Genomic DNA, 142,346 nt, shown 5'->3' on the forward strand with positions numbered 1-142,346 from the left:
CATTTTACAGTTTTGGTGTTAAATCCCCTCTTCTATGAATTTATGGTGCTGGTAGATACCTTCTGTAAGGGCGTGCTCACTCAATCTGGTATCCGTATGTAGTTCTGCCCACCAGCACTCTTTCCCCCACATTAAAATAAAAACCCCCAAAGTTACTGATCTCCAAAATTCACAGCGTGCGCACCACAGCAGAAATCCACGCTAGAACGCGTTATAGAGGTCACCAGGCAACGCCTCCGGATACATCGGAAGGGGCGGGGTCAGAAATCTCTGGTTGACCAAGTCGGCGACCCTTCCTAATTCTCGCGAGACTTCAAGCAACTCAGCTTCTGCGCACTACAAGCTACTGGGAGCAGAGGCGCCAAGGGAGGGGGAGGGGAAAAGGGGAGACGGTGCAAACGGTGTGGCCGCCATCTTGTTTGTGCCCCCGCTTCGCGCGCGCTCCGTTCTCCGTGACGCACGCTTCCCCCTCCCCTCCGCCCTGCCCGGGCATCTGCATTGCCCAACACCGCAGGAGCGCGGGGGCGGCTGCTGTTCTTCCCTGGACCCCAGAATAGAGGCATGTGAGTGTGCGGGAGCGTCGGTGGGAGGTAGGGTGTGAGCGGTGGCGGGGGGAGGGGCAGCGCTTCCCGCCTTCAGAGACCTCACTTCCCTCGCGCGACCGCCGCTGTAGTTCGGTCCGGCCTGCCCGCCGCCATGTTGTGTTCTCGCCGGGCCCGCCGCAGTCACCGCCGCCGCCTCCGAGCTCGTGGGGTCCGTGCGCCTCTGCGGCCCGGCCCGCGGGCTTTCTCCCATTGGCGGAAGGCTGTGGCGGGGGGGCTCGCTCGGATTGGTCGGTGGCGGGGAGGCCGCGGACCTGGCACCTTATTGGTCGCGCTGGCTCCGGACTAGGAATCAGGCTGCGGGATGCGCGCGTCCTGGGTTTAGGCTGCAAGGATGATGACCACCTACAGCGCAGGCGTGAGGTGGAGTTTGGGAGCGAGCCTAGAGGCCTCAAGGGGGAAGGGAAGGTGATGGTCCGGCAGGTACTTTCGGGGTACCCTTGGGACGCCCTAGAGTGGAGGTACTCCTAAATTCCGACGTGCCCTACGTGTAACATGCAAAGCCCAGGATGGGGGCGTACAAGTCCCTAGGGTGTCAGGCTTGGGAAAACCGAAACCCAAGTTACAGGCTGAGGGGATCGTCGAGATTCAGGGATGCTAGACTTGGAGTCTGACACAGTTTGGGAGTGACCCTGAAGTCCAAGGATGCCAGATCTGAGGGCATGGTATAAGGAGGAAGAAGCATCAGGATCCTATTGGAAGGATAGGATCAGACAGGGATTTTGCTACAGAGTGCCAGTGGAGCCTTGGAGTCTAAAGTTACCAGAACTGGGATGTGATGTGAGGAGGAGGCAAACAGACCAGGCTGACATTGGGGTCCTGTGGGATAGGTGTGCTCTGTCTTTAGTAACTGAAACCAAGCCATACAGTGAGTAGTATCAAATCTGTAGGAGTGAGGAAGTTCACTAGGAAGCATTTGAAGAAACATTTTCGGAGTTGGGAAGTATATTAAGAGAGCAATTATAGGGCCAGCAGCTAGTTGTACGATGTTGTTTGTGGAATTTTTCTGCTTTAGGAAGGATAGGCGTAGGGACTGAGTTTCCAAAACTACGCTTTCTAGCAGATATTAGGTATCTGGCGAATAATTATTTGTTGAATGAACACTGTTAGATTCCCCTTTGGAAGAAGGGAGTTTAGCAGAGATCCTGAATCTTGGCACAATTTATTCCCTTTTATATGTGCCTAAAAATATCGCACCACGCACGTATTCACCTTTTTTTTTTTAAAGCAGTCCCAAACTAAAATAAACCAGCGCATAGCTTTTTGCATCTTAAGTAACAGGACTAGTCAACATTTTCTGGTTCATATTTCAAAAGCTTTTGTTCTAATCCAGAGTTGTTAGAGTCATGTAAAGGGGTACATTCCTTTTCCCCTGAATCGTAATGACTGGGATTGCTTTACATTTGTTTACCCCAAGGCAGAAGGAACATGGAAATAGATTTATGTTAAACCTCTGTGTGTTTCATAGTTTGTTTTTCATTGTCAATATTAGAGGGTTCTTTCTAGCTTCAGATGCAGATAACACTTCTGTTTTCATACCCATTTCAAAAAACTGTAGTTTTCAAATTTGATCAGTTTTATGTGAGTGCAACTAAATTTTCGAGAGAGAAGGGGAAAGTACTAGAGAAAGGGAATTGACATTTTGGGGCACATTGAATATAACATTTCTATTTTTTTATTAGGCAGGCATTTGTCATCGCCATATTGCAGATGAGGAATTGAGGATCAGAAAGGTTAAGTAACTTGTCCAGTGTCACTCAGTAAGTGGTTGAGCTGGAATTCAAACCCAAGTTGCTTGATGTCAAAACCTGGTGGTTTTATCTGCTGTGTCATGTTATCAAAATAAACTTGACTAGTCAAATTCTCAGGTAGTTTTATATTTCAAAGTGGATCATTTTTGATTTCTGGATGTAAAAATATATTGAGTGGGCGGATATAATAAAAATTCGTATTGTTGCAAGCATTCAGGCCACAGAATTGTACCCATATAGAATATGAGTTCTTCAACTAGGTGTTTCTGTTGTGAAAGGGAAGATTTACAACGTAAATTGCTAGATTCTTCCTGAATCCAGGTAGATGACTAGGAAAAAAATGTACAAAAATTTTAAGAATCTGGATTCTTTCAAATAGGCTTCATAGTATTGCTGACATAGTCTTTCTGTATATGGAAGTAATTTGTGCTAAGCAGTGGAGAACTACAAAGTGCATAGTGTGAAGAGCTCACTGGGTAGCTTTTCAGACGTCACCAGTTCCTTAGGATGTTTGTCTCCAGGCACCAGGACTTGTTCAAAGGCCTTATATTTTCTTCAAACTGTGGGATACTAATTCTAAGATATATTTATTCTCAATGATATATAAAATTAAAACTGCATGCAACAAAGTGTTTGCAATTCCAGTGTTGCATAAACCAAAAAACCAAACCCAGTGCCGTTCAGTCGATTCTGACTCATGGCGACGCTATAGGACAGAGTAGAACTGCCTCATAGAGTTTCCAGGGAGCGCCTGGTGGGTTCAAACTGCTGACCCTTTGGTTAGCAGCTGTGGCGCTTAACCACTACGCCACCAGGGTTTCTAGTGTTGCATGGAGACCTTTAAATAATTCAGTTTTCAAGGGGAGACCAGTGAACTAGAAGTCTTGCTTTGTGTCTTGATGTGATTGGGTGAAGCCCCTTCCCCCAGCTTTGTTTGCAATAATTCTGCAGTGTGGAAGATAGAGGCAATACTACAAGTGGAGGTGAGGCTTTCCATGCATTTGTTCCACATGGAAAGTACTGCACCTCGTACGTTGGCTATCTCAGCCTCAATTTGCCGTCACTAAGTTAATCAAATATGAAGAATATTATGGTATCCATACTTAGTTTCTTTTTTAGTAAGTCTAGACAAGATTCCAAAAACAAATTTATATATATTTTGTTGTTAGTTGCTGGCAGGTTTATTCTGACTCATGCAGACCCCATGTGTTACAGAGCGGAGCTGCTCCGTAGGATTTTCTTGGCTGTAATCTTAATGGAAGCAGATCTCCAGGCCTTTTCCTCCACAGTACTGCTGGATGGGTTTGAACTATATGTGAAGATGTACATATACATATATATGTATGTGTGTGTGTATATATATATAATGCAGCAAACTTTTTTTTATTGTACTTTAGATGAACAAACTAGCTTCTCATTAAACAGTTAGTACACTTATTATTTTATGACATTGGTTAACAACCCCACTGCATGTCAGCACTCTCCCTTTTCGACCTTGGGTTCCCCGTTACCAGCTTTCCTGTCCTCTCCTGCCTTGTAATCCTTGCCCCTGAGCTGGTGTGCCCCTTTAGTCGTGTTTTGTTTAATGGATCTGTCTAATCTTTGGCTGAAGGGTAAACTTCGGGAGCGACTTCATTATTGAACTAAAAGGGTGTGTGGGTGCCATGCTCTTAGCGTTTCTGCCAGGCCAGTAACTCTGGTCTTTTTTTGTGAGTTAGAATTTTGATGCAAAAAAAATTTTTTTTTTTTGAACTTTAGATGAAGGTTTACAGAACAAACTAGTTTCTGTGAGTTAGAATTTTGGTCTACATTTTTCTCCAACTCTGTCCAGGACCCTCTATTGTGATCCCTGTCAGAGCAGTCAGCCGTGGTAGCCAGGCACCATCTAGTTGTACTGGCCTCAGACTGTGGAGGCTGTGGTAGTTGTGGTCCATTAGTCCTTTGGACTTATCTTTAGTTTTCTTCTTTTTCCCTTACAGCAAACATTTCTTGAGCACCTGCTCTTCAACATCAGTGACCACGTTCGTTCCACATTAGCCACTTACACCGATGGCCACTTGCTAGATCTTGTTATACAGAATTGACCGCCTCAGAAATCTTGAACTCCCAGGAGGTCTGAGTAGGTCTGAGTTTATATTAAAAACTTGTGAACTTCAGCATTGTCTTCTAAGCAAAAATCATGCTAATGTTTTATACTTGATAGACTGTCCATGTAATTTTATTTAATCCTTGTAACAAATAGTTCTGTTATTTCATTTATGCTTACACATTTTTCATTTGGTCAAAGTGAATTCATTATACTAGAGAAGATAGAAGTTTTCTTATCCCCATTTTATCTACAGAGAAGTAGAGGCAAAGCAAAATGATGTCCTTTTGAGGCAATTTGGACATTCAACTTACCTCTTTTAGTTTAGAGGTACTCAGCCACTAAGGATGTAGAAATCGAACTTGCGAATAGTATCATGGTTACTATTTTGAGTGCTTTATTGTGCCAGCTGGGTAGAAATGCATTATATGTATTATTCTCACAATGGTATGAGGTACATAACCATTACTACACACATTTTACATGTGAGGAGACCAAGGCACAGGGAGGTTAAGTAATTTGCTCAAGGCCATATAACCAGTAAGTGACAGAGCCAGGATTCAAACACAGTTCTGTAATTCCTAATTCTACACAATTTGTGGAGTCCTTACTCTTAAACATTATGTTCTCTTGAACCTGTAGACTATTATGGGAAAAGAAAAATCCTTAGATTTTTTCAGGCCTGTTCTTTGTATTGAGGCTCTGAAGAGTGAGATATGACCGTGACAAGGTCATTTAACTATTCAAGGGCAGAGCCAAGCCTAGCCCAGATCACTGGATTTCCAGACCAGTGCTCGTTCTGCCAGACAGCATTGCCTCTCCTGTGGAAGCATTGACATGGAGAAAAGACGACTCGAAGGCGCTATCTATGTTTTGACAAGTTTGCCTGATACACAGGAGGGAGAATGTCACAGAACATTATTGGGGCCACAAATGACCTTCTTGAGGTTCATTCCAGCCATAGGCATACAATCTAGGTAGAACATTCCTTAGTCAGCAAGCTCTTTTCCTTTCTGTTTCTTGTGCTTAAAGCAAACTGGTTGTGAGTTATCTGATGTCTTACAGTCTCTCTTTTTATTTTGTTTGTTCAGTTTTTCATGCATGTACTGTGACAAGCTAGGAAGGCTACAAGGTCATTTCATTTTTTTCTTGCAGAGACTCAAAGCAGGTAACATAATTTAGGTAGATTAATATGCAGGAAGAAATGAATTTAAAATACTTTGGTCAAAAAGTGCCTTTGGGGGAGGGGGTAGTATAGTCGATTTTGGAGTCAGACCTAGGAAAGAATTCTCTCTGCAATGCATTTACCCTCTGTGTGAGCTGGGGAGCAGGTCCTTAACCTTGCTGAGCCTTGGTTTCTTACTCTGTAAAGTAGTGGTAATAATACCTGCCTTACAGAGTAATTATTAGAGTTGAATACAATAGCATATATTAGGTGCCTGTGTCACTAAGTAGGCCTCATTAAGTGAGAAAACACATCACTTTCCTTTTAGAACAGCAGAAAATCTGTCCTGACAGTCACTTAGATGAGGGGGCCTTTTGTAATTATCTGCTCTGTTATGCACAGTAAGATTTTCACAGGGGGAGCAATCACTTGACATGAAAGAAATAACCTAATTTAGTCGTGCTGTTGTGTAAACCACAACCTAAACGGAGCCAGTTTTCAGTGGACTGTCTTGAGGTCACTATTAGTTTTGAATGTACAAAGTAGTAGGATCATTTGTTTCAGGGAATGGTTGTCTCCTGATCTCTCTACTACTAATCTCCGGATGCTGAGTGCTAATGAGTTATGAGATTAAAACTTTTTCATATTTGTCAAATAGCAATGATTATTAAAATCTAGAACAACTAGTTTTGTGCTTATGTCCAAAAGGAGAGATTTGCATTATAGGTTTAAAAAATTTTTCTGATTATAATTTGAAGTAGGACTGTCAGTATGGTCTGTGTGATTTGTAGCCACCTGGGTAGCATTTTCCTTGAGTAATCAGGAAAACAATATTGTGGAATGGTTCAGAAAAAAATCTCTCTGCCTGCAGAAATTTTTGCCAGGTTGCAAAATTTGCAGTCCCCTTCCCACGCTTCTGTATGTTTTAGCCGTGACTTACCTGATAGCAACAAGGTGATACCTGTACTCATTTTTGATGAGGGGGTTGTATTTCACTTCTTTAAGTTCTTACTTGTCTGCAGACAGGTTATTTCTAAATCCAGTATACTTTCTTTTATGCTGAGAGAGTTTTCTGATGGATAAACTCCAGGGACAGTTTAGAGAGATAGAGTCCAGTCTTTACATTTGATTATTTCCGGTAGAATAGGTTTAATTTAAAGTTTCAAATGCATGTCCAAGGCACATAAGGTGTCCTATTTAAATGAATATCCTCCGTTTAAAATCAGCACTATGTCCTTATAAATCAGATTCAAGAATTGTTCTATTCTTAAATACGTTAATGGGTATGCTCTATAAATAGTGATCTTGAGCAGTGCTTCAACAAGAGGAATGGGATGACTCATAGGAAATGATATTGAAGCATGGAATATTTTGTGTCATGTCGTTGGCTTCCATCTATTAGAGTTACCGAAGATTTTCTCAATCCCTAGTTACTGTTGTCCCTGTCCTCAGGAGCTGCCAAATTATCCAGTGATCTATATGAAGTGAGATTCTTTGCCCAGTGTCAAGAAAACATATCCTGTCACCTCCCATTTTAAAATAGAAAGAAGAAGGGGCTAAAGTATGTAATACACTATTTGCACAGTTGAACATTTTTGTTATTTTAACTGTCTTTAAAAATTATTATTGTATCCTGAAGATAAAAACCCAACCAAACCCAGTGCCGTCGAGTCGATTCCGACTCATAGCGACCCTAGAGGACAGAGTAGAACTGCCCCATAGAGTTTCCAAGGAGTGCCTGGCGGATTCGAACTGCCAACCCTTTGGTTAGCAGCCGTAGCACTTAACCACTGCGCCACAAGGGTTTCCCCCTGAACATACGTAGCATAGAATTTGCCTATTATCAGATTAAAAAGTTGGAGTCTTTTTTTTTTTTTAATTAATTTTTATTAAGCTTCAAGTGAACATTTACCATTCCAATCAGTCTGTCACATGTAGGTTTACATACATCTTACTCCTTTCTCCCACTTGCTCTCCCCCTATTGAGTCAGCCCTTTCAGTCTCTCATTTCGTGACAATTTTGCCATCTTCCCTCTCTATCTTCCCATCCCCCCTCCAGTCAAGAGTTGCCAACACTCTCTCCAGTGTCCACCTAATTTAATTGGCTCACTCTTCATCAGCATCTCTTTCCCCGCCCCTGACCAGTCCTTTTCATGCCTGATGAGTTGTCTTCGGGGATGGTTCCTGTCCTGTGCCATCAGAAGTTCTGGGGAGCATTGTCTCTGGGATTCCTCTAGTCGCATTCATATCATTAGGTATGGTCCTTTTATGAGAATTTGGGGTCTGTATCCCATTGGCCTCCTGCTCCCTCAGGAGTTGTCAGTTTTTTTTTTTTTTTATCCCATTGGCCTCCTGCTCCCTCAGGAGTTGTCAGTTGTGCTCCCTAGCAGGGCAGACATCGATTGTGGCCGGGCACCAACTAGTTCTTCTGGTCTCAGGATAATGTAGGTCTCTGGTTCATGTGGCCCTTTCTGTCTCTTGGGTTCTTAGTTGTTGTGTGGCCTTGGTGTTCTTCCTTTGCCTTTACTCCAGGTGGTTTGAGACCAATTGATGTATCTTAGATGGCCGCTTGTTGGCATTTAGGACCCCAGGCGCCACAATTCAAGTGGGATGCAGAATGTTTTCATAATAGAATTATTTTGCCCATTGACTTAGAAGTCTCCTCAAACCATGTTCCCCAGACCCCAGCCCCTGCTCCACTGACCTTTGAAGCTTTCATTTTATCCTGGAAACCTCTTTGCTTTTAGTCCAGTCCAATTAGGCTGACCTTCCTTGTATTGTGTGTTGTCTTTCCCTTCACCCAAAGCAGTTCTTATCTACTGATTGATCAATAAAAAACCCTCTCCCTCCCCCCTTTGTACCACAAAAGTGTGTGTTCTTCTCCGTTTTTTCTATTTCTCAAGATCTTATAATAGAGGTCTTATACAATATTTGTCCTTTTGCCTCTGACTCATTTCGCTCAGCATAATGCCTTCCAGATTCCTCCATGTTATGAAATGTTTCAGAGATTCGTCACTGTTGTTTATCGATGCATAGTATTCCATTGTGTGAATATACCACAATTTATTTACCTATTCATCCGTTGACGGACACCTTCGTTGCTTCCAGCTTTTTGCTATTGTAAACAGAGCTGCAATAAACATGGGTGTGCATATATCTGTTTGTGTGAAGGCTCTTGTATCTCTAGGGTATATTCCGAGGAGTGGGATTTCTGGGTTGTATGGTAGTTCTATTTCTAACTGTTTCAGATAACGCCGGATGGATTTCCAAAGTGGTTGTACCATTTTACAATCCCACCAGCAGTGTATGAGAGTTCCAATCTCTCCGCAGCCTCTCCAACATTTATTATTTTGTGTTTTTTGGATTAATGCCAGTCTAGTTGGTGTGAGATGGAATCTCATCGTAGTTTTGATTTGCATTTCTCTAATGGCTAATGATCGGGAGCATTTTCTCATGTATCTGTTGGCTGCCTGAATATCTTCTTTAGTGAAATGTGTGTTCATATCCTTTGCCCACTTCTTGATTGGGTTGTTTGTCTTTTTGTGGTTGAGTTTTGACAGAATCATGTAGATTTTAGAGATCAGGCGCTGGTCTGAGATGTCATAGCTGAATATTCTTTCCCAGTCTGTAGGTGGTCTTTTTACTCTTTTGGTGAAGTCTTTAGATGAGCATAGGTGTTTGATTTTTAGGAGCTCCCAGTTATCTGGTTTCTCTTCATCATTTTTGGTAATGTTTTGTATTCTGTTTATGCCCTGTATTAGGGCTCCTAGGGTTGTCCCTATTTTTTCTTCCATGATTTTTATCGTTTTAGTCTTTATGTTTAGGTCTTTGATCCACTTGGAGTTAGTTTTTGTGCATGGTGTGAGGTATGGGTCCTGTTTCATTCTTTTGCAAATGGATATCCAGTTATGCCAGCACCATTTGTTAAAAAGACTATCTTTTCCCCAATTGACTGACACTGGTCCTTTGTCAAATATCAGCTGCTCATACATGGATGGATTTATGTCTGGGTTCTCAATTCTGTTCCATTGGTCTATGTGCCTGTTGTTGTACCAGTACCAGGCTGTTTTGACTACTGTAGCTGTATAATAGGTTCTGAAATCAGGTAGAGTGAGGCCTCCCACTTTCTTCTTCTTTTTCAGTAATGCTTTGCTTATCCGGGGGTTCTTTCCCTTCCATATGAAATTAGTGATTTGTTTCTCTATCCCCTTAAAATATGACATTGGTATTTGGATTGGAAATGTGTTATATGTATAGATAGCTTTTGGTAGAATAGACATTTTTACTATGTTAAGTCTTCCTGGCCATGAGCAGGGTATGTTCTTCCACTTAAGTATGTCCTTTTGAATTTCTTGTAGCAGTTTTATAGTTTTCTTTGTATAGGTCTTTTACATCCTTGGTAAGATTTATTCCTAAGTATTTTATCTTCTTGGGGGCTACTGTGAATGGTATTGATTTGGTTATTTCCTCTTCGGTGTTCTTTTTGTTGATGTAGAGGAATCCAAGTGATTTTTGTATGTTTATTTTATAACCTGAGACTCTTCCAAACTCTTCTATTAGTTTCAGTAGTTTTCTGGAGGATTCCTTAGGGTTTTCCACGTATACGATCATGTCATCTGCAAATAGTGATAGCTTTACTTCCTCCTTGCCAATCTGGATACCCCTTATTTCTTTGTCTAGCCTAATTGCCCTGGCTAGGACTTCAAGTATGGTGTTAAATAAGAGTGGTGATAAAGGGCATCCTCGTCTGGTTCCCGTTCTCAGGGGAAATGCTTTCAGGTTCTCTCCATTTAGAGTGATATTGGCTGTTGGCTTTGCATAGATGCCCTTTATTATGTTGAGGAATTTTCCTTCAATTCCTATTTTGGTGAGAGTTTTTATCATAAATGGGTGTTGAACTTTGTCAAATGCCTTTTCTGCATCTATTGATAAGATCATGTGGTTTTTATCTTTTGTTTTATTTATGTGATGGATTACATTAATGGTTTTTCTGATATTAAACCAGCCTTGCATGCCTGGTATAAATCCCACTTGATCAGGGTGAATTATTTTTTTGATGTGTTGTTGGATTCTATTGGCTAGAATTTTGTTGAGGATTTTTGCATCTATGTTCATGAGGGATACAGGTCTAAATTTTTCTTTTTTTGTAATGTCTTTACCTGGTTTTGGTATTAGGGAGATGGTAGCTTCATAGAATGAGTTGGGTAGTATTCCGTCTTTTTCTATGCTTTGAAATACCTTCAGTAGTAGTGGTGTTAAGTCTTCTCTGAAGGTTTGCTAGAACTCTGTAGTGAAGCCGTCTGGGCCAGGACTTTTTTTTTGTTGGAAGTTTTTTGATTACCGTTTCAATCTCTTTTTTTGTTATGGGTCTATTTAGTTGTTGTACTTCTGAATGTGTTAGTTTAAGTAGGTAGTATTTTTCCAAGAATTTATCCATTTCTTCTAGGTTTGCAAATTTGTTAGAGTACAATTTTACGTAGTAATCTGAAATGATTCTTTTAATTTCATTTGGCTCTGTTGTGATGTGGTTCTTCTCGTTTCTTATTCGGGTTATTTGTTTCCTTTCCTGTATTTCTTTAGTCAGTCTGGCCAATGGTTTATCAATTTTGTTAATTTTTTCAAAAAACCAGCTTTTGGCTTTGTTAATTCTTTCAGTTGTTTTTCTGTTCTCTAATTCATTTAGTTCAGCTCTAATTTTTATTATTTGTTTTCTTCTGGTGCCTGATGGGTTCTTTTGTTGCTCACTTTCTATTTGTTCAAGTTGTCGGGACAGTTCTCTGATTTTGGCTCTTTCTTCTTTTTGTATGTGTGCATTTATCGATATAAATTGACCTCTGAGCACTGCTTTTGCTGTGTCCCAGAGGTTTTGATAGGAAGTATTTTCATTCTCGTTGCTTTCTAAGAATTTCCTTATTCCCTCCTTGATGTCTTCTATAACCCAGTCTTTTTTCAGGAGGGTATTGTTCATTTTCCAAGAATTTGATTTCTTTTCCCTAGTTTTTCTGTTATTGATTTCTAGCTTCATTGCCTTGTGGTCTGAGAAGATGCTTTGTAATATTTCGATGTTTTGGATTCTACCAAGATTTGTTTTGTGACCTAATACATGGTCTATTCTAGAGAATGTTCCATGTGCACTAGAAAAAAAAAGTATATGTTGCAGCAGTTGGGTGGAGAGTTCTGTATAAGTCTATGAGGTCAAGTTGGTTGATTGTTGTAAGTAGGTCTTCCGTGTCTCTATTGAGCTTCTTACTGGATGTCCTGTCCTTCTCCGAAAGTGGTGTGTCAAAGTCTCCTACTATAAATGTGGAGGTGTCTATCTCGCTTTTCAATTCTGTTAAAATTTTATTTATGTATCTTGCAGCCCTGTCATTGGGTGCGTAAATATTTAATATGGTTATATCTTCCTGATCAATTGTCCCTTTTATCATTATATAGTGTCCTTCCTTATCCTTTGTGGCGGATTTAAGTCTAAAGTGTATTTTGTCAGAAATTAATATTGCTACTCCTTTTTTGCTTATTATTTGCTTGATATATTTTTTTCCATCCTTTGAGTTTTAGTTTGTTTGTGTCTCTAAGTCTAAGGTGTGTCTCTTGTAGGCAGCATATAGATGGATCGTGTTTCTTTATCCAGTCCGTGACTCTCTGTCTCTTTATTGGTGCATTTAGTCCATTTACATTCAGCGTAATTATAGATAAATAAGTTTTTAGTGCTGTCATTTTGATGCCTTTTCATGTGTGTTGTTGGCCATTTCGTTTTTCCACATACTTTTTTGTGCTGAGACGTTTTCCTTAGTAGATTGTGAGATCCTCATTTTCATAATGTTTAACTTTATGTTTGTTGAGTCGTTGCGTTTTTCTTGAGTTATGGAATTGATATTCCTTTTTGTGGTTACCTTATCATTTACCCCTATTTTTCTAAGTAAAAACCTAACTTGTATCGTTCTATATCGCCTTGTATCACTCTCCATCTGGCAGTTCAATGCCTCCTATATTTAGTCCCTCTTTTTGATTATTGTGATCGTTTATCTATTGATTTCCATGATTTCCTGTTATGTGTTTTATTTTGTTTATTTATTTGTTTTTTAGAATTAATCTTACTTTGTTTGTTTTTGTGCTTTCTCTATTTGAGTTGCGTTGATATCAGGACGTTCTGTTTTGTGACCTTGTATTGTGCTGGTACCTGATATTATTGGTCATCAGGCCAAACAATCTCCTTAAGCATTTCTTGCAGTCTTGGTTTAGTTTTTGCAAATTCTCTAAACTTATGTTTATCTGTAAATATCTTAATTTCTCCTTCATATTTCAGAGAGCGTTTTGCTGGATATATGATCCTTGGTTGGCAGTTTTTCTCCTTCAGTGCTCTGTATACGTCGTCCCATTCCCTTCTTGCTTGCATGGTTTCTGCTGAGTAGTCTGAACTTATTCTTACTGATTCTCCCTTGAAGGAAACCTTTCTTTTCTCCCTGTGGAGTCTTTTTAAGAAGCAAAACATGCATGGTTGTCAATAATTTGGGAGGCAGAGGATTGCTGTTTATGGTAGTACTTAATATAATTTTTGGGAGTACTAAATTACAAAGAATAATGACATAATGTGTGTAAAACTAACTATTTTGGAAGGCTGTCAGAATAGAGTTGTATATTGTCTTCTTTCAGTTCTGCTAAAATTTGTAAGTTGGCTTAGAACAGTGTTTCTCAAGCTATTCCATTGAACTTTGTTGTTGTTAGTGCCTGCTGAGTCGGTCCCTGACTCATGGGGATCTCATGCACAACAGAACGAAATGTTGCCTGGTCCTGCGCTATGCCCATGATCAGTCGTGGATTGGACAGTCGTGCTCCGTAGGGTTTTCACTGGCTGATTTTTGGAAGTAGATTGCAAAGCCTTTCTTCCTAGTCCATCTTAGTCTGGAAGGTTCGCTGAAACTTGTTCAGCATGGTAGCAACATGCAAGCCTCCACTGACGGATGGATAGTGGCTGCACGTGAGATGTACTGGCCAGGAGTGGAAGATGAGAATTTTACCACTGAACCATCACTGCCCCATATCACTGAACACTAGTTCTGTGCAATGCTAATAATTGTTATCTGGGGATGAAAAAAGGATTCTTGACAAAATAACAGCCAAAGTGAAATGGATTTTTTACTGCAGAATTTATGCTCATATGCCTTGTGACCCTTTTACTCATGTGCCCTATGACCCTTCGAGAGGAAGAGTACATTATGTAGTATTTCTCCAACTTATTTGGCCACGGGACCCTGTTTATGAGAACACCTAATGAACATTTTATGTTATGACTGGTATGTAGTGAGGCCCAGTTGAGCAGCTCTGGTGTAGACAGTCTCTGAATTAAAAATGTATTGTGTGATGGCTTGGCCAATTGTGGGAAAGAATTTTTCTTGGAACATGTATGTCTCCAAAGTAATGTAGACTCTTAGGGGTGGATGTGATTTCAAAGATCATCCAGGTTGGGAGAACATAACTTATTTTTTAAAAACATTTCAGAATTTATAATCTACCTTACTATTATTATCCACTTTATCAATTTATTTTACTCATTCATTTATTCATTGAGCACCAGTGGCTTGATGCCTGCTGCATTGCTCAAAACATTTCTAGAACCTCTCTGGGAATTATTCTCAGAACTTCTGTTAGATGTCACACTTTTGAGAATGTGTCAACACTTTTTTTTTCTTTTAACCTTGAAGATGGAGTTGCTCTGTTTGCTAATAGTTGTTCAGGACCAAGTCAGGTGAAAGATGTGGGTCAGAAGTTGCAATCCAGCAGCTCTCAATTTTCTTTGATCTACTATTTTTTTTTTTTTTAGTTTGAACCAAAAGTTAAAATGGAAAAAATTGACATTAATAATATTTAGTTTTTGTTTATTTTAAAGAATCTGAATCTCTTACTGCAGTGGGCCAGCATTTCTGAATGGCCATTATTGGTTGGAGCCAAGTAGTGGCTGCCCCTTTAGATGCGACATTCAGTCTCCACCTTCTTCATTCCCTGCCAACCAAAACCAAACCAAACCCGTTGCCATCCAGTCGATTCCAACTCACCATGACCCTATAGGGCAGAGTAGAACTGCCCCATGGAGTTTCCAAGGAGCGCCTGGTGGGTTTGAACTACTGACCTTTTGGTTAGCAGCCATAGCTCTTAACCACTATGCCACCACCATTCCCTGTTATTTCCTAAACATTATGGCTGAAGTTGGGTTTGATTTATACGTGTATCTGTGCTGAGCAATGGGGATATCGAGATAAATAAGACACCATTGCTGCCTTCAAGAAACCTTTGTCTAGTAGAAGAGAATTGTTAAACCTAGTTGTGTGGTAAGTGCTCTGTTGTTGTTGTTAGGTGCCGTCAAGTTGGTTCTGGCTCATAGAGACCCTGTGTGCAACAGAATGAAACACTGCCTGGTCCTGCGCCATCCTCATGATCGTTGTTACGCTTGAACCCCTTGTTGTAGCCACTGTTCAGTCCATCTTGTTGAAGGTCTTCCTCTTTTTCTCTGACCCTCTACTTTACCAAGCATGATGTCCTTCTTTAAGGGCTAGTTCCTCCTGATGATGTGTCTAATGTATGTGAGATGCAGCCTTGTCATCCTTGCTTCTAAGGAGGGTTCTGGCCGTGCTTCTTCCAAGACAGATTTGTTCGTTCTTTTGGCAGTCCATGGTATATTCAGTATTCTTCGCCAGCACCGCTCAAATACCACATGCCAGGTATTATGCCAAATACTTTCACTTATCTCATTTACCCTTCAACACTCCTGTGAGTTGGTGTTATTTTTTTTTTCCTTTTTACCCATGAAGAAATAAGCTCAGAGATGGCTAAGTAACTTGGCCCAGGTCATACAGCTAGTAAGTAGGTGGCTATGATTCAGGGTTGGTCTTTTGACCAAGAGGATCACTTTCCATCCTGCCACCTTTAAGAGTATTGAAGCCTAAACCACCCAGCCAGAGTCATGGTTTTGTCTTAGACTGATCTGGATGTTTTTTAGGGCGAGATGATGCGGTTGTTTGGTGTAGGGGGCTGCTGAGATCTAGGACCAGAGAAGGTGACTATAAGGTGGAATCCCAGAGATCCCACAAGGCTTTTAATCCACACTGACAGGTTAGAAAAGAGAAGGCTATACTAAGTGAGTAAGTCAGGCTGCCAAATGGAAATTCAAGGATAATTTGAGTTCTCTTCCCACTGTGACTTGATTTCTACTAAGGTGACTATTGATAAGAAATACGAGTTGAAGTATTTTTTTACAAGCCGCCAAGAACAAATAAAAACTCTGCTGAAGTCCTTCACAAAGTATCAAGGGACATGATTGGCTTAATCTAGTATATCAAAAGCAGAGTCAAAGAGCAGACTTTTGGAACACTAACCAGACTTTGGCTGGTGTTGGTGGTGAAAGGCCTGGATTTCTGGCATAAAAACTGGGAAAGGTTTTTAGTAACGTTTGGTAAGTAGTCCTCCTATACTGCTCGTTAGGGCTAAGGCATTGCTGTCTCAGGGCTGCAGGGTATGCTGGAGATACGAGACACTTTCCCTCAGAGTAGCTTCAGGGCCCTAAGCAGGTCTCCTCCCTCTCTCAGCTCCTGTGTTAATCCAGGAAGTTGAATCGGATGCCTCTTAGCACTTCTATTAGGTGCTTATCAAGGCACAGTACACACAAGTTAGCTTATTTAACCCTTACAGTGGCTCTGTGATATAAATGGGGGTATCTGTATTTTACAGATGAGGAAACTGAGGCTTAGGATTAGTCCAGTTAATAAGTACATGGGCCAGAATTTGAAACTAACTCGGCCTGACCCCCAAGCACTTAGTTGCTTTCCCATACTGCTACCAATTAATAGTTAGTGATGTTGTAAACGTGTTCTCCCTATCCTTCTGCTCCCCTCCCCCTAAATGAGCTTCTTTGCACCCTTGCAGCTAACCTGACCTTCAGTGTTTTGGGGGTAAGAGAGGCTATAGGCCTTTTGTCTTCTGTTCCCAGGCTAATAGCTTTCAGAATCTGTGCTTTAAACTTTGAAGAAAAAAACCACAATACTTGTAACTTTATGTAAGTTCAGGCCCCCCCCTCCACATACACACACACATACACTGTTAGCATAAAAGAACAGTCGCTGTTGAATCATTTCCGACTCAGGGCAACCTTGGGTGTGTCGGAGTAGAACTGTGCTCCGTGGGGTTTTCATTGACTGATTTTTCAGAAGTAAATTGCCAGGCCTTTCTTTTGAGGTGCCTCTAGTGCTAACCTTTGGGTTAGCAGACAAGTGCATTAACTGCACCACCCAGGAACTTCCCTGTTAGCACAGCCGAACTCTTATTTATGTGTTAATCCCTTAATAGTTCATTGTATATTGTTGTTAATAAATTTAGTTGTTACCTGTCTCAAATACTTGTAAATTATAAATGTGATGTTACTGGTTAAATATTCCTAATAATTTAGTAATAAACTTTGTGTCAGTTTATATAGGGTGCTATTTTGGTCAGTTACTTAGCTAGGCCTCTAATCAGTATATCAAATTCAATATTAGTCAAATTTCTAATTATTAAATTAATGAAAATGTGTAATGGTTTATGCTATCTCTTACATATATGTCACACCCAAGGATTTCCTTGGATGCCCCCTGAGGTGTTCCATGTCTTGGCTCGCAGTGTGGTGCAGTGGAAGGAGGCACCACCCTAGGTGCGTCCTGAGTTTGCATCCTAGATTATAGCTAGTGGCCACTCGTTTAACTTCCCTGAACCTCACTCTTTCTCACATGTCAAAGGGGTTGTAGTGAGGCTTAGAGAACTGATGTCTGTAATGGATCTAGCACAGAATCTGGCACTTAGTTGGTACAGGTAGTCCCTGATTTACGATGTATTTGAATTAAGAATGAACTGCATTTCTGACCATCTGATTTATTTTATTTTTTTACGTCTTATCATTAGTAATATATACTATATACAGTATTGCAGTGCCTCATTTGCTAATGTTATCATTCTTATGCCACCCCCAAAGACAAAGGTTAGATTTATAAAGATACTGATAATAAAAGGTAATAGTAATGAAAACCTAAAAAAAAATTGAGGTATTCGACTTATGTCAGAACTGACTTACAGTGGAGTCGTTGGAATGGAACCCCGTCGGAAGTCAGGGACTACCCGTACTCAGAAATTTCTTCATTTCGGTGTAGGAAATGAATGGAATATACATAGAGACATTAATATGGCACAGTGATTAGAAAGACCACCTAGTTCCTGTTTTAGGACCCTGCCAAATATCTGTGGTTGCTCATGGTGACCTCTCACGTAAGGTCAACCAAGGTATTTCTAGAAGAGATCTCACCTACCTGGCAAAAGAGCTGCGTTGTTTAGTCTTAGTTTTGATGGGAGGAAGCATCATTAAAGGCCTCCGGTATTGGTGGGATGTTTCCATTTGAATATTTCGTAAAAAAAAAAAAGTTAATAGATTTTTCACCATTTTATTAGGAGCCTCCTCTTAAAACCTAAGCCCCCCAAGCCTGTGCTGTCGAGTCCATTCCGACTTATAGCGACTGTATAGGACAGAGTAGAACTGCCCCCCATAGAGTTTCCAAGGAGCGCCTGGTGGATTTGAACTGCTGACCAGCAGTTTGAACCCACCAGGCGCTCCTTGGAAACTCTATGGGGCAGTTCTACTCTGTCCTGTAGGGTTGCTATGAGTCCGAACCGACTCGACGGCAACGGTGTTTTTTTTTTTTTTAATGCCTTCAATAACCACATTGACTCGAGTAAGAATACTTACAACATCTCTCCTGAGATCAGTCCTGCTCATCCTTAAAAATGTGGTAGAAAGAGTTATCCTCTGTGACATCAAAACTCGGTAATATTAACAGGTACTCAGCACCATTTTGTGACTGTCTTAAATAGTTAATCCATCAAACTAGGATGTGCTTTAAACAGTGTATTTGCTCACATTCTGTCTTTTTTGCCATCCCCCCTCCTCCCCATCATTGTATTTCCCTCACTGGGTTCCTGGTAGACTTTCTGAGAATACTTCTGTCCCTGTCACTGACGTCATCTGTTAGTTCCTAACTTTATATGGAGTTTTGCTGTTTACTTTGTGTTTCAAAATAAAGTGCTTTGCCCTTGTATTAACCTATGCCTTTAAAACTACCATGAATCTAATGACAGCTGCCTTTTTAGAAGTCCTGCAAACTGTCATTTGGCCATCATATCACTCTTTGTTAAAGAAGTTGTATTTTCTCTGGAGCCATTAGAGTAACCCTGCCCAGTTTTCTTTTTCTTCTAATGCTCAACAGAAAACTGAGCATAGTTAAGTTACAACTTTCCGACCTTGTGCACATTGCTTCTCTGGCTGACTGCCGTAGGATACTGTAGCAATATCTTACAGACATCTTTGATGGCCAATCAGAAACAGATAAATTACCTTAAATTTTTTTTTTAATGGAACTCTGACAGCCAATAAGAAATCCCATGGGTGGGAACTATAACAAGCCTTTCATGTGATTTTAAGAAAGGTTCTAAATTTGCAGTATCTTTTATTCTGAAAGCGCATGAGCCCCTAGTGCATCTGCTATTTGCATTTTCTGGACATTTCCAACCCCTAAGTTCCCGTAGTTTTGAAGTGTGGATCTGACCCCTGCTCTGCTTCTCAAGGTAACTTTAAAACAGGAAGTGTACAAAGGAGGTAACTGATGACGTGAACAGCCAATCATGGCTTTGTGTTCTTAGCCGATAAAGCAGCCCAGCCAATGGGACCACTCTGGAGGCAAGGTTTGGTGTCAAATAGCATGCTAGATTGAATGCCTTTGACTGTTAAAGTGGAAGGAGGCTGCAGGGCTTCATTGGAGCCTCGGAGTTTTTCACTGAGGCAGGGGTCAGCTGAAAGACAAAGAAAAATGGCGAATAGTTTGTTGGGGGGGTGGGGGGACAGCTGTTCGGGTTTTCACTGGAGTGGACATTCCAGACTCAGGTTTCTGCATCTCCTGCTGCCTTTTGTTTCCTCCGTCCTTTTGGGGGGGAGGGATAGGAGTGACTTAAATTCTCCCTGTCCGAGGAGATATAAATAACTACATGTAAAATTAATGCAGTTCCCGGTAAGTTTAATTCTTTGTTTTGTGTTGAAATGATAGAAACTGTTTAGCTTCAGAGAGTGTAGACAAGTTGCACTGTGTCAGAAAATGGCCACTTTACATTCCATGCATACCTTTTGGTGCACCTAGAAGACCTTGCTGTTTAGATTTTGCATGCCCTTCAACTAGAATTTCGTTTCCTAGTTGAGTATTGACAATATCAGATACATGTTGAAAGGCTGATCATTTTTCAGGGGCACACAGAAGCAAAGCACTTTCTCTTTTCATTGGGTAAACTTAACTGTTTTCCAGATAATTTTCCTTTGTTCAAATGCACTGAAGCTTTCCTACAGAATAAGCTGAGATGTTTTAAGAGTTTTTCTATTTCCATGCACTTTGTTGACATCTGTGTTTTCAGAGATGGAAGCAACATCGTTGCTGTTCTGAATTTGTATAAAAATATGATTTGGAGTGATGCAGGTTCTAATGGTGAAGGCCCACATGCCAATGTGAAATTCTCCCATAACTTTCTTGATTTACTGGTCTGTCTGCAGATTCTAATAAGTACTAATTAATTTGGTGACAACCTTTCTGGTTTAAAATACACATATAAGTTTAGAATACTGATCAGAAACATACTTCTTCGTTGTATTGGCAGTGAATGGAGCAAATCTTTTTCCACACATTTTGTCATATGTTGATTTGGTTCTTTAGAATGTTGTGAGCAAAATGCTTTTCATTTTCTGTGTGACATATATAAAATCCTAATTTTTCTGCAGCTCATGACTAGGAAAGTTAAGACTAGAGGCACCCTATCTTTTGCCCTTGATAATCTTTTTTTTTTCCTCTATGGGAAGCTAATGTAGGTTGCTAATCACTAGCCAGTTAGTTCTTTCGAATAGCGAATAGCGAAGTCTTCCATCCCATGTACTGAGCTTTGAAATACACTTGATAAATAAAAACAATCCTTTGTTTTCTTTTTATTTGCAAATACGGAATGAAGGTCATCGGAACATTTCTGCAGCAGGCTGTGTGTGGAACAGTGAGCCAACAGCAGTCTGTCTCCGGGTAGGGAAAAGAAGCAGGCCCTAGCCCTATTAGAGGAGAAGTTTGGAAGGTATTGATTTGCTTTCCCCTCGCTTCCCCTCCATAAAGGATTTACCTGAGAGAATTGATAGAGGTTTAGGTTTTGAGCTTTTTGAGTTGGAGTGGTGGAGCAGTTAAAGTTGCAGGCCTCTGTCATTGCTTGCAAAAGTGACCTTGAAAATCTGTTGAGTTGTTGAAACATTAAGAGACAAAGTTTGTTTATACACATTTGGATAGAAAAGCTCTATCTAAGATGAAGAGACACTACTTCTGATGTTCAGGTTGAGTGATTGGTAGGAATATGTTATAGATTCAAGTTAGGGTTTTCAAGCAATAAGACAATAGGGTTGCATTCATTCTCTCTCCCACTCTTCTCTGTTCCCTGCCCCCAGCGAAAATATTCTAAATCCTTCTGGTATGATAGTTGAGTGGACTGCTTAACAGACTCAAAATTCCTTTCATGCTACCTTTTCTTCTTTGTAATCTAGAGGGTTCTTGGTGAAGAATAGTATTTCAGGAGTTCAAAGTAGTTACGTTTGTGCAATTTCTTCTGGGGGATTGGAGTGTTGATGGTAAAAAAAAATAGTCATTCTGGGAAGTTAAGTCCTAAGAGACAGGAGTATGTGTTCAGTATTACATTTTAACAGGTAATTATTTTAGCTTAAGTTTAGTTTTTACAAGGCATTGATTGACATGTTATCAGTTGCTCCAGATTTTGTGTATGGTTTTAAAAACAATTGTAGCTACTGAATGATCACATTGGCAGCGGGAGAAGGCCTGGGGGCGGGGGGCAAAAGTGAAGGTGGTGCACAATATGAGGCCTAGAGAAAACTCTTTATAAATTTAAGAACTTCGTGGATTTAGCTTCTTGGGGAGACACTTAGCCACTGACTCTAGCTTGGGTTTCTTAGCCTTTTTTAGGGTCACGGACTCTTTGAGACTCTGATCCACTGCCTAGAAAAATGCACAGAGGCATGCATGCCTGTGCAAAACCTCTGGTGGCCAAGATGTTGAATGGCTTTTATATGATCTTGTCTTTTCACACTTCAGCCAGATAAATGCTTCTTAGATAAATGGAGAAAACTTTTCTTCCAGGAAGAGCAAAAACCTAGAGCTAACTATAACTTAGATGGGGGCGGGGAAGGTGTGGCAGGCATAGACAGCAGTCTGAGATTTTGGCGTTTATTTACATTGATTATAATATTTGAGGCAGAATGGCGCCATAGCAAAAGTAGGCAATTTCAAGTCCGGAGACTTGTGTTAAAGTCTCATTCAGCTACTGAGAGCTTGGGCAAGTCAGCCATTTAGTGTCAGCTTCCTCACGTGTAAAAATGGGACCTAAAAATAGCACCTTCCTATTTCCTGGTGAGTCTCAAATGAGATCATGTCCGTCAAAGTGCTTTGCAAATTGTGAAATGCTACATAAATATTAGTTGTTACTAATTCAAACTATTTGGGGGTTAAATTCGTATGAAGATAGGTGTGACATCAAAGAAAAAATACTTCAGTTTATTTATAAAGGAGTTTGTTTAAACCTGAGACATCTTTTTAAACTGGCTCTACATGCTGTCACCTGTGTATTCCTGTTAATACTGATGTGACCTTATCTATTTAATGTATACAGTGAGCCCATCAATCCCCCCGCCCCGACACCCCCAATTTCTGTGAAAGAATTTTAACCCCTCTGTCAAAAATTAAGAGCCTTTTAGAATAAGCTGAAATGGCAGTGCTGATTTTGTAAAACGCTTATTAGATTTAGGAACCTCAGAATGAGAACTGGAAACTTGTTCTGATTGGTTACTTAGATTTGCACGATGATGCAGGTAAGTTGTAATGGTTGCAGGTGTTTACCAAGCAGAGGTTACATTTATAGTTTGTGTACCAAATATCTGTAAGTGTAAACCTGAGCTATTTTTTTGTTTGCTTTATGGTCATATGATCTCGTTTCAGTCAGTTTTCAAGCTGACTGCAAGTTTAGTTATAACTTGCAACGTGCTATCAAGCAAGTAAATGTTGATATGCCTTTTTTTTCTTTTTTAACGATTGGTCCTTTGTCAAAATCTAAATGCCAGCATAAATTCTAAACAGTCAATATCTGCTTTGAGATACCATTCCAAGATAAATGGTGGAAACCCATGGGAGTTTCTTTTTCACCCATGTTACATGCATAGTGCCGCCTATTTTTAGGACTTCATTTGCTTTTTTGTGATCTATTTGATTTCCTGTCGTATTAAGTCACTTCCTCTGAGGCATGGTCAGCCAGCATGCTTGCCTTTCTGTGCATTGAAAGAATCAGTTCAGACAGAATGAGATTTGGCACAATTGGCATTGGCCTCTCCAAATAAAATTCCTGTTCCAGGGATGTGTGTGTGTTTGAAAACAGTCATCAACTGTAGGCTTTGTGTTCCTAAAGCAAAGTGAGGTCTCTTTTTAAAGAAGCTATATACTTCATGTGGGTTTCAGAAACCCAAAAAACATTCTTAAAGCTGATCAGTTATAAATGGTCTTCTTCATGAATGAAATGATTTTTGCCCATCCCTATCACCAATAATACATGCATACCAAGTTTGAGTACTCATAAGTTAGGCTGGGAGTCTGGTACACACTGTTAACATACGAACTAGGCTGCTAACCCAAAAAGGTGGAGGCTGGAGTCTACCCAGAGACACCTCAGAAGAAAGGCCTGGTGATCTGCTTCCAAAAAATCAGCTATCAAAAACTCTGGCACACAGTTGTACTCTGACACACATGTGGTTGCTGAGTTGGAATTGACTTGACAGCAACTGGTTTAAGTTAAGCTGTTGGGAATCATTTAGGGATCTAGTCTAGTTCCTTTCTTGTAAAGAGGGGAAATGAGGTGCCCTTATCAAGGCCCTCAAGCTTTTAGCTTTATAGTGACTGACTTATGCAAGTTCTGGTATCCTGCTTCCCACCCAGTTCATTGCATGTTTCTTTTATTCCTTTAGGTTGTTTTTACTTTTTATTTTTCATGTTTCTCTTCCTTTTGATACATCTGTTGTACAAGTTTGTTATTTGTGCCCTCAGATACAGAAGGAAAAGAGAGAAAATGGGCCATGGGAGAGGTTCAGAAGTCTCCACTTAGGGCCTGTTGGTTAGAAAATCTGCTGTGGCAGCAAACTTCCCATCTCTTTTGGGATCTGAAGATCTCTTGCCTCAGCCAGTTGCTTATTCTGAAAGCTGAGAATCAGCTAATGATGCCCACCTGGCTGAGGTATCCCACAGAGCTAAGTTACTTTTATGCATTACAACATCTGCATGCCAGTTAGTCTTTTTTGTTAGTGAAAAACCTCAAAAACAAGCTAATTCCCAAACAAGGTTGAGCCTGGTTCTTCATGTGAGCCTGTAAGCCAAACTGTATTTAGTAAACAAAGATCCTGGGGTCATTTTAAGCATTTGACCAGACTAAAATAGAAATCAGTGTTGTCAACCAAGTCTGCATACTGTCAAAATAATATTTTAACTGTGCTGAATTTCAAGGAGCCCTTGTAGCGCAGTGGTTAAGCGCCTGGCTGCTAACTGGAAGGTCAGCAGTTCAAAACCTCCAGTGGCCACGTAGGAGAAAAGACCTGCCAGTCTGCTCCCTTAAAGATTTACAGCCCAGGAAACCCTATGAGGCAGTTCTGCTCTGTCCTATAGGGTCACTAAGAGCTGGGTTCTACTCAGCAGCAACATGCTGACTTTACTCTTCCCACCAGCAAAGTGGTAATATTTATGTATGTGAACATGTGTGTTTGGATATTCTTAGATTTGGTTTTTGTTCTTAAACTTGTCATATTCTCTAAAAGACCATGATCTATTTGAAATTTTTCTATTTTGCTCTTTTGTGGTTGGGTTTCTTTTTACCACCTTTATATACTCAAATGAAAGTTAAAGTTTATTGGCAGAATGAGAGCTTGAAATATGTAGCTTATGTAATGCTTAAGTCATGAAATGTACTGTGACTGGAAATTGTAATAGACACAGCTGGATGGTATCTACCCCATGTCTGCGTTTTCCAGAGATTTAGTTTTCTTTTTAATCTGTTCTTACTGCTGCCACTGTCTCAAATACTGCACTCTGCTCTTTAGAAGTTGGTCAGATTCTATTTGTATTACCACATAGCACCCCAAAGCCATACCCCACTGTATAATAATTGACTAAAAGTTTTTCTGTATTCAGAGCATTTATTATAAGTTAAATTATAGCTCTGCAACCTGCAGTGAAAAAGGCAAGTCGAAGGATAAGAAATGAAGGTAAATTCCAGTGTAAAGGAAAAAAACACCTAGTAAATGTTTAACTTTAAAGTGGCATAACGTAGCTGTGACCTTGTGTTCCTTAGTTCAAAGGAAGAAAGGAGACTAAAATAACCACAGCAAACAGCAGTACTGGTTCACTTGGTTATCCTTTTTTCTTGGAAGTACCACCTTTTTTGGTCTGTGTGTCTAGTTTCAATTACATAGAAGACTAGGGGACCGACCTGCCTAATTAGAAATACCCAGATAATATAAATTTTTCTTAATCTAGCCAAGCTATATAGTTCTTACCTTTGAGAAAAGTTAGATGTTTTACACTTTCTTTCACTTACTCACCAGATGTTTATTGTATCTCTTTTATGTGAAGACTTTAAAAGATGTATACAAATAATATTTCACTCCCAAGGACCTAACAGTCTAGTAGGGAGACTGATACCTGATATCAGGTATTAGAGACTGACGTGGAAAGTACAGGCAAAGCACACAGAATTCAGAGGAGGAGAGATCTTTACTTCTGGCTCAGGAATGAAGAAGGCTTTATTTTTTTTGTTTTGGATTTAGGGAAGTAGGAACAAGGGCGTTCCAGGCATGGGGACCAGCAGGAGCAAGATCATGATTCAGAAAGTGCGGCTTGAGTGAAGAAAGCAGTAAGTGGCGCACTCTGCCTAGAGAATAAGGGTGGGAGGGAGCAGTGAAAGAAGGCAGTCTGGAGATGTAAGTTGGGGTCAGATATTGGAGGGTCTTGACTACCAGGCTAAAAAATTTGAACTTTCTCTGCTTGACATTGGTGAACCATTGAAGATTTTGGGTGTTAGGCTGATGTGGCATTACCAAAGTGGTGCTGCTGCAAGATTTATTAGACAGCATTATGGGGAATGAATTTGAGTTAGAAGACAGTGAAAACACAGTGAGTTTACGTACTAGGTTCATAACCCTTATAGGGTTGTTATGAAGGCTAAAACGATAATGTTAAAGGACTTAGAACTGTGTCTGGCACACAGTAAGTGCTCAATAAGTATTCATCATTATTGTTATTTTTATTGTTAGAGGTGATAAAGGACTGAACAGAGATATCAGCAATACAAAGAAAGGTCAGGAGATAGACACTGTTAGATACCTTTATTTCAGAATTCAGCAGTTGATTGGAGTTGAAAAACAGGAGAAAGAGTCTGGGGTGACTCCCAGATTTCAGCCCTGGGTGACTAGGGAATGTTATGTCCTTAATAGAAATCGAAAAAGTTAAAAGGAGCAGATTTGGGGAAAAAAGAAGGTAGGTTTGATTTTGGACATGTGGTGTTCACGTTCTCGGTGGCTTTCCAGTCAGAGATGTCCAGTAGACAACTGTATGTACCCCACTGGAGCTTTGGCGAAACATCAGGATTGGTAATGTATATTTGGAATTTAAGTTCATAGAGATTATAGCTCAGTCTGGGGGATGGATGAGTGAGAATCAAGGGAAAGAAGGACCTAAAGAATAAAGCTTCCTGTCACAAAGTTGGAAACACAAAAAAGGTTTGACCCAGAAGTTGAGATATTTAGAAATGAGCATGGCAGAGTCCTCTAGATCAGTGGACTTTAAGCTTTTTTGGTTATGCACCCCTATTAGTAAAAAAAAAAATTCTGAGCATGCAGGTCCCACATATAAACTAGTATTTACTACTCTAAAAAGTTACTTGTTCCTTTTTTGAGTGTTAGTTTAGTTAAAATTAGAGAATATCTCTAACTCCCCCTACTCACCATATATAACAAGGTTAGGGTGTCACTGTTAGCGCACATTTTCCTCAGAATACTTTGATCTTGTGACAAGTTGACTGAGTGAGGGGGTCAGTCTCAGCCATGGGTAAAATATTCAGAAAGCTAATATTAACATTTTCTCTGTGTGCCTTGATATGAAAAAGATTAGAAATGCTGCCATCGAATCTGGTGGCATTCACTTGCTCTGAAGATAGACAGGTGTTTGCCTGAGATGTTATCCTGTATTTCTTTGAGATTAGTTCATATATATAAACCCGTTGCCATTGAGCGACCCCATGTGCTATAGAGTAGAATTGAGCTGCAAAGGGTTTTCTTGGCTGTAATCTTTACGGAAGCAAGTTCCCAGACCTTTTTTTCCATGGTCCACTGGGTGGGTTCAGACAGCCAAAGTTTTGGTTAGTAGTCAAGGGCAAACCACTTGGCGCCACCCATGTGTATAGTCCTTGGGTAGTGCATGTATGTATATAGAGAGAGAGTCAGTCATTCAGTCCCTGGGTAATGCAAATGGTTAATATACCCAGCTGCTAACTGAAAGGTTGGAGGTTTGAGTTCACCCAGAGGCACCTTGGAAGAAAGGCCTGGCAATCTGCTTCTGAAAAATCAGCCATCGAAAACCCTATGGAGCAGAGTTTTACTCTGTCATACGTGAGGTTGCCATGAGTTGGAACTGGCTCAGTGGCAACTGGTTTGGTATACAGGTAGTCAAGTTACAGTGAACCGCACTTAGCACCATCTTTTTTTTTATCTTATGGTTAGTAATATGTACTACATACAATGTTAAAATATGTGTGTAAGTTTCTGTGTAATGTTTCCAAGTCCTGAAGACAAAAATTAGACTTATAAAGGTACTGATAATAAAAGTAATAGTAATGAAAACTAAAAAAATAAAAGGGTATTTGACTTATGTCAGAATCGTCATACGATAGAAACATCGAAACGGAACCTCATTAAGTCACGGGCTACCTGTATATGTATATCTCCATCTGTCCATTCATCTATTCATCCATCCAGTAAAATAATGGATTTTTTTTTTCCTCCTGAGCTGCATTGAGCTTAATGTTACTGGCGTTAGTTTTGTAAAGTCTCAAATGGCAGCATTTTGCATGAACCCAACCATAAATAAACACATGCAGGAATATGGCCACATTTACTTAAGTAATTTATAGCCACATGATCATAATAACACCAATGAACAGTACACACAGTAAATTATTGGGAAGGGGACCAGTCCCACCTATAGAATTTTAGCATAATTTTTAATATGGGGCACCTATTTTTAGTTTCTAGGCTAAGTGTGTTGTAATTATTCTCAGTCTAAAATAAAGGCAATAAGACACTTCACTAGAGAAATAATGATAAATTTCTAACCAACTTGATTATTTATATCCTCAACTCCATGATTATTTTTCTGCTGGTAATTAACTGGCTAAATGCCTGTGAAGCCTTGCCCATGAAGATGGTTAAGCAATGTAGAAGTATGTTTTGTGTATACGCTGTGTATAGTATACCAAAACCTAAAACCAAACCCGTTGCTGTTGAGTCGATTCCAGTTCATAATGACCCTGTAGGACAGTAGAACTGCCCCAGAAAACCAGTTGCTGTCGAGTTAATTCTGACTCGTAGCAACTTTGTAGGACAGAGTAGAACTGCCCCATAGGGTTTCCAAGGAGTGGCTTGTGGATTCTAACCACTGACCTTTTGGTTAGCAGCCAAGCCCTTGACCACTTTGTCACCAGGGCTCCATACAGTATATAGAATGTATATACAAAAAAAACACAAAACCTGTTGCCATCAAGTCGATTCGGACTCAGAGCAACCCTTTAGGACAGAGTAGAACTGTCCCATAGCGTTTCCAATAAGCTGTTGGTGGATTCAAACTGCCAACTTTTTGGTTAGCAGCCAAGCCCCTAAGGGCTGTGCCACCAGAGCTCCATAAAATATGTGTGTGTGTGTGTGTGTGTGTGTGCATACTATATTGTATATAGTATATGTATGTTATATGTGTAGCATAGTATTTTATACTTAATGAAGTAATACCATCTTATTTTCACATTTGATATTTGCCTAAGGTGGTGGTATTGTTACGTGCCTTCAAGTCACTTCCGCCCCATAGCGACCCCATGTCCAACAGAACAAAACACTGCCTGGTCCTGCACCATCCTCATAATCATTGTTATGCTTGAGCCCACTGTTGCAGCGACTGCATCAGTCCATCTTGTTGAGGGTCTTCCTCTTTTTCACTGACCCTCTACCAAGCATGATGTCCTTCTCCAGGGACTGGCCCCTCCTGATAGCACGTCCAAAGTATGTGAGATGAAGTCTCGCTATCCTTGCTTCTAAGGAGCGTTCTGACTGTTTACTTCTTCCAAGACAGATGTGTTCATTCTTTTGAGAGTCCATGGTATATCCAGTGCCCTTCACCAGCACCACAGTTCAAAGGTGTCAGGTCTTCTTTATTCATCACCAAGCTTTCACATACATAAGAGGCTATTGAAAACACCATGGCTTGGGTCAGGCTCACCTTAGTCCTTAAAGTGACATCTTTGCTTTTTAACACGTTAAAGAGGTCATTTGCAGCAGATTTGCCCAATGCAATGCATCCTTTAATTTCTTGACTGCTGCTTCTATGGGTGTTGGTTGTGGATTCAAGTAAAATGAAGTCCTTGACGACTTCAGTCTTTTCTCCTTTTATCCTGATGTTGCTTACTGGTCCAGTTGTGAAGATCTTTGTTTTCTTTATACAGTGGTATAATCCATACTGAAGACTTTGATCTTGATCAGTAAGTGCTTCAAATCCTCTTCACTTTGCCTGATAGATATGGGAAAAAAAAAAAAAATCCAAAATTGTTGCTGCTGAGTCATTTCAACAGGCAGGACAGAGAGTTATTTATCCCAACTTTGTGGGTAAGGAAACAAGTGGCAGATCCTAGTGACACAAGCCCACAACTGTTTGCTTGTGACTCCTTGTTGCTGTATATGAAAAACTCAAGGTATATGTCCATCTTACGATACTAATTCCTCCTCCAACCTCCCACTTCCCTGTGCTTGCTCCTCCTCAAAAAGGTATGTAGGGAAAAAATTGAGGATTTTCCCAGAATTCTCACAGAATCTTATATTACGTGACTACATAACAAATTAATCATAAAGGAGCAAATATATAGTCAGATTGAATTGCTTTTAAAGTTTTTGCCAAACAAGATAAGTGAATGCTGCCACCTTTCTCTTCAGACCAAAGCGTGGTACATGTAGATAGATACTATGTGAGCATTTTATGAATCCTAAATTCACTAAGGTCAGATAAGTAACTGAAGAACTTTTTCCAAATTAGATATGTGATTAAAGTGGTGCTAAGTGTTCTGTTGTGTTCTTAGCAGTGTAAATGCAGACCTTGTGGTATATATTGTTACTTCCCAAATTTGAGTTACTGTCTTGGACAGTGGAGATTGGTATTTTTAGGTGAGTCAAGGTGTTCTTTAATAATCAGTAGCTTTAGATTTCCTAGCTGTGATATGATTTATTCTTTCATTACAATCTTGGCTTTACCTCTAGTGAAGTAGAAGAAAGAATTCTGATTCTTGGAGAAATAGCCACACCCTTAAAATAACATTGCCGTCATGTTCACAGCATATGAATAGCTACAATTTCAAAACAATGTATAAAATTTAGCCAGATGATTCTTCCTGTAAGTGTGCAGCTGTGGATACATCTCCAGCAAGAGGGTTGGGCTAAGGCTGTTCTTCTGAACTACAGTGAAAAGACAGAGTGACTTCCCATCACCACCTCTGCAGGGAGTGAACTTGATCTACCAGGTCTTTCCATCTCCCCTATTGGTTGGTAACCAGAGAATTAAGCCTCGGTCCTGGGAGTGACTGTGGCTTTAACAAGCTTGAAAACCTTAAGCTTTCTTGTTCAAACTCTCCAATTTGAAGTGTATAAGAATCTAGCATTTTGACATTTTGGTGTGCTTTGCCCAGGAGAAAGATCAAGAAAACCAAAGGTAAAAGGCTTGGTGGATCCATGTTCCAGAGTGAGAAAGCCTAAGGTTTTTGGTCTTCGTTTTTATTGAGTTAATCAGTTCTAAAGTACGGGGGGAAGTGCAGTGAGAGAGCACAGTACTAAGAATCAGGAGACGGGTTTTAGTGTCAGCTGTGTCATATACAGCAAAACCTGTGAAAGCTAGAACCTGTACAAGGCAGAAACCTGTCAGAGAAGGAATACCCAAGTATTTTCCACTAATAGAAAGCAATTGGGCAAATTTGCTGCAAATGACCTCTTTAAAGGGTTAAAAAGCAAAGGCATCACTTTAAGGACTAAAGTGCGTCTGACCCAAGTCACGGTGTTTTCAGTCACCTTATATGCATGCTAAAGTTGGACAAAGAAGAAGAGTCAACACCTTTGAATTACGGTGTTGGCGAAGAATATTGAACATACCATGGACTGCCAGAAGAATGAACAAATCTGTCTTGGAAGAAGTACAGCCAGAATGCTCCTCAGAAGAAAGGATGGAGAGACTTCGTCTCATGTACTTTGGACATGTTATCAGGAGGGACCAGTCCCTGGAGAAGGCCATCATGCTTGGTACAGTAGAGGGTCAGAGAAAAAGAGGAAGACCTTCAACAAGGTGGATTGGCACAGTGGTTGCAACAATGGGTTCCAGCATAACAACAATTGTGAGGATGACATAGATCCGGGTGGTGTTTCGTTCTGTTGTGTATAGGGCCATTCTGGGTTAGAACCAAGTAGATGACACCTATCAACAACAATAGAGGGCAATAGAAAAGTGTAAGACTGCACCCTGTCAAAAGGCAGAAAACTTGCAAGACTGGGAAAAACAAGGCAGTCCCATCAAGTTCTGGCTCTCACAGGTTTTGCTGTACTTGCCCTGTGACCTTGGGCAAAGTCCCTCAATCTACCTGGATTAAGTGTCTTTGTCTGTCATACGAGAATATTAGTACCTGTGCCACCTATTCTGTGTGTTTGTAGTGAGAAACAAATGAGATTATGTGAAGCTGCTTCAGGAAATGTAAAGCGCTGTACACATGTAAGGGATTAGCATAACCTCATAGGGTCGCTATGAGTCGGAATCGACTCGACAGCAGTGGGTTTTGGTTCAGGTGCTTTGCACCCTTTGAAGTGCTGTCTGCATTCTCAGTTCCTGACAGCTGTATACATTGAGGTGGGAGATTTAGGGCTTGATTGGCTTGGAGAATTTGGGATTCGTTTGTTCTTGTGCCCCCCCCCTTTTTTTTTTTTAAACATTTAAATCAATGATAAAAGGCACCAAGCAGAGGGCAGAATTCACTGTGTGGTGTCTGTGAATCAGCAGAATTTGTGCAGCCAAATCAATATAGCCAAGCTCATATTGACATTCTTATAACACCCTCCAGGTTTTTAATTGAGAATTCTCTGACCCCCACAGTTTTGAGAGAGATTAACTTACCAGCACAATCTTCCATTTTCCAGTGGAACCTATGAGTACCTAATTGTCTGTATTTGTGCTACATTTTCTAAAGTAGAATAGATTTCTGTCCATCCCAACTCTTTTTGACTCTTCCCTTGGATTAGTGCACTGAGGTTACTGCACCACTGAGTGCGGATACTTGATTGTGCCACACAAACAAACCTGAAGAAAGTGAATGAGCTAATTGTAGAAATAGCTTTGATTGGGTGCCAGGAATGGTTTCTTGGGGAGAAAAAATTTAGTGGTCACTGATTAGTGAATGTATACATTTGTGATTTAATTTCTTTACAGTTGTACTGTAAAGACAAGCTTCTTACCATTGCTATCCACCAAAAACCTTAAGAAGTTGGTTTCCATCCATGAGATTATCTAAAAATTCCCAAACATGTTCTCATTTCTCTAGGATCTTGGATGGAATAGCCAGAGCTCTCTTCAGAGCTCAAAACAGAATCTTTTCCCTGGGGGTGGGGAAGGGCAGGGTGTAGGAGGGGTGGGAGCTGCCCAGACTTCAGGTCTCCTCTGCTCTTTAACATAACAAGATTCCTTTTGCAAGACAAGCAGCCACACCCCCTAGCTTACAGAAATCTGAGGTGTCCAAAGAGGCATGCTTTAAGAACATGTATTTTGGGTTAGGGGGAAAACCTCTGTAGCTCCTAATCACTGCTGACATTCCCAGGGATTTAAATTTGGAACGTTCCTGGTCATTTCCAGCCTGAGTTCTTTGCATGTTTAGAACTAGTACATTCATTCTAAATATAATAGTTTAAGGGCTATAAAAATGATTTCATGTTTATAAAAGAGAAGGGAGGAGACCTTTCTCTATTTTAGTATGTATTTGCATTTGTCTGAAACTGGACTCTTTCAGAAAACATGTTAAACACAAAGTAGTCTAAATCAGAGATAGAAAGAAACTAGTTGGGTCGCTTGCTACGGTACTTAAAGGGCATTGGTCTTCAGTTATGAACTGTTCGGGCCAGGAGAAAATGTCTTGTTGAGCTGTGAGCAATGGATGACAATATGATGATGCCATCTGGCATTCGTATAATGCTCAGTAATTTTTGAGGCCTTCTAACTTGTATTTTCCCATTTGTGCGCCTCAGCAGCCCAAGATCATAAACATGTTGCAAGTTAGTAGCCAGAGAGCAAGAACCCCGGGTCCAATACATTTTCCTTATTTTTTACCCTGTACTTTACTGCCCCCCACTGTTTGCATCTCTGTACTCTTGGATGCTGCTGACTGGCCTGGAGACGTGCAAAGAGGGAGGATTAAAATTGGGGTGGGGGGGAGAGTGATAGCATGGTAAGAGAGACAACAGAAGAAATAAGCAAAAGATGCTTATGCCACGGGAGATAACAGTGCCATCAGCATCTTCTCTTCTTGTGATTGCCACAGAGATGTTGGAAGCAAACGGATGAGAACGATCTTTTGGGCTAAGGGCCTGAGACTGCTTATCTGCCTGAACAGTTTAAATATACCTTAAAACAGTGCAAAAAAAAAAAAAAAAAATAGATATAAACAAGCAATAATAAATGAAGGGAAGAATTTTAGAGCTTTTGCAATTCTGTCTCCATCACTTACTGTGTTGTGACCTTGAGCAAGTAACTGCAGGTACCCCATCCTTAGCCGCCTTATCTGTAAAACTGGAATAATGTTGGTATCTTTATCACTGAGCTGAGTGAGGTTCAGTTGAGGGTAATGTGTATGACAAGTAGCTTGTAGCCAGCTCTTAAGCTGGTATCCTTGAGACATTCTTCAGAATTACATTTCTCACCTCTTCTGGGCACATACTAGCACAGGATCCTGCCAGAAACTGGGCAAGAGGTTATTCTTGGGATTTCCGGATCTCATACAGGAGCCAGTAAGCAAAATGGCTCTTTGTTTCAGGGTTCAGCTTAACCCAGGATACAGGCAGTATTTCTCCAGCCCATGAGAGAAGTCCCTTTCAGGCACAGGGCCTGAAAAACCAGTTACTCACCATTCTTTCTGTAAGAATTTATTTACTCTAATTATGCTGGAGCATCAATGAGATTAACACATATTTCTGTGTGACAGAGGGAGCTGGCCTAGCTCACTCCTAGTGGAGACTGAGCAGGTAAGGGAGCTACACATTACAACTGTGTTGTCTAGGGCTGGCTTCTCAATCTCTGGTGCTCAGTTTCCCTATCAGTAAATGAGGCATAACACAACTTCTGTCACGGAAAGATTTAATGAAATAAAGCACCTAACACTGCTTTAGAGCAGGGGTCAGCAAACTTTTTCTGCAAAGGGCCAGATAATATTTTATGCACAGTTTCTGTTGCAACTCCTCACCTCTACTCTTGTAGTATGAAAGCAGCCATAGACAGCACATAAATGAACTAGCATCTTTGTGTTCCAGTAAAACTTTATCTACAAAAACAGGCTGTGGGCCAGATTTGGCCTGTGGGCCAGAGTTTGCAGATCCTTGCTTTAGAATACTTTATTTAAATATTTGGTCCCTTTTCTTCATGCAAGGAGCCCTGGTGGCACAGCAGTTACGCACTCGGCTGCTAACCGAAGGTCGGTGGTTTCAGCGCACGAGGCGCTCTGCAGGAGAAAGATGTGACAGTCTGCCCCTGTAAAGTTTCACAGCCTTGGAAATCTTCTGTGGGCAGTTCTACTCTGTCCTGTAGGGTTGATATAAGTTGGAATTGACTCAACGGCAATGAGTTGGTTTCTCCATACAAAATACAGTGTTTTATTGCTGTCATATATGCAGAAGGTTTACATTTGAGCATTAGTGAAGAAATGAGGAGAAAGTGTGTGAAATAAGATGCTTACATACCATTTTCTAATCCACAGAAACATGTTTTAAAATGTTAATATTTATGCCTTCCTACTAGCTTCATTGTTTATACCGGTTTATGTGCTTTTATTTTTTCCAGTACACAACAGCTGTATTATGATGTGGCTCCTGTTTTAAAGATTACGTTGTAGAGGATAGCAAACAAACATATTTGATCTTTTGTTTTTTAAAGAAAAGTAGGTCTGCTGCCAGCTGAAAAATGTAATTGCCCTTGTGAGCAGATCTCTAAGGAGAGCAGTGTACAGCCAGTTCTGACCATTAGTGTTTTGGGAAACATGGTTTTTCAGTGTTGTTGTTAAGTGCGGTCGAGTCAGTTCCAATTCATAGCGAACCTGTGAACAACAGAATGAAACGCTGCCCAGTCCTGCACCATTCTCAAAATTGTTATGTTCGAGCCTATTGTTGTAGTCACTGTGTCAGTCCATCTTATTGAAGGTTTTCCTCTTTTTCACTGACCCTCTGCTTTACCAAGCATGATGTCTTTCTCTGGGGATTGGTCTCCAGAGATTGGCCCCTCCTGATACCATGTCCACAGTAAGTGAGATGAGGTCTGACTGTCCTTGCTTCTAAGGAGCATTCTGGCTATACTTCTTCCAAGACATATTTGTTTGTTCTTCTGGCAGTTCATGGTATATTCAGTATTCTTCGCCAATACCATAATTCAAAAGCATCAGTTCTTTTTCGGCCTTCCCTTTCAGTAAGCACTTTGAAAAGCAGCCTCATACATACTTGGAGACAGAGATAGACACACCTTCAAACACTGAACTTAGCATTAGTCAGGTTGAGGAAAGGAGTCTCTAATAAGAATTGTTCATTTTTGTAGTAATCCCTATGCAAGGGTTTAGAACTTTAATAAGTTTTCTTTTAGAAAGTTTTAGAAGTTTTAGTAATTTTTTTTTAGTAAGCCTAAGTAGAAACCTTAAAAGCCCACTGCTGTTGAATCAGTTCCGACGAATGGTGACTCCATGTGTTACAGGGAGCCCTGGTGGCGCAGTGGTTAAGCGTTGGGCTGCTGAGCAAAAGGTCAGCAGTTCGAATCCATCAGCTGCTCCTTGGAAACACTATAGGGCAATTCTGCTCTGTCCTGTAGGGTCACTAAGAGTCGGAATCGACTCGACAGCAATGGGTTATGTGTTACAGAGTAGAGCTGCTCCATACGGTTTTCTTGGCTGTGATCTTTATGGAAGCTGATCATCAGGCCTTCCTAACATGGCCCTGCTGGGTGGGTTTGAACTGCCAACCTTGAGGTTAGTAGTCGAGTGCAAACCATTTGTGCCAAAACTTTAGATGAGCTTAAATAAAGACTTGTGTCTTCTTTTCTCTGTAGTAACCTTTTTTTCCCTTGCATGCATTCATTTATTGCATGCTCAAGTGGTGAAGCGTGGGACTTTACCTCCAGACCTCTTTGCCATATGTGTTCAGTATACATAGTGACTGACCCAAGACACCAGCTAGTAGGTAACAGGCCAGTTCACACAGATCTTTTCATTTCCAGAGCAGCATTCTTTTTCTCTTTCTGAAATTATCCATTTGAGGTTGGTTTTATTATGGAGGACATAGACTCTTTAAAACTTGAAGTGCTTCTTAGCCATTGTGATTGATTATGTTATATATCCTATGTTATTTCCTAGGGCTGCTGTGACAAATTACCATCAAGTGGGTGGCTTAAAACAACAGAAGTTTATTTTCTTACAGTTCTGGAGGATAGAAGTCCAAATTCAGGGTGTTGGCAGGGCCATGCTCTTTCCAAAAGCTCTAGAGGGCAATCATTCCTCTTTTCCAGCTTCTGGTAGCTCCAGGTGTTCCTTGACTTGTGGCAGCAAAACTCTAATCTCTGCCTCCATTGTTATATGACATTCTTTCCTATGTGTGTCTCTCTGTGTCTTTTCTCCTCTTCCTATAAGGACACCAGTCGTAAAGATACTAGGGCCCACCCTAAAGACCTCATCTTAACTAATTACATTTACAAAGACTGTTTACAAATAAGATTATATTCAGAGGTACCAGGGGTTAGGACTTGAACATATCTTTTGGAGGACACAGTTTAACCCATAACAAGTGCTAAGGTATATTATCATCTGTATAAACATAAGAACCAAATTGTTTTTTGTTGGTGGATTTGTTTAGAAAGTCTCAGTCCTCAATTTTAGTTTTCACTTTTTTTGTAGCCTGGAAGTATATCTAAAATAGCAAGCACAAATTAGCTTAACTCTTATTACTTTTCTTCCTCATCCATCTGTTCATATTAATTTTCTTTCTGTTTATCTCTCACTTATCCTTTGAAATATAATGTCCCAAGAGTTTTAACTGATTCCCATGGAGAAACCTAGAACTAAGTTCCGTAAATACCTAAGCACTATTGGAACATAAAATCAATGTGACAGGATGGCTCATTGGGCAAAACAGAAAGCATGTCATCTCACGACAGAGAGGGCAATGATCAAAATGCAAGTCAAAAAGGAGCGCAGAAGAAAATGTGTTTTGAACATAGGGAGATACTTGGTGACATACGTTAAGTTGGAGAAACGTAAGAATGATTGGGGCACTCACAGCCCAAAGACCTAAACTTTGAGAGTTAGATTGGAGGGTGGGGCATGAATTGAAATGATGGTTATATGCCAACATTTAGATTTGTTTCTCAGTCAAACCCAGGCTAAGATATATTTGCTTGCATTTGACAGTAAGAGCATTATTTTTAGGTAAAACTTGAATGCCCAGGAGTCAGCTCAAGAACTTCAATAGTAAGCAAAACTGGTCAAGAATTGGGCTTCGTTTTAGGGGAGCTTCCTGTAATCTTTCTTCCCTGAGCAGTTGTTGTGGTGTTAAGGTTTTAGGTATTACCTGCCTCCCAACAACATCTACTTGGCCTTAGTTACTTCAAAGAGCTGTATTGTGGGTTTGGGCATGTTACAAAAGACTTAGATATAGAGAATGAGGAACTTACCAGGGAATATAGCTAAAGCTTAATGATACAGAGTGTTAGAACTTTATATTCCTTTGTATTTTGTAAGGTTGATCATTTTGATACATCCTGCTCTGTGTCCAGAGGCCTCCCATTCCGAGGGAGGATTTGGTGAGTGTGGTACCTGGTCAAGAGCAAGAGCTTGATCATTTTCCTAGAGAATCTTAAAAGAACACTTTGCTTCCGGGATGTTCTGAAACTGCTTAGGTCTCTTTTTCTTCAAGAATGCTGAAGAGTAACTGGATTTCAGAGTGACAGCTGGATTGTCCATCCTTGAGTGGTCTGATTGGGTCATCCCACTTCCTCTATGATTTTCTCCTTATCTTTCTGCTAGTGGATGGCCAAACAGAGAGGTTTGCCCTCCTTGTCCTCTACTTAACCATTTTCATTAATTTTTCAAGCTTTACTAATCTATCCTGGTCAACTTTCTGAGAAGGTTCAGACTTGCAAAAGAATTACAGTTGGAAATGGTGCTTATCCATGTTTCCAGCCCATGACTCTGCCTTGGAACTTCTAGGACCTTCTTCTATGTGGGTGTATGTGTCTCCTTTCTGTCATTCCCTTTTATCATAAATCCACTTCACTAAGTTATCTTCAGGTGGATTTCTAATTGTAGTCCTTGCTTTAGAGACAGAGAAAGCCTCATTTAGTCTGAGCTTCCTACAACAGCTTCTGTAACCACTTCCTTTGTTTGTTCAAGCAATTCCATTAAATCTATTTCAGGGCGAAGCTTTCCAAGAGACCCCTTTTTCTCAGAAAGGTCATAACTTGAGCGACCCTCTTGCCCCTTCATCCAGGAGTACTTACTTGCCAGAATCTGTGCTAGATGCTGTGAGGGATCCAGAGATGAATCACACTCAGGTCCTGCCCTCAAGAAGTTTGTAAATCAGAAGAGGAAAGAAGACATGCATATAGATAATGATCATGCGAGGTAAAGTGGTGAGGGCAGAAAGAGAGGTGCCGATGAAGGCCTCTGAGTGTTCACAGGAAGGAGTGGTTGCTTCCAGATGGGGATATTCAGAGAAGACTTGTGGAGAGATGGCAGTTGAGTTGAACATTGACAAAACAGCCTTTTCGTGATGGACTGTTATTTCTTCCCTTTGTAGCTTTGGAAAACACACTGTTTTAAGAATCTTCTAAAAGCCAGATAAATGAATAGATACTGGGAGTTTGACTCTAAGGCAATGGGTTTGTTTTTTGGGGGGGGAGGGGGGAGTGGGAACAGATTACTTCTAGCAACAGATGTTCAATACTTCATCTGGCCCTTAAATCTTTATCAAACAGTTTAAAAGGCAGCCTTACTCAAGTATTTATAAAATAATTAATGAATATGAACGATAAATCTAATATGAATAATAAATCTAGAAAATTTGATATTGCGTTTTTCATTAGAATGATCTAAGCTGATATGACTTGGTTTTAAGACAGTTTTGTCAACTGTATGTAAGTAGCTTTATCCAGCTATAAACCCACTGCCGTCGAGTCAATTCCGACTCATAGCGACCCTATAGCTATGGAAACCCTGGTGGCATAGTGGTTAAGTGCTACGGCTGCTAACCAAAGGGTCGGCAGCTCGAACCCGCCAGGCGCTCCTTGGAAACTCTATGGGGCAGTTCTGCTCTGTCCTACAGGGTCGCTATGAGTCAGAATCGACTCGACAGCTGGGTTTGGTTTTTGGTTTGGTATCCAGCTATAGAGATAGCAAGCAGCTTTACATGGAATGAAGAGGATTCTGGAATATAAATCTTTTCTTACTTGTAAATATATGCCTTCTTTCATTGCCCTAGAAGATGAACCCAAGACATTTTCCATGGGTTGCAGATTTGTAAATGGGCTACTTTTGAGGCAAAATAAATTCAGTTGTAATTAGTATGTTAATTATTAAAATAGGAGGTGATGAAAAAGGGGTTGCTTTTTTATTTTTTACCTTGTTAGGGTGTTTGATCAGCAAAATTAGCTTACTTGTCACTATGATTAGGTTTTATTACTTTAGTTTTAAGTCATGCCTCTGTTAAAAAATACTGAAAACACCAATTTGTTTTTCATAAAATATATTGCTTGGGATTTGGTCTAATTTTTAAAGCCCCAGTGTAAACACTGGATCTGCTTTATGGGAAGCATTTTGAATAAAAGTGCTCACCTTTTCCAGAAATTTGCAGTAACAATTTATGTTCTTCCAAAAGATATTATTAAAAGAATTAGTTACTAATTTCTCTCTGTAGAGATGCTAGACAACATGCTCCAGATCCTTTCCTCTTTTTCCTCATGAGAGGATCTTGTGTCCCTGATGGGGAAGAGCACCTTTGTCTTTTTGAAGTCAGAGAAACTTAGAAGAAGAGGTTGCTGGATAGAAAAATCATAAAGGCTTTAACTCTAAATCTAAAGCTCAAATGGAACTTTGCTTGTAAATACAACTTAATGTAAAGAAGAACAGTCAGAGCTGTCCAAAGATGGAAAAGAATGCCAGGAGTGGGCGAGGTTCCCAGAACTAGAGAGGGATGCTTAAATTCATGGCGGATGACCACTTGGAGTGGGATCGAGGGGGTTGGGCAGAGGTTGAAAAGAAGTTGCAGGCATCTTACAGAGGAGTGGGTCTGGGTGGGTCTTGATGTCTTTTTTTTTTTTTTTTTTAATTTCAGTCCTAAACTTCTATGATACAGTGAGATATAAAGGATGTTAGTTACTGACCTTTTTTTTTTTTTTTGGCCATTATCCATGTGTGATTTTCCAATGCAGATGGCCCTCTCAAGTTAAAAACTTACCTTTAATCCATTTTTTAGTTCCTGCAAGGTTTGATAACTTTTATCTTGTACACAGTCCCTACTACAACTGTGTATGGCTCTCAGACAGCCAGAGACTCATTAAAATCTAGTGACTGCACAGATGTTCGGGGACCTGATCATGCCAACACATCCATAGTAGGGGCAACTCAGAGTTTAAAACCAGACTGCACACAGAGACTTCTAAACGTGCTTTCTTCAATCGTACACCTCTGTAATGTTTGTCAAAGGACAACCAAAACTTATTGTCTAACCTTCTAAATCTCACAGACCTTTGCATTCCAAACTATACCTACCTGCCATTAGCAAGTATACAAAGAAATCACATCACACTGGCAAACGTGCTGCTTCCTCTTTTGACCTTAGTGGTTTGCGTGGCAGATTTTGCTAGGGTCCGGCCCATCATTGGATCTGTGCTGTGAAAGGTTAGATTCTTTTTAATTTGTTTGATAATTGTTTTCATTTTCAGAAAGATTTTTTAAAATTTGCCCCATTTAAAAAGGGTTAGATTGAGTCTTGCTCTCTTCATTGTTAGGAGTACCTTATAACCTGTTGCCATCAGTCGATTCCAACTCATAGCAACCCTATAGGACAGAGTAGAACTGCCCCATAGGGTTTCCGAGGAGCACCTGGTGGATTAGAACTATCAGTCTTTTGGTTAGCAGCCATAGCACTTAACTACTATGCCACCAGGATTTCCCTAGGAATACCTTATAGGAAGCTATTAGTAAAAATAAATAATAAAATTTCTCTAGATTACCTTGATTTCTTTGTTTTCAATACATTTGAGAGAGGCTGTGTGGTGATTAGTGAAGATGTTACACAGAAGCTGAGTTTTGAGGGAACCTCACTTGGTTATTTAGTACTGGAGATTTTATCCTGTCATTTCCAATTTTGGTTCAACACTCTTCGTTTAATTCCCTCCAGAAACTCCAAGATCATGTTGCTTCCCAGGTATTTATAGTTCTATTGATGTATAGAATTGCTTGTAGGCCTCCAGCACCAGAAATTGGCTCCAGATCTTTTCCCATTACTTCACCATCCACTAATGCCGTTATACCAGAGTGGGATCTGCTTTGAAGATTATACTCTTGTTTTCCTCCCATGTCTTTCCTCTTATCATTTCCTTTAGACGGGGGAAAAAAAACCAACATCAGAGACCTCTAGGACAATCCCAGGCAAACATGTAAGAGTGAATTGAACATCCTCACAGTATAAAATTAGATTTATCAGCCTTCATTCCGCTCTGCTGATGGAGAATGATCTGCCTAGCACGCATTCACATGGACCCTGGAAAGCAGCACGTTTGGTCATGTGACTCTTGGCTTTGGTACTCTTAACCCTTCAGAATTAGTTCTTAATAACTTACGTAACTCTGCCAGCGTCCTGTCGCTGGCATGTTAAACCTTTTCAAATAATTGCCCAAAATCTGAATTCTGAGTTTCCCATTCTTTGTGTTTAATCAAACTGTTTTCTTGCATTTAAGTGTTTGCCAGATAAGCATTTAAGCCACCTGGAGCTCTTATTTTCCCCTGTTAATATTACCTAACTGATAATAGCTGATCTAGGGATTATTCATCTTCCCCCTCCCCCATCTCAAAGCCATCTGCAAGTTCTAACCCCCTTCTGTCTGTCCTAATTTTAATTCCCTATTGTTTTTCAACCATCTTTAAACCTCCCAGTTGTTGGCATGTTGTGCTTTGTGCCTAGCAGCAAGGTTCAGGTTAGGAAAGAATTGGAAAGTAGTTTCAGTTCAGAGACTTCATACCACCACGCAGTGGTTGGCCTGTACTTCAGTGCTTTTGTGTCCTTTCAGGCAGGTTAGTCTGGGATTAGAAGGAATAATCATCATCAATAGTGCTCCCCTCCCAAAAATAATGGTGCCACAGCATCTAAAAAGCATAAACTTGACTCCTATTTTTTAAAAAAGCTTTCAGTTCTCATCTCTGTACAGTATTTTTTTTATTCCATTTATATGAAATGCCCAGAATAGGCAAATCCATAAAGACAGAATGCAGGTTAGTGGTTGCAGGTGCTGGCGGGGGGCAGGGAATGGGGAGTGACTAATGGGTATACGAATTCCTTCTAGGGTGATGAAAAGTTCTGGAACTAGGTAGTGGTGATGCTTGTACAACATTGTGAATGTACTAAATGCCACTGAGTTGTGCACTTTATACTGATTAAAATGTTAAATTATATGTGTGTTTTACCACAATTAAAAAAAAAAATCTGTCTCTCCCCTGCTTAAATCTCCCATGGCTTCTCTCACTTCGAATGAACTCCAGCCCCACCTGTCAGCCTTTGCCCTTCCCTCTGACCTTCCTTGTCACCACTCTCTCTCTTCCCAACATGTTTCTGTAATTCTGGCCCCCTTTCAGTTTCTTATCAGGCCACGCTCTTTCCCATCTTAGACCCTTTGCGTGTGCTATTCATTCTGTTTGGAAACCCTGATGGCGTAGTAGTTAAGTGCTACGGGTCGGCAGTTCAGATCTGCCAGGCGCTCCTTGGAAACTCTATGGGGCAGTTCTGCTCTGTCCTATAGGTTCGCTATGAGTTGGAATCGACTTGACGGCATCGGGTTTGGCTTTTTTTGTTTTATTGCTTCTGTTTAGGTTTTCACCCTCTCTCTTCATGGCCGGCTGTGCCTTAGCTTTTAGTATCTATTGGAACATCACCTCCTTAAAGAGGCCTTCTCCAAACGTCCTACCTCATCTCTGTACCCACGTAACTCCTTGCTCATTTCTTGCCTAAGCTTATTGCAGTTTGTAATTTGGTCAACAGCAACATGCCTCCCTACTAGAGAGTAAGTTTAGTGAGAGGAGGCAGGACCTGTGTCTGGTTCACCTCTGTATGCTTAGTGCCTAGCACATGACTGGCACTCAAAAACTGTTTGTGAATTAATGAAAGGTTACCCAGCTAGCAGGGGAAGGGACGGAACCAGGACTTGAACCCAATTGTTTTGTTTTTTCTACTTTTCCATATGATTCTGAACTATGAAGCCAGAATTTGCACTGAGTCTCAGAGAATGGGCTGAGAGTTAGCCGTGACCTTTTACTGTAGCTGCTTGGTCATACATGGGTACCCAAGCCTTGTGCAGATATTCTCGCATGGCTGTAACTGCTGTTTGATGAATCTTATTTGCTGGGAAAGGAGCCTCTGGGCACAGACAGCGGATGTAACTCTGGGAAATCCATACAGAGCCCCTGCACCATCCCAGAGTCGAGAGTTCACCCACTTCTCTGTCCTTCGTTCTGCTTTCTCACGTACTACTAGAGCCAGGGTCTGGCTTTTGCCATAGGAGGGGAAGTGGTCAACTGCAGCAGCGGAAGGCACTGACCTGGAGGAACCAAAACCTGCCTAGGCAGGCCCTCTCTCTTCCCATTGGGTAAAGCCAGAACAGGCTGCTGCTGTTCTGGGCACAAACAAAACCAGACTCGAGAGGGAGTGCTTAAGCCTTCCTCAAAATGCACCATGAACACCAAAAGGTAGGAGCCCCAGAAAGCACCTGGAATGATGACTGACACATACTGAAGCAAGCTGGGTGTACTGCTTGGCAGGACATGCAGAGGACACGGGGTGGTACAGGGAATCCCATGTACAAGAGAACTGTGCTGGTGTTGCCCAAACAAGTTCTGCTTCTGTGGCAGGGTTCCTGGTCTTTTTTGTAACATGGGTCCTTTGACATCTAGTGAAGCCTCTGGACCTCTTCTCAGAGTAATGTTTTATTTTTCCTTTTTCTAAATTTTATTTATTTTGTTGTTCTTGAGAATATATACAGCAAAACATACACCAGTTCAATAGTTTGTGTATGTACCATTTAGTGACACTGATTACGTTCTTCCAGGTGTGCAACCGTTCTTACCTTTTCTGAGTTGTTCCTCCCCAATTAACATAAGTTCACTGCCCCCTAAGGTTCCTGTCTAATCTTTTGAGTTGGTGTTGTCAATTCAATCTCATATAGATAGTTCTTAAAAGAGCATGATGCTCAAGGCAGACCTTTTTTTTTACTGTTGTTTTGTTAGGTGCCCTCGGATTGGTTCTGACTCATAGTGACTCTATAGGACAGAGTAGAACTGCCCCATAGGGTTTCCAAGGAATGGCTGGTGGGTTTGAACTGCTGACCTTTTGTTTAGCAGCCAAGTTCTTAACTAGTACGCCACCAGGGCTCCAACCTTTTTAGTAGTTAGGCTAAACAATTGTTCAGCTTTAAGGTGATTTCAGGGGATATTTTTTGCTTAAAGTTTAAATATTAGGGCAGTGATGTCTGGGGTCTTAAAAGCTAGCAGGTGGCCACCTAAGATACATCAATTGGTCCGAACCCACCTGGAGCAAAGGAGAATGAAGAACATTAAAGACACAAGGAGAATATGAGGCCAAGAGACAGAAAAGGCCACATAAACCAGAGACTTCATCAGTCTGAGACCAGAAGTACTAGATGGTGCCCAGCTACCACCAGTGACCGCCCTGACAGGGAACACAACAGAGAGTCCCTGACGGAGCAGGAGAAAAGTGGAGTGCAGAACTCAAATTCTGGTAAAAAGGCCAGACTTAATGGTCTGACCGAGACTGGAGGGACCCCAGAAGACATGGCGCCTGGAATCTCTGTTAGCCCAAAGCTAAAACCATTCCTGAAGCCAACTCTTCAGACAAAGATTAGACTGGACTATAAGACATAAAATGATACTTGTGAAAAGTGTGCTTCTTACCTCAAGTAGATACATGAGACCAAATGGACAGCTCCTGCTCACAGGCGAGTTGAGAAGGCAGAAAGGGGCAGGAGCTGGTTGAATGGACACGGGAAATACAGGGCAGAAAGGAGGAGTGTGTTGTCACATTATAGGGAGAACAACTAGGGTCACATAACAGATGTGTGTATAAATTTTTGTATGAGAATCCAACTTGAACTGTAAACTTTGACTTAAAGCACAATTAAAAAAAAAAAAAGATTATCTCAGGGCAGTAGTTTCAGGAGTTCATCCACCCCCCATGTCTCCAGAAAGTCTAGAGCCCATGAGAATGTGAAATTCTGTTCCTCATTTTCCCCCTTTTGGTCAGGATTCTTCTTTGGAATCTTTTATCAAAAATGTCCAGTAATGGTAATTGGGCTCTATCCAGTTTTTCTGGTCTCATGGCAAAGGAGGCAGTTGTTTATGGAGACAATTAACCACACATTCCTTATCATCTTCTATTCTTAACTCTCCTTCCATTGCTCTGAGTGACTAGAGACCAATAGTTGTGCTTTGGGTGGCTGTTTGCAAGCTTTTAAGACTCCAGGCACTACGTAATGAACTAGGAGGTAGAATAGAAGCATTAAACGTTATTAGGCCAATTGACAGACCATCAATTGCTCATACGCAAGTTCAAGCTGAAACTGAAGAAAATCAGAGCAAGGCCACTAGAGCCAAAATACGACCTTGAGTATATCCCACCTGAATTTAGAGACCATCTCAAGAATAGATTTGAAGCATTGAACACTAGCGACCGAAGACTGGACGAGTTGTGGAATGACATCAAGGACATCATACATGGAAAAAGCAAGAGGTCATTGAAAAGACAGGAAAGAAAGAAAACACCAAGATGGATGTCAGAGGAGACTCTGAAACTTGCTCTTGAGCGTTGAGCAGCTAAAGCAAAAGGAAGAATTGATGAAGTAAAAGAACTGAACAGAAGAGTTCAAAGGGCCTCTCGAGAAGACAAAGTAAAGTACTATAATGACACGTGCAAAGAGCTGGAGATGGAAAACCAAAAGGGAAGAACACGCTCGGCATTTCTCAAGCTGAAAGAACCGAAAAAAAAAATTGAAGCCTCAAGTTGCAATAGTGAAGGATTCCATGGGAAAAATATTAAATGACGCAGGAAGCATCAAAAGAAGATAGAAGGAATACACGGAGTCATTATACCAAAAAGAATTAGTCGATGTTCAACCATTTCAAGAGGTGGCATATGATCAGGAACTGATGGTACTGAAGGAAGAAGTCCAAGCTGCTCTGAAGGCATTGGCGAAAAACAAGCCTCCAGGAATTCATGGAATATCAACTGAGATGTTTCAACAAACAGATGCAGTGCTGGAGGTGCATACTCATCATTGCCAAGAAATATGGAAGACCGCTTCCTGGCCAAGTGACTGGAAGAGATCCATATTTATGCCTATTCCCAAGAAAGGTGATCCAACCAAATGTGGAAATTATAGAACAATATCATTAATATTGTACGCAAGCAAAATTTTGCTGAAGATCATTCAAAAACGGCTGCAGCAGTATATCGACAGGGAACTGCCAGAAATTCAGGCCGGTTTCAGAAGAGGACGTGGAACCAGGGATATCATTGCTGATGTCAGATGCATCCTGACTGAAAGCAGAGAATACCAGAAGGATGTTTACTTGTGCTTTATTGACTATGCAAAGGCATTCGACTGTGTGGATCATAACAAACTATGGATAACATTGTGAAGAATGGGAATTCCAGAACACTTAATTGTGCTCATGAGGAACCTTGACATAGATCAAGAGGCGGTTGTTCGGACAGAATAAGGGGATACTGAAAGTCAGGAAAGGTGTGCATCAGGGTTGTATTCTTTCACCATACGTATTCAATCTGTATGCTGAGCAAATAATCTTTGAGAAGCTGGACTATATGAAGAAGAACGGGGCATCAGGATTGGAGGAAGACTCATTAAGAACCTGTGTTATGCAGATGACACACCCTTGCTTGCTGAAAGTGAAGAGGACTTGTAGCACTTACTAATGAAGATCAGAGACCACGGCCTTCAGTATGGATCGCACCTCAACATAAAGAAAACAGAAATCCTCACAAATGGACCAATGAGCAATATCGTGATAAACGGAGAAAAGATTGAAGTTGTCAAGGATTTCATTTTACTTGGATCCACAATCAACAGCCATGGAAGCAGCAGTCCAGAAATCAAAAGACGCATTGCATTGGGCAAATCTGCTGCAAAGGACCTCTTCAAAGTGTTGAAAAGCAAAGATGTCACCCTGAAGACTAAGGTGTGCCTGACCCAAGCCGTGGTGTTTTCAATCGCATCATATGCATGTGAAAGTTGGACAATGAATAAGGAAGACTGATGAAGAGTTGACACCTTTGAATTGTGGCGTTGGCGAAGAATATTGAATATACTATGGACTGCCAAAAGAACAAACAAGTCTGTCTTAGAAGAAGTGCGGCCAAAATGCTCCTTAGAGGCAAGGATGGCGAGACTGCGTCTTACACACTTTGGACACGTTGTCAGGAGGGACCAGTCCCTGGAGAAGGACATCATGCTTCGCAGAGTACAGGGTCAGCAGAAAAGAGGAAGACTCTGAATGAGGTGCATTGACACAGTGGCTGCAACGATGATCTCAAGCATAACCACGATTGTAAGGATGGCTCAGGACCAGGCAGTGTTTCATTCTGTTGTGCTTGGGGTCGCTATGAGTCACAGCCAACTCGACAGCACCTAACAACAACAACCTAACAGGCCAATTAACTGGAATGTCCCATGAAACCATGACCCTATACCTCCAAGCCAAGGAATCAAATCCCATGAGGTGTTTGGTTATACATAAGCAGCCTCAACAGCTGCCTTTTTTTTTTTTTTTGTCACTGTTGTAAATATATCTATCACACAACTTTTGCTAATTCAACTTTTTATAGGTATGCAACTTATTGACAGCAGTTACAATAATTGACTGTGCCAGTCCTACCGTTTATCAACGTGATTTTTCCATCACTGTTAACCCCCCTTTTCCCCTTCCCTCCTGCTCTTGGTTAACCACTGATAAATTTTGGTCTCTATACATTTGCCTCCTCTTGTCTTTTTATGTAAATGAGGTCTGTACAGTGTTAATAACTGGAGCTCCTTAATGTATCTGCTGTAGGCTATGGCATGGAGTGTGAGAAGCCACTGGGAACTTGAAAAAGCTTTGGAGGGGAAAGACATTGAAAACTATGTGCTAAACTAGGCCAGCCAAGTGCCGTTTTCCTCCCAGATAAGAAGCCGAAAGCCCTAGAAGCACATTAGGATTTCAAGCAACTTGAAATTTTTTCATTGATGCTTCTTGGTAGTCTCTGTGGTATAAGCTGGGAAGAAGAGAAAACTCACCTCTTTATATTTTTGCTAAGATTTAAATCTATGCTAAAACCCCTCTCAGTGAAATCAGACTGAAAATTTGAAGGAATTAGTGAAAACATCCACAAAGAAAAGGTATAAATAACCTGGATAGAAAGTCTGGCCTTAACTGTTTTAATGTATCTCGTGTATGTGTTTGTTCTCAGTTGTGAAAATGTCCACAGAAGGAGGATTTGGTGGTACTAGCAGCAGTGATGCCCAGCAAAGCCTACAGTCCTTCTGGCCTCGTGTCATGGAAGAAATCCGGAATTTAACAGTGGTAAGAAAGAATGGGGAAGATTTTGTGGGAAACTTTTAAGAAGAAAGAAGAGAGCTATAGGATGATTAGCCAAAATTTAGACTAAAACATTTTTCATCTCTATAAAAAAAAAAAAAATTTTTTTTTTTTTTTTTATCATGTTTACAAAACCATAGTTCATTCCTGACCTCTGAGTGGGAAAATGAAAATAATGTAATTTATCTTAGGTGAGGTAACTAGTGACTTTCCTCAGGCGTGTGTGTGTGGTGGATGCTTTGACTTGGAGGTAGTTTAATGTGAGGCGTATCTTTCAGGGAATACTGAAAAGCAAAAATCTCACCTCCTTTAGTACCTGTAGCTCATTTTTTAGGCCTGATTTGATAGTCTTGCCAAATTTCTAGAACCTGGTAGAAATTGTTGGCCAATTTATTCAATAATAAATCTGTTATGAGCCAGACATTCTTTCTAGGTGTTAAAAGACATTTAGATCAGAGTTTCTCAACAGTAGCACTATTGACACTTTGGGCCAGATAGTTCTTTGTTTTGGGAGGCTGTTCCATGCACTGTAGGATGTTTAGCAGCATCCCTGGTCTCTACCCACTACATGCCAGTAGCATGCCTCCCCCCAATTATGACAACCAAAAATGTCTCCAGACATTGCCTAATGTTCCCTTGAGGTCAAAATCTCCCCCTGTTGAGAACCACTGACTTAGAAGAATTAAATATGCCCTGGCCCTTAAGGAGCTTACAGTTTAGTAATTAGAATGAGACAGAGTTGTTTAGCCAACAAGTATTTACTAAATGCTGCTGAATCAGGCGCAGTGATGAGTCCTGAAGCAGTAAAGTCACAGTACTGTGGGAACACCAAAGACATTTTGCTTGGTTCTCCCAGGTAGAGAGGGGTTACCACAGAGGGACATTTTTGTTGGGTCTTGAAATATGAGTAGACATTCACCAGATGAAAAGGTTGGGAGAGTGTATCTCAAGCAGAAAGATGGGCATTCCTAAAGGTGTGGGGCCGAGAGGAGAAGGCCTGTGTTAGAGGAACAGCAAGGAGTTCAGAGTGGCTGGAAGTTACTGTCTCTGTAGTGACACTTGGGGTAGGAGTCAAGTGTGTGTATGAGAGTAGTAACAGGAAGTGAGATAGGTTATATTGGAATATTTTCAGAAAGTAATGTCACATCCTTATGAAGAGTCTTCTGTTTGGTGTCATTTTAGCAAATACTGAAGGAACTCCCTATGCAGGATGTGTCATTCCTGGCAACCTGGCAGAGCAGATACTGGATTCCCACCTAACATAGAACTAATACCTTAAGACTAGTGGCTTTTAACATGTGACATACAAGGTCCATTTATTTGCTTACTCAACAAATACTTAGTACACACGAACCGTGGCTGTGTGCTAGATACTGCAGATCCAGCAGTGAACCAGACAGACAAGATCATTGCCCTCATGGAACTTATATTCTGGTGGAGGAGGCAGACAATAAACAAGTAATGAGTGAATGAAATAATCAAAAAATGCTCATTGACTTCAGGGTAAAAACACTAATTTATATTCTGGATGTACCAGGGGGTCATGTTTGTTTATGTGCAGATCTTCGGCAGTTGAACTTGGTCTTTCTCAGGCTGTCCACTATTCAGAGGTAGATTTCCACTGAAAAGTCATTGTTTCTCTTCTGCAGTTTAAAGGTGGTAGTTATCTTTACTATCTCAGATATAAAAGAGAAGGTAGGAAAAAATGAAATTGTAAAGTAAGAACTGGGGTGTTTTGTTCGTATTTTGGGGGGATAATCTCATGGTTAAGCTTATTGGGTTTTTGTTTTGTGCTGGGACCAAGTATAAAACTAGTGCCCTCAGTGCCTTGTGGGGTGGCGTGGAACTAGGCCAATGTAACAGGCCTGCACTCCAGTTTGAGCCCAGAAACAGAAATCCGGGATCAGGCAAGTAGCCAGATCAGCTCTTGCGCTTCAAGCTCAGCACTTCACTTTTCTTGGTTTTGCCGGGCTTTGATTTTTATCACACTTGGTTTACGTTTCAAGTTTGATGGCCAGCAGAGCAGGCTGTGGTGTTCACTAGATTTTAGCACCTAGACACCTAATCTGTCCAAGGTTATAAGAGAATTACTTGGAGGGGTTCAGTTTTTGGTTCAGGTTTTTGTGGGTGAAGAGAAAGAAGAGCAAGGAGGAAAGCTGTCTTAAATCACTCTTCTATTGATGACTAACTGAAATTTTCTTCCCGTATACCCTTGAAAAAGACCCCTAGACGTTTACCATGGTATCTGTTCTATATTGGGATGTTTAGAACAGTGTCTGGCATGTAGTAGGTGCTCAGTAAATGTTTGAATGAGTCAGACTTCTCCACTTCAGATTCAGTGCAAAGCAACATCAGTGTCAGCTTTGACTGAGACTGCCATCCAGTAAAGCCTGCATGACTTTTCCCTCTGTTAGACTTTCTTTTCCCTTCATAAGACTCTTTTCTCATCTGTGCAAGATTCTCTGACCACAGCGCAGGAAGGCATCTGCTTCTCTGACTGTACCTCTACCTGTGTCATGGGGTAGCCAGACATCTTAGCATGTAGTCTGTGTCGTTTTAAACTCAGCAACACTTACAACGAGACTTCTTCAGATAAGTCAGAGCCGCTTAGGTTGACATCTGAAAATGTCTTAACAGATTTTCAAAAAATCCATTATGTTTAAACTCTCCAAGCATAAATAAAACTGATGAGAATATTCAGAAGGTGCTGTGGTCTCTAAGGCTGGGACACAGTTGTTCCAAAACAAATAATAGACCTTTGCTGGGTGATAGACTTCATGATGTATTGGAAACACTGGCCCAGTCATTTTGGTCTGAATCCAATGATAGTAATTTATCCTTCATCTCAGCTTAGCAGTCACACTCTCCTCATTCTTACAAGCTCTGTAATTGTCTATAAACTTAGGTGGTGTTCAGCTGGGATTGAAGTTGGTTAGAAACCAAACCAAAATGATTGTATACCACAGTGATTGTGTAAAATACTGTATTCCTTCTCAGCAGCAATCTGGGAACAATAATTAACAGACTTCTTGGCATTGAATTTTACCCCTCTGAACCTCTTTGAAAGTGGAGAAGAGAGGGGAAGAAGGGAGCTGAAGCTTGAAAAGAAATACCTAATTCTCCCCTAAGTATTCCTTGCATCCCATTCAGCCTAGTAATTTAATGCCTAGGTCACTTTCTTTTAAATGCCATTTTATTCCTTAGTGCCCCTAGGTTGGACATTGATGTTTCTGACTCTTCAGTCGAATCAGGTAACCATTTAAACAAGAACTGTGGTGGCAGCTGGTGGACCGTTACAAAATATGCCCTTCCTTTAAAGCAGTGCTTCTCAAATTTTATTTTCTATATGACCTACATAAGAATCTTGTTAAAATATGGATTCTGATTTAGGTAATTTGGGGTAGAACCTGAGATTTTGCATTTCTCTTTAGTTCCCAGGTGATGCCAGTGCTGGTGTGAGTACCTCACTGTGAATCTCAGCTTTGAAGCAGTGGCTTTTACACCTCATGTGGATCATGGGCACCTAGAGAGTTTTCAAAAACATGATCCCAGAAGTCCACCCTACAGAGCTCCTGATTTAGTTGGTCTGGGTAGAGCCCAGGCATCTTGTTTTTCTAAGGCTGTCCAGGTGATTTTAACGTGCTGCAAAGGTTGAGAATCACTGCTTTTGAGAGGGTTAAAATCTTGACTTTGCAGTAGTACCTGACTGAGTTGGCCTAGAAAAGGTTTTTCATCATTATTTGAAACTCCGGATGTTCTTTTAGCACAGCTGAGACCCATTGACTTTTCTTTGGCTCCCAGCTCTCATTGAGGAAATCCAGACTTTTTGAAACTCGGCAATTTCAGATGTCATCAGTTTTAATGTAGTTCTCTCATTATGGTCAGGGGCATGAGAATGTTCTGAGAGAGGACCTGCTTTCCACCTTGCTGATAACACTTGCAAAAGTAGAAAGGAAGCGTCAGTATGGGTCAGTTGTTCTCCCATTTGGATCAGCTTCAAGAGGAGGAATTAAATATTATTCACATAGTTAGACGTAAGTTGCATGGTTGCCAATGGCACAGAGAGCTTTTCAGTGGACCTTAATCTACTGATGATGGAGGAGCTCCCCTCCCCAACAAGATTATCATAAAGCCCACGTGTGAAAACTAGGATGCGATAATAGAAAACTGGCTACTGTCAGCAGTGATGAGTGCCCCTGCCCCCTGCCCCCAATACACACATGTCTAAAGATCCACTTTTCATACACTGTCGCTTGAGATCTCAAGGTTTGGGGCTCATGAAAAGTAGTTTCTCACAAAAGAAAAGGTTGGGGCTGGGGTACTTAGAGCTGTTCTGTAAATCACTGCCTCATTCTATACCTCTCCAAGGTGGGAAGGATATAATCTCTTTATCCTTGACCCTTTCTTGTTTCTTTTGATTAAAGAATAGTCTCAGAACTTCTTAAAATTATATTTTACTCTTTCAAGTTGGGGAAGGAGGTCCTTTCTATCAGTGTTGGGCTTTAGTTAAGTAATCTTGGAACAATCCATGGAAATTATATGAAACAACCAAACCAAATGATGAGGGCTTACATGTAAGAGAGTTAAATCTTACGGTCATGATCTTGTGCTGTGTGTATCATTCTGGGAGGCCTTCTGAAGAAATCATCATCTCTAACATTTGCTTTGGCATTTCTGTGTAGAATCTCTTTGATATGCCACACAAGTAGGAAGACCAGTGATTGATTTTGGTGACTTCTTTATTCCTTCAGGATTTGGCCTCAGTGTGGCATCTCCTTTCTTGCTGCTCCCACATATGTACTGTGTACCCAGGTCATACGTCTAAAACTTAAGCAGGCTCTGTTCTTTGTGTCTCCATCTTCTGCACGTGCTATTCCCTCTACCTGAATAATGCTCTTATGCTTTTCCAACAATCAAATTCTCATCAGCTTTTAGACAATTCAGGTGTTGGCCTGTCTGTGGAACATTTCCCAGACCCTCCCCCTCTCCAATCCTTCATTATCAGCTGGTTGTTCTGTTTTTTCTGTCCCTCTGGGATTTTACACCCTTTAGAAGATTATAATGTTTTTATGTGACTGTCTTTTATAATTAAACTATAAGCTATTCAAAGATAGGAATCCACTCGTCTTTGTATTTTTTATATAGTGAGTACGTTCACTGTCAGTTAAGTTGCATGAAAGAGTAAATGAAAGAAAGGAGGAGAGAAGATAAGAATAGAATGTGCCCTGCTCTGTACTCTTGGTGAAATTTTTAAAAACTGGACTTTTAAGCCTCTGCCACTCCAGGGTTAGTTAGTAGAGGCTTCATGGAAAATGTTGATACCTAATTTGGAAATGGAAAAGATGAAAAAGTGGTGTTTAAAATTTGTAGAGCTGAGTTGTAGCCAAGCAACTTGTTGAGTTTGCATGGAGAAATCAGATGTCCTGGGTGTACATTTTATCGTAATAGTGCTCTTTCTTTGTAATAAATGAATTCTGGGAAGACTGGTGATGCTTTACCCAAATGCCCCTACTCCCTTCTTTGACATATAGTTGAGTTTTTCTGTGGGTCTTGGAAAAGAAGGTTCACTTATGCATGTTAATTACACCAAATCTCAAATAATAGCTGCTCCTTTCATAATGTGATGATGCAAATTCCCAGGTGAGCATATTGGGTTTGGCGAGTCACATTTCAGACCACTTATAGAATCATTCATTTGACACCTGGCCCCAGTAGAGAATTTGCTGATTTTAGCTAATCTCTGCCTCTGCACCTTTCTCTTCATTGCAGCTCTGAAACTCACGATGAATTTTTCTTATTTCTAGAATTGCATCCATCGTTGGGCATGTGTTTAAATACCAATAGTTTCAAAACAAAAAAGGGCTTAAGTCACAAATAATTGAGTGGTGCTGGTCAAAAAGGCCTTTCCTAAGTTCCATCCGCAGTAAAATAATGTGGTTCCTCCAACCCCAGACCTGTTTGTTAAGAAAATAAAAAATAGGAGGGCTGTTCCTAAAAGGCAACTGATAAATTCACCCTCACCCTTTTCCATGCCCCGTCCCCGCAAAACAGAATTTGGAGACAGTCCTCTGTCCCTGTGATGGGAAAGGAGCCCTCCCGTTCTGTTGTCAGGGTAGTACAGAGGTTAGATACTACACTAGCTGCAGAGTACTGTGGATCACTGTGAGCAGGTGCTGCTGCTGCCTCCTTTGGAGCTCTCAAATAGAAGAAAGAACTAGCGATATAGAGGAGTACCACTCAGGCAGAAGTCTCATTTTAATCTGCATATTGCAGACTGGTAAACTTTTTTTGCGGGGGGGGAAGGCATTCATAATACACCTCTATATTGTGCTGAGGCAAACCTTATATTATTTGGGACTACCTGGGTGGCAGTAATTGGTTAAATGCTTGACTGCTAGCCAAAAGTTTGGCCATTTGAACCCACCCAGAGGCTCCTTGGAAGACAGGCCTGGCCTAGGATCTGCTTCTGAAAAGGTTACAGCCCTAAAAACCCTATGGAGCAATTTCACTCTGCACATGTGGGGTTGCCATGAGTCAAAATCAACTTGATGACAACTGACAGCAACCTTTCATGAGGATACTATTGGAAGCCATCATAAATGTATCCTAAAACCCTTTAATTGCTTGAAGCTCTGCATGGATTAAGCAAAGAATTTTGCTCTGGAGCTTGTATTTTCTCCATTTCATCTGTGTACCTCCTCTCCTGCCGTATTTCCTGGTACGGACTGAGCCAGTCAGAATGTTTTCTGACGCCTGTCGTGCTCTGCCACCTTGTTAGTTGTCCTTCCCATTTACGGACCTCTTGTTGCTCATTTCAGAAAGATTTCCGAGTACAGGAACTCCCGTTGGCTCGTATTAAGAAGATTATGAAACTGGATGAAGATGTGAAGGTGAATTCACATTCATTTTTATTATTCATATTGAAGCTAAAATGAATAGGTCATTGTTAAGTTCCCTAGAGTTCAAGGTTTAATTTTTGAATGAAAATATTTTTATTGTCTTTGCTTTTGTATTTGGTTCCTGTGTGAAAATGTTAAATGAGCTGAAATTGAACAGTTTTAATTATTATATGATGCTTCTTTGAAAATTAGGAATATTCTGGGTTTTTTCCAGATGTTGCAACACTGCTGAGTATTTTTGAAATTGGCCTGTACCACCCAGTTCTTTTCACAGTGTCGTGTAAACATATATCATCAATCAACAGGACAGTGCTATCATCTTAGCATCTTATTATAATCCCTAGTTTGTTGATCCAGACTCTAAGAAATCTTTGATAATGATATATACCTGTTCTAACCTTTTGATCTATAAGCTTGTTCTGCTTGAATTATACTTGGGAGAGGGTTAACTTCAGGGTGGCCATTTCTGTATTCCTAGGAGTCCACCTCCCATTAGGACTCTTGCTCCTTACCCCTCAAAATAATAATCCCTTGTATTTGTACAAGAGGTTAATAGTTCACAGTAATTTTCCCTTTTACTGGCTCATTTCCTGCTCACAGTAACCCTGTGAGACTTGATAGGATAAGAATTATTAGTTCCATTTTGCAGATATGGAAGAAGACAAAAAGAGGTTAAGTGACTCACCCAAAGTGATAGAGCCAAGATCCCAATTGTCCTTATCTTTCACTTCTTTCCGTGGCTGTGTCTTGCACAGATCACTTTACCAAGGGTGCAGAGCCTTGTTTGACCAAGAGCTTACACTTTGCAGTCAGACAGCAGGGCAGCTTACATCGCTTGAGCAGTTACTACATGCCAGGCCCTCTGTTGGGTGCTTTTACATATATCATCTCATCTGATTCCCACACCAACACTGGAAGATTATCTGTTTTTTATTATGTGAAAATAAAGCTCAGAGAGGATGGGAAGCTTCAGATTTTACCTAAATCCATTGGATCCCAAGCTCATTATCTTTCACCACATTGTCTCTCTTGGATTAGAACCAAAACCTTGCCACTTACTGGCTTATTGGCCATGGGCAAGTCACTTCACCTCTCCTGAACGCTAGTTTCTTTGACAGGATATTATGAGGGTAAGAAAGTGCCTTGCACAGGGCCTGGTACATGGTAGATGCCACATAAGTGAGTATTCCTTCTTCCACTTCCCTTCTCATGATGAACTGATTTACCTTGAACTCTCTTGAGCTACCACCTTCTCATTTTCCAAGCCTTGCACCATAGTCCCATGGCAAGACACAAGGCAAGAGACAAACTAACTGGCTTGAATGACTTGCTGTTAATTGATGGGAAGGGCCTATGTCTGTTGCAGATGATCAGTGCAGAAGCCCCTGTGCTTTTTGCCAAGGCGGCCCAGATTTTTATCACAGAGTTGACTCTTCGAGCCTGGATTCACACAGAGGATAACAAACGCCGGACTCTACAGGTAACACTGCAGCCCCTACGTGGACGGAACTGGGACAAGAAGCTGCTTTTGCCTGCTTCTCTTGCATGGCTTTGGACCAAAGATTGTTCTTCCTTAGCTGACATATAATTGGCATCTTCCTCTCCCACTGGGAGGCAGACATACCTTATAGCCATGGTAATAAGGTCACTACTACAAATCTTAACTTCCATTGCTTTCGTGGTTTCCACAGCTCAATGACTATAAACTCTTGACTTGGCTTGCCCACACTGGAGACAGAGGTGCAAGTGACAGAGCATTTATCTGTTTCCACATATAAACAACTTCTGGTTGGGAGCCTTGGGAGATTCCAGGAAAGGATGACCCCAGGAAAAGTTAACAGCTCGAGTCACCTGAAAATGGTCATCTAAGTCTCACTAACTTTATTAGCCTTTTTGTTCCTTGTCGTCCTTCCTGGGGATCCTTTCTTCCTTTTCCTTTTTAATTCATCAAATCAACATTCACACTTTATGAAGAACTCTTGATTATTGGCTCTGGAAGCCCTGCCCTCAGCAACCAGCCCCAACTCTTGGGGAGGAAAGGTTCCCCAGACATTAGAGGAAGGGTGTTGACAGATACAATACAGTGACAGTATTTTAATAACAAAGCCAAGAAATTATGTTTTCTTCTCTTGTTTCCTTTATCTCCAAAATTGAAAATGCATGTGTTTATTCATTTATTCTACAAATATTTATTGAACACCTGTGATGTCCCAGACACTGTTCTAGGTTCTGGGGATTTGACAGTGCACAAAACAGAAATCCCTGTCTTTGGGGGAGTTGACATTTTGGTGCAGCTAGATATTGTGAACTTATTTTATGCTGCTTTGAAGTAAAGAAAGTCTGTGGGTCCAGAGAAGTCCAGTTAAAGCCACCTTCAAGATCAACGCAAATTAAAAAATAAAATGAGCAAAACACTTGTACAGGCCCTTCAAAGATGTCCAGATAACCAATAAACGTGTGAAAAAGTTCTCAGTATCATTAGTCATCTGGGAAATACAAGTTAAAACCACTGCGAGATACCAATTTACACCCACTAGAATGACTAAAATAAAAGAGACTGATAATACCAAGTGTCAGCAAGGAAGTGGAGCAACTGAAACTCATGTTTTGCTGGTCAGGATGGAAGGTGGTACAATCACTTTGGAGAACTATTTGGCATTTTCTAATAAAATGAAACATATCCCTACTCTGTGACCCAACCATTCCACTCCTAGGTATATACGTAAAAGAAACATGGACATTCTGTGTAAGAATGTTCATGGCAACCTTATTTATAATAGCCAAAACCTGGAAACAATCCAAGTATTCATCATTAGGGGAATATATAAACAAATTCTGGTGTGGTCATAAAATAGGTTACTTATTGACCCACACAACAACATGAATGAATTTCAAAAAATACTATGTTAAGCAAAATAAACCAGAGAAGAAAATTGTGTAGTGTATGATTGCATCCACTATCACTGTCTATGGTGATAGAAATCAGAGTCCTGGTTGCCTCAGATTTGGGTGTATTGACTGGGAAGGATTAGAAAGGAACTTTTGATATTCTTATCTGGATGATAGCTGCCTTGGTGCATTGCAATTATCAAAATTCATTGAGCTGCATGTTTAAGATTTTTCGGTTTTACTGTATGTAAGTAATAACTCAAAAAAAAGTGATGAACATTTTAAAAAGGCAAAATAAAAATTTTTAAAAGACCAAGCATATCTGCATTTTCAAAATATTGTAGAACATTTTGATAGATGTTTTGAAGTTTATTATTTCTTTTTTTTATCACTCCCTCCATTCCATCCATAGATGAGCCATTCAGGTAGCTTGTATTTGAGTAGGTGACGTCATCAAGAATGTGACACTATATCCTACTCATTTAGAAAGAGTCCTGGCAGCCTTAAGATGTGCCCTGCTTCAGTTTGAAGGGTTTATTATCAAGCTGGTGGTTGGCAAGAAGGGTGGATTGGAGTTTTGCATTTCAATGGCTTGGGGCCATCACAGAAAATTTCCATCCCCTCCTATTTTGTCTCATGAGTCACCTTCTCTTAAGGTGTAGTACATAGAAGTTGCTAAGGATTTCTGTTGGCTTTTATTATGAAAGATTTCAAGCATAAGCCAAGTTGAATTTTACAGTGAACACCGTATGCCACTGCTTAGATTCTGCCATTAACATTTCACTAGTTTTATCCTCATATTTATCTGCTCCCTATCTCATCTATTTTTTATGCCCTTCAAAGTAGAATTGTACACTTTTCTCTAAATAGTTCAATATTCACTAGAGTTCAGCATTTTCTCTTGTTCTCTTTTGATTTAAAAGTTTCATAGAGTGAAAACACAGATCATAAGTATGCATAGTATGTTGGTTTTTAATTTAAAAAAAACTTAATTTTACTATTCAAAGAAAGAGAGTGTCACAAGTGGAGAGAAAGAACCCCATTGGAACAGGCCTGTTTCAGTGCCACTGGCAGCTGGACTCCTATGTTCTCTACCCACCCCATCTCTGTTCCAGTAACTTGAGGCTTCAGATAGTCATATCACATTATACCAGATTTAAACCATAGATTTAATTGAGGTTTTTAACTCTAAAATAAAAACCATAGCCTTGTGGGAACTAACGTATAGATCCAGTGACTATAAAATGTTACAAAGAGTTACTGAATTCGGATTTTAGCTAAGATTCAAAATAAATTCCAATTACTTGTGAACTAAAAAGAGTAAATATTATTTAGGACCCAAAGAGCTTATAAGGCTGAATGATAGCCTAACTTTTCTGAGCCACAAAATGACCAGAAACCTGGAGGATGATAACTTAACAATTGTGGGAAGCACCTTAAGGTAGGATCAAGGAAGCAGTAGTGGCTAGAGGCTCGAATATCCTGTTCAGAGAGCACGAGCTACAGGCATCTCTTCTTTTTTGTCGATATCTGCCCTCCCAGGTTGGATCCTTTGAAGTCTTTAAGAGTTTGGATGTGTTTATTTGAGCTATAGACTCGAACATGAGGATTTAGTTTTGTTTAGAAGTCTTATCTTGTAACTTGGGGAGTGTAAAGCCAGGTGAACTAGTTTCTCCCCAGGCTAGTTTTTCACTCTACTTTTCTTTGTTACAGAGAAATGATATTGCCATGGCAATTACAAAATTTGATCAGTTTGACTTTCTCATCGATATTGTTCCAAGAGATGAACTGAAACCTCCAAAGCGTCAGGTGAGCTGGGAAGGAGGCATTGCCATCCTGCTGACTGAAGAGCACTTGCATACCAGTGTCAAATGGGCTCCTTTTCCTTCTCAGCACCAGCCATTAGCTATTCCACTCGCTCCTCCTGCCCTAGACCAAACATCCTTAACATCTCCTTCTGTTACTCATTATAGATACTTTTAACTCAGTGCCTCTGAGGTGGTATTTCAGTGGAAATGAATAAAATGAAAATTAGAGGGAAAAAAATTAAACGAAAGACTTTATTTACAAACAGTAAGTAAAGTTCACTTCAAGGTACCCTAGGAAGTCTATCAGAGACATTAATCTGGAATGGGAGAACATTCCTAGCAAGTTACATGTTTTAGAATTTCAAGAAACAGCTTCTCTGTGTGCACAGTGGTGTTTGGGGTGAATGGACTTTGGCTTTCTCTTACTCAATATAGTGCCCTGACTACACATGAGAATCACCTCTTGGGTTTTAAAAACTACCAGTGCCCAGGCTCCACCTCACACCAGCTGTGTCTGCATCTGTGAGGGTGGAACCCAGGCATCAGTACCTTTCAAAACTTCTCAGATTTTTTTTAATGTGCAGCCAGAATTGAGAACCACTGCGTAAACAGCTTTCTAAGCAATGACAAGGAAGAATAGTTTGTCTCTTTTTTCTTCTCTTCTGCCTGCCCCTCTCCAGAGGTGACACTGATGGTTTTTTTCCAGCACCTTGGGTGCTCATAGCTCTTAATTGCAATTGTAATAGACCTCTTTCCTGTTCAGTTCATTGTTTTTGGCATGCGGACTGCAGTGCAGGACTCAGTGGAAACACTTGGGGAATAGTGACAGCATCTGGCAGGAGCAGAGCTGTGCCTTGTACTGCTTGTTTTATTTTGTTAGTAAAATTTTAAGTGTTTTTTAATGAATTACTTCGTAATACATTATCCTTAGAAACACTCTTTCAGTGACAGCTTTCTCCCGATCTGTCTTGTATTAATAATGTCCTGTCAGAGAAAGTATAGGAGAAGCAGGCATCCTAAAGGGTATTTGTAATCCTGAACCTGCACGGGGACCCTTGAATTAGCAAGCCCTCTGTCACCTCCTTACTAGAGCAGAGCGTGCCTCACTGCGTCTCCGTTTTTTCTGGGCAGTCTTTGCTACTGTAAACATCCTTGACTGGAAGCTGTAAGGTGTTCAGAGGAGCTTTCAGTCGGATGTTTACAGCGGCAGGCTGCCACGGTCGTCCCCGGCTGCGCATCGGCTTTGAGATGTTTCAGGTTTGTGCCTGTGGGCTTGGTTCCTCCTCTTGGGGGCTTCACTCTTCTCTGAGAAATCACTACAACAAGAGCTTAGACCACTTTTCTTCCTTCAAAACAAATGATACCACCCACCGACTCTCCGTGTTTGAATGTTTCCTCCATGTGTCTACCCCCTTTAAATGCAAGATGGTGAGCTCTATAACAGAATTAAGTGTTGCTCACTCTCACTGTGCAAACTCCTGCTTGTTCTCTCTGGGCTGCCTGCTGAATAGACGGCCTGGAGAGAAGGGTCACGTTCTATCCCTTCTCCAGAGTCCTCTGTGCTTCTGGCTGTCTCAGGGTGTCGGACAGCCTCTTGTCCCATCCTAGCAGGATTTGAAATGCTATGCTCCATCTCCTTTTAAACTGTGTCTAGCTGAAACAGCTCCTTGTTGCCCGAGTTCAGTTCTTTGTAGGTGTTCAAGCTGTCGATTGGCACCCTATTCAGGACAGCTGCTGCCTGGCCTTTGAAAGGTTGAGATTGCTGAAAGCTGGCCTGAAATTCCAAGATAGCACTTTTAATCCTCTGTAGACATGAAGTTTTCCCCAGTTCCAAATTGGCTGGCACCTCCCGAAGTCCTTTAAAAGCGCCTACTCTCCAAAATGCGGCCTTTCTGGAGGAGGCAGCATTTTACTCTTGCTACCGCAGCGAATGCACTTTTTTTTTTCCAGTGTGGGGCTGGCTTCACAACACCGTAGCAATGGCCCTAGGATGTGGTGCTACTCGTTCTCTGGTATTGTTTGTCAGCCTCAGCTTCTGAAGAGACAAGAATAAGCCTTCTGGGTAGGGAGGCCACTGCTAAAGCTTGGCAGGTGCCCCACTCTGGATTGATCAGTCATTCTCGAGTTGTTCTAGCACTTGGGGTGATGTCCCATGAGGAATACTAGGGAAAGGAGCTAGCCTGAAATATATTGAGATGTGGGTCTGAGTCCCTTGATTTCTCAGAACGTGCTTGGGACTTTCTCTTGTTCTTCAGGGAAGTAAGTGAAGAGTGAAAGCAGAAGGTAGCTGAGGCCTGAGTTCTACCCCACTAAAGCTATGAGTTGAAAGTTCCTGCCCATTGAAATCTCATTATCTCTTCACCCATTTCTTTAAACCAAGCATAATCATTCCCTTGCCAGCTTGAATCTCTACTGGCAGAATGAGTCTTTGTGATACAGAAGAACCTCAGACACGCATTCCATTTCAGTGATTTGGAACAGTTATGCCTTGTCCTAACATTACAAACCTCTACTTGATACTGTGCTACAGCCCCAGAGTGCTACTTAGTTTATGAACAGCCTAAGAGGACATAATAGGTAGCATCAGAGAAGCTCTTTACTGTCTCTCACAGCTTCTGGAAATAGCTTCTGGAAGGGGTATTCAAAGGGCTAGGTTTTGTCTGGCAGAATGACCATGTTTGTTTCCAGATCAGCTGGAATCAGGGATAACTGGAGACAGAACAGTAACAGGTCAGGATTAGGGAATGCCAATGTACCGTGCTCCCTGACTTCCTACAAGTTGGCTCTGGGGCTCTCCCTCCTCTATCCCTTCTCATCACCCAAGAGCTTTTCTGAGTTACACCTAGGCCTTAGTAATTGATGTTTTCTATAAAATAGGAGGGGAAATTTCAGTGGGAAAATAAATACACTGAACTTATTTTAACAGCTTTGAAAATAGCAGTCAGCCTCTGTGTCTTGGCTAAAGAGGATAGCAGTATTTTGTCCCTGCCTCATCGAAGATCTAGCTGACAGGCTGACCATTATTTATAATGGTGAGAAGGAGTTGACATTGTCACTGTTAAGTTGTTCTGGAAACTGAGACCTAGGTGAAAATACCAGGGGACCGCCATGTTCCTCTGCCTCAGCATAATTGTGTTCAGGCTAAGACTGCTTGGGTCTGAAAGCACCAGAATACATTAACCTAGAAAGGTGGTTCATGTTTGAGCACTTGCTTAGAAACCCAGAATGTTATAAGTGTCTGCCAAAGCAGCGTGGATGGCCATCAGGGAACCCAAACTTGTCAGATGCCAGCAATCAGCAGTCTCAGGCTGGGGTCCTGGGCTTCCCAGTCACAGGGCAAGCAAAAGAATGCCCAGCCCTGTTCTGCAGGGGATCTCAGCTTCTCCCTACTCTATGGCTGCAGAGTCCTAGAGGTAGGAAAAGTTTAGGGACTCATTGCTATTGGTAACAACTGTTGGGTTGAGAATTTATCATACAACTAGCTTGGGTTCAAATAAGTACTTTATGCCTTCAGTAGTCTGCCTGCCTGTGTAAATCCATTCATCATTCAGCAGGTACTTACTGACTATCTAAAGGGGCATGGTAGGGACAGTAGGCAGCAAGAGAGAGCTAGGCTTTGCCCTCATAGGTCTTCTGTTTTAGCAGGGAAGACAGGTACAACACAAGTATAATAGAGTACATACAGGTACTATGGAAGCACAGATCAGGGTGCCTAATCCCTGGAGGGGCTGGGGTCAGTACCAACTCTGTAAATGTCAGTTTGAGGCAGCCCACAGCATCTTTGTACCTTGAAGAAATGTCTTTCTTTTCTGAAAGCATTGTTCTCCCTGGCAAACTTAGCCCAGAGTAAGTGAAGAAATCTAGCTAATATTTTTACTTAGCTAGTGCAAGTCGCTGTGTGTGTGTTGTTTTTATTGCCTCTGGCAGAGGCACCGTGTGTCACAGGTCATTCCGGAGCAGACGCCGATCTCTATGTCAGTGGACAGGGCCTGGCCAGCCCCAGACCGTCCAGGCTGTAACCATGCTGTAGTGTGTGTAAACATCCTACACTCTCAGCTGTGAGCTCAAGGTGGCTGGGAGAGGGTTGTTTACTCCTTCTGCCATGGAAAACGTCAGCTGAAGAACGAACAGTGTCTTCACCCAGCAGATTGGACAGATTATGACCTCCCTAGTCAGCCAAGGCAGCACCCCAGCGGAGGGCTGTCCATCAGGCCTCTGGGTTGCACGTCTGTAACTAAGGACAACCAGAACCAGATGTGACGCTGGGTAGACATGGCCTTCAATGACCACAGAACTTTCGACATGCTTTGAAAAGCTGGACGCTTGTCTGCCGGTGCTCTTGATCCTTACACTTGATTCCGAAATTCCAACCCAGGAAAACCTGTTTCCTTTTCCCCTATTTTGTCCTTCAAGAGGTGGAGGGAACAAAATGAGGAGAGCACTGCCTGTTTGGGAGATTGGGAGCAGGCCTGAGAGACAAGGTACTTGAGTAGTATCTTCTCAGTGCTTGGAGTTAGCGCTGTTCTCAGATCACAGGCCTTGAAGGCACTTACTGACAAGCACTGCTGGTGCGTGGTTTTTAGTTACGGTTAATTGTTTGCCCATTTGCAGCTCATCAGGCAATGGGTGATTACTCTGTACTTCAGAAAATTGGCTGTGTGTTCTGTGAAGCCTATGGAATCTGTTATTTTTAGTTTGATTTAGCACAACTGGTCTCTTCAAATTCCACTTTCCCTTGGCTTCAAATGTGGAGAGCTCAGCATTCAGCAGGCTACTGCACAAAGCCTGTTGGGGGGAAGAGTGGAAATTCACTGTGGTGACTGCTGAGTCGGTTCTTTTCCTCTTACCTGCCTCTCCTTCCACCCCGCAGGAGGAGGTACGCCAGTCTGTGACTCCTGCTGAGCCTGTCCAGTACTACTTCACGCTGGCTCAGCAGCCCACCGCCGTTCAAGTCCAGGGGCAGCAGCAAGGCCAGCAGACCACCAGCTCCACAACCACCATTCAGCCTGGGCAGATCATCATCGCGCAGCCTCAACAGGGCCAGGTCCGTGAGCTGCTGCGGATGCCTGTCCAGCAGGACAGCGCTTAGGTTTGGGGCACAGAAAGCTGGAATAGGGCAGAGGCGGCCCAGTCATTACAGAGCCCTGTATTTGAAGTCTGGAAACTTGGGCTTTTCCTTAGGCTCAGCCACTGAGATGAACTGTCACCCTCACCTCTCTGGTCCTCAGTTTCTTCACGAGTCAAGTGAGGGAAGTACTGTGAACAGGATGCTCTCCAGGATCATTATAAGCTCACAATTTTTTGAAGGAGAAAAAATCTGACATGCCCCCCTGAAGAGTACTGAAATCCCTGTAGAAGGCATTTTAAGTGGATTCTATGCCTGCTGTCTCTGTGTCCACTCCAGGATTGAAACGTGTGCCCTTAAAGAGGGAGATCAGGCATCACTGTCAGCATGCTTCACTCTCTTCCTCCCCACCATTTCTGTGTACCCCATACTTAGGTCAAGTGCCCTGCTCTTTTTAAAATAGTAATCAGAGAAGATTCTTTCTCTCCCCAGTGGTATGGTTGTGAGAGAGTAACATCCATGTTTGCTAGGGTCATGAGAGGCTTTGGAGAACTCTGTCCTCTGAGTCCTGAGTCCAAACTCCCTGCCAGTCGTTAATTTATTTATTCATCAAACAGATACTGAACATCATCTCTGGGTAAAGTTCTAGCATGAATAAAACAGTCCCTGTTTTCAAGGAACTCACAGTCTCTAGTAGGGAGAGACATAGATTATACCATCCTATGAAAAATGTAAGTTAGAATCGTGCATGGGGCATTATGGGAGCACATTACAAGGGTTACCTGACAAAGACGTAATGGAAGAGGATGTCAAGGAAGGTTCCTGAAGGGAATAATATGAGTCTGAGAGGGAACAGTGGAAGTTAATCGCATAAAGAGGGGGAGGAGGGCATCCCCTGTAGAAGACACAGCATGGTCGAAGGCTTGGAGGTAAAGAACAGCACAGGGAGTGGTGGGCAAGTGCAGTCCCCATGGGGAACATCTAGGCCATGCTGAGATGGGAGGCGGGGACCATCCTGGGCAGCCTTATGTGTGCTGGGAAAGGAGCTGAGTTTGCCTAGAAGAAAAAAAATCCAGGAAGACGACGGGGGTGGATTTAAATATTAATTATGATTTAAGGATTTATTTGCTCATTTATCCATATAACAAAGATTTATTGAATACTTGCTCTAGGCCAGATATTGTGCTAGGCAGGAGGGCTTCAAAAAATGATCCCAGCCTAGTCCCTGCCTCAAGGCGTTCACTGCACTGTGATGCCTAAGGGACCTTCTTTGACTCCTGTGTTGCCTCTACAGTGGTGGGAGCTTTACCTGCCAAGGGCTAACTCTGATTGGCTGATCATCCTAAGAAGCCTGTGACTGCTGTGCCCTGACAGTAGGGCACACTGTAACGTGATCTGACAGCTGCCATGCTAACACGGGCCCTCATTTTCCTAAAATGATTTAGAAATACCTTGGAAATCCTCTGGGAAAATTGGTTGATATAATACAGTGATGAGTTGGCAGCATGTGTTTTTTGTTTTTTTTAAGTCAGCGAGAATTCCATCCATACTGTTCTTTGCCAACCAGACCTGCTCAGCTTAGAGCTGATAAGGTTTGTGAGGATGGTGAATTGGTCCCTTCAAGTTAAGTGCAGGTATTCTTTGCAGGACAGAACACAGATTAAATCAAAGTTGGTAAGAAAGCCTGTTTTACAAAATGAATTCTGTATTTTCTGTCATAAAATTGGAAACTTTTATTCCTGGAGGTTTGGGGAATGAGCTGAATTGAAATCACTAGTATGAGAATGAGAGATGTTTCTTGTTGCCCTAGCCCACTGCAAATACTTTTACTTAGATATTTCTGTTGTGTTTCTTCCCCAGCCTCCTCCAGTTCTTAGTAATTTCTCTTTACCTACTAATCCCTTGAATCCTAATCAGTAGTTCCCAGAACACGTTCCCTTCTCTTGTAATTTTAGGTGCATAGTTTTAATGTCTAGTAGATCTGTGCAACCAGAATATAAGAACATCAGAATAGCAACATTGAGTGAAGCCTGTGGGTCTTTGGAGACCCCCCAGAGTCTTCTTATTAAGGTGATTCATAATTCAGAGTGGGGAGAGGTGATGTCCAGATCGGAGGGTTGGGAGTACAGATGTAGTTTTAAAGCATCCCTCTTCTCCAAACCACCACTAGAGGGTCAGTGAGGCTGGGCTCCCAGCTCTAGGTAGTCTGTAAAGGTCACATGTAGGGCTGAAGTGTTGAGATTTGAAGGAATGACTGACCCTTTTACAGTTGGAGTCTTGGCTATCTCTCAGGGGAGCAAGTTTCATAGGACCAGAAACCACTGCTCTGTCCGAGAGGCATAAAATCTGCCAAGTCATACATGTTAGGCTGAAATTCCTTAAAGCTGAGGTTCCTGTTTTCTACAAAGCTAAAGGTCTTGCTTTATTAAATTCTGTTAAATGGCCTCACTTAAGAGACCAGATAGTCCAGTGTCCTAACAGTGTCTGCCTCTCCTGTGGGAAGCTTCTGTGGTGCAGAGCAGCCATCTGGCTGGCGTGGGCAGGAGCCTCTCTGCCACTTGAATAGGAGTGAAAGCCAGCGTGGGTACACCAGGCCAGCCTCGGGCATGCACCAGGTGGTTTGTTTTCCTTCCAGTGTCTTGCATTCCAAAGGAAGAAGCCCAGACCCCTCACTGTAGTAGTAAATTCATATCGACCCCACTTTTTATTTAGTTTTGTTTCTAGACTCACCTTCTCCAGAGTTGACTTTGACCATTTCTCAAGCAAACTAACATGGCTGCTTTTGATTCTTTTTGCACCATGTAAGCCTTACCATCATTGAGGGGTTTGTGAAAAGTTGTAGCATTTAAGGCATAGAGATTTTCTATTTGAGGCCTAGGCAAATATTCTGTACTCTAAGCCTGAAAATCTGTTTTGCTTTCCCATCTTTGATTTTGAAGAAGAATTCTAGCAATGTTGTAAGCCTGAAGGACTATGGAGGTTAAGTATTGTTATTAGTAAGTGCTGAGATGTGCTCAGGCATTAACAGGAGGGGATTTGTTCCCAGTTAACTGCTCACTGTTAACCCCCTGGTTATCCTACCAGCTCTGAGCTCAGTCAGCCTTTTCATGACTCTCCCTTCCAGACCACACCGGTGACGATGCAGGTTGGCGAAGGCCAGCAGGTGCAGATTGTCCAGGCGCAGCCACAGGCCCAGACCCCGCAGGCGCAGGGCAGCGGCAGTGGGCAGACCATGCAGGTGATGCAGCAGATCATCACCAGCACAGGAGAGATCCAGCAGGTCCCGGTAAGCCTGGCCCTGAGGGCTCGCCGCGCCCTTGCCAGCCCTGGGACAGGACATGCTGGAAGGCCGCATGCACGCGGGGTTTTCTTCCCTTTTCCTACCCTCGCTCCCTCCCAGCCTGTATCCCCATTACCCTCACACTGCAACTTGCTTCACTGCATTTACCCCCTGCTTCCGTTTAATCCAGGTTCACCACTATGGGGCAGTTGCTCTCAATCTCCCCTCACCCCGCCTACACAGAGCAGCCACTAGCTCATGCCAAGGCCCAAAGGTCCTGCGAGGCAGTCCTGATTTTTGATGAGTGGAGAGTAAGAGGGAGGTGTATAGGGAAGGCCATAAATACACTTGTTGCATATTCATGAGTCACTTCCCAGTGGAGCCTGCAGTAAAGAGTATTTTTGGCTTTCGTTTAACTTATCCATTCCTTCACTGTGGACTCCTACTTCCTGTGCGCCTGGAGGGATTTCATTTCTTAGATTTGTTGGCTTTTTTTACTTGTATCTGTTCTTTTGTAAAAATGTCCTTGTCTTAATGCTTGCAGCCTGTACATTGGTCACTTTGCCACCAAAAAATGTGGCAAGTGAGGGACATGGGCTGTCCTGATTTCCTTCCTGTCCCTGCCCCTCTTCCCTTTGTAAGTAAAGTGCAGGCAGGTATAGAAACTCACTTGGACTTGGTTTACCACTTCCTGTTTGAAAAAAGCTTGAAAAGCATCCTTAGCCATGTTTTAGGAGCTGTTCTGTTTAGTAAGTTAACATATAATAGACCAAGGGAAGGCGCTTACTCTCTTCCTCTCTCTCACCCCACCTTGCCTTGTTGCTTCAGCCACCAAACATCTCTCTCTCTCTTCCATGGTTCTTATTTTTGCACATGAAGGCACCAAGACAAGCTCATGGATGCCAGACAAGCTTTCCCATGTTGCAGGGACTTTAACACAAGTGTTTGAACCCTCCGATGCACAGAGCTTTGGTCCAGAAAACTTTGCTGCAGAATGCATGACCTGGTCATCACTGGTCTCGGACACCTTCTGCAGGGGTCCACGTTGCTGGGCTCTTCAGGCAGCTCATCAGAGTGCTCATGATGGTGATGACCTGCAGGAAGGAAGCTTTGCTTCCTTTTTGAAAGCCCGAGGAGTGGGTTATTTACTCTGTAATTAACGGGAGAATGCTGTGACGCTTCCCAGACCTAGCCTTATGGGAGAGGACTGAGGAGCAGAGCATCTTAACCTGAGCCTAAAATAAGAGACTCTTGAGTCTATCTAAGAATGGCTTGGAATCATTTTACTCACAGTTTCTCAGTCACATATGGCTTTCTGCAAAGAGCTTCTCTTCCCAGCTAGAAAATTTAAGAGCCCTGTGGCTAACCCCACCCCTGGGGCCAGCCTTCGGTCTTTCATCCAGTGATCCTTGGGTGGAGTTCTGCTGACTCCTGGAACCAGCCACCTTCACTGAAGCAGATGAGGTTTCCCAGGCCTATGCCCAGCTGCCTTCATCCCCACAAGAAATGTAACTTTGTTGCCTGGAAGCCACATTATGGGATTTAGGTGAGGAATTTAGACTTGGCGTCACAACCTGTCAGCAGCTCCTCTTGGCATATTCTCAGGAAAGAAATGACTATGGGTCACAGTACTCTTGCCCTATCTCCTCTGAACCAGATTCTTAACAGATTTAGGTTTTGTTCCTGCCCCGCCTTCCCATCTTGCCTCAAACTGACAATTCTGCAATTGTCTACGAAGAACTTCAGAGCTAGTCTTTTCTTGGTGGCTCAAATCCTCTTTGAGGCTGGACGCCCCACAGAAGCAGTTTGTGTGCAGCTGCACCCCATCAGCATTTTCCTCTGGAAAGTAAAATTCATTGCCATGAAGTTTGCTCTTGAAGGCAAGGGGGAATTTTGCTCCGTGGCAAAGAGGCAGGACCTAGCCTGTGAGCCTCAAGACTCCCCCTCCAACAAAGGCAGGCTGGGCAGGCAGACAGACCAGATCTGCCCATGCTCCCGGAGCCTCTTTCACCCCCAGTTCTGGGTGTGGGCGTCCGCAACCCTCCTGTGCTGGCCACAGTTCTTCTCCCATTATAACCACCTGGGCCTCTCCTCATCCCTAGGCTGGGAGCACTGATACTTTCGTGGTACACTGGAGCGTTAAGAGCCTGAGTTAAGGCTTTTAGCGCACAATTAAATGCAGCGTGTGATATTATTGTATTATCTGAGACTTAATCGTAAGCGTGAGGGACTCTAAGGGCATTTTTGTTGCTTTGGTTTCCCGTGATGGGGTTTTCTGTGAAAGGCCTATTGATTCAGCTGCCTCTTGGGAGGTGTTTGGCTAGAAGCTAGTTAGTGCTGAACACCAAGGATTCTAAAAGTCCCATAGACCCCGTTGGTCCCGGCCCCTGGGGATAGCTCTAGTAAAGCAGGCCAGCCTTTTCCTCTAGGATAGGCTGCCTGCCAGTGGGCAGTACGAGGGTGGACAGGGAGATGGCTGGCTGCTTTGGGCTCCTGGTGAACACTGGAGCTCTACATAGAATTGGATCAATCAGCCCTGGAAATGGGGTGGGGAAGTATGGAGATGGAGAGAAAAGAGGCCTGCACTTAAGGTGCAGGCATTCCGAGAACGTCAGTCTTTGGCATAAATCCCTAAGATGAGTTGTGATCAAAAAGCTAAGAGCCAGCAAATGAGGAGGATGCATCCTTGGTGTTTGTTCTCATGTAGGTGACAAGATCCTCTGAGGATTTGTTCCGTGGTCCATCCAGGCGACATATTCCCTTTTGGATTGCGTGCCTTGTGGGGTGGGATGTTGTGATTAAAAAGACATTTTTTCAGGATGGGCTTCTTCGGAGGGCTTGGGTGGTGGGGGGCACCTAACATTTCTGGCCATGGAAACTTTGCCTCTTTGAAGTTGTACTCAGTCTCCTGTGGTCTGTCTCTGCCCCGTGCCCCCAGGTACAGCTGAATGCCGGCCAGCTGCAGTATATTCGCTTAGCCCAGCCTGTATCAGGCACCCAGGTCGTGCAGGGACAGATCCAGACACTTGCCACCAATGCCCAACAGGTATGTGCCCCGGAGATGCAGGGCTTGAGTTGGAGACCAGCAGGAGCTGGCTTCTATCTAGCAAAGGGTACTCAGCCCACAGCTCTCTCACCACCTCAGGCTTCAGCAAGGGCTACTTCTGCATCCCTCACGTCTGCTCAGTACCCCAAGAGACAGGTGGTGCTAATTGGGGAATTGGATTCAAAATGTGTCTCTTATCCTGTTCTTAAGGGGCAAAGAAATGCAAGGCAGGGGAAACCTTGGGATACTTGAAGAAAGTCTGATATGTGTGCCTGTTCGACTATATGAAGCATTTTGACAGGCTGCCTAGTCGTCAGGCCACGTTTCCATCTTTAAACCTGGATAGTTGTGTCCTGGCACCTCCTGTGTGCTTTGGAAAGCTTAGATTTTACCCACTTCCTCGTTGCGCATCCCTAATCAGAGTAATTGGCCCTCTCATCTCTCATGCCCTAAGATAGCCAAGGCTGTGAGTCACAGATGCTGAGGGCTATCTCCCGGGCTTGAGGGGGCAGTGGGTGTGGGCATCATTTGCAGGGGTTGGGGGATGCTGGTCAAGGGGTGGCATGGTTAATGGATTCTTTTGCCTCAGACCCAAAAAAAGCAGCGATCGTTTAAGAGCGGGACCTGTCTGGCCCAGTTGCATTTCTGGTGATGTATCTATTGACAGTGGTGACAGAGCTGAGTTTGTAGAGCATGTCTCCAAAGAACTCATTTGGGAAAATGTGAGGAATGCGCCAAAAGCAAGGCTCCTGAGCTTCATATAGCCTCTGGAACCATTAAAAAGTCCTTTTCAAACCCACTCCCTGGCTTGCCTGAGGACTTGGGCTTTTCCATAATTTCCTTGGGGCTGACCAGTGATTCGGATCACAAGACCAGGCATACCCTTGTGTACCCCCTCCCCCTTTTTTTTGCCTTGTAAGACTTTTCCCTGGGATCTAAAAACCTTTTATGGCATGGATGTGGGAAGAAATGAGAAAGGAAAGGTCCTTGGTTCTCTGGAGGTCAGTTTTGGGAGCAGAAAATAAAGCCAAAAAGTGAGGAGAGTTGGGTGTACAGAGAGGAGAGGGAGAAGCAGGAAGAAGGCACCTGAGGGCAGGCAACGTCTCCATAAGAACAGGTTGTAATTGTAACAAGCTGGCAACAGAAATCTGTTGAATGAATACTGAAAAAGAATCATCATAAACAGAATTTAAAGGTAAGCAAGACTTTCTTCTCAGCTGATGCAAAGGGCAGTCCTGATAACCACAGGGCGTTAACCTTATCTGTGAGGAGTATTTTCTGTTTGTCTCAGGCTCATTAATTTATTCTGCAGACATTTCTTGAATGCTTACTTTGTACCAGCAATATAAAGACAAAACTTAGCTCCAGCCTTGGCATCTTGTACACTAGTGGAAAGAGAAAGGCTAAAAACAAGGAACAATAGTAAAGAAACTTCATGAAGCCCTTGCACACCCTTCCCTTTTCTTGCTTCTCGTAGCCTTATGGGCAGGCCTGACGGGTTGTTTTTTGGCCATTGTGAGGACGCTCGAGAGGACAGTCCTTACCTTGCAGGTTGGCTGTGATGATTCCAGGACATGGCACACAGAGGGCATTGCTGGTCACGTGTTCCATGGATAGACACTCACACGCCCCAGTCCTCTTTCCCGTCCACCGAGCCATCCGCAGCAGTTGTGGTTGTATGCTGCAGCTCTGTGTATCAGATTTATTTTAAAAACCATTTAAATAAAATCCCACACAGAGCTTGTGAGTGTGTGTGGTAAACATCTTCAGTTCACCCCCTGCCTCTCCCCTTGCTCCAGGGCCCCTATCCTCCTCCCCTCCCTTAGCCCAGAGGGCTGCACGTGGTGTCTCGGAAAAAGTACTTCATAGGTTTGCCACCAGGGCTGCCAGGGCCGAGGCCACCTGCTTGCCAGGGTGTTCCATACTCCAGTCAGATAATCTGGGTGATAGGGGTTTGGTTTGGAGCCCACCTTCCAAGAATGAACGGGACCACTTTGCCCAATATTTGCAGTCTGCCTTCAATGACTGAAAGACGGGCCTTTAGGGCTCCTGCCTAAACCATGTCAGGTTGCACCTAGGAGCTAGGTTTTCTGTTTCACTTGAGCCTCCAGCCCCAGGAAGTCCTAGGGGGTGAGTTGGGTAGATGGGTAGGGGAGTAGGTAGACATTAAGAGATGGGTGTGGAAGTTGTGTATTATGTCCTCCAGAGACCTCTGTATGCCTATGTGGTGCCAACTCTTTGGGTTGTCCTCAGTGCTGGGGATGGGGAGGGACCCTTGCTTTCCTACTACCATATTTTTATGCAAATAACGTGTGCCTTCTATGTTTGTTTACCAGCCGAGCCCTCCCCCACCTTGCAAGGTGTTTTTGTAAGGGCTGGTATGCCCTTTTTTTTTTTTTACATGTTTATGCAGATAAAGTTAGCATAGAGTGCTTCTGAAAATACCTTGAGTGGGGGTGCTGGTGGGAGAGGAGGGTGCAGCTGGCAAACAAATGTAGAAGGCGCATGTTATTTGCATAAAAATATGGTACTCATCAAGTACGTGTTGTGTCCCAGGCCTCATTCTGGGCACTTGATATGCATTGTCTCATTTGACACCTTGTATAGCTTTGGGTGGTAGGCTGATGGGCGGGTAGACCAGGCTTGCAGCTGACATGCCTACTCTGTCATCTTGATTCCTACAGATCACACAGACAGAGGTCCAGCAAGGACAGCAACAGTTCAGCCAGTTCACAGATGGACAGGTAGGGCACCCAGCCTGGGCAGGGTAGAGGGGAAGGCATTGTGGGAGGGGTGGTATCTGGATTTGGATGGTTAGGACAACTGTTCTGTCCTTTAGGAGCAATGAATGGACAGAAACTGTTAAAACAAGTACAGTCTTTAAAGCACGTTGCCTATCCTTTAGATTTATAAACTCGTGGGAGCTGAAAATAACCTTAGGCATTACATAGCCCAAATCCCCATTTTACAAATGAGTAAACTGATCCCCAGAGATGGGCATGCCTTGCCCACGCTCACTCATCTGTTCGTTGCAGAGCCAGGACTAGAATGAAGGTGTCCTGTTTCCCTCTCTAGGGCTGTTTTTTCATCTAAGCCATGCCGCTTCTTAATAGCATGGATTGGTTGAAATGCAGGGACATGTGACCTCTGGAACTCCCTCTGTGCCTAGAATTCAGTAATTCTAAACCCACACAAGGAAGAGATCTCCCCTTTACCCTCCCCCTTTCTCCTCATGCTAAGGTCCCAGAGACCCTGGGGCCATGACAGGATGACGGGCTCAAGCTTACGCTCTCTGCTGCCCAGAAGGGAGAGGAGCCACTACCAGAACCCCCTCTGACTTCTGCCAGCACCAGGTGCCAGCCTCCTGTGGCCAGGGCTCCTGTGGGGCTTTTGACTTTTGGAGACTTTTGGTTTCTTTTGGAGGCATCTGAGTAACCAAGGGGCCAGTTGGCCGTAGCCTTCCTAAGTGGCCATGTGAGCATCTTCTCCATTCCTCATGGGTCTTGGCTATAGTAAGTGTTTATAGCCCCAGATCACCTCCTCAGCAGGGCCCATGTAGGAAATGTAGGTTCAGCTTAGCCTCAGCCTGAGCCAGATATTCTGAGGAAAGGAGCAGAGGGGGTAATCCTACTGCCCCTGCCAGTGAGGATTACCAAGAGTTGGGGAAATGCTGACTTCCAAGCTGCTAGTACAGTGGTTCAAATTGCTTGTGTTTGTCACAGAGGAACAGCGTGCAGCAAGCTCCAGGCTCTGAGCTAACGGGAGAGGCAGAGCCCAGAGAAGTGAAAGCCACAGGAAATTCAACTCCCTGCACCTCCTCCCTGCCCACCACACACACACCCTCACACCAGCCTGGTGCCTCCTGTGTCTGCTGCTCCCAGCCCCAGCAGAGCTCCACACCCCCTCCTCCCTCTGATGCCTTGCAGTGGGTGGTGGTTGAGGTATCTGGGGCCCCCAATCAACTTGAGGCCCATAGGGAGCTGCATGCCCCTCTCCCAGGGGTGACCTCACTCTCTCCTCTCCACCCCTCGCAGCAGCTCTACCAGATCCAGCAAGTCACCATGCCTGCGGGCCAGGACCTCGCCCAGCCCATGTTCATCCAGTCAGCCAACCAGCCCTCCGATGGGCAGGCCCCCCAGGTGACCGGCGACTGAGGGCCTGAGCTGGCAAGGCCAAGGACACCCAACACAATTTTTGCCATACAGCCCCGGGCAATGGGCACAGCCTCCCTCCCCAGAGGACCCGGCGGACCTCAGCGCCTCCTGCAGGCTAGGACACTGGTGCACTACGCCCCACGCCTGGAGGCTGAAATTCTCCAACAGAAAGATGCAATATTTTTTATTTCCTTTGTTTTCCATATTTTCCCCCAAGGAATCAATATTTCAACATGTTGAGCTGTGTGTCCTGTGCTATGAAATGAAAATATTAAATAACATATTTATGGCATTTTCTTGAAGAGTGGTTGAAGAAATCTCCCTTCTTTTGATTTTATTTTTTTGGTTCTCATCGGCACTTCCCTTTAGGAGCGAATCTCCCCAGGGGTATACGTTACCGTCTCCTGACCCTTGGAACAACTGCTGTCCCCAGGATTTGCCACCTTGTTTCACCCTCATTAAATTAGGTGAATTTGTATAGCTGCTTTTTCACTAGTGGTCCTCTCCTCACCCCCCTGCTCTTGCCTCAGAGCGCTGTTTGCGTCCAGAGGCCGTGAACACATTCCTTCAGTTTAGAAGATGAGCTCATTCCCCACGGAGAGTGGATGGTTTCATTCTCAAACCCTTCTCTCCCGGGACCCAAGGAGATTAGAACTATGTGCATTTGCCCGTTTCTCTCCCGACCCTTTTTTTTTTTTTTTTAAAAATGCATTTAGAAATTGTGCTAGTCTCCTTTGCTGCATGGACTTCAAACTGCATGAAATGCAATAAATCTCATTTTAGATAATGTAGAGTCTGGGTTTCTGTGTCTGAGAGAATTCATGGGGCCACTTTGCTTGGGAAAGGCTTAGAATGGTTTGCCTGCCTTCAGGTTGGGTGGCCACAAAGAAGGGGGACCTTGGTGAGGAGAGGGTGTCCAGCACTGAGAACTTAAGCTGCATGTCTGATTCAAACTGAGATCTTCGGCTGATTGTAAAAATGAGCCTCGTCAGAATCCACTTGCTACTCAGAGGCGCCTTCCTGCCTTTTTACTGGATGACCACACACATGTGACAGACTCAGCTGTATCCTGGCTTGTTTGATGGTCAAAACGGCACCTCTCATGGAGAAGCTAGCTCCTGCCTACAAAAAAAGGACCCAGGTAACCACTTCCTCCTTCCCTCTCCCTCCACCTCCTGCCTCCCACGTGTGCCGGGCACAGGCTGGTACTCGCAGCTGCCTGCTGTGGCCATTCCCATTGGCATGGCTGTGCCCTGGAGGGCAGCCCAAGCCCTTTGTCAGCCAGCAGGTCAGAAGGGTTCTACAGCCAGTGTCTGCTGCCGTTGATGAAACAGGAAGAGTAGAAAGAGCATTCTACCAGTCCGTTGGCTGTGGAGGCTAGTGATGAGCCATCTTTCTTATCTCCACTGTGTCATCCTTACTATTAGAATAAACCCAGAAAAACCCATTGCCAATGAGTCAATTCCGACTCAAAGTGACACTATAGGACGGGAGAACTGCCCTGTAGGGTTTCCAAGAAGCAGTGGTGGATTCAAACTGCTGACCTTTCGGCTGTAGCTCTTAACTGCTGCACCACCAGGGTTTCTGGGTCCAGGTAAAGTAGGTATTAATTCCTTCTCTAGTATAATATACTGTAGAACCTGGGGCAACTCCCTTCTCTCTGGGCCTTTTCAAGGGTGCGGCCGGAGTGGGGAAGAGGCTTACATTAGATGATTTCTTGTCGGATCCTGATGTTCTTAAGACGCCCTTACCAAGTATCCTCCCACTGTAAACCATGATGGCGGGACATGAATTGCGTTTCAAGAATTACTTAGTAAAGATGCAGAGAACACTACTGCCCTCTGCCCTTTGCTCTCCAGGTTATTTTTGGGGGTGAGGGGGACCGGATCGCCTAGATGTTGGTAGTTTATAAAGTACTTTGACATCTATATCATCTCTTTCATTTTAATTCATTTACTGAAGTTTAGCAGACTTCATTCCACAAGAAAAAATGAGGTGGTTTACAATGAAAACATACATAATGAAATAATAAAATATGACTAGAATTAGGAAAAATATAACGGAATAGAAAATGAGGATCATAGGAAACGAAATACGTTGGCTGTAAAGACCTATGTAGTTGTTGGAATTAGGTTTCACATTTGACCGTGAGCTTCCTGGCTGCCAAAGCAAAAAGAGACCAGATCAGGAATTCATACTATAAAAGGAAGAAAAACAGCATTCTTTAGCAAAGGCAAAGATTTTCCTGGTTTTAAGGTTTTGGGTACATGGCAACCTGCTAGTGTCATCGGGGTAGGTAAAACAGGTGGTGCTATCACCAGGAGATGCCAGCAGGACTGTCCCCATAACAGTGAATCAGGGGCAGCCCCCACATGCTTTTAACTTCCAAGTTCAGTGCTGCTCCCCCTCTGGCATCCAGGTATCTTCATTCTAGCTCTGGACTTTTCCCTGGAGGGGGTCGTCTGGCTTTTCCACTGTCCTGTACACAAACACTTAGGGATCCCTTGTGGCACGGTTGCCACTGAGTTGGAATCGATGGGAGTGGGTTTGCTTTGGGTTTTGGGTACCCAAACATGTCTTAGACATCACGCAATCAGCAAGTATCCACCAATAGCCCTGGGCCCAGCCCCACATGAAGAAAATGCAAGGGAGAGAGGGCAAGAGGGGTCGTGGCCTCTGACAGAGAAAAGAAAGAAGCTTTCCTTCTGGCTAACCCCCATGTGGAGGTCAGTGCCCTCTTGCTGGTCTTCAACCCATTCCTGAAATGCCAAGTGTTTTGGAATTTCAGGCCAGTCAATGGTTCCTGGTTTTTCTGTAGACTTCCATTCTTATTTCGGAGATGTTTCAGATCAGTTGTGATTGGCAAGCATCTGCCCTGCTGAGCACGTTCCCTTTAAATTGCCCCGCCGTCAGGGCCCATTTGGGTGTAAGCAAACACTTTGGTCTAGCTGAGAGAGCCCCTATCTAATACCCAGCACGATCCCTTTACATCCGGAGCACTCTTCAGACACTTTTCTTAGGTTTACAGCATCCGTCCTCCTGATGATCTTCACAGTGACCCTGCAGAGGAGACAGGAAGCAGATCGTGATCCCTGCGTTACAGATGGAGTCACTGGAGGCCCAGCAAAGTGCAGTAACTTGCCCAAGGTCACTCTGAATTATGGGTGGTATTGAAACCAAAACACTGATGATCTGGCCCCTGGGCATGCACATTTGCTCTTAGAGCAACGGCGATGGGGGGCAGGGGAGAGGGGTGGAAAGGAAGGGGAGGGAGTGAAAGAAAGAACATGGCCTTGCTCTCTGGCAACAGGATTATTAGATGTGAACTGTTTTTCTTTTGCTCTGCACTCCCCAAACCCACTGGCCCAGCCCTGAATTTGTGTGAAATAAATACAGCAATTGAGTCTGGTCTGGGCACAGCTGGTGGTTGGGATAACCTGAGGCTGTATGTGTAGGATGCAGAAGACTAGAGGCCCAGGGGATTAGGAGCCGACCACCTGGCTGGCCTCCGTGCCTCTCACTTCTGCCAACTGGCCACAAGGGGGAAGCATGCAGCACTCACCGAAGTATTTGGGAGGTGCCCAGTCCCACCTTCGTTCCAGCTTGAGACAATTCTAGGACCTAATGGGGTATGACAAGGCGCCTTAGTGGGACACTGGTTAAGCAGCTCAGCTGCTAACCTAAAGTTTGGCAGTTCAAATCTACCAGCCACTCTGGGAGAAAGATGTGGCAGTCGGCTTTGGTAAAGGTGACTCTGTCCTATAGCGTCACTATGAGTTGGAATTGACTTGATGGCCAACCAACAACAATAATGGGGTGTGGCTGTCCCCTTTTTCAATGGGTATTAAATCTTAAGCCCCCTTTCTGATAAGACCCTTGCCCTTTGAAGTGAGGGGCCTTCTAAGGCAACAGTGAGGGCTGGAAACCCTACCCTCTTTAGAGTTTTGCATCAGAGTAGGTGGTTAGATTTTAATAAGGATTTTTTGACAGCTCAAGTTCATTTAAGGCCCTTCTTATCTCCCCAGCTTCATTTCTTTCCACTCTCCTCCCCCAGAGCCCTGGTGGCTCATTGGTTAAGAGCTCGGCTGCCAACCAAAAGGTTGGCAGTTCATATCCACCAAGCCGCTCCTTGAAAACCCTGTGGAGCAGTTCCACTCTGTCCTATAGGGTCTCTATGAGTAAGAATCGACTCCATGGCAGTGGGTTTGGTTTGGTTTGGAACTCACCTCCATGTTTTCAGAATGTACTGGACCCTCTGCCTAGAATGCCCTTTCGCTTCCTTTTCCACTTATTGAGAGCCTATATATCCATCAAAGCCCCCCCCTTTTTTTTTTTTTGCTGCAAAAGACCTCTTTTTTTATTCCTTTTTAAAAAATTTTTTATTGTGCTTAAGTGAAAGTTTACAAATCAAGTCAGTCTCTGACACAAAAACTTATATACACCTTGCTACATACTCCCAGTTGCTCTCCCCCTAATGACACAGCCCGCTCCCTCCCTCCACTCTCTCTTCTCACGTCCATTTCGCCAGCTTCTAACCCCCTCTACCCTCTCATCTCCCCTCCAGGCAGGAAATGCCAACATAGTCTCAAGTGTCCACCTGATCAAGAAGCTTACTCCTCACCAGCATCCCTCTCCAACCCATTGTCCAGTCCAACCCCTGTCTGAAGAGTTGGCTTTGGGAATGGTTCCTGTCCTGGGCCCACAGAAGGTCTGGGGGCCATGACCACCGGGGTCCTTCTAGTCTCAGTCAGACCATTAAGTCTGGTCTTTTCATGAGAATTTGAAGCCCAATTTAAATGGCCCCCTCTCTGAGAAACTTCTAATTCCTGGGGCCCAGGCAACAAAGACCTCTTCAATGCTCCCATAGCAACTTCTACAACTTCTATTGTTAGTGTGTATATACACAGTCATGCAGCAAATTTTTTTTTGGCACCTTCTATGCACATTGCAAATACAGCTGAAAACAAGCCAGATGAGGTCCCTGCTATCTTGGAGCTTAAATCAGGAGATGAGGTGGGGTGGGAGTAGGAATGGGGGAGGTAGACAGTAAACACAAGACTAAGTTAGACTCTGAAGACACCCCTTATCACTCTGAGTTACAATTTTCTGTTTCTGAGTGTCCTCTTTACTGACTGTCCCCTCCAGCTCAGAGGCCTCTCTGCAGCTCCAGGGCCACGCATGGAACACAGCACCAAAAGGGCAATGTAATTGATGAGTGAATGAATGACCGTGAGCCCTTTCCTGCAGCCAAACTTCAGACAAGGCCTTCAACACATTGTATACGTTCCCACCTCTGCTCATTTGCTATCTCCATTACATTTCTCTTGTTAAAAATTTCTTATTGAGCACTGACAAAATGCTAGACAGGGGTGTTAGAGATACAGATTCTTTTAAGAAAATACTGTGTAGAAAAATATACCTAAAGCTAGGTACCTAAAATCATGATAAATGGAGAAAATATTGAAGTTGTCAAGGATTTCATTTTATTTGGATCCACAATCAATGCCCATGGAAGCAGCAGTTGAGAAATCAAATGACACATTGCATTGGGCAAATCCGCTACAAAAGACCTCCTTAAGGTGTTGAAAAGCAAAGATGTCACTTTAAGAACTAAGGTGCCCCTGACCAAGCCAGGGTGTTTTCGGTCAACTCATATGCATAGGAAAGCTGGACAATGAATAAGAAAGACCAAAGAAGAATTAATGCCTTTAATTTATGGTGTTGGTGAAGAATGTTGAATATACCATGGACTGCCAGAAGAACAAACAAATCTGTCTTGGAAGAAGTACAGCCAGAATGCTCCTTAGAAGCAAGGATGGCAAGACTTCGTCTCATGTACTTTGGACATGTTATCAGGAGGGACCAGTCCCTGGAGAGGGACATCATGCTTGGTGAAGTAGAGTGTCATTAAGAGAGGAAGACCCTCCACAAGATGGATTGACACATTGGCTGCAACCATGGGCTCAAGCATAGCAAAGACTGTGAGGATGGCGCAAGACCAGGCAGTATTTCCTTCTGTTATACACAGGGTTACTGTGAGTTGGTGTCAACTAGATGGCACCTAACAGTAACAGGTACCTAAATGGATTATCTCATTTCATCCTCACATCTTTATTAGGTAGGCATTCTTCCCATTTTGTAAACGAGAAACTGAGGCTCAAAGAGGTTAAGAAGTTAACCACGGGCACCAGTTGGTTGAGTGGAGCCAGATGTTCCAAGAAGCCACCTTTCCCAGATAGACCAGCCAGCTCAGCTCAGCTCCCATTGGTCTTGTCCCTCTGTCTATGACTTTTCCTACAAAGAATGAAAACCTCCTTGCCCCCACCAACTCCTGGATAAGAACCCAGGCTTGTCCCACAGCCCCAGCCTGTAATGTGCGATCTGACCGCTTGGGGGTCAAGTGCCCAGTCAACTTGAGCACAGCGAACTCAAGGGCCCCAGATCCAGGCTGGCTGTATCACCTCCAGCTGGGTGCTGAGCCACTTCCATAGCTCAGGAACAGGGAATAGGAGGACAGCAAGGCTGGCACTCAGGAGGAAAGAACCTGAGCTGGGACCCAGCTGTGCCAGGCTGGGCTGGGCCCTTGTCTGGCTGGTGCTGAAGAGAGGTCTGAAGCAGAGCCCAGCCTCCCTCCCCAGCCCTGAGCCTCTGGCCCCTCCTTAGAGCGCTGGCCCTTCATTGAGCCTCTCCCTTCTCTAAGGTCCCAACCCCTCCCCCAAATGCCTGTGCCTCTCCCTCTCAGTGATGGCACTGGCCCTCCTCCTCCCTCCCTCTCAGTGAAGGTCAGAATCTTTCTAAGATTTTGTATGTGTGAAAATACCTTTATTTTGTCCATTAATTTAAATGATGGTTTGGCAAGGTATGGAATCCTAGGTTCACAATTATTTGCCCTCAGCACTCTAAAGATACTATTGCATTGTCTTTTGGCATCTGTTGTTGCTGATGAGAAGTTTACTGTCAATTCAATTATTGGACCTTGGTAGATAAGCTGCCTTTTCTCTCTGGTGGCTTTTAGAATTTCCTCTTTATTTTTGATATTCTACACTTTGACTACAAGGTGTCTAGATGTAGTTTTTTTTTTTTTTTTTTAAGATATCTTACTAGGCAGCCTATGGACCTTTTAAACTAGAAACTCATGTCTTATTCCTGAAAAGTACTTAGTCACTCTTTCCAGTATCTCCTTCTGGAACTAATATTACATATACTGTAGTATTTCATTCAATTTTCTATGTCTTTTTTCTTTGTTATTGTTTAATCTTTATTGTTCTGTGCCTCATTCTGTGAGATTTCCTCAGCTATCCTCTAATTCACTAATTTTCTCTTCAGTCTTATATCTATTCTACTAACCCATCTATTGATGTTTTTTATGTTAATGACTTTAGTTTTCATTTCTATAATTTCTAGTTACTTCTGTTCATATTTGCATGCTCCTTTTTGGTATCTTTCTGTTCTTGTTTCATAAATGCTATTCCTTCATCTTCTTGAAGATTTTAACTATATTAAACATTCTTTCAGACTACTCCACTATCTCTATGTACCTAAGTATGAATTCTCCTATGAAAGTGATATCTCTGAAGTCGTTGTACTTCCTCTTAATGTGTTTTGTAGTTTATCCTTGAGATATTTTCTGCAGATTTTCTTGATTGTGCCCTGGGATTTGGAGGCTTCCCTAAGCATGATTTCTCAGTTGCCAGTTTTCCAAGCTATTTGGAAGTGCACTGGCTCAAAACCAGCTTTTATATTAGTGTCTTGGCTTGGGGTTTTTACATGGTATGGATATCAAATCCTGGCCCCACACCCCATGTAGACAGGCTTGAGGTGCTATACTTGCAAGGGTACTCTTTCTACCCAAAGCCAGGGACAGGTGGCTAGCAGGCAGAGATATTTAATCCTGTTCCTGGCAGGCAGTGCTTTCCCAGGCCCTGGCTTTAAGCAGGGAGCCTACTGTAGCCTCTGCCACTCATGGGGTCTGCAGCTTTGTGTACCATCCTTGCTGGAACACTGAACCCCCCTCCAAGGTGCAGCTTCACCTCCTGGTTACCACCAGGAATTCCCTCTCATTTCTGGCCCTTAGAGATTGCTCTGTCTTGCTTTTGAGCTTGGGTATATATATTTAAATTTTTTTTAATTACCCAGAATTTATCTTGCATATCTAATATTTCAAGGAGGAGGAATTTCAATAAGTGTTTTATCAAGCTTGACCTGGAAGTCCCTGTCAGCTCTCTGAGCCTCCATCCCTGTCACTGAGCCCTAGCTTCTCTTTTGAGCCTGCATTCTCCTCCTTAAGCCCCCATCTCCCTTGCCAAGTCTCATTTCTTTTCTGAGCCCCCTTCCCTGCCACTCAATGCTTAGTCCCTCCTACTCACATCCTCTCCCTCCCTGAGCCCTCATCCAAGTTTCTCCCGCAGGAGAGTGGGAACGTGGAAGCTCCTTTCCCTTACACACTCAGCAACTCAGAAATGTCCTTCCTCCTCATTTTCCAACCAACTCCACCCTCCCAGTGGCTTTCAAGGAGATCACAGAGTCTACCAGCAGGACACAGTGGTATTGCCTCCTGCTTGATCTTCCAGGAAACGGAGTTATGGAGGAAGAATCCTGAAGGTGGAGGAGGAAAAGCGCAGGAAGGGATGGCTTTGACCTTCATTTTCATACGCCTTTCTCCCTCTGTGACTCCTTCTCCAACCCTTAGGATCAATGGGGGTCCACTTTGGCTGAGTTCAGCAACACTGCTCCCTTCCCCCTTCCTGTGGTTCTGAACTGGCTGCTTGCCCTACGCTGGGGACAGCCCGGTGTCACACCCAGATCTGGGGGGAGAGAAACTCCCTGGGCCCCTCCAGCACCTCTCACCTGCTGGGTGGCCTAGGCTTGTCCTTTCTGAGCCACATCCGGAAAAGGAAGCAGGCCTTGTCTTCCTCTGATACCTCCTCCTCCTGCTCTCAGTGGAGGTGGATCCCCAGAGGTCAACAATGGATGATGTGATGCCATCACCCATGAGTACCCTCCACTCCAATCTCCTCCTAGGAAGCCCACTCAGATGGAGAAGACCTGCTAGGACCAGGAAATTGCCACAGCGTCTTCCCGCCACCCCTGCCACTACCAACATGTGAAGAACAGTAAGAGCAATGGTTTGTTTGCACAGCTCCCTACACAAGCCCGATTTTTTCTTGCATTTTGCATTTGGTCTGCCCTACCTACAGCAGCCAGGGAAGAGGGGGAGAGGTGGAGTGACTTGCTGAGGTCACCAGCTAGCCTAGAGGTAGAAACAGGATTCAGAGTTCAGCCGTGACTCGGAGTTCAGTGCTCTTTCTGCCCTTGGCGCTGTCAACCTTCCTGGGCACTGGGGCCACCTGTGCTGCCCCCGAGTGCGGTCCTAGTGAGTCACAGCCTCTGCAGCGTGCCCAGGCTCCAGCCCTGGCCAGACTCAGTTTCCTAGCATGCCGAACTGGACCTTTCAGCCCAGCATTCGAGGACTCCTGTTTGTCCCTTGCTCTTCCTCCCGTGCTGACATCCCCCTCATCCCATACCCCATCTGCACACAGAGACACATACACAAACACACATGCTACAGCACAGGGGTTAAGGACTTCCTTGAGGCTCAGGTTCTTGCCTATAAAACAGGGGTGTGAACAATACTACCTCCAGGGTTGTGACGCTGAAATAGACAATGCAAGTAAAGCTTCCTGCACAAGGGCCCAGCATTGGGTGGGTTTGAACCGCCAACCTTTGGGCTAGCAGCTGAGAGTTTCACCGTTGAGCCACCAGGGCTCTTTAATAATAGCCACAGGCATTATTGGTTGTACTTCTCCAATTCTCCAAGTCCTCTCCACTCTTCAAAGCTCGGCTCAAGTCCCAAACCTGTCCCCAAGAAGGTGCTCTCTCTCGTTGCCTGTGGAAGGTTGTCCCTCCTCTGACCTCTAGCAGCCTTAGAGCTGGAAGAAAACCCAGGGAGTGAAGGGGGGGCTTCTGGCATGTGGGCAGGGAAGAGGCCGGGGACCCTGATCACAACCCCAATTCTACCGAAGCACCTCTGCTCAAATGGGTTTTACACAATGGGGTGCCACTTTGTGATCCTGTCTGTAAAAAGGATTCTATTCCTAATAAAGTCTGCAAATCATGGACTAATGCCATCCCCTCCCACTCCAGAAAAGGAATCCGAGCCCTTGGTTGACCTGAAGTCACACTGGGAGTCAATGACAGGCCTGATCCTGGCCCCAAAGACCCAGATCCCAGCCCCTTCCCCTTCCAGACCTCACTCCTTTCAAACCTGGGGGCCTTTATCCCTGGCAGAAGTGAGTCCTAGAGAACAAGGACCGGACGACCTAGGGGTCCCCTAAGCCCACACACTGACCCCAGGAGCCAGCGCACAGTAGGTGGGTGTCAGATGGGTGAGAGGAAAGGTCACAGACAGTTCTAGGGTCATCAGCTGGCTGTGCATCCTTCAACGAGCCCCTCACCTCTCTGAGCTCAGCTTTCTCCACTCAAAGCATCGCTCGCTATCCCAGAGGGGACAGGGCTGGCACACAGTGGGTGCTTGGCAAATGGGAGCTCTCACTGCCCCCCTTCCTCTCAATCAATACTTGCTCCATTGATGGATGCTGGTGACAGAGATGAATTACAGGAGATCTTGGAGTCCTGCCCCTTTCTCATTGGACAGAGTGGGGAAGGGACTTGCCCAGAGCATGCACTGGGTGAGTCTGGGCAGAGCAGGGGAAATTTTGGCAGTGCTACCAGGGAGGGAGGTGGGGAGAGGGGGTGGAAAGGAAGTTTCTGAGGGTGGGGTGAAGGGAACAGGTGGGAGAGAGGGAGGGAGAAGGGTGGGGAACCACAGCACCCTGCCCCTCTCCAGTGGAGGGGCTGAACTAAAGGAACCTGAGACAGCTGTTTGCTCAGAAAAGTGTCTTAGTCACTAAAGGCTGCAATGGGGAAAGTCCATCCTTCCAGTCAAGTCCTGGGAATTCGGATGGGGGCAGGAAGGCCTCTGGGTGACCCTTAGGTTGGTCACCTGTCCTCTTTAACTGGACTTTCTCCTCTGCCTCCTCCACTCCCCACCTCCCCTGCCCCTCGCCCCCACACACACCAACTGAACTTTGCTTAAAGCTTCCTGGAACCATCTCCTACATCCCCCTGCCCCTGGGGAAGAGGTCCCTGTCTCTCCACTTTGAAAAGCAATAGGCCTGCTCCTCCATTACACATATTCCTGCAGGAGAAATGGCCTCTGAGCCTACGGAAGTTCTTCTTGTGTTCTAACTCCTATCGTTCTAGCTGCAACCATAGCCTCTTTCCTCCTTTTGCTGCCTTCGAAGGGTAATCTGGAGCTGGATTTGGGAAAGAGAATGAGAGACCCTCTCCCCCTTACAGGGAGAGGAAGGGGCATTTGCAGTCCCCCACACGGGGCTCCCTGGGGAAGAGAGGCTCAGGGTCCAGGGGTGATGCTGTGCTTCACGATGAAATTTCCCAGAACGGACTAATTTCAGATATTCTGGGTGTTAATAAGGGCAGCCTGGGTTCAAGTTCCAGTTCTCTCCACACAAGAGAGCCTCAGAAAGGCCCCAAGAGAGATCACAACCACTTTTCCTGCAGGCGGGACCTTGGGCAAAGCCTTTGTACTACTCACTGTCCCCAGACCTTAATCCTGCCCCCAGGATCCCTGGTTGACAAGGCCCAGACAGGCAGTACCACACATCTGGGAGGTGCCAGCCTCAGTTCATAGGGAGAGGCTGGATTATCCCAGCCCTCACATTGGGCACAGAGCCAGGCCCTGGACTTCCAGCTACCAGTCCAGGCCTGGGGCATCACCTGCTCAGGGGAGCCAGTCTTTGGCTCTGGGCACACCTGGAGCCAGGAGCAACCTTGGAGAGCCAGGTCAGACCCCAGAAGGCATCCCCAGCTAGGCAGGGGGGAAGGGTCAGTATGGGGGTAGCAGCACTCCCCACGGCCCCTTCCCTACCCACTAACAGCCCTGTATCCCTCCCTCCCCTACTGGCGCTCAGCAGATCAATGCTGCCTTTGCTGACAGTTGAGAATCGAGCTCGCCTTCCCGCCCCCTCCTCCTTCCCTCACTCGCTCAGCTCAGTCCCCTGAGATCCTCCCGGAAGAACCGGGAAGAGTTTGCTGCGGAATCGTTTCAGCCTGGAGCAAGGCTTGCGGAGGGGGCGGCTGGTGTGGCCGCTGCTTTTTGGCCGAGAAGGAGGAAAAGAGGATCGGAAAACCCAAATTATTATCCCACGCAGGGCTGGGAGGGCTAAAGAGAAAGGGGCGCCCCCTACAGCTAGAGAGAAAGAGATGGAAGTCAATACTAAGAACTTTCCGGAGGCGAGGGGGGGTCTCCCCTTTTCTGGGTGAGATTCTGTGGGCGTTTGGGGAGGGGGTGTCCTACCCCGAACGCTGGTTCGGAGATCACTTCCCAACATCCCATCTGCTCTGAACCTTGGCCTGGGAGTGAGGCGAGACAGGGGCGGGGAGGCCTTCAGCTTGGGTAGCCGGGGAGCAAGTCCCTTCCATCTGGGGAGACCACTTTTTGGGCAAGTGGCCTGAGGGGCTTTTTCCCCTCATGGAGAAGAGAAGCTCAGAAGTCGGTGAAGGGAGGAAAAACAGACACACCTGAGGCTCACTGCGCTGCACACATCCTGACACCACTCGGCAGCCCTTGGGCACCAGGCCTTTCAGGTAAGAGCAGGCTACCTCCAAGTGCCTACCCAGCCACACACACTTAACACGTCCCGCGCAACGAGCAGAGGGCATAACGCCGCCGGGATACACCTCATTGCTTGCACCACCACACAGCGTGGCACGGACTCCGCACTTCCATCTTCATACCTATCCACAGCGCACCCACGCCCCCCACCTTCACTGCCTCAATCCCCACCACATAGCAGCGCTGCAGCCACTCACTCTGCACACACAACTAGACACCTTTCCAAGCATTCACACTTAAACTCCACAGGACACCAAGTCCATCCCCGACCGCGGCCACGACTCCACACTCCCCGCCCTACTTCGCACAACTACACACGAGGTAGGTGTCCCACCCCAACCTGGCCTTCAGGTACACTCCCACACACTGCTCCACGCAGCCGCGCACCCCACTTGCACACGCCCAGCCTCCTGGCCCTGCGCGCTGCCCCCGCGGGCCGCCGCCACGCGGTCCGGGCCAGGCACCGAGTCGGCCGCCCGTGCACCCTGCCCGGCAGCCTTCTCCGCGGCGTTTCCCTCCCTCCGCCTGGCCTCGCTCGCCGGCTCCCTCCCGATTTGGGAAGGCGGCCGCGGGGCGGGCGGGGGCGGGCGGGGGAGGGGCGGGGCGGGGGAGGTTGACATGTGAGCGGCGCGCCCGCGGCAGGTGGAAAGGCGAGCGGCATGGAGCGCGTAATAAGAGAGTTGGAGTCGGAAAGAGCCGTCCCAGACGCCGGGGAAGCGGGCGGTCAGTGCAGGCTCCGGAGGCCCCCAGGCTCCGAGAGCCCACCCCCGGCCCTGGTGCGGCCACGGTTCGGCCCCTAGCCCCCGCCGCCCGCGCCCGCCCCGGGCGACCCGGCCGACCCGGGGTCCGAAACATGCGCGGCTGAGCGTCCCGGCGCGCCCCCGCCCCGGACAGTACCCGGGTCCCGGCCCTCCCCGGCAGCCCGGCGCCGCCCATGGCCGAAGCCCCCCCGCGTCGCCTTGGCCTGGCCTCCCCGCCCGGGGACGCCCCCCGCGCCGAGCTGGTGGCGCTCACGGACGTGCGGAGCGAGCAGGGGGAGGCGGGCGGGGGCGGCTCCCCGCGCCGCCACGGCCTCCTGGGCAGCCCCCTGCCGCCGGGCGCGCCCCTCCCTGGGCCGGGCTCCGGCTCGGGCTCCGCCTGCGGCCAGCGCTCCTCGGCCGCGCACAAGCGCTACCGCCGCCTGCAGAACTGGGTCTACAACGTGCTGGAGCGGCCCCGCGGCTGGGCCTTCATCTACCACGTCTTCATGTGAGTTTGCGACCTCGCGCCCCCGCGCTCCCGCCGGCGCAGCCCTAGCCAGAGCCTGGGCTCCCTGGGGACGGCGCCCCGTCCTGGCTCCGCCTCCTGCCCCCCACCCCATGATGGGCCTACACTTCTCTCCCTCCAGGCTTGAGCCCTATTTCTGATCCCCTGGGCCTGACCCTAACCTTTGACCCCTGTTTGGCCTGGCTTCTTAGCCCCCTCACCTCAACTCCTTATTTCCATCCTGGTCTCCAACCCTTGTTTTCTGTCCCAGATACCCACCACATCCAGCCTCTTACCCCATCCTCTCCCTAAAGCCTGGAACCACTAAAGTGGGGCTCCCCTTTCTTTCTTCCCACCTCTGCTTCCTGTATCCCAAACACAAAGAACCCCCGCACACGCACGCTGTTACCTCCTCTCCAGCTCTGTAGCTACCTGGTGATGGGCTCCCACCTGCCAGCCCCTTGGAGATGGACCCCACCCCAACCAAGGGCTGACTCCTGACTGCAGGTGTTTGGGGTTCTCACAACCCACCTGGGCCCTGACACTGTGTGCTCTGTCCGACTTTATCTGTGTCTTTCCCCTGTCTCCTTCACCCTCAACTTCCCCAGGCACAGTGAGCCTTCCTGCTTGCCCTGCTGGCTCAGCCCTGTTCGCCTGCCCAGCTTGCTGGCTGGCAGCACCAGGCCTGGCTCTGGGCACAGGGGAAAAAGAAAGAGGAGAGGGGCAGATCTGGAAAAACTGACGCTGCTGGTCCCCTCCTCCCCCTCTCCAGGCTCATACAACTTTCAAAAACACTGACCCCTCTTGGATGTAAAGAATGAATTTTGGCAGCTCAGAGCTCAGTCTTAGGGGATGGCCTGGCCCAGCCAGGAACATGAGAGGCCCCGCAGATATCAATTGAAGGGCTGGGCCTGGCGCTGGGACTCTCCGAGGTGCTCAAGAGAGCCCTCCGCTCCATGGAAAATATGCTGCTATTAATCCCTCCCTGTTGCCCCCAGAGAGGGGCTTCTGGTATTGGGATCTCTTGGGTAGTCCACGTGCCTGTCAACCTAGATGTCTGGCAGTCCTTCTGCCTGTCTGGCTGTTCCTTTGCCAGGCTGAGGGTCCACCTATGTGTGAGCTCGCCTGCCTGTGCATCTCTCACCCATTTGCTTCTGCTTGTCAGTTTCCATCCCTCTGGTGCCCTGTCCAGTTACCTGTGTGCCCGTCTGTCCATCTGTCTATCCACCTGTCTGCCTAATCATCTCACTCTGCTTTTGCCTGTCCATTTCTACCTGCCTTTTGGTTTACCTGCCCTTCTGGTGCCTGCTTGCCTGCTTCTGCCCTGTCTGAATGGTCCCAGGGACTTTCCCATGTGAAGGGGAGGAAGATGCTGGCACAGGACCCCCCCTGGCCACAGGGAGGGGTCGAGGAAGAGAACACTGCCAGTCGTTGAGCACCTGGGGATAGCAGCCTTGACTTTGTGCAGAGACCCTGCTGGGCTAGGCCGGTGGCAGAGAGTTGAGATTATCAGAACATGAGGTCAGGCTGTGAGTTAGGATTCAAGGTTAGGAGTAGCCCACCTTTCCCCCCTCTCCCGGCTTCTTATCCCCCTTACCTCAACTCCTCATTTCCATCCTGGTCTCCAACCCTTGCTTTCTGTCGCAGATACCCCCCACATCCAGCCCTCTTACCCCCATCCTCTCCCTGTACCCCCTGTACCCGTTGAGAGGGTCTGGGATGAATACTTACTGCTGTAGAGAGAACCTCTTGGAGTGATATGGGTTTAGTGCTGGGGTACAAGAGACCATGGAGTGAGGGTGTGAGGCAGGGCTGTTAATTACTAGTGGGTGCATTATGGTCCCTTGGCCACACAGTCCCTTCACTACCCAAGAAAGGGGAGAGACTGCACTGAGCTGCCGCACCTCTATGGGAGGTGACTTTTCCAAGGCATGGCTGGGCCTGGGGAAGCCAGTAGGAGGTAGAAGTCTGTAGCCTCCAGGCCTGGTCTCTAAGCCCTCTTGAGGGTCACTGGAGGTGAAGGACCCACTGCCTGTCCCATGGTTAGCCACTGTTGTCACCTTCTCTGGAAGGGCCTCCCATTCCTCTCCAGGAGCTAAATCCGCTGGCACCTTTGCCCCACATCTTGCCCTTTCCGAATGTCAGGAATGCCCTGGCCAGGGGCAGCTTCTCCTGACCACTTGTCCCCAGGAGCCCAGGGCTGAGGCATCTCTCAAGAGGTCTGGAGCAGGAAATGCAATGTGGAAATGGCCAGAGGTTTACAGATCTCAGGGAATTGGTCATCCACCTTAGAAATCAAAGGGACCAAGGGGTCAGGAGCCTCACCTCTTGCATGCTGTGTGACCTTGGTTTGATTGCTGGGCCTCTCTGAGCTTAAGATTGCTAGGCTGTCATAGAGATTGGAAACCCCAACCTTTCGGGCCTCCGTCTTGGATGAAGTAATGGGTGGTAAGCTGTGGTAAGCTGCAGTGGCCTATCTGAGCCTGAGGGACAGTTACTGTTATTGGGGCTGGGGGAGGGGGTCTGTGAGGAGTGCTCTCCTGTTCTTGAGAAGCTCCAGATTTGGAGTTTCCCAGTCACTCACTGCAGGGTGTTGTGTATATTCTTGCCAGGAAGTGCTCCCTGCTGCTGGACTTCCATCCGAATTACTGCACTTTTGCTCAAATCCTTTCTTCCTTCTCCTGGTTTCCCTCAGGGGCAGCCCCAGTGCAGGGAGTCCAGGGTGTGGAGTTAGTTGGGACCCCCTTCCCAGACACTCAGGTGGTGGTGGGAAGGACCCCATCAAAACAGCCTGGGAGAGAGGGGCTCAGGAATGAGGAAGTTGGGGTGAGCCACATCCATCTGCTCTAGGAGACACCTCCTTACACCTGTCAATCACCTATGGGGCCCACCCAGAACCTGCCCATTTCCTGGCACCCAGAGGAGGGTATGCACAGACAACCCTCCTGTCAGCAGCTGGGGCCCCTGAGAAGTGGGAACTGCTGACTCCTGACTTCTCTTTATTGAGATCCAGAATGAGATATCGCTGGGCCCCTCTCTAAGCTCCCCCTCCTTTCTTTAGGTCCTTGGTCCTGTCACCAAGCCTTTGTCCTCTACCCTACACCCCATCCCTGTTTAAGCATTCAACCCTTCACAAGCCCCACTCGCCAATTTTAAGAGACACCCCGTCACTGCCCACCTGGCTTTCAGAGCCCTTTAGGGAATGCCCACCCCCTTTGCACCCTCCGTAAGGCCACACCAGCCTCCATTCTGAAATCATTCTCCCCAAGCCTCTGTGAGAGTTTGCTGCTCCCAGCCCCCAGCTGCCCAGCAAACTTATGTGAAGGTTTACGCTCTGTAAACATCCTCCTGGCAGCCTCGTCCCTGAGGTCAGAAGCTGTGGGAATGGGGATGGGAAGAGGTGGTGGCAGCTCCTGGGGCCCTCAGGCTCCTAACCCTGGAGTCTCCAAGTCGCCCACCCCAGCCATCGCATGGGTTGGAAACAGTTGCAGTGAAGGCTACCCAGAACCCTCAGGGACCCCTGCTAAAATGGTCCTCACATGTCGACAGCCCCATTTTGCTTATGAGAAAACTGAGGCTCTGGGGACCAAAGCAGGACCAGACCCCAACACTCCTGACTCCCCATCCAGGACTCTTCCCCTTGCAACCTGTGGCTGACTAGCTTGGCTTTTGGATTTTGAACTGAAATTTATGATCGTGAGTGGAGCCCCCACTGAGTTCCAGGCACTGTGCTAAGCACTCTCTCTATAAACCACTCTCACTGCAGCCTCAACCACCCCCGGAGGTGGGTACTGATATCCTCACTTGACAGATGAGGAAACTGAGGCTTGGGAGATGTCACCAGTTAATGTGGCAGAGCCTCAGCCCAGAGCTGGGTCTGACTCCCTGCTGCCTTTCTCCAATATCCCAGCCTCGGCAAGCCCGCCGCCACCCCATGTTCCTCAAATGCAGCACTACTCTATCATTCATCTCTCTGTCCCCAGCACCCAGGCGGCAGGGTGTGGCCAGAGATGGGATTTTGTGAAAGTGAATGGAAACTGCCCATCCCCACCCATTCACACTTCTGTTGTATACAGCTTTGCACAACATTCACACTTCTGTTGTATACAGCTTTGCACCATCTCCCTACTGTCTGTCTGTCTCATGCACACGCACACTCTGACATTGACACACGTGCGCACAGCAAAGACACTTGCAGCTTGGATCCACGGAAACCCTGGTGGCGTAGTGGTTAAGCGCTATGGCTGCTAACCACAGAAAAGAAGTCTGCTACACAGCTGCCCACCTCTTCACCCCCACCTCATTCACAGACACACACCTGGGCCTGTGGCCCCAGCCCAGGCCCCTAGGACAGAGCAGAGCTGGCCTCATTCCTTGAGGTTTTTGCCTTCCCTGGTGGTGCAGTGGTTAAGAGCTAGGCTGCTAACCAAAAGGTCAGCAGTTTGGATCCACCAGCCACACCTTGGAAACCTTATGGGGCAGGTCTACTCTGTCCTATAAGGTCGCTATGAGTCAAATCAACTCAACTGCAGCGGGTCTGGGTTTTTTTTTTTTTTTTGGCTTTGTCCATAATGCAGGGCTGAGCTTCTGGGTCAGTGTGTATTTGTGTATCCGTCCTGGAGGATGTATCCGTGTGGCCTTCTAGGTGCATCTAGTATGTGAAGCCTCAGAATCACATGGGAATGGGGTGGCTGGCTTCTTAGAACTATGCTGCGCTTTGCTCTTCCTAAAGGGCCTTCTAAGATCATTCCGTCCAACCCTGCAGTGTGCTGCCAGATATACCAAGGCACAGAAAGGGGCATACTCGGTCAAGGTCACACCTAGATAGTCAGTGGTAGAACTGCGCCGGGAACCTAGCTCCCTGCCTTCCAGATTAGGACTTTAGATTTTCCTAACCCCAGCCGACAGGGAAGACAGATAACTCCAAGAATTTTGCCTTGTGATTGGGAAGGCCTTTGAGTGTGACCCATATTTTTGTGCCGCTGCTTTTCAGCCCCCTTCCTTTTGTTTGGTCTTTGTAAGAAGAGGAAGAATGGGGGTCCATCCTGTCTGCTTTCTATTCCTAAGCTGCCTTCCTCTACCCCCTCTTCCTCCCTTCCCTACCTCCTTCCCAATTTCTTCTTTGGGGTCACTGAGGCAGATTAGCTCTCTCATTGTCCGACTACCCTACTCCAACTCCATGGTACATTCATAACTTCCATTGAGGAAGTCCTGTTGAATGTCTAACTTCAATCTGTATTGCTTCAGAAACCTATCTCCTCAGAATGTTGGAGCCAGGATGAGTGTTTCAAGAGGTGATTATTCTTGGGCTGATGACAGTACTTTGAGTGGGTGATTAATTTAAGGTTTTCTGAGCCAGTCAAGGGAGCTGAAACTGCCTGGGGAGCAGGGAGAGAGGAAGGTTCTACAGACAGATAATGTGGGGAACTTCCCCTTATCACCAGCTTGGGGTTTTCGCAGCCACTCCCTCTCTCCTGTGCCTCTCTCCTGCGCCGAAGTGGGTCTTTGGACAGGTGGGACCCTCTCATAGGCTGCGGGACTCAGTGCAAGAGCAGGGAATTGTAAGTGTCTGACCTGGATTGGAGGGGCTCCCCAACCCTCTAGTGCAGGAGATCTGGGACTGGGGTAGGAGAGTCAGGGGGACTTTTCATTTCTCCAGCAGCTGCCCCACCAGGGATTAAGGACTTGGGCTCCAAGTCTGACAGATTTGGACTCAATCCTGGTTTTTCCTTTAACGGTCATGTGTCCTTGGACACGTTACTTAACCTCCCAAGCCTTGATTTTCTCATCCGAAAAATGGGAATACTAATACCTGCCTCTAGGAGTGTTCAGGCTAAATGAGATAAAGCACCAGACTTGGTGCTTACTGGGCACAAGCGTTAGCCATCATCATCGCCGTCATCATTATATTGTTATTACCAGTATCATTGTCCTCCTCTTGGGTATCCTGGGATTGGCATGGTGAGTGTGTCTGGGTGTGCCCAGAAGAGTGTGGAAGCACGTGGGAGTAGGTGTGAGCAGCTCTCCATGGGGAGTCTGAGGATGTGTCTGTGTGGCCCGTCTGGGAGTATCTAGTATATGGCACACCCACTCTGAGCATTGCACTTACATTCTCTTATTTCACCCTCACAGCCGTTATGTCAGGCCGGGCACTATCAGTATACCCACTTCACAGTTGAGGTAACTGAGGCTAGGTGAGGGAAGTCACACAGCTAGCGAAAGGTGGCACCAGGACTCTAATCTGGATCCCTAGGACACACATTGATTGTTCCTTCAGTTAACAAATATAGTTAAAGGGCGTCAACTCTGTGCCAGGCATGGGGAATCAAGGGGGACGGACCATGCCTGTGCCCTGCCCTGGGGGAGTGTACAGTGCCGGGGCTCCAGGGCCTGCCCTGAACCACTGGCCCCTATTGCCTCCTGTAGCGAGGGACTTAGAGAGTTGGTCTGAGTGTGGGTGTGGGTGTGTGTGTGGGTGGTGTATGCAAGAGTGTTGCTGTGTACGCTGCAGGTATGGGCCTCGTTGTCAAACGCTGGCAGCTAGCCTGGCTCCAGGGAGATGAAATAAAAGCCACGGAGGTCAGGGGGACAATCCAGGGACCCCTGAGAGAGGAGGGCAGTTGCCCACTCTCTCCTGGGTCTTCCTTTCTCATCTCAAGGTGAGCACATCATCCCTGGGGAATGGAGGCAGGGATCCCAAAGGAGACCTAGAGATCTCAGTCCCAGCACTTAATGGGAAGGTGCCTACCCCCGCTCCACCCCACTCCCCAGCCTCAATATCCGCTCTATAAAATGGGGCTAAACAGGAAAGTGGACCACTTGGAGCTACCTGGTGCAGAGTAATGCTGGATGAACGGGAAGAGCTGCTATTTCAGGACCTTGAGTTTTGCAGGGTGGGGGTTGGGGGAGCTCCTCTTCCAGCACCTTCACCATTGGCCCTCAGGGAACAAGGCAGCCCCTGCAAAACCCCCTAGTTTTGCAGGGTGGGGGTTGGGGGAGCTCCTCTTCCAGCACCTTCACCGTTGGCCCTCAGGGAACAAGGCAGCCCCCAGGAGACTGCCCACCCCCAGCCGGGGCTCTGAGGGTCTGAGGAGGGGTCAGACCTCTGGGCTCCCATAGAGCCCCCCTAGGACTCCAGGTTCTCTGGGCAACTCTGTCCCTAGGACAGGATCAGGTGTGCCCTGGGAGTTGGCACCTGGGGGGTGAGGAGCAAGAGGGGCAGCCCCAGGCATCAGACTAATTGGGCTGGGAAATCATGGGCAGGACCTGAGGGAGGGAGAGGCAAAGGGAGCAGGGAGCTCGGCAATTCCTTCCCTCTGCCTTGCCTCCTGGAGATTTTGGGAACTGTGGGTGGAGTGGGGTCTCAGGCCTAGAGACCCTCCCGCATACCTGCAGGGAAATCTGGGGACACCTACTGAGACTCCTTGGGCATTTAGGCCAGACTGGTGGGATGGGTGGGGAGAGGCTAGCAGGAGATGAGTGGAGCATGGTTCCCACTGCAGCAGAAGGGATGGTGATCAGACAGCAGGAAGGACTGCCCAATAACTGGGAGATGGAGTACAAACGATTTTCTGGAATACTGTTCCCAAAACTTGGAGGCCTCTGTCTAGCTAATTGTCCCTGTCAAGCAAAAGTGACATCTCTCCCCTCAGAAGGATGGAGTTTTGACACCTGCTCCCTTTGAGCCCAACTTTGGGGAGTGGGGTGCCGTCAGACCAGGCACCCATTGGCTTTTGGGCAGGGGGCTCCCATAGGCTGCATCTGCCTCACTCTCTCTTCCCTGTCACTCTTCCCTGGGAGCCTCAAGCCTGTCCAGGTCACTGTCTTTGGGTTTATTTTTTGCTGGGCTTGGCTGTCCCCGGGAGGGGAGGGGATAGGGGGAGAAGGAACAGCTTTGTCAGCACAATCCCAGGCCTTTCTGCTCCTGTCCATCTCTGCTTGGCTGCCACCCTCTTCAGGAGGGCCAGGCCTGGGTGCAATGGGGGTTCGGACCCCTGTGGGACCTCCCTCCCCAGGCAGGTCTGGCGAATTTCTTACATCCCTGGCCACAGGAATTCAGAGCCAACAGGCCCCAGAGATCAAATAGGTTCTTAGCTTCATTTCACAGATGGGGAAACCAAGGCCAGGAGAAGGGACCTGATTGCCCAAGGACATAGCGCACATGGGTGCCCTTTTTTGCCTCCCTGTCCTCAGTAGATGAGAACAGAGGAATGCTGCCTTCCAGCTCTGCCTCTACCTGAGCGGGGGTAATGGAGGGGGCAGGAGCAGCCCTTGAATTCGTTCATTCATTCACCTTGTTCTCTGACCTCTGGGGTTGGGTGACACTGTGGTGAGAGGGACAGGCCTGCACATGTGGGATGGGGAGGGAAGTGTAAGGAGGCACAGCCTGGTGCCATAATGAAGGTGGGGCGGCTGCCCTCTCCCCTGGATCCTTTATCCTTCTTTTTAAAATAAGTTAGCCTTATTTTACAAAGGCTGGGATTAAGGCATCGAGAAGTTGAGTCACTTGCTCAAAGTCAGCACAGCTAAGTGGTAGAGGCAGGATTTGAACCTAGAATGTGGCTCCATGTGAGTCTGTGCATTTAACCACTCTGCTGTCTGTCCCCAGTGGGCCCTCCCTCCTTAACTGCCTCCTCCCTTGACTTTCCTCACACCTGCCTCCCTGACTCTTCCCTCTCAGTTTTACCAACAGCTTCACCTTCGCTTGATGCCTTTTGAGTATGGTGGCTCCTCAGGGCTCTGTCCTAGGTCCTCTTCTCTCTGTGTACAGTTTCGAGGGGGGTATCTCATGCACTCCTGCAACATCAGTGGTCACTTCTGTGATGACAGTGCCACGTTGCATCTCCATCCCTGATGCCAGGATGCTGCACCTCCTCCTCTCCCCTGGGCACCTCAAACTCACCATCTCCCTCTAAATCTACTCCCCTTCCTCTGCCCCCTCACTCTCATACCCAAATCCACAACCCCCTCCCATAAGCATCCTTTGCTCCTTGCAGAAGGAATGACTTTCAGTGTCTTCCGAGTCGTTCCTGTCAGCACTCCATGTTTCCCCTCTCCCACCACCCTATCATCTAGCTCACTCCTAGTCACCCTTCAAATCCTGGTTTGGGCACTGCCTCTTCTTGGAAGCACTACCTGCCCAACCCCACCCCAGGCCTGATTGGGGGTCCTTTGGTGCCCCTCTGTGTGCTCTTCCCTGTTCCCCACTGGACTGTGAGAACTGTGAGATCTGGGTGGTTATGAGTTGGACGTAATGCTTGGCACATTGTGTTTGCTTGTGGGAGGGGGTTGATAATTAGGGAATGTTTGTTGAGTGACTGAATGAAGGTGGTGTCGAGGGTGGGTTGTTTTGCCAACTAGAGAGAAGTAGAGAAAGGCTCCAAGGTCCTCTGTGCGCAGGCCTGGGTTGGAAGCTCTCATGAGTTTTATCTTGATGGAGGGAGGGAACAGCAAGAACCAATGCTTTGAGGTGGGACCCTTTTCCGCCACCCCTTTTGTCCCAGGATCTGCAGGGTGTGGAGTGTTCAGGGCCCTGAGGGTGGGCCCTTGACCATCAGGCTACAGAAATGGGCTTTACCGTGTGGGCAATGGGGAGCCATAGGCAGCTGTGAAGCATGCCAGGGCAGGGGCCCTGGATGGGAACCAGGGCTTGACCAAGCTCTTCCTGTGATCAAGTGCTCTGCAAACACTAGGCCATTTAGTTCTCTCAGTACCGCTATGTGGCAGGCACTCTTACTGTTCATGTTTTGCAGAAAGGAAACTAAGGCTCAGAGAAGGGAAGTACCATGTGCAAAGGTACATGGTTTGTCCCTGGCAGAGCTAGAAATGGAACCCATGTCTCTGTGACTCCCAAGCGCAAGCTCTAAATGGTTCTCAGACTCGTCAGCAGACTGGTGGTGGTTTTCAGTGGCCTAAGGCAAACATGAAGAAAATAAGGTCAAAGTGGTGACTTTTTCATAAACCTAAATTTATTCCATTTAAAGAACTGTCTTTTAGTCTGAGATTATGTCCTTTGTTTTATGATATGATGGGGCTGGGAATTTTTAAAAATGTCCTTACTTGGCAAAATAAAAAGTTGACAACCTTATGCAGTCCCCAGAGAGTTTTTGGAGTATTTACCGGTGGTGCGTGAAATCCCTGAGTCCTGGCGCCATCCTGCCTCCTCCCACCAGAGCTCTGGGGCCAAGAGGGGGAGGGGTCTGGGCAGAGGTGGAAGGATGAAAGAGTCAGGAATTAGGGGAACAGAGGACTGAGCAGTGTGGAGCCTTTACCCCTCAAGGCATCAAGCCCTGCCCTCCCCTAAACACAGGACCAGCCTAGGGCTGTTTCCCAAGGTTGAGGCTGTGGTGGCGTTCAGCCTGAATCAGGGCTTACCTTCAGTTAAAGGAGCATCGGGCCTGGAGTCAGCAGACCAGGGTTTGACCCCCGCCTATGCCACTTCAAGGCTGTATAACCCCAAGTAGCTGACCTGACCTCTCTGATGCCCCAGCATCCTTCCACATAGAATGACAGTCAGTCTCTCCACCTGCCCACCTCACAGAGCTGTCTTCTAGATTCTGTTGCAGTGAATAGAGGGGTTGTTGAGGTTTAATATTCTTATCTTCTCAACATAAGCTCCCTCTTCCCTCGGGCCCTGGGCCCCTCAGCTCACCTTTACCCTCACTGGTTTGAGCTCTGAGAAAGGAAATTGGGGTGTGGGGTGGCACACAGACCCTGTAAGAGCAGGTCAGTCAGACCAGCAATTCCTTTCCTCAGGAGGCCCTAGACAGGAGCTTAGAGATGCACCATAGAGCTGGAGGCCTGGGTGGCAGCAACGGCTCTGGAGATATCCCTGGACCTGGGGAACTCTACGACCATGATGCTAATAGGTAATGGACAATGAACACTTCCCATAAGCCAGGCTCTATGCTAAGCACAGAGTCTGCCATACAGTAGTCAGAGTCAAATATAATCTATGCCAGGTATTGTGCTGCATACTTTTCACATACTACCTTGTTTAATCATTCCAAGGATCCCCATTGTACAGATGTGGACACTAAAGCTTGAAGGATAAGCACTTGCCCTGGCCACACAGCCAAGATTCTTCCCCTACTCCACCTCTACGCCTCAGACTCATTCCTTCCTTCTCAAGCTCTCATTTGGGAAGCCTAGTCCCACAGAGCCAGGCCCTGTGCCAGGTGCTGGGGACAGAGCAGTGAATCAGACCCTCCACTGCTGCCTTGGGACCATGGGTCAGGAGGTGGCAGTTACCAGACAGGGTGATAAGTGCCATTTTCTGAGTTGCACAGTCCTGGGAAAGCTAGCACAGGGGGCCGAACCCAGCCCCAAACTGGGGCTAGCTAGGAAGGTTTCCCAGAGTAAGAGGTTTCTCTTGAGGCCTGACAGATGAGTAGGAGTCAAGTCAAAGAGGAGCAGGGAACAGTGCTCCAGGCAGAAGGACTAGCATAGGCAAAGGCCCAGAGGTGAGGCTGAACATGGCATTTGCAGAGAACTGCAAGAAGTCAAAAGAGTGGGAGCCGTGTGGAGGCAGGAGGTGTCCAGAGAAGAGGCTGGGATGAGGCAGGGCCAGGCTGGGATGGTGAGAATGTCAGGCTGAGGAGCAGGCTTTCTCAAAGAGGAGCTGGGAAGGGATGGGGGACGGCAGGTGGGGAGTGCGTGGCAGATTTGTATTTTAGAAACACCTCTCTGGGGCTGATGTGGAAGATGGCGGAGGGGGATGGACTCAAGGCAGGGAGCCCCAGGGATGCCTCCTGACTGGGTGACACCTAACCCAACTGGGTGCCCTTTTTCCTCTGCCTCCCCTATCCCCCCGAGTCCCCTACATGGCTCCTGGGGAAGGTAAGGAGGAGTCCAGAATTAGAAATTCACTGGAGAGGATAGACCCTGTCTCTGTTTCCCTTATAGCCTTAGGGTTCCATAGGGCCAATCCAGCCACTGTCACTTCTACCTTCTACCAGGTCATGGTGGGAGGTCAGGCCAGTCTGTAAAATCTAACCCTTGGTGCCAGGGCTGGACATGCCCCACCATCCCAGCATCCTACCTCCAGGTGGCAGACACCAATACTGACAGGCAGGGAGGGGGAGGCTGCATCTAGCTCTGCTGGCCTGCTGCAGGCTGTGAAGGAGGAACACTGCACATGGGGTGGTCTGCTGGATGTTGACAGTCTGTGGGGATGGGAATGGTCTGTGAATGCGACAATTTACCAGGATTGGTGGGGGCCTTGAAGTCAGGGCTAGGCTATTGCCCTTAAAAAAAAAAATCCTGAAGTGGCTCAGAGGGGGCCCTGGGTTAAGAGAAGAAGCCTTGGGGATCAGGGAGCCCCTGGAGGAGAGATGGGGTACCCACACAGGGCACAGAGAAGTCCTGGGTTGGCTGTCCATCCACAGTGCTAACCTTTTAAGCACTTTGATCTCTTCTTGAGCCCTGAGGACCTTCTTCCTTGTAGAGAGGTCCAAGCTCTCCAGTGTGAAGTCAGGGGGATGACAGAAATGATCTGGGGGTAAGGCAGGGACAAATAGGAGTGACCCACCCTTAGACTCTGTTGTCCATGAAGGCACTGCTGAGGGTCTGGGGCCCCCTACTCCATCTTCTCCAGGCTTCATCCCCTCCCAGCCCCTTAACCCCTCTATCTGAGGTCTCCCCTTCACTGAATGCCACCCTGTCTCTGAGCCCCTGCCCTGCCAAGGGCTTGGCCCTGGCCTGGCCTGTGGCCCTAGAACTTTGCATATAGGGAAAGCTGAGCTGCTTATGCAAACCCTGGGCCTGGGGGAAGGTGTGAGTGGCTGAGCTGGGGGGTACCTTGGAAGCAGAGCAGGTGGGTTCAGACCCTGAGACTATCTGGAAAGAAGATCTGGGGATATGGGCTGGGGGGGAGGGCAGGATTCTTATAATTGTAGCCTTAGAATGCCCTCATGGGAGTACTGGGATTTCTTCTAGATAATGGTGGGGTGCCTTGGAGGAGGGCAGATCCCGGGTAGCCCCAAATCCTCTCTCCTTTCCCTTTTCACAAGCTCAATGGGGTGTGAAAATCACTGGTCTCACCGCTCTCCCCCATTCCAGCAACGGGGAAACTGAGGCTCAGAACAGGCAGGGACTAAACCCAGGTTAGCGGTAGAGTCCAGACCAGAACCCAAGCACAGTCCAAGAGTCTTAGTTGTCCCCAGCGATGATAAATAACAGTGAAACCTTTCTACAGGCCTTCACGGAGGCTAGCCTGGGTTCAGGTCTCCTCTGGGTGGCTTTGGGCGAGTCTTTTCACATCTTTGAGCCTCAGCCCTGGTGGCGTGCTGGGCTGCAAACCTAAATTAAAGGTCGGCAGTTTGAACCCACCAGCTGCTCCATGGAAGAAAGATGTGGCAGTCTGCTTCTGTAAGGATTTACAGCCTTGGAAACCCTGTGGGGAGGTTCTGCTCTGTCCTGTAGTGTTGCTATGAGTTGGAATCAACTTGATGGCAATGGGTTTGGTTTGGTGGGGTTTTGAGCCTCGGCTTCTGGTTTCAAAATGTTACCTGGTCCTGGGAAGGAGGGCCCCCCCCCCCGCGCATTTTATGGTCGACAAGGCACTGTAAGGCTTAATTAATGCTTGCTCACTAAATCCCACTGACTTCTCATAACAACCCTAGGGTAATATTGTTATCATCATTTTACAATGCAGCTCAGAAAGGAGAAATGACTTGCCCAAGGACATTCAGCCAAGAAGTGGCTGAGATAGGGCTGGAGCCCAGGTGTCCAGGGACCTGCTTAGGATCCTTAGTGGACACAGCCTCAATTCTGAGCCTCAACTCTCAGTGAAAATCAGCTGGTGTCCCAAGCAAGATTCATTGGTCTGCTGGGCTCTGTGTGTGTGTTTGTGTGTCTGCGTGTGTGGCTATATGTCTTTGTGTGTGTATGCGTGTGTCTTTGTGTGTCTGTGTGTACATTTGTGTGTGTCTGTGTGTCTTTGTATATGTGTCTGTATGTGCGTTTGTGTGTGTCTGTGTGACTCTGTGTGTCTTTGTATATGTGTCTGTGTTTGTGTGTGTCTGAGTATGTGTCTGTGTGTCTTTGTGTCTGTGTGTGAAGTGGTAGACTAGGCTGGCCTGCAGGCTGGAACATGGTTCAGACCAACCCCTGTGCCCTTGTGCTCGGGCCTGGCTGCAGCTGCTGCCCCAGTGAGGAAGGAGACCTTCCCACTAGCCCACCAGCACCCAGGGACTTTCTCCTTTGGCCTAGCTGGCTCGGGAGAAGAGCTGGCTGTGGTGTGATCAAGAGGGCACCTGCCAGCCCCTCCCGCAATGAAACCCGGCCATCTAATACCCTTCACATGACAGGCATGAGGTGGACACTGGGCTGGGGAGAGGGATTTACGCTTCCCTAATCTGGGGGCTGCAGCCCTCCCTCTGTCTTGGCCAGGACCATAGGAGAGGTTTCTCCCTGCCCCATGCCCAATAGCCCCAGCTCAGATCCTTGGCACCAACCCAGCTCCTCTGCTTGGGGCCTTCCCCTGCCCTGCTTCGGCTCCCCACCCTCCCACTATCTGAGCAGAGTGAGGACTCAGGGCAAGTGCTGGGTCCTTTGGGAGTGAGGGTGCAGTGCTGTGCAGCACTGAGGGCTGAAGGATGAGGGCAAAGTCAAGGCCCATGTTGGGGCAGAGCTGGGGGAGGATCTGATGGAGGTGCAGAGGGAAAGTGTTTGGGGCTAATCCTGGGCCACCTCTTCCTGGAGAAATTTGGCTACAAGTCAGGGAGGCAAATGTGTGAGCCATGCCCCTCCTTGCTGGGCAGTAAACACAGCCGTCGTCCTGGGAGACGGGCCCAAACATCCCGGTCCCCCACAGTTATTTATACCAGGACTCCCTCTCCTTCTCTGGCTTGGTCTGGCCTCTCCTGAGCTGAGCTACCCGCGTTGAGGGTCCAGCTCCCTGTCAAGCCAGGAGGCCCCAGTGGGAGGCCTACACACAGCCTGCTAGGGCAGGGCAATCACCACCTCCCAGTGGCCTGTTCTGTTGGAGGCACTGGGTCTTGGACAGCTCATGGAGGCCAAGGCCCAAGCCTGGGTGGAGGCAGGAGACCTGAAATGGACCCCTGGATTTGCTTGAACCCTAGACTTGCTGCATGATTGTGGACAGGCCACTGGAATCCCCCTCACCCCATAGCCTCAGCTTCCCTTGGTGTTCAGCAGAAGAGAGGGGTATACCAGTAAACCAATCTAGGGAGAGTCAATTCTCAGTCATGGTGATCCCATGTATGCTAGAGTAGAGCTGCGCTCCACAGGGTTTCCAATGGCTGCTTTTTCAGAAGTAGATCGCCAGGCCTTTGTTCTGAAGCACCTGTGGGTGGGCTCGAACCTCCAAGCTTTTGGTTAGAGGCTGAGCGTGTTACCATTTGCACCACCCGGGAGCTCCGGGGAGGGGTATAGATTAGTGCTTGTCACTCTGTTTTAAGTAGGTTCTTTAAATGAAACTTCACCAGAAGCGCACTATATAAAACAGGTGAAGGCAGGACTGCTCTGGGTAGAGTCGAGGATGGGGGCCCAGGATCCTGCGCGCTCTGCCTGCATGGCCCAGGTGCCAAACTGGAGCCTGCACCCTGCCCCCTTCTTCTAGCACACAATCCAGGTAACCCTGGAACTCCCTGGCCCAAACCAGTACCAGCTTCCAGGGCCTGCCAGGCCTCTTCCCTGGTCAACCTCCCACAGGCTGTTGCAGCTGCTGGTATGTGAGCACCCTGAGCCTAAGGGTGGCTGTTTGCCACCAGGGTAGACGGCGCTTGGGAGAGCAGGCTGGGGTACCCACAGGAGTGTGCACAGGGCTCCTCCTGGTGAGGGGTGAGGCCCAGCGTGGGGAGAGAAGGGGCCACACCACGGGCTAGGGACTGCAGGGTGGCAGGGGCTGGCTGTGCTGTCCCTGCGGATTCTAGCATGGGACTCCCAAGAGTCCAAGATTTTAAACTCAAACCTGGCCTTCCAGATCCTCACGGAGGTGTATATGTGTCAAGGTAGGAGGATTGAACATATTTTATTTAACAGCTTGTTAGCTTGATTTAAACTTGGAAATATTTAGATTTATGGTATGTGGGTCTCCATTTGTACTCTTGCCCCAGCCCTGCCAGTGTCAGGGGTAAGCTTGTACTTGGCCTTCCCTCTACCCATCCTGCCCCCCAGAAATCCCAAGACACTCCTTTCCCAGAACCTTCAGGCTTCATGAGGCAGTGTGAAAATTCCTAGACTAGCTGATGCCCAAGGCCCTAGCAAACCTGAGTCTTCCTGTTCACTCCCCAGATAGTGTCTGAGCATCTATCTGGGCCAGCCTGGACCATGTGGAGGAAGCAGACCTAGCCCTGCCCTTGAGAGATGCATCCCAGTCAGGTGATGTTGCAAGGTGCCCTGGTAGCCCAATGGTTAACCAAAAGGGCGATGGTTCAAACCCACCCCGTGGCTTTGTGGGAGAAAAGACCTGGTGATCTGCTGGGAGGTGCCTAGAGGGGGCTGGAATCCCAACCAGGGCCTGGGGCAAAGCAGAGGAGAGAGCACAAAGTCACCAAGGCAGAAATGTACAGAGCATGGGGAGACTGGAGTATGGCCGATGCTAGGGTGTGTGTGTAGCCTCAAGCACTGTGCTAAGGAGCTCAGGTTTTAGACTGTAAACAGTAAGGGCTGTAAGTGTGGGGGTGCATTCTTAGGCTGAAAGGTGAATGGACCAGGGTGGGGGTTGGAGGCTTGGTGGTCAGAAAACAGGCTGTTGGGAAGGAGGGGGATTGGGGCTGAGTCCTGGACTGGACGGGAGTGGGAAGTGGGGCTCTAGGAAGAAAGAAGTGATCTTAACTCTGCCTTCTGGGACCACTTCTCCCATCTCCTCCTCCTCCTTTCTATCTGTTCTTGTCTCCTCCCGCCGTTCCACTGCTCTGAAGCCCCAGACTGGGGAAGAGGCAACTCCAAAACCCCCTCACTTTACACAGGTGACCAGATGGGAGGCCATGGTTGTATAAGAGGCATTCCGCAACTCAGGGGACCTGCTTATTCGATCATTTATTCACTCAACAAACATTTATTGAGAAATCTCCAATGCACCAAGCCCATTCTGGGTGTCAGGAACACAGTGGTGAACAAGACAAAGTTCCTGCATTTCTGAAGCCTACATTATGGGGGGTGCTCATCAGAAAATGTATCTATCCCTGACTTTGCCCTCGGGCTCCTTATGACTTTGCCCGTACCCACCAGATCCCTGGAAATGGGGACTCTCCCCATTACTCACTTATTTGTTCCAGCTGCCCTCATACAGCACCCACCTCTCTGGACACAGATAAAACAACAAAAAACCTGTTGCCATTGAGTCGATTCCGACTCATAGTGACCCTATAGGATAGAGTAGAACTGCCTCATAGGGTTTGCAAGGAGTGGCTGGTGGATTCGAACTGCTGACCTTTTGGTTAGCAGCGGAGCTCTTAACCACTGCACCACCAGGGCTCCACTAGACACAGATCCAAAACCAAAACCAAACCCAGTGCCGTTGAGTCGATTCCAACTCAGCGACCCTATAGGACAGAGTAGAACTGCCCCATAGAGTTTCCAAGGAGTGCCTGGTGGGTTCAAACTGCCAACCCTTTGGTTAGCAGCTGTAGCACTTAACCACTACACCACCAGGGTTTCCAAACACAGATAGAGGGAGAGAATTCAATGCCCAGGGCCCTGACCCCAGGGACCACTAATCTCTCTGTAGGAAGAGCTTGGGCCTGGGGGTCAAGCTCTGGTTTTTATCACCTATTTGTGACTTTGGGAAACCCTGGTGGCGTAGTGGTTAAGTGCTACAGCTGCTAACCAAAGGGTTGGCAGTTCAAATCCGCCAGGTGCTCCTTGGAAACTGTATGGGGGCAGTCCTACTCTGTCCTATAGGGTCGCTATGAGTCAGAATCGACTCGACGGCACTGCGTTTGGTTTTTGTGTGTGTGTGTGACTTTGACCCCCTTACAGGGACCTTCCTGGCCTCCGTTTCTGTATCTGTCAAGTGGGGTTTTGGGAAGGCCCTGAAGAGGTGAGAGGCGGGAAAGACCCTGTCAGCTCCAGTATTCCCCACTGGTGGACAGCTCCTTTTGCTGTGATGGGAGGTGGAAGGTTGCCAAGGATTCAATATTATGAGTATTATTAACACGAGATAATAATAACTGCTACCTGTTGGGTTAAGAACTCGGCTGCTAACCAAAAGGTCAGCAGTTGGAATCCACCAGCCGTTCCTTGGAATCCCTATGAGGCAGTTCAACTCTATCCTATAGGGTCCCTATGAGTCTGAATCCACTCCAGGACAACGGTTACCCATTGTGTTCACTGTGGACCAGTCTCATACATCTTCTCAATTTATTCCTGACCAGCAGCTCTGTGTGGTCGGTGTATCTTTCCTGCCCATTTTTCAGATGAGGAAACTGAGTCTCAAATGATTTGGTTGAGGTTATGCATGAACCTACTGTGGGAGCCCTTGAGGACGGTGCTGTGAGGGCGCTGCCTGGCACCCGCCCCTCCTCGGCACTAGGCCTCAACAGTGGTGACCCAGTCCTAGCGTCCCCCCTCTCCAGTCCCCTCGGGGGCTGGCACTGCCCTGAGCCTGGGCACTGGGTCCCGAGACCCTGGCCAGGGCGGTCCCAGGGTCGAATCAGGGAAGAGCTCGACTCAGGGGCCTTGGCACTCCTGGGTCCAGGGGCGCAGAGTCCCCTCACCCCGAGTTGAGGGGTGGGCGAGCCCCGGGCAGTCGGAGTGTCGCGTCCTCCGTCTCCGCCCCCAGCCTCGAGGACGCGGCGGCACCTTCACACTTTCCGCTTGGCCCGCTGCTCGCCTTTCAGGCCGCCGTGTTTTCAATTGTTAATTTGGAAACGGAAAAAGAAGCCGGCAGGGCTGGGGAGGCAGCGGGGAGGTAACCGGAGCCGGAGGGGGCCCTCCCCCGACCCCCAGCGCGGAGCCCGGAGTCGGCGACGCTCCGCCCCTCCTGGGTTGGGCCTGGAGCCCCGCCCACCGCGCGTCCCGCCCCCAGTCGTGCCCCTCCCCCTCCAGCTATGCCCCTCCCCACGCCGAAACGGAGGGCGAGCTCCCAGGACCCCAGAGCTCGGAACAGCGGCGCCTCTGTCAAAAAGGAAGGGGGGATCTGCAGGGCAAGGGGGCGGAGGGCCGTGCCGGGGGAGGAGTCCCCCAGGGGGCCTCCCCTCTCAGGAACCCTTCTCTCTCGCGAGGAGCCCCGCCTGGTGTCGTTGCTTGTCTGTCCCGAGGTGAACCCAGGCCTTTCTGCCACCCCCCAACGCGAGGGTCATCCAAGCCAGCCCCCTGCCTACAGACTGCTGGGCCAGGGATCGTTGGCCCCATTAGACAGACGAAGAAACTGAGTTCCAGAGAGGCCCAGTTCACTTGCTCAAAGTTACCCAGCTAGCAGAAACAGAATAGAACTCAAGTGCTGTCCCTTTGGCTCTGACACATGTAGCTGTCTTCCTCAGTTGGAAGAAAAGAAGGCGGGGGGGGGGGCGGGGGAGGGAGGCAGCGGTGTCACAGCTGAAATTTACCTTTTTTCCCGGACCTCCAGCACCCTTTGTTCGCTGAGCTGTAGGAAGTTCTGCTTTGGTCTATCCTGACTCCTTGCTATCTTTATTTATGGGTATGGGGATTGGGGGTAGAAGGAGGTTCCTCTAGACCACCCTTGCAAATGTGCACCGTGTAAATGAGATATTAAAGACCCTCCTCTGGACACCCCAGAACACTGAAGTCCCTGAGGACTGGCAGCCTCCAGAGCTGCCTAGGGCCTCACTTCCCCTTCTGGGAGCTGAAATCACCAGTCCCAGATAGGTAAGCGAAAAATAGGGTCTTTGGAGACCATCACCCAACCCCTTCCTCTTGTTGCACGGTAAACTGAGGTACGGAGGCAGCTTCCCAGTTCTTCAGCTGACTGGTGGCTGAGCCAGGATGGAGAACCTGTCCCAGGTTCCTAGCTCTGTCCACACCTCTATGCCTTCCCTCTGCTGCCCCCACCCCTGACCCCTCTCCCGGTCACCACACCCACTCCTGCCTTTGAGATGACTCTGGACCAGCCTGAACCCCAGGCTGGACAGCCTCTTCTTTAAAAAAAAAAAAGGCAGAGGAAATTGAGGAGGGTATCTGCAGATGTGCTCCCAGCTTCCAGCCTAAGACCCTCCCAATCACCCTTCCGCATTAGCTGTAGAGCAGAGAAGCTGAACCTCTGGCCCAAGGTCACACAGCGGACCTTTCCCAGGTGTCAGGGCTCATTGGAGTCAGTCCTGCTGGACCTGGATTCAGTCTGGCTGGTCCTGGATTTGGAGTTTCCATGGGGAGCAAAGCTCTCAGGGCAGCTAGGTGTGGCCTGTGAGTTTGCATACTGTTTTACTTATTAGCGGTGGAGGCATTGCAATCCCCCTCCTCCATCCTGCTACTCAAACCTTCCACTGGGTGGGGTCTCAATGGCTGAGTCTGCAGAACTCCAAGCTGGGCTCAGTCTTGGGGCCTGTGCTCCCTAGGGGCTCCTGCCCCTCTGCCCAGCTCCAGTTTCACTCTCTCAGCTCTTGTTGGCGCCCCGCCCCCCCAGCCCCGCTCTGGGAATACTGAGAACCAAGTGACGAGGACTCATCTCTTTCCCCTGTATTGGAATCTTCCTTCCCTCTGCTTCCTCCTCCCCCTTTGCATGGGTTCTGCTGATTCAGAGGACAGAAGACTCCTTAGAGGTGACCCTAACCCTTACCTGTCCCAAGGAACTGGGGACCTGGACAATGCTTGAACCCAGTGCCACTGTCACATAAACAGGAAGAGCAGGTGCTGGCCCCAGCCCAGCACCAGGATGAGGGAATTTTTGAGGTGAGGAGTCGGGAGCAGGTGCCTGTGTCCTTCTACAGAAGGAGAAGCAAAAGCGTATTCCCTTAGGAATCAGGAAATCTGAGTGCCAGGCCCAGCTCTGCCCCAATCCACTGTATGATCACAGGTAGGCTATGCCCCTTTCTGGAACTCAGTTTCCCCATCTGTAAATGAGACTATCAGTTGATCTCTAAGAGAGCTTTTAGTACCAAAACATAGCCAGTATCTGATCTCACTTCCTCCATGTCCCCTGGTACAAGTCACCATCATCTCTTGCTAGGATTGTACTGTCAGCTTCCCAACTCACGTAGGGGTAAACATCATTGCCCTCCTGCACCTCCCCCCCCATCCCCAGGGTAGTCTGTTCTTCCCTCAAAACCCAGTGCGATCTTTTCAAAACATAAGTCAGATCATGTTACTGCCTGCTCCAAACTCCCAGCTCACTTGTTGTAAAAGCCAAAATCTTCACGATGGCCAGTTGATGATCAGCTCCCCACCTCTACTGCCTCTCTGCCCTCACCTCCTAACCTCTCCCCCTTGCTCACTCTCTTCTGGCCTTCGTCCTTCTTGATGATTCTGGAACATGCCAGCACCCTTCTGGCTCAGATCTGTTGCATTTGCTTTTCACTCTGCCCAGAACCCTATTCCTCCTGATATCTGTATAGCTCACTCCCTCATTCCCTTCAGATCCCTGCTCAAATGTCACCTTCTCCAAGTTGCCTTCCCTGACCACACCCTACAAAATAGCCCCCCACTCCCACGCCAATGTTCTTTGATCCTTTTCCCACTTAATTTTTCTCCATTATCATCTGACAGTTTGGATCATTTCTTGTTTTTTAGTGGTCTCCTGCCACTGAAATATAAGTTCCATGAAGTCGGGAACATTGTGTGCCTTTGTGCCTGGCCCATGGTAAAAAGAAAAAAAAACAAACCTATTGTGGTCTAGTCGATACCAACTCATAGCAACCCTATCAGACAGAGTAGAACTGCCCCACAGGGTTTCCAAGAAGCGGTTGGTGGATTCCAACTGCTGACCATTTGGGTAGCAGCTGTAGCTCTTAACCACTACACCACCAGGGTTTCCAGGCCCATGGTAAGCACTCAGTCAATATTTACTGAATGAATGAATGACTGAGTGAGTGAATACTCTGTGTGCTTCACCGAGCTGCTGCCCTCCCTGGTTCCCTCATAATACCCCTGCTTTGGGGAGCATTGAGGTGTGGAGTCAGGAGGGGCCAGCAGGGCTCTGCAGACTGGGGTGGTATCAGTCAGAGAGGTTATCCTCTCTCAGGAAACTTACGAAGCACACGTTCTGAGTCAGGCACAGGGGATTCAGGTTGAGAAAATCGGGACCTCTACCCTGAAACAGCTCTCGGTCTGTGGGGGAGGCAGGCATTTAACAGATTTTCACAGGTTGAGGTAAATTCCATGAGGAAGGTGATCATAGGGATGAGGATAGGAAATAAGGGAGCCTGAGTGGGGAGCTCCCATCTAGCCCAGCCAGGGTTGGAGGAGGGGCAGACACAGCATGACAAAGGCGGGGAAGGGAACAAAAAGCCCCGCTTGCTGAGCTATGATAATGGAGAATCAAGTGCCAGGTTGGGCACTCAGCAGAGATGGCGGGATGGGTAAGGACCTTCCTTGCACACCAGTCTGAGGAGCTTGGGCCTGAGCTTGCAAGCCAGTGGATTTTACTTTTTTAAAAATCAGCAAAACCCTTTGTTGAAATGAAATTTTATGCCAAATCCAGCATGTAAAATGGAGCCAATCCGGATCTACATGGAGCTGCTGCTCAGACAGAACCAGGGAAAAGGTTTCCAGTTGGCCATCTTGGTTAAGATCCTAAAATCCTGATTTCCCGTATTCCACCCCTCAGTTCCCTTTCACCTTGGTGGACTCCTGCTTGGGAGGATCCAGGGCTCCCTGCTTATTTGAGAAGGGAGCGCTGCCTGGCTAGCCCTGGACAGATGGATGGTCCCTGCTTCCTCCTTGCCCCCACTCTTGGCTCATGTTGACATGTTGCTCAGCCCACTTACCTAGTACTCCAGGTAGTCTGGCTGGCATGGCAGAGGGAACAAGTAGGAGAGTTTGGGACTAGTCCAGGTGGGAGAGGATGAAGCAGTGACTCATCAAACACCTTGCACAGAAGATACCTGCCTCCTGTACCTTAATGGGGCTGAGATCATTCAACCCAGCCCAGGAAAAATTGAGATGTGGGGGTGGGAGACACTTACTGTAGGAAAAGAAAAAATTTTTAGAGGCTTTGAGGCAGGACACACATCTGGGCTTCACGGACGAGAGAATGAAGGTGAGATTCTGGGTAGCAGAGTCTCCTCTCCACTTCTCTCTGCACCTCTTGCCAACTTTCCACCACGGTTCTTAGTTCCATTACTGAGAGAGGCTCAATCCAGCCTGCGGGTGGACGCTTCTTGGATCAGTCTCCAGCTGTAGATGAATCAGTAGCTGCCAGAAGAAGGGCACGGAGCTATATTGTACCACATAGGTTGCCTCTTCTAGGGCTTGAGATAGTCTGACAGGGCCACTTCCGAGCTGCCACAAATCCTTGTGCAGTCTGGGACCTGCAGAGGGGCTGGGCTGAGGGCGCAAATGGCTCTAAAATCCACCCTGTGCTCAGCTCCTGGAACCCTGGCAAGAATGGGTCCACCCAGAGTAAGTCACGCCTGTTTCTTACTGGTCCATTGAAAGGGGTCAACTTTTTGTAATTTGTTGGGCTAGTTGGAGGGGGAGGGAGTGCCTTTTTCTAATTGGTCCTACCAGAGGGGGCTTTTTTTGTTTGCTTGTTTTATAGTTTGCATGCGTTCCAGCAGCTTCTGTCCTTCCAGGGCCATCCTCAGAGAATCTGGAACTGAGCTGATGGCTAACCCTCTCCTTTCTCCCCACTGCTGAAGAGTCACAAAGCTGAAGGGACTTGAACTGTCATTGAGTTATTCCCCACATTCATCTTGCAAACAGAGAAACTGAGGCTCCCTTGAGACCTCAGCCCCAGTCCCATCCTCAGCCCTGAGCCCCAGTGCAGGCCTCTGGCTCAGAACAGCAGCAGCGGCAGGGGCCCTGGGTCACATGCTCTTGCTCCCTTTGCCATATTTAGAATCGCTGGATCAGGGGAAACTTCACCCAGCCCCTGAGGATTCTTGGAAAGAGCTTTGCTCTGAGGCCTGGCTTACTGCCGCCCCTCTACCCCTCTACAAGAGAAAGTAAGTGCCTGCTCTCCCTCAAAGAGTCTGAGGGCCCTCCAGGCCACACTGCTGCCTCCTGTCAGGAAGTGCCTCTCCAGTTAGCTGAAGTCCCTTCTTCAGCATCAGCTCTGGTTTGGGGTTTGAGAAGCCCCATCAGCTGGAAGGTGGTGGGAGTCATGGCCTCTGCCCTTCAGGAGCCTTTGCTGAATGAGAACAGACTGCCTCTAGGGTCCCTCCGCTGAGGGAAGACAGAGCTCTGTCTTCAGGGCCCTGGTCTGGGAATGGGGAAGAGGACACACATTCCTCAGGCCAGATGCAGAAACCAGGGAGCTAGCTGGTGGCCAGGCAGGGCCCAGACCCTGGCAGGGCAGCACTGGAGAGAGAGGGTAGGAAGGAGGACGAGGAGGAAGGGACAGGCCTGAATCTGCACTTACTTTGGCCTGGAGGGGGGTGTCCCCAAGTCCCACACAGGCTGCTGCTTCCCTCAGGATCATCACGCCTGAAAATCAAACCAAACCAAAGCATATACATGCAGAGGGAGGGGGAAAGGGGGAGTTTTGCTTTGGGGGTGTTGAGTTTATGTTAACGGGGTGGAGTAATTCAGAGAAGGATAGCAACGAAGGATGTACAACGTGAACAGTATAGTCAATGTCACTGAGTGTACATGTGGAAAGTGTTGAATTGGTGAAGGTTTTGTTGTGTATGTTTTCACCACAATTTTAAAAAAATCTGAAAAACAAACAAAAAAATGCGTGTGTTCTGCACCTGCGATGTCCCAAGCTCCTCTTTTCACCTGTCCTCACTGTTGGGGATAAGGACCCTGTGCTCCCCTCAGACTCTTCTTCAAGGCCTGGTCAGTTCCCTCTCCCGTCCTCCACAACTGCCAATTCAGACCTTCTCCACCCCACCCTGCCGCCCAGCTCTGAGAAGCAGACTTTGCCTGCTCTTCACAGGGGAAGTAGAAGCCCTGTGGGAGCTCTGGACTTGCTCCCCTCCCTCCTACATCTCTCCTTCTTCCCATCTGTCACCATGGAAGCTGGAGGGGTCCTTCCTGCTCACCGCTGGCCCTCCCCTCCTCTGGATCCCAACCTCCCAACCTCCCTGGGGACTTCATTCCATTGATCACCCCCTCTCTGTCTCACATCTTCAACTTTCCCCTGGCTCCTTCTACTCTGGCTACAAGTACACTCAAGTCTCTCTCATCTTAAAAAAAAAAAAAAAGGTTCTTTCCCTGTGCTCCATATCCTTCTTCAGCTACCAGTCTCTGCCTCTACTCTCTTCAGCCAAACTTGTTTAAATATTTATCTACATCGTCGTCTTTACTTCCTCACTGCCCTTTCTCACTCCATCTGGACCTGCTCTGACCCTTCCCACCCTCTGAAACTGCCCTCGCCAAGGTACCCTGTGACCAACTTGTCACCAAATCCAGTGGATATTTTCAAGCCTTATCTCACTTGACCTCTTGGCAGCATTTGACACTGTTGTCCACCCCCTCCTTCTTGAATCACTTACTTCGCTTGGCCTCTCTGACACCTCTCTCTTCTGGTTTCCTGCCCATGTTTCTGGCTGCTCCTTGCCAGTCTGTGTGGAGGGGTTCTCCTCCTTCTGCAGCTCTGGAGTCCCATCAGGGTCCTCTTCTAAATTTGCCACAAGCTCTCTGGACCATCTCAGCCATTCCCATAACTTCCATCACCACCTCTACCCTGATGCCCCCCACCCAAATCCACATTTTTGGTCCAGCTCGCTCTCTTAATACCCAACTGAGTGTTTGCCTGATGTCCCACAGTCTTTCCCATCTCAACATGTCCAAAACGGAACTCATCACTCCCATACTTCTCCTTCAACATGGTGTCCCATCTCAGTTCACTCATGACATCTTCATCCGTCTGGTACCCAAACCGAAAATGTAGGATCATTCTCCCTCACTGTCTCCATTTCCAATTGATCACCAAAAGTCCTACTTCTTAAGGCTCTCTTCGATCTGTCCACTTCCCTCCATTCTCCACTGCCACCACCCTGGTCTAGGCTACTATCATCACCCATCTGAATTATTGTGGAGCCTTCTAAATGGTTTTCCCGATAACCAGAAAAACCAAACCTGCCATTGAGTCAATTCCGACTCATAGTGACCCTATAGGACAGAGTAGAACTGCCCAATAGGGTTTCCAAGGAGCACCTGGTGGATCTGAACTGCCAACCTTTTGGTTAGCAGCCATAGCACTTAACCACTATGCCATCAGGGTTTCCTTCCTGATAAGTCACCTCCTTTAATCCATGCTCCACACTGCCCTCAGTGATGAGCCTGAGACACAGATCGGACCATGTCAGTCTTTCTCTTAAAACTCTTCAGTGTCTCCCCATTGCCTTTAAGATAAAATTCTAAATGCCTGAGGTGCCACTCAAGGCCCCTGGATTTAGCCCTCTCTGATTTCTCCACTATCCGCTTCACTCTAGGCTCCCACCATTCAGAACTGCTGGCCGTCCTGGGCTGCCCTTGGGCTCCCACACCTCTATTGCTGCACATCCTGCTTCCTCTGCCTGGGGCACCCCTACCCTGTCCTGGCCCACTCAGGTCTCACTTCCCCCAAAGAGCCTGGCCTGACCCCTCCTCCTGGCTTTGCTGAAGCCCGCCTGGGGCTCCATTTGGCCTATCATTGCCACCACTGTGCTTGTCTAATTTCTTGGGGACCTGGATTTTTTATTTCTGACTTTATAATGAACCTGGCTGAGTGTAGACGTCAATTGATGTTTCCTAAATGAATGTGGTTCAGAGAGGTTAGATGACAACCTCTTTTCTGCTGTGTGATCCACCCCTGGTCGTGTCTCCATCTTTCCAGCCTCCTAGCTCCTGTCCTTTCAGGAATATCCTCAGAGGATCTGGAAGCAGACTGCTGGCCAACCCCCTGCCTTCCACCCCACTGCTGGAGAGTCACAAAGCTGAAGGGACCTTAACTGTCACTGAGTTATCCCCTACTTTCCTGTTATGGCCAGGGGAACTGAGGCCCAGAGAGGTGGTATGGCCTGGTGGTCCTGGTGAACTTGGGTTCAGGTCTTGGCTCTTCTATTTGCCAACTATATGACTTTGGACAAATTTATATATGTTTCTTTCCGTCTTTTTTGGTTGTTTAAAGTAACAGCTTTATTGAGTTATAAATTGCATACCATAAAATCCTCCCTTTTGAAGTGTACAGGGCAGTGTGGTTTTTAGTATCTTCACAGAGTTATGCAGCCATAATGGTATACTTTCCCCAGACTCAGTAAGCCTGGGGGTGGTTATGGTACCACCGTCCTGAGGTTGTTGTGAGACGTGACTAAGACTATGCATGTAGAGGGCTTGGCACAGTGCCTGGCCAATAGGAAGCCCTTGGCGAGCAGGAGCGGTTATGGTTATTACATAAGGTCACACAGCCAATCAGGGGTGAAGCTGATGGTAGCCGGAGACCTGCCTCCAGCAGGGCTTTCCCCCTCCGCCTGCCTTGGGGCTGCTTCTGGGTGGTGATTTGAGGAGATGTAGGCGGGGGACAGGAGTCCCTGGGCAGCATGAATGGCTAAGCACTTGATTACTAGCCGAGAGGTTGGCAGTTGGAACCCACCTAGAGGGGCCTCCGAAGACAAGGCTGGTAATCTACTTTCAGTGGCAAGGTCACAGCCATTGAAAATCCTATAGTGTAGTTCTACTCTGCACACATGGAGTCGCCATTAGTCAGAATCAACTGGACAGCAACCGACAACAACAACAACAGGCAGGGGAGAGGAGGCCCTGGGTGGTGCAAACGGTTAACGCTCTCAGCGCTAACTGAAAGGTCGGTGGTTCAAGCCCATCCGAAGGTACCTTGGAAGAAAGACCTTTGTCTGAAAGATCATAGACACTGAGACGGAGCACAGTTCTACTCTGACACTCATGGGACCACTGTGAGTTGAAATCCGCTCAAGGCCAACTGGAGGTGGGGAGAAGGGAATGCCTGCAGTTGTTTAAGAAGCCCTGGAGTAGTTAATAATTGAGTCAGTGACAGCCACTCCAATCAGCTAAGCCAGTGATTGTCCAAGGGTGGTCCCCAGACCAGCAGTATCAGCAACACCTGGGAACTTTGTAGAAATGCAGATTCTCAGGCTCTACCTCATACCCACTGAATTGGACACTCTGGAGGTGAGACTCAGAAATCAGTATTTTAATAAGCGCTCCAAGTGAATCTGATGCCTTTTTGGTTGGAGAACCACGGATCTAAGCAAACCATTCCCCTTTTCCTCTCTTCTTCCCCCAACCCTAATCTCCTTACTGCCCTCCTGAATGAGTGGGATTCTGCTCACCGAATGGGGCTGGGGGTGGAGAGGAAAGGTTGTGATAAGCCTCATGATGAGCCCCAGCCAGGAAGAGCCAGCCAGCTAGCACCCACCTGTCCCACATGGTCACTTGCTCTGCCTCTTGCGCTCGGTAGAGGCAAACAAAGCCCCAAACTGCAGGCAAACACAGTGGGCAAAGATGCTTCAGAAAGTGGCTGCCAGCCTGGCCTCTCTGCTGGGAAAATTATAGGGTGCCGAGGCCTAAGGTAAGGAGCCTTGGTGGTGCAAAGAGTTAAACACTCGACTGCTAACCACAAGGCTGGTAGTTTAAATCCATCCAGAGGCTCTGTGGGAGAAAAGACTTGGCAATCTGCTTCCAAAAGATTACAGCCAAGAAAACTTTATGAGGAAGTTCTACTCTGTCACATGGGGGTTGTTATGAGTTGAAAATGACTCGCTGGCACACAGCAGGAACAACAGGCCTAAGGTGCTCCTGACCCAAGCCATAGTCTTTTGAATCACCTCATATGCTTGTGAAAGCTGGACAGTGAAAAATGAAGACAGAAGAAAAATTGATGCATTCGAATTGTGGTGTTGGCGAAGAATGTTGGATATACTATGGACTGCCAGAAGAATGAACAAATCAGTTTTAGAGGGAAATGCAACCAGAATGATCCTTAGAAGCAAGAATGGTGAGACTTTGACATTCTTACTTTGGACACGCCATCAGGAAAGACCAATCGCTAGAAAAGGACATCATGTTTGAAGTAGAGGGTCATCAAAGACAGGAAAACCCTCAGTGAGATGGACTGGCACATAGCCACAACAATGGGCTCAAACATACCAACCATGATGAAGATGACACAGAACTGGGCAGCATTTCCTTCTGTTATACGCAAGGCTGCCAAGAGTTGGAACTGACTTGACAGCAACTAACAAAAGACTAGCCAGCTCTTGTGTACCATCTATACTTGTATAAGTGGAGAAACTGAGACCCCAGAGAGGGCCAGAGACACTCCTGTTGTTGTTGTTGTTAGGTGTGTAGAGTCAGTTCCAACTCACAGCAACCTTACAACAGAACGAAACACTGCCCGGTGTTGCGCCATCCTCACAATCGTTGCTATGTTAGAGCCCATTGTTGCAGCCACTGTATCAATTCATTTCATTGAGGGTCTTCCTCTTTTTCACTGAGCCTCCACTTTATCAAGCATGACGTCCTTCTCCAGGGATTGGTCCCTCTTGATAACGTGTCCAGAGTAAGTGAGACGAAGTCTTGCCATCCTCACTTCTAATAAACATTCTGGCTGTACTTCTCCCAAGACAGATTTGTTTGTTCTTCTGGCAGTTCACAATATATTCAATATTCTTTGCCAGCACCATGGTTTAAAGGCATCAATTCTTCTTCGGTCTTCCTTATTAATTGTCCGGCTTCCTAGGCAGTTCTTTGTTGGATGACTGAAGTCACACCCTGGCTATGGCAGACCCAGCCAGATCCCAGCTCAGGAGCTCCCTCTCCCTGTCTCCTCGATCCCTAAGCTTCAGGTATTGATCTCTCTTCTGCTGTCCCAAGGGTGTGCCCCTGAGTGAAGACCCCTCAGGAAGGCCAAGGCAACTTGAGGGTCAGCCTGAGCAAGGGTTCCAGCCCCAGCACTACCGCTGATTGATTATGTGCTCTTAAGCAGGTTTGTTCCTCCCTGGGCCCCATTTCCTTATCTGGAAGGTGGAGGTAATTACTCAGTTATAAGGATGTTCTGTATCACACCAAGTACATCTGTTTAAATGTGCTGAGAAGCCAGTGGGTAAAGGCTGAGGGAGGTGAATCTCAGGGGTATCTTAAGCAGTGAAGGCCAACGGAGCTGATCACGGTTAGAGGCCTGCCTTCTCTTCCCTTCTCCGGAAGGATGCTGGGGAGCCCAAGGGGATGGATGCCTTTAGAGCTGTGCGTGCCTCCTCAGTGGGTAAAAACTGGGGGCTTAGTGATGTTTGTTGTTTAATGTGGGTTCCTACTATTCATTTACTCAGTCTTCCAACAGTGTTATGAGGAAAAAGAGTAAAACAATGTAAGGAAGGGGAAAGAGAACGGGGATGGACCATTATTTCAGTGAGTGGATGGGTGGGAAAGGCCTCTCCAAGGAAGTGATTTTTGAACACAGATGTGTGTGAGTAAGGGAACAACAGGCAGAGGAAAGTGCAAAGCAAATGCAGAGTCCAAAGTGTTTGATGCATTCCAGGAATGGCAAGGAAGCCAGAATGGCTGGAAGGCCCTGGCCCTGTGTAGAGTGCTGTTGTTGTTAGGTGCCATCCAGTCTGTTCCAACTCATAGTGACTCTGTGCACAACAGAATGAAACACTGCCTGGTCCTGCGCCATCCTCACAATTGTTGGTATTTTTGAGCCCGTTGTTGCAGCCTCTGTATCAACCTATCTCCCTGAGGGTCTTCCTCTTTTTCGCTGACCTTCAACTTTACCAAGCATGATGTCCTTCTCCAAGGACCAGTCCTTCCTGACAACATGTCCAAAGTATGTGAGACGCAGTCTTACCATCCTTGTTTCCAAGGAGCATTCTGGTTGTACTTCTTCCAAGACAGATTTGTTCGTTCTTTTGGCAGTGCATGGTGTATTCCATAGAGAGTAGAGGAGATCAAGTTCAAGGGTGGGTGGGGACCAGATCATGCAGGGCCTCTCCGGACATGCTGAGGAGTTTGAGTTTTCCTCTCTAAGTGTGATAGGAAGTCAGTGGAGAGTTTTGAGGAGAGTAATGGCTTCCAGCTTTGCATTTTAGGGAGATCACTGTGGCTGCTTTGAAGAGGATAAGTTAGAGTTAGACAAGAGTGGAAGCAGAAAAATCAGTTCAGGGAGAGATGTAGTGGCTTAGCCAGGGTGGTGAGATGTGGTCTGTCTAGAGATATACCCTGAAGGTACAACCAAAGGATTTGCTAAAGGACCGGACATGGAGAGTGATGGAAAGGAAGAATCAAAGGTAAATCTTAGACATTTGGCCTGAGCTCCTGTGTGAATGATGGTACTGTTACTGAGATGGCGAAGACTAGAGAGGAGCAAGATTTGAGGTATAATCAAGAGTTTGTTTTTGAATGCGTTTATCTTGAGAGGGCACTAGACACCGAAGAAATGATGTTGACTGGGCAGCTAGACATATGAACTGAACTCAGGGAAGAGCCTGCCATACCCTCACACTTGCTCGATGGCAAAGGAGTCCCTGCGTGGTACAAAAGTTTAACATGCTAGGCTGCTAACTGAAAGGTTGGAGGTTCAAGTCCACCCAGAGATGCCTCAAAGGAAAGATCTGGAGATCTACTTCTGAAAAATCAGCCATTGAAAACCCTATGAAGCAGAGTTCTACTCTGACACACATGGGGTCACCATGAGTTGGAATCAACTTGATGGCAACTATTTCTTTATTGTAGTAAAGTGGGAGAGGGGACAGAATCAAGTTTTTTTTTCTCCCTTTTTGTATTTTTAAACTTGTGTTGTTGTTGTTAGTGCCATCGAGTCAGTTCCGACTGGTAGCAACCCTATGTACAACAGACGGAAACACTGTCCAGTCCTGTACCATCCTCACAATTGTTGCTGTGTTTGAGCCCATTTTTGCAGCCACTGTGTCAATCTCTCTTGTTGAAGATCTTCCTCTTTTTCGCTGACCCTCTACTTTACCAAGCATGATGTCCCTCTCCAGGGACTGGTCGCTCCTGATAACAAGTCCAAAGTACATGAGACAAACTCTCACCATCCTCACTTCTAAGGAGCATTCTGGCTATACTTCTTCCAAGACAGATTTGTTCATTCTTCTGGCAGTCCATTGTATATCAGTATTCTTCGCCAGCACCATAATTCAAAGGCATCAACCCTTCTTAGGTCTCCCTTATTCATTGCCCAGCTTTGGCTGGACAATTAAAAATACATGGCTTGGGTCAGGGACACCTTAGTCCTCAAAGTGACATCTTTGCTTTTTAACACTTTAAAGAGGTCTTTTGCAGCAGATTTGCCCTACATAATAAATACATCATTTGATTTTTTGACTGCTACTTCCACGGATGTTGACTGTGGATCCAACTAAAATGAAATCCTTGACAACTTCAATATTTTCTCTGTTTATCACGATGTTGCTTATTGGTCCAGTTGTGAGGATTTTTGTTTTCTTTATGTTGAAGTGTAATCCGTACTGAAGGCTCTGGGTTTGGATCGTCATTAAGTGCTTCAAGTCCTCTTCACTTTCAGCAAGCTTGTAGACATTTGTCATTACCCACACAACCCATATTTATTCTAAAAAATATTATTGTTGTTGCTGTGTGTTTTCGAATTGATTCCAACTCATAGCAATCTTATATGACTAAGAGTAGAACTGACCCATAGGGTTTCCAAGGCCACAATCATTATGGGAGCAGATCTTCAGGTCTTTTCTCCCATGGAGCTGCTGGTGAGTTCAAAGCACCAGGGACCTTTGGTTTTTTATATATATATATCCGCTCCTTGGAAACCCTATGGGGCAGTTCTACTTTGCCCTATAGGGTTGCTATGAGTCAGAATCAGCTCAATGGCAACGGATATATGTGTGTGTGTGTGTGTGTGTGTGTGTGTGTGTGTATGAAGAAACACAAATAAGCCAAAGGCAAAACAAAAGCCAAATCACTCTTAATGTCATCACTCAGAGATAAGCTTTGCTCACTCTTTTGGTACGTGTATAAAAAAAATTTATATTTTAAAAATTGGGATCACATTGTCCTTAAGGTGTTTTAATCTGGTTTCTTCACTCAACCTATTGTGAAGTGGAAATTTTATAGCTGTGTAACTATTGACATGGAAAGAAAAGTATTTAGAACAGAAAATTCTTAAAACACCTGGTAAGAAGTTCACAGGGTGGCCCACTTCTACCTGAGGTCCTGAGGTCTCTCCAGATCAGCTGAGAAACAGGACTGAAGGATTTCTGTCAAGGGGCCCAGGGAGAAGGCCTGTAAAGATTTGGCTGCAGCTATTCCCACAGGAGGGGTTGGATGTGATGAACTCAGGGAAGCCCTTCTGGCCCAGAATGCTGCGTCAGCTGCAGTCACTGTCCCCAGTGAAGTGGCCGCTATGTTGGCTGTGGCTGGTTACTGAACATCTGGGGCTGGTACTCTCTTCCTTTACCCTCCCCGTGCCTTCACTGACTCAGCTACTAGCTGGAACTTGCCAAGGGAGCCTTCTCACTCATTGACCCAAAGCCACCGTCTTAGTTTGCTAGTGCTGCTGTAACAGGAATACAGTGAGCGGTGGCTTTAAAGAACAGAACTTCTTTTCTTACTATTCAGGAGGCCGGAAGTCCAAATTCAGGGCACTGGCTGTAGGAAGAGGCCCTTTCTTGTCTATTGCAACTTCTGGTAGCCGGCAACCCTTGGAGTTCCTGTGCTTGTAGACTCGTCTGCCTCCATCATCTTCAGATAGTGTCTGTCTTCCTCCTGTGTCTGCTTGCTTCTGTGCCTAATCTGCTTTTTTTATATCTCAAAAGTGATTAGGTTTCAGACACACCCTATACTGATATAGGAAGGAGCCTGGTTGAGCAGTGGTTAAAGTGCTTGGCTGCTAATCGAAAAGTCAGTGGTTAGAATTCACCAGCCGCTCTGCAGGAGGAAGATGTGACAGTCTGCTTCCATAAAGATTTACAACTTTGGAAACTCTATGGGGCAGTTCTACTCTGTCCTATAGGGTCACTATGATTCTCACTAAAAGTCAGGTTTTATACTGATACAGCCTCATTAACATACCAAAGAAAACTCTGTTCCCAGATGGGATTACATCCCCTGGTACGGCGGTTAGGATTCCAACGCATATTTTGGGGGACACAATTCAATCTATAATAGCCATCTCCTCAACACAGGGGCATTTGCAGTGATGCAGCTGGAGATCCTGCCTTCCAAGAAGACCAGGAGCCACCTCCAGGGAGGTCTAAGTGGGCCAGGCCAGAGCCAAGCCCTTTACATGCTTTTTCTCCCATCAGCATCCCATTTCACAGATGCAGAGAAGTTAGGTAACTTTCCTAAAGCCACACAAAAGCAGAGCTGGGATTTGAACCCAGGTCTCTCTGATCCTGAGCCCATGCTCCTGCCACCATGACACATGGGCACAAATAAAGCCATATAGAGAGTGACTAGGGCCACCTGAAACCAAGGGAAGCATTGGGAAGGAGGAGCTCTGAAGAGGGGGAAATGGTGGGGGATCACCAAGGGCTCCTTGAGGAGGTAGTGTTTGGGTGTGGGTGATGGGTGAGTAGGGTCCCAGCAGGTCAGACAGTGAGGGAGGGTGTTTTAGGTAGAATGCATAGCATCAGCAAGGGTGCAGAGGTGAAGAGACTTTGGAAACATTGGGGAAGGCTGGTGGGTCAGTCCTCACGAATTTTTTTCCAGAGAAGCCCGTTCCCTCAGGGGTCCTTTCCAGGCACGTGCATGTGCAGGCACACGCCAATCCAAAGAGGCCTGATTCTTGAGTCCAGTTGCATTCCCTCTGGCTGCACCTGCAGGCTGTGTCTTCTGGTCCTGCCCTTCCTCACATACCGACATACTCACATACTCTCTAAGGCCACCAGCTTCTCTCCTCCTTCCCTGTCCCCTGTTCCCACCCACTGGGAAGCTGGGAATCTTGGCTCTAAGCTCTCTTCTGGACACCCTGTGTGACCTTGGGGAATCCCATTCCTTCTCTGGGCCTCAGTTTCTTCATGTGTATGATTGGGGATGAGGGAAATGTTGGACTAGTTAGGTTCTAAAAGTTCCTCTGTTTCTAAACATCTGGTTCTGGGCCACTCAGTAGCTTCCCACCACTCTCAGGAGAGTTTCAGGCCTCTAAAAAAAAAAAAAAAAAAAAATTTTTTTTTTTTTTTAATGGTCCAGGTCCACTGTGCCCTGTTCCCCCCTGCCCCATCTGCCTCCTTCCCTCCCTGCCAGCCCTCCCTGATCTCCTTTTCTTGTGTAGCCATCTTGTTATTTAATTCCATAAGAGCCAGGAAGGCAGGGGCAGTGGTGTCCATTCTGCAGATGAGCCCTGACTGCTCAAGTCGACTGAGAAATTCATGGGGGAAGGGAGCCCACCCCCAGCCACTGACCTTCCCTGGTCCCTGCTGACTCCTGAGGCACTTCTCTCAGGACAACCTGAGCCTGAGGAGCTTCCTGACTTTGAGACCCTGAGGTAGTCTGTTCCTGTTGCCAGCCCAGACAGAGCAGATGCTCACAGCTAAGTGACTAGTCTCTGAGCTACAGCCTGCATCAAAGGGCAGTTGAGAGGCTCCCAAGGTATTTGTGAAGGAGCCCTGGTGGTGCTGCGGGTAAGTGCTCAGCTGCTAACCGAAAGGTTGGCAGTTTGAACCCATCAGTGCTCTGCGAGAGAAAGATGTGGCAGCCTGCTTCTGTAAAGATTGCAGCCTTGGAAACCCTGTGGGGCAGCTCTACTATGTCCTATAGGGTTGCTATAAGTTGGAATCTACTCAAAAGCAGTGAGTTTGGTTTTGGGAGGTGTCTGTGAGCTTGGCAGCCTGGGGCTTGGAGGATTCTCCCTTTGGTTTCCACATTATAGGGAACTCTGATTTGATTCTGTTTTTCAAACAATTTTCCCCCTAGGTACAGCCTGAACAGCCAGGCTGAGAGCTATTTCCCTCCTCCCCCCACCCCCGACTCTTCAGGCCCCTGCCGGAGATTCCTCAGCTGTCCTGTCCATCCAGCAGTCTAACCCTCTCCTTCATGCTGCAATTACAGATTTTTGCTGGTCTTCAGCTGCCTGGTGCTGTCCGTGCTGTCTACCATCCAGGAACACCAGGAACTTGCCAATGAGTGTCTCCTCATCTTGGTGAGTGTCGGGAGCCCAGGTCTGAGGGACACTGTGTGAGGTCACACCCCTGGGCTGAGGGCTGAAGGGGAGAGAGGCTTCTCATCCCATGGCTCAGATGGTGCCTTGTTGTGCCTTGTGCGCTGAGCTGGTGGCTGTCCCTTTCTGGGTTTCGTTCCCAACCTTAGAGCAGGTGCTGGGTGACCTTCTGCCTCTAGGTGAGGGCTTATGATGGGCCCAGAGGAAAACAGGTGAGTCAGCCCTATCCCTTCTCAGGACAAAAATTGCAAACTCTACCCTGGTTTTGTTTTGAACCTAAACAGAAGAACCTCAGAGGGGAATGGCTGACAGATAGCCACCTCTTGTGTCACCCAGTCAGGGTTAGAGTCTAGAATGGGGGGGGGGGGGCGGGGAATGAGGGATAGAAAAATCCAGACAGCTCATGGGGGTTGTGAAGGAGAGGGCAGACTTGGGCTGTTAGTCTCCTTGGAGGACATGTAAGGGGCCACCTGCCCTTCTGGAATCCTCCCCAGGTCCATCCAGATGGTGTGAGGAGAAGTGATAGTGAGGTGGTCCTGGTCCCCCAAATCCGGGAACTCTGGGTTGGGTTGTATGTCCTGCGCCCTCGTTCCTGAGAGTGGGAACCAGAACTCAGGTCTCTGGTCCCACAGGAGTTTGTGATGATCGTGGTGTTCGGCCTTGAGTACATCATTCGCGTCTGGTCGGCTGGGTGCTGCTGCCGTTACCGAGGATGGCAAGGCCGCTTCCGCTTTGCCAGAAAACCCTTCTGCGTCATCGGTAATAAGGGACGCCCGCCCGCGCCTGACCCCTGATCCCAAGCCTCAGAGTCGACATTGACTCCATTCCTGAGCCCCACCCTGGGTGCTGACCGACTCAACAGATGCTCTCACTCCCCCAAAGCTTCCAGGAATCCCCGATCCCAGGTCTGGACGCGGGGTGGGTTGGCTCCTTGGCGCTGTCCGTGACCTCGCCATCCCCGCCCTTGTAGACTTTATCGTGTTCGTGGCCTCGGTGGCCGTCATCGCCGCGGGCACCCAGGGCAACATCTTTGCCACGTCTGCGTTGCGCAGCATGCGCTTCCTGCAGATCCTGCGCATGGTGCGCATGGACCGCCGTGGCGGCACCTGGAAGCTGCTCGGCTCTGTGGTCTACGCGCACAGCAAGGTGAGGCCCGGAGGGGCCTTCGTGGCGCAGACCGACGGGGTTGGGAAGTATAGGGACAGGACAGGGGGCGGTGTCAGAGGAGGCTATCTATGGGGCCGGGCTGGAGGCGGGGGCTAACAGGCGGGGCAAGGTGGGGGCCGAAGCTAGGTGGGGGACAGGGCCTGGGCGGTGCCTGGAAGGGAAACGTAGGGAGTGAGCACCAGGGCAGGAGGTGGGGCCCGAAGAGAGGTTACGTATTGAGCCGGAGCGGGGCGGGACCTGGGCGGGGCCTGTGAGTCAGGACCAGGCCAGGAGGCGGGGCCTGAGAGGTGGGACTTGAGGGGCTCTCGGAAGCTTTTGGGTTCGGGGTCGAAGCACACACCAAAAGGGTCTAAAGGCCTGAGGGTGGAGTTCGGGCGGGACTAGATGTGGGACCAGGCTCTAAACCTGAAAGCGGGGTTTGGGGGCGGGGCTAGGTGCGACGTTGGGGTGAGAGGCCTGAGGGTAGGAACAAGGATAGGGCCGGAGGTTTTGTGGGGGCCTGGCCTTTTTGAGAGGACTCCTGGTGGCGCAGTGGTTAAGCGCTCGGCTGCCACCCGAAAAGTCAGCAGTTGGAACCCATCAACTTCTCCGCGGGAGAAAGATGTGGCAGTCTGCTTCGTAAGATTTAAAAACTCTGTGGGGGCAGTTCTACTCTCTCCTATAGGGTCCCTATGAGTCAGCATCGACTTGATAGCAATGGTTTTGGTTTTTTGGTTGGCCTTTCTGAGAAGGCAGGGCAGGGTCTTCTTGAAGGGAGCAGCTGAAAAGAAAGGGGAGCAAAGCCGCTGCCTGGAATGTCTTGGAAAAGTCCCCACCGGTACTTTAATCCCCTTCACCCCAGAACACCCCCAGAGACCACTCCGGGAGCCTCCCACCTCCCCTGTGGCCCGGGCCTCTTTCCTCCCTCCCTCAGGTGTGCACAGCGTTCCCGGCGTCCTCACGCCCCTCCCCTCAGCCCCTCTGTGGTCTCATGCGTTGTTGCCCTGGCAGGAGCTGATCACCGCCTGGTACATCGGGTTCCTGGTGCTCATCTTCGCCTCCTTTCTGGTCTATCTGGCCGAGAAGGACGCTAACTCCGACTTCTCCTCTTACGCCGACTCGCTCTGGTGGGGCACGGTGCGTGAGGGTCGGTGCAGGGATGCCCTTCTCCCGGGACCCTCCCTGGGAACTTCCTGAGGCCTGCCCATTGTGACCCCCCAACTCGGGGTTGAGCAGGCCTGTCCCTGTCCTCTATATAGGGCCCCTGTGACTGGCCCCTGTGGATGACCTGGTGCTAGCCCCCCAGCATGCCCAAGTGGACCTGCTTGTGCCCCCACCTAACCTTCCACGTCAAGTTCTCGTGACCCGCACCCATTCCTCCAACCAGCGCTGGGGGAATCTGCCTATGCCGTTAACCAGCCCCCATGACAACTCCTTGTGACCAACCCCATGGGTGACTCCCATACCTCTTTGTCTGAGCCCCCAACAAGCTCCTGTGGGTGGCCCCCGTGACTAGAGCTGTGGGTAATTGATTTGTGCCCCCAGATTACTCTGACGACAATTGGCTATGGTGACAAGACGCCGCATACATGGCTGGGTAGGGTCCTGGCTGCTGGCTTTGCCTTACTGGGCATCTCCTTCTTCGCCCTGCCTGCCGTGAGTTCCCCTTCCTCTGTTCTTCTCCCCTGAGGGTGGCCCAGCCTCTAGGAGAGGCCCAGGGGTGGAATCTGCTGAGTCCCTGGCCCATATTGGCAGGACATCTCCTGGCCTATCGGATGGGCAAGGATAGGGGTGTCCTGGAAACTTCTTGCTGCCCTGCATTCCCCCAACCATGCCCTTCCCCCCAGGGCATTCTGGGCTCCGGATTTGCCCTGAAGGTCCAGGAGCAGCACCGGCAGAAGCATTTCGAGAAGCGGAGGATGCCAGCTGCCAACCTCATCCAGGTATAAGATGCCCAGGAGAGGCTGTGGAGGAGGGCGATGTACCTGAACTGTGTACCTGTGTACCTGGCCCTGTGCACTGGCCCATGTGCCCCAGCTTCATAACCATGACTCCAACTTTGAACCTCAGAGAGTAGATGTCATTTTTCTGGAGTCACACATCAAGTCGGGGGCAGAGCTGGGATGCTGATGGAGATTGTCAGAAGCTTTTCCCTGCACCAAATACCTAGCTTCTGGCCAACTAAGGCTTTCTCATTGCTCACCTCCAGCCCTGACTCCACATGGCCCAGAGTGGGGTGGGGTCTGGACTAGAGCTATTCAAAGCAGGGTGAACAGCGTGTGCAAAGGCCCTGTGGTGCGTGGTATGTTTGATGAACTTTAAGGAAGCCAGTAAAGCTGGAACAAAAATCTCTAGGAGTGTAGAGTAGAAAGAGTTGGGTAGGTGGGCAGGAGGACCCAGACCTGGGGTCTATAGGGAGGAGTTTAACTTTTTCCTAAGAGCAATAAGAAACCACTGATGGGGATGAAGTAGCAGAGTAGGTGACATGATCAGATTTGTGTTTTGAAAAGCGGCGAATGGATTGGAGGGTGACCAAGGTGGGTGGGGAAAACCAGGAAAGGAGGCTCTGGCAACAGTCTAGGTGAGGTGGGGCTGCTGGGGTGGCTTGGGGAACAGCAGAAGACATAGAAAGAGGGGGCAGATTCTGGGTATTTAGATAGTAAAATTAGTGACATGAGAAGGAAGGGAGGGGGGGGTGGCAGGGTGACTGAGATTTCTGCCTTGTCCCACTGGATGCTTGTTGGTTCTACTCATTGGGTGGGGATCAGATTTGGGCATGAAGAATATGAGTTTGGCTGGGGCATGTGGCATCTGAGGGGATTCTGAGACCCTGAGTGGGGATGCTGAGGAGGCAGCCGGAGGTGTGGGTCTGCAGCTGAGAGGAGTGGTCCGTGCTGGGTGGACGATGTTGGGAGTGACTGCAGGTAGATGGTAATGAGGCCCCGGGCATGAGTGAGCTTTGGATTGATTTTGGTGGGGGAGGGGTGGGGGTGGGTATGCTGGGGGAGAAGAAGGACCAAACTGGGCTTTTAGTAACCCCGTTTTTAATGGCTGAGCTGGTGATGTTGAACTGGGCAAGGAGACAGGAGGAGCAACCAGAGTAGTGGGTAAAAGACCAGAAGCCTGTGGTCTCAGTTTCCCTCAGTGTGGTGAGGTGGTCTGACAGGGTGCGGGCTGATTTTTTGTGACTCCGTGCCTTGATCTTGGCTCCTTCTTAGTCAGGAGTGCGTGCAAAATAAATCCCTGCAGGAAATGGTTCAGGGAACACTGTCACAGCCCACCTCTGCCTGCCCCCAAGCGCACCACCCTCTGACCCCCAAATCCAGGCCTGACTCAGCCCTTCTCTATCTCCTCTCCCCAGGGTGAAACTCCCCTCCTGGTCCCTGCTATCTCCAGCCACCAGCCCAGCTTTTCCTTCTTGGCATCCCCTGGGACACAATGGCCACTGTCCCCTGGCAGCTGGCCTTCCAAGGGGCATTGTAGGGGCAGGCAGCTGGCACTGTCCATGGCGAGAGACAGCTGGTATTGTGGTGCCCATAATTAATGAGACAGCTTTGGCAGCTGCTCCCCAGCCCAAGCCAGGGGCCTAGGCAAGCAGGAGGTAAAAATATGCCTGTCCTGGGAGGGCCTCTGGTCCATGAGGCTAGCAGTGAGCAGCCCCTTAAGGACAAGAGGCACCCAAAGGAGGGGGGCACCCATGGCCTAGTTCTACTTTGTTCTGGCAGCTTCCACATCTCCTCACCCTCACTGGCCACCAAACTCACAGGCCTTACCACGGCTGGAGGGAGAGGGATGGGTCTTCCTGCCTTCTGGCCCTCATCCCTCCTGCTGCAGAGGAAGCCTTGTATGTCTGTGGATGCTGAGGGCTTGCTAGGTGATGCTCTTTCCTCCCTTCCTCAGCCCCCAGTGCTCCCTTGGACAGTGTAGGACAGCTGGGAAAGATGGGATGGGAGCTGTCATTAGTAATAAATAATTCACTCAGCCAAGATTAATTTGCCAGACATTGACTAAAACCTACTATGTGCCAGGTACTGTTCTTGGCACTGAGGATACAGTGGTGACCAAGACAGAGCTTAGAGTCTAGGGGGAGAGAAAGACATTAATCAAATACACAATCAATAGATGTCTATTGACTGTGAGGAGCCCTGGTGGCATAGTGGGTAAGATCTTGGCTGCTAACCAAAAGGTCGGCAGCTCGAACCTACCAGCCACTCCTTGGAAACCCTGTAAGGCAGTTCTACTCTGTCCTATAGAGTTCACTAGGAGTTGGAATCGACTCGACAACGGAGGTTTTTTTTTTAATTGACTGTGATAAGGGAGATAGCAGGAATGTTTAACAGGGAACCTGGCATTAACTACTGTGTGCCAGACCCTGAGCTTGTCATTTATTATTCATTAGTGTGTTTAGTCCTCACAACACTCTGTTAGGTAAGTAGAATTAGCTCCATTTTACAGATGAGGAGACTGAGGCTCTGAAGGTTTACTTTTTAGGCAGAGCTGAGATTGGAAACCTACGTCTACTTGACAGCAATACCCGAGCTCTTAATCCCAGTGCTCCAGGGCCTCCGGCTGTGGTGCTGACCTGCTTTGTTGCCTTGAGGAAGTCACTTTTCTCTAGGTCTCAATTTCTTTGGCCAGCCCTGCTGGTGACTATGGAATTGCAACTGGTTTCTAGCTTTGAGTGCCCTCTACTGACCCACGGACTAGGTTCTTTCGGACTAGGTTCTTTCGGGGGCAGGGGGTCAGAGGCCTCACTGATGCTGTCTCACCCTCCCTCCCCCCATCCCACCAGGCTGCATGGCGACTGTACTCCACCGACACAAGCCGGGCCTACCTGACAGCTACCTGGTACTACTACGACAGTATCCTCCCATCCTTCAGGTAGGGCTTGCTGAGGATGGGACTGGTAGGGGGCTGGTGGTAATGCCCCTTGAGGACAAGTGCCTGGGACTTAGCCCTGGAGGATGGGGAGGGTGTGACAGCTCCCATGGGATCATCTGGGGCTGGCTCTGCCAATCCAGTGTAACTCAGAGCCTGGAGTGTCCTCTCTCATGCTCTGGTGTGCCCAGGACACAGGTAGACACAAGACATGGGGCAGGGGGTGAAGCCCTGCCCCATTGGCTGAGTCCCAGACGCTGGGGTGCTGGAAATTCACAAGCTCACCCATGGGTGATACCACCCAGGACAGTAGCACTGCCAGCTCATTCTCCCCTCAGCCTTTGGTGGAGGCAATGTTAACCTTTATCAGCCTGGCATATTGTAGCTGGACAGAGAAAGTGTGGTATGGGCAAGAATGTATGTGCCAGAGTTGGGTGCAGGGGCCCACCCAGCACCCCCATGAGTGAATATGTACCCACTTTTACTGCCCTGGGCAGCAGCCTCAGGGCCCGGAATTGGGTTAGCCCCACTGGCCCAGGCTGGGCTAAAACTGCCTAGGGGGTGGCTCCACACAGGAGATTATTAATAGCATCACCAAGGTGCGTGTGGCCAGGTGCCTGGCTAGGCCCTTGGGCAGGAATGAAGACCATGGGGACTGGCTCAGTCCCACAGGCAGGCAGGCATCAAGCATATGGCTGGACCAGGCTGCTGTGCTCAGCGCTTCTGTGGGCGGCTTTTTTGCCTCATTAGTCCTCCAGGAGCATCTGTTGTGTGATCCCACTTGCCCCTACACCTGCTCTCCCTTGCCTCCCGGCCTCAGGGGCTGCCCGGGGAGGAACAGGAGAGAAGGGGCTGGGAAGGGAGGCTCCCAGCATCACCCTGGTCCCCCCAATCTCTCCACTTGGCAGAGGCAAGCTCCCACCTCAGAGACCAGAATGGTGGTTAGACTAAGAGAAGCCTTCTGTGCCAGAAGTAGCCCTAAGGATTCAAGGCCAGGCCTTCGGGAGAGGGGCAGGGGCTGGTTCTTTAGAAATGTGAGGTGTGTGAGGGAGAGGAAAGGTTTAGGAGTCGGGTGGTCTAGGTCCTCTGGTAGGAGAGACAGAGCCTGGTCTGGAGATTCTGCCTCCATTGGACCTCCTGTTCCCTGGACCTCAGTTTCCTCATCCATATGATGGGAAGGTAGGCAGGGGTTCTAGAGAGGAGAGGTGCCCTCCTGGGATTGTGGGAATGGGAATTGGCCTGGAGAGTTAGGAAGGAGCTACAGTCCTAAATATAACCTCCAAGAACCCAGTGGCAGGGTTGAATGCTGTAAGGAAAGGAAACTGGGCTGGCTAACCCCTCAAGCCTGCTTCCTCAGCCTCAGTTTCCCCAGAGTCAGAGGTTAAGGATTTCAGGGCTGCCACTGCCACTCCCACTGGGTAGGTGTAGTTCCACATCCAGGTACTCACTCAGCTTGATGAGCAGAGAGTAAGCTGGATTTGGGTCCCCACTTGCTGCCTTGTGTGGGTGGGTGCTTTTGAGTTGTGCCCAAACTGCACAATCATACCTGGCAGCCCTGAGGAATTCCCAGGAACTGAATGTACAAAGGGAGGAGGAAGACCAGTCTTTCCAACCCCCCCTCCCCACTTCTGGCCTGGGTGTTCTCTGAGCATCTCTAAAGAGGCAGGGCCTGGCAGAACCTGAGGCCACGAACTCAGTGCCCACTGGGGGAGGTGGGTAGTGCCAGGGCCCTGCCTGCTGCTGATGGCGCCCTCTCCTGCAGAGAGCTGGCCCTCTTGTTTGAGCACGTGCAACGGGCCCGCAATGGGGGCCTACGGCCCCTGGAGGTGCGGCGGGCGCCGGTACCTGATGGAGCACCCTCCCGCTACCCGCCCGTTGCCACCTGCCACCGGCCGGGCAGCACCTCCTTCTGCCCTGGGGAAAGGTAGGGGCCCCCCGGGGCCGCCACCTCCTCTTGCTTCCCCTCTTCCTTTTCCATTCTTTGTTTCTCATCCTCTCTCAGACCTGTCTTCAGCCATGACGGGGGTGTCTGGGCCTGTTCTGGGGAGTGCCAGGCCTCGTCGTGAGGCCTTAATGGTTGGCATTGAATGGCCAGACAGGTACAGACTGAGGGCCTCTCTGGAGGGACCAGGCTGGCCTCACCTTTTTGTCATGTGGGGCTCAAAGGTCTGAGTGGGAGAGATGTCCACACCATCCTTGCCCATCACCCCCTCCATTCACGCCACTGTCCTCTTTCTTTCTCTGTTTCCACATCCCCCTTACTCTTCTATCCCTGCACCCCCATCCCTTCCGGGAAGCTGGAGAGAGGAGGAGGCCGCTGGCCACAGGTGCTTACGGCTCAGGTAATCGTGGGCACCATCCTGGGGCGTGAGGGCAGGGAACCCCCTCCCCCAGCATGCTTCTCTAGAAGGGGCTTGAACACCCTAAATCTGCATTTCGGGAATGAGATGCCAGCTGGCTGAAAACAGAGCTCTGTGACTAAGAACTGCTGTAGAACCTACGTAAACTCAACCGATGACCTGCTCTTGTCTTGTGCAACCCTTGTCCACAGCTTCGCTCATCCCAGAGGGCCCTCCTGGGATTCTTCCACAATGCCTTTCTCCCTCACTGGGCTACACTTTGCCCCTCCCAACAGTCTCTTTCCTCTCCACCTGTCTTTTCTGGAGCTTTTGCATCTTGAAAGAAGAAGAAAGAAAGAACAATGTTTACCCCATACAAACATTTATGAACAATGGAATTCCAGGTGTATTTGGACAAGGGAAGCCCATTAACTCACAGTGTGGGGAAACAGCCGCTCTTGTAGAGGCTTAGCTTTGAGGTCAAGGGTTCAGTCCCCCAATCCCCATCCCTCTCCTCTCCCTTACCCATCTCTTTGTTTTGTCTCATCTTCACACATCATCCCTGAACGAGCCAGGTGAGCCCCTGGGCCTTGAGCCTCAGGTGTTATTCCGGGACCCAGGCCCAGAACAAGGGACGAGAGAAGTTGAGCCACTCAGTGATGAGAAAGAGGAGGTGCGGTGAAAGCCTGCCTCTGCCATTTGATGCTGTGTGTCCTTGAGAAAGTCATCAAGCCACTCTGAACTTCTGTTCTGGATGACAGTCATTGATGTTTGGGCTAATCAGGGTCTCTGGGTTCTCTAGGTTCTCTAGGTTTTTCCAGGCTGGAAAGGTCTGGAGGATGGGGAAGAGGGAGTTCCAGTACAGGGGATTCTGGGAGCAGCGTCCCCTCCTTGTCCTCAATGAGGCATTCCTGGGCCAGGGGCTGAACAGGAGGTGGTGGAGAGGGAGAGCCCCCTCCAAGTCTGGGGATGGGGCAAGGGGAAGCATCACTGGCTAGGTCAGGCTGGGAGCTCCCTGGACCCTGGTGTGTCCCTACTCTGATCTCTGTCACTACCTGAAGTCCTTTCACTGTTATTCCCATCCCTGTCGCACCAAGGTTTATAGGCAGAGGCTCAAAAAGCATTCCAGCAACCCCACCCAGGGCCAGAGTCAGGAGGGCTCTCTGAAGCCTCCAGTTCACTCTGGTCTCACCTTACCTCAATAGGAAAGTACCTGTACCACCACCCAAAGCTACTGTGGGTCCCCCGAGCCCTGTAAGAACCAGGAATAGATTAGCACTGGGAGTTTGGCCATCACTACCTCCCAGCCTTGTATCCGTCTGCCCTGGAGTGTTTGCGTGTCCAGGGCTCATGGACATGGTGATGAAGGTGTCCCTTTTTCTCAGGGCCTCCAGGGGACTGAGCTAGGACTTCTAGGGGACCAGTAACCACCAGCTTCAAGCCAAATGGCAATATCCTTAATCTTACAGTCTGCGCCCTATAGGGTGGGTGCCCGCCATGACTGTCCCCGACACTTACACATGCCTGGTTGGCTGTACCTCTGGTGGTGCTTGACGATGGACCCAGGCTGAGCACGACCCCAGGAAGTAGAGCTACACAGGGCAGGACCTTCTGGGGGACAGCATTTTGGGGTTTTGAGATGAGGCACTAAAGGGAGTGTTACTCAAAACATGGTCCACTGACCTCCTGCATCAGTATCTTGTGGGGCGTTTGTTCAAAATGCAGATACTTGGACCTCTCCCCAAGTCACAGCATTAGCACGCCTGGAGAAGAGGCACAGAGTTCTGCAAATTTAACATGCTCCCCAGGAGGTCCTTATGCAAAGTTTGAGAACCTCTGCACCCTGGGGATGGGAGCTGGAGGATGAGTCGGGTGGGGATCCTTCTCTCCCGCCAGCCACAGGAGGCCGGCCCCATCCCGGCAGCTCCCCACGCTCTGCCCACCTGCTCCCTTCGCACTAACCTCTGTTTGTGTCTTGTTCTCAACTTTCCAGCCAGATGTTTAGTAATAAACGGAGTTTCTTTCGGATCCACGCCAGCTGGAGACCGAGGTACCCCCTCGCCTGCTCCTCCTGTCCCCACTTCTCCTCGCCCCACCCAGTTCAGGGGCTGGAGAGGGGGACAGAATGGGCCAAGGACAAGGTGCATGTGCCTGCCGCCTGCCGTCTGCCTTGGGGCCCCGACGAACCTTCCACTTTCCTGGGGGAATGCCTCTGCCGAGCCTGAGGGCATGGCCCTGGCACCCAGTCTGCCAGGAGGGACATTTGCAGGAGCCTTGGGGATGAGTCCTGGCTCGGCCGCTGACACCCTGTATGATCTTGGCTAAATTGCTTTTCTTCTCTGGACCTCAGTTTCCCATCTGTGGAATGGGCAGATTGAACTAGAGGCACTCTGAGGGTCCTTCCCACTCTGACTTTTGCTGGGCCTTGGATTTAGCCTCCTGTCTCCCCACTGCCCACCTTCCAGGAACCCAGCAGCCCAGTGAAGGAGCTGGGATTGGCATTGCCTTTGCTAACTCTGGAGCCCCAGCTGGTAGCTGCATCATCACTCCATTCTTTGGTACCTGCGCTGTGCCAGGCCCTGCTCTGCGCACTAGGGACACAGTGATGAATAAAACATGGCCTCTGGAGACTTGCAAAAAGTGATTGCAATTCATTGTGATGAGTGCAACAAAAAGAGGAAGCAGAGGGGGCTGTGGAGCCCCGGGCAGGCACATCACCCAGAGAAGACCCTAATAGAAGGAGTGGGCATTAGAGAGGGTGTTCCAGGCCAAGGAAGCAGCACATAGCAAGGCTAGGAGGTGAGAGAGCATGGCTGGGGGAAAAGAACAGACAGCCCAGTTTGGTCAGACCTGAGAGTAAGGGGTTAGGAGCTGAGGATGGTGGTTTTGGCAGAGCTAGGTCATGAAAAACCCAAAAGCCCAGCCACTTAGTGTGAGTTTCACCGTGGTGGCACTGCCTGGCAGCCTGGACTTAGGGAGTTCTGGGTTTCCCAGAGGTGCCTCTGGAGCCTTGTGGGTTGTGGGGCTATGTGGGGCTAGTGAGCAGGAGATAAGCCTGTCCCTGCTTCAAAGGGAAGGCAATGTTTCTTAGAAATGTGCGTTCTGAGTCAGAACCTGGGTTCAAATTCAGGCTCCACCACTTACTAGCCTTGTGACCTTGGGCAAGTCCCATAATCCCTCTGTGCCTCAGTTTCCTCAGCTGTGAAATGCAGATGATCATAGGATCTGCTTCTGCTGAAATGGAGCCTGGCTCATAGGAAGTGCTATATAAATGTTAGCTTTATTCAATTTGGTATGTTGGGCAGTTAAGCTCTCACTTAAAAAAAAATTTGAAAACCATGATGGAGACACATTGAAGGGTTAAGCTGAGGTTAAGCAGATTTGCTCCTTTGGAAGTTGCTTTGCCTGTTGTGGGCATGACGGACCGGAAGGGCAAGGCCAGGGCAGAGAGGGCTAGTGTCGAGGCTGTTTTGTAGTCCCGAAGAGGGGGTTGTGTACAACACCAGAAGAGTGGACTGTCTTGGTTTCCCCCAGGAGATTGGCTTTTAGCAGGCAGACGATGAGTCTCCCTAAGGAAATTCCTTGTGGAAGTGAGTACAAGGGGTTGAGTCCAGCAGAGAAGTCAGAGGGCAGTCTGTGCCCAAGGCTTGCCCTCCCCACAGGACAGCCCCAGTCAGGCCATCTCATCTCTCCTCTCAGACACTAATAGCCCAGGATTTCTCAACCTCAGCACCACATTTTGGCCAGGATAATTCTTTGTTGTGGGGGGCTGTCCTGTGTATTATAGGATGTTTAGCAGTATTCCTGGCATATACCCACTAGATGCCAGGAGTGCCCCCAGCTATACCCATTGCCGTCAAGTTGACTCCAACTCATAGTGACCCTATAGGACAGAGCAGAACCGCCCCATAGGGTTTCCAAGGCTGTAATCTCTATGGAAGCAGACTGCCACATCTTTCTCTTGCAGAGTGGCTGGTGGATTTGAACCTCTGACCTTTTGGTTAGCAGCTGAGCGCTTTAACCACCGTGACATCAGGGCTCCTTCCCCCAGCTATGAAAACAAAAAATATCTCCAGATATTACCAAATGTCCCCTTGGGGTCAAATTGCCCCTAATTGCAATATACCATCCTAGACCCTATCCTGATCATTTGTCCATGAGAAAGTAGCATCTCTGGAACTAGAGGACCTGGGTTGCAGACCTTGCTCCATACCACGGTATCTCTGTGACCTTGGACAAGTTATTTCAGCCCTGAGCCCCACTGTCCACAAATATAAGCTAGGGCTGATAAATGTGGCGCCCACCACGTGAAGTTGCAGGAGGATGAAAAGCGCTAAGGCCGTCAACACAGGACATTGCAGGTTCTGAGGAGCCTGGGACAGGAAGGAGCACTTTCCCTGCTCACTGAGTGCCAGGTTTCTTTCCATTTTCTTTGGGCTTTTAGGCTCCAGAGAGGCTGATGTGAGCCATTTTCTGGGCTCTGCCCAAGAAGCTGGAATCCAGGGTCCCTCCTGGGAAAACAGTGCCGCCTTGCATTAAAGAGGAACCCAGGGCTTCTTGCTGGCTGGAAAGTTACAGAACCCCACAAACTAGGTGGGAAGCTCCCCTCAACCATCACAGAATCAGAGCTGGAAAGGGACCTTTTAAGGCCTCTAGTACAAACCCCAGACGCCTTCCTCTACAAGTCCTGCTGAGAGCAAGCGCAGCCTTGCTTCTCTCTTGTCTTCACAAGGAGGTAGCCCTTCCCCCAGAATACCTTTGGCGCTTGATGTGCTGGGTGTGGAGTTGGGAGTTCCAGGCTCTTAGCAGAAATGTCAGGGTGTTCTCCAGCCCCCTTCCTCCCTCCCCACCTTGGAGGAGTGGAGGACTAGGGGAGGGGGTGCACGGACCGGACTGGGAGGGGTTGGGGGTGCTTGCCAGCATGAGGAGAGCCCACAGGAATGGCTCTGCAGAGGAAAGTTTGGGAGAGCCAACCTCAAACTTTGACTGGGATTTTGGGGATGTATCAAAGGGATCCTGGGCCAGAGAGGAGCATGCTGGATTGTCGGAGTGGTCCTTGTTCTTCCCTTCTCATACCCTCAGGGCCCCAATCCTTGACCTATAATCTCTCCCTGACATCTGGGCTGCCTTCCTGAAGGCCTCCCTGGTTTCCAGATCTCCCTTACCTTGGCTCTACCCTCTACCCCATGCCCTGGGCATGGGGGACCCTGGCTCCCACCCAGCCCTGAAACCAGAATCTGTTCCCTGCTCAACCCTTGATCTGAAAGTCCCTAAGAACAGATAACACAGTCTCCTTCCCCAGCCCCTGGCCTACCTCAGGCCTCCTCTTGTGTCTTGAGCCAGGGCCCCAGATTTTTGAGTGGAGGGCCCTGAATCTGTCTGAAGGGGGCCTTCCAGTGGCAAGCCGCAGCAGGGGAGGCATTGGTGTAGCCGTAGGGCATGGGATGGGAGATGTTTTCTTGGGTCCTTCTCCAACAGTGATACTTGAACATCCTGGACACAGAGTTACTCTACCAGGTATTGGTTAACCAGGGCCTGTCCTGGGGAGCCTGAGGCCTCCATTCACCTATCTTCCTGCAAGTTTTGGGGATGTGTTGGGGAGCTGGGGTGTGGGAAGGGAAGTCTGAGAGCAGGTACATGGACACAGCCCTGCGTGGGTGCTGCTGAGCTGGGAGCTTAGTAGGCTGTGTAGGGGAGCAGACCTGGGAAGGGGGCAGAGCTCAGGCAGGGGAGACCTCAGAGGAACAGGTTATCAAACAGAAGTCTTCTCTGGAAGGCGGGCACCAGGCATGTCCAGGGCATCCCTGCAGGCCCAGCTTCTACACCCATGGGGGCTGAGGCCCCTGCACAGGGCCATCACACTACACAGCCCCAGGGCACCATTTGCACTGAAGTTTGTGTAATGGTGACCTCAGGAATTTTGCAGTGCTCTGCCTGCTCAGCTGTACCAGGTCCTAAGCCCTGACCTGACCAGCATGGGGATCAGAGAGCTCCAGCTGTGGAGAGAAGGAAAATATAAATCCACACATGTTCATATATGACAACATATGTACACACACTGGGACCTGTACACCACAATGTCACATGTTCACACATGTACACAGACGCACACCCTCAACTCCACACATCCCGTCCTTGTGTACTGAGTGGCTAGGAGCCTGCCCCAGTGTGCACAGTCAGTCCACCTTCTCCATTCCTCAGCAGCCTGTCTGTGCCTGAAGGGTTGCCACCTCCACCCTCCACCCACCCACCTGGGCCAGGCCCAGCTGTCCACCCTCCTCTCTGGCTCTTTCTTGGGTTTCTTTCACTCCTTCCACCCTGACATCTGTCCTGTGCATCCCTTATCTGCCTGGGCAATGAGGGGTGGGTGGTGGGGGTGGGGAGGGGACCTGCCCAGACTGACCCTGAATCAGCCACCTGTAGGAGTCAGGGCCCCCCTCACCACACTCTTGTCCCATCTCAGGATGTTTCCACATGATGGGGAATCAGAACCCAATAGCTACCCCCAAGCCCGAAGTCAGATCTTTGTCCCCGCTCACCCCATATCCCCAGCTCTGGCTAACTTGACTCTCCCCACCCGACCTACCCTGCCAGCAGCCGGATGGGCATCAAAGACCGCATCCGCATGAGCAGCTCCCAGCGGCGGTTGGGCCCCTCCAAGCAGCACCTGGCACCTCCACCGATGCCCACCTCCCCGAGCAGCGAACAGGTGGGCGAGGCCACCAGCCCCACCAAGGTGCAGAAGAGCTGGAGCTTCAACGACCGCACCCGCTTCCGGGCCTCGCTAAGACTCAAAGCCCGTGCCTCTGCTGAGGGTGAGCCCCTGGGGCCTGGGGCCTAGAACCTGCTGAGGGCCACAGGGGCAGGGACAGAGTCTATGCTAGGGGTGGAAATACTTGGTTCTAGTACCAGCTCTGCAACTGGCCATTTATGGGCCTCAGTCTTCTGGTCTGTAAAAAGGACATCATAATACCTGCTCATCTGTGCTCCAGACTAGTAGGAGAATCAAATGAGAATGTGGAGGTGGTATAAGAGCACAGGCTTGGAGCCAGGCTGCCTGGGTTTGAATCCTGGCTCTGCCACTTATCTTGGGTAAGTAACCTAATCTCTCTGAGCCTCATTTTCCTCATCTATAAAATGGGCTAATAATAGTACCTACTTCATGGGATTGTTGTAAGGATTTAATGAGGTAGCCCATGGAAGGTGGACAGAGGGTTTTGGGGATATAGTAAATACTCAACAAAAGCGAGCTCTATTACAAATGTGCTTTGCAAGGAGCGAGAGTTGATACTTGTTGAGTCCTGACTGTACAGCCCCACACTGGGTTATCTCATTTACTTTTCCAAACAACCCTGGGAAGTAGGTTCTGTTTTTAATCCCCGTTTTACAGATGTGGAAGCCGAGATCTTCAGCTAGTAAGTGGCCGAGCTGGGATCCTCAACCAGGTCTGTCCAACTCCAAAGCCCATGCTCTCTGCCCTGCCCATCTCTACCTCTTCGCCAGCCCAGCCGGCATACAGGAGGCTGTGAACCTGGTGGGGCTGCTTTTTAGCCAGCTAGGAGTTCCTGGGTGGCACAAGCAGTTAAGCGCTTGA

At 47.1% G+C, this 142,346-nt stretch overlaps 2 protein-coding genes across 11 annotated transcripts in view; both read left to right on the forward strand.

The window, feature by feature from the left end:
- The first annotated feature begins 479 nt into the window (after nucleotides 1–479).
- NFYC (nuclear transcription factor Y subunit gamma) lies at nucleotides 480–77,092 on the forward strand. Of its 10 annotated transcripts, XM_049878936.1 has the most exons (11): nucleotides 480–563; nucleotides 25,556–25,641; nucleotides 49,052–49,164; nucleotides 55,998–56,069; nucleotides 57,445–57,558; nucleotides 60,681–60,776; nucleotides 65,646–65,819; nucleotides 68,965–69,126; nucleotides 72,059–72,166; nucleotides 74,851–74,910; nucleotides 75,889–77,092. In XM_049878936.1, exons 3-11 carry the CDS (start codon nucleotides 49,060–49,062, stop codon nucleotides 76,318–76,320), a joined length of 1,323 nt encoding a protein of 440 aa, XP_049734893.1. In that variant the 5' UTR covers nucleotides 480–563; nucleotides 25,556–25,641; nucleotides 49,052–49,059; the 3' UTR covers nucleotides 76,321–77,092. The 10 variants fall into 10 exon arrangements, with proteins under 10 accessions (XP_049734893.1, XP_049734887.1, XP_049734896.1 ...); XM_049878930.1 differs by lacking the exon at nucleotides 25,556–25,641 and having other exon boundaries at nucleotides 481–563; XM_049878939.1 differs by lacking the exon at nucleotides 25,556–25,641 and having other exon boundaries at nucleotides 481–563; nucleotides 76,204–77,089.
- A 12,572-nt stretch (nucleotides 77,093–89,664) lies between these two features.
- Nucleotides 89,665–142,346, forward strand: part of KCNQ4 (potassium voltage-gated channel subfamily Q member 4) — a 61,886-nt gene continuing 9,204 nt past the window's right edge. The window contains exons 1-10 of the mRNA XM_049878928.1: nucleotides 89,665–90,262; nucleotides 126,281–126,371; nucleotides 127,022–127,148; nucleotides 127,360–127,535; nucleotides 128,547–128,672; nucleotides 129,081–129,191; nucleotides 129,383–129,478; nucleotides 132,328–132,416; nucleotides 134,176–134,337; nucleotides 141,347–141,567. Of these exons, the coding sequence (XP_049734885.1) occupies nucleotides 89,949–90,262; nucleotides 126,281–126,371; nucleotides 127,022–127,148; nucleotides 127,360–127,535; nucleotides 128,547–128,672; nucleotides 129,081–129,191; nucleotides 129,383–129,478; nucleotides 132,328–132,416; nucleotides 134,176–134,337; nucleotides 141,347–141,567 (1,513 nt within the window). The 5' untranslated portion in view covers nucleotides 89,665–89,948. The remainder of the gene's footprint in view (nucleotides 90,263–126,280; nucleotides 126,372–127,021; nucleotides 127,149–127,359; nucleotides 127,536–128,546; nucleotides 128,673–129,080; nucleotides 129,192–129,382; nucleotides 129,479–132,327; nucleotides 132,417–134,175; nucleotides 134,338–141,346; nucleotides 141,568–142,346) is intronic.

The sequence above is a fragment of the Elephas maximus genome, chromosome 3 (assembly GCF_024166365.1).
Source record: "Elephas maximus indicus isolate mEleMax1 chromosome 3, mEleMax1 primary haplotype, whole genome shotgun sequence".
Classification (NCBI taxonomy): Eukaryota; Metazoa; Chordata; class Mammalia; order Proboscidea; family Elephantidae; genus Elephas; species Elephas maximus.

Excerpts from the sequence above, each read along its gene's own strand:
- NFYC (XM_049878936.1), top strand. The coding sequence starts at position 49,060 with ATGTCCACAGAAGGAGGATTTGGTGGTACTAGCAGCAGTGATGCCCAG. Across the intron at positions 72,167-74,850 it reads TTGCCACCAATGCCCAACAG|ATCACACAGACAGAGGTCCA; the intron begins GTATGTGCCCCG and ends TGATTCCTACAG. Across the intron at positions 74,911-75,888 it reads GCCAGTTCACAGATGGACAG|AGGAACAGCGTGCAGCAAGC; the intron begins GTAGGGCACCCA and ends TGTTTGTCACAG.